Raw genomic sequence first — 144,179 nt, 5'->3', positions numbered from 1 at the left:
AGATGGAGATAGAAAAAGACAAGGAAGACACAGTCATACCAACACCTGTTATGCTTTTGATCTTGCTTTTGTAACCCCTCTTATCAATATAACAAAGAATGTCAGCGGAGAAAACATGAGGTTGAAACAGAAAAGAAAATAGCGATAAAACACGATGTTGGAAGTTAAACCGTGTTTCCACCTGAGGGGAAACAATGAGTTTGTTTTCAATCAGAAGAAAGCGCCACATTGTCCTGGACTTCCTTTCCTTGTGCCTCTCCAATCCTCTTGGTCAAACACACACAGAAGGACTAGTCTGTTTCTGCAGGGCAAGAAATCCTATTACTTTGGAAACCACCTCAGTGGCACCAAATGATAGTCCAGCTGGGTGCCTGATTGCTCTGACAACTGGCACTGATACAGAGGCAGCTAGTCATTCTACTGTATGTGTTGTTGAAACTTTTCCTTTAGGGCTGGAGACCACGTTTCTGTTCTACCTCATGCAGTTTCTATCATACATTTATAGCTTCTCCCAAAGTACTGATAATCAAAAAAATTGTGGTGCCTGAGGCAGGAATTGGAAAATATCAAGTACCAGAATTTGCATATTATAGACAAAGAAAGCCTGATTTTGTTCATAAAGAAAACATAAAATGATTATACATAAAATGTTACATTGTCTGACAAAATATTACTGTGATATAATTAACATGTACAAGAAGTCAAGCAAAAAAAACGCAGGATATAATTAATCCTTTAGAATTTAGCAGTGAAATGAAGCACATTTGTTTTCATTTAATTTCTCTAAAGACTAACATTACCTAAGATAACAAGAGAAGGATAATTATTTTTGAATAAAGGCAAAGGTTATCTATAACTACTTTTTATAATTGATGCAAACACAAGCTGCTCTCTGCAAATCATAGACAAGGCAAATCACAGGGGCACCACACAAGAGTTATAGTTTGGACTGCACACATCTATCAATCCATGTCCTTTGCATTTTTTTTCCCTCATTACCAATGTCGTCTACCACAGACATCTATTTATCTACTTCCACGTCTCCCTCCCTCCCTCCCTCCACCTTATCTCATCCCTTGTTCTATCCTTGCTTTCCTGTCAGAGCAACATCGCGCAGGTCCAACTGAGTCCCCCTGCTTACTTCTCCCAGGCCACGTTCTTCCCTTCAGGTCCGCAGACCTGTCTTCGTCGAGCGGACTTTCCCTCCTTTTCTCATGACCTGACTGCTCCACCCACCCATTCACCTACAGACCCGTTCCCACTTCTCATCAGCCCTGCAATCACCAGAGCTCTCCCCATCTCATTCCCAAATCAGCCTTGCACTACATCAGGGGTGTCCAAACTGTTCCACAAAGGGCCGTGTGGCTGCAGGTTTTTGTTCCAACCAAGCAGCAGCACACCAGACTTGACTCATTTAATCAACTGATCTCAGTCTTCAGACAGTTGATTGGTCAAACTGTGTGCTCTTCATTGGTTGGAACAAAAACCTGCAGCCACACGGCCCTTTGTGGAACAGTTTGGACACGTCTGCACTACATATACCAGTTCGCTTCCTCTGCTCCTTGCCAGATCATCTGCTTTTGTCTCTGTGTGTTTACCTAAGTGCCTGATACCCACATGTAGAACCAGTTGTCTGTACCTGTCTGCTTGCTTGTCCACCCATCCGTCTGTAAGCCTGGTTGTCTTCAGTTTATTCCATTAAAGTTCTTTCACTGAACCCGTCCAAGTGTATGTCTGCACTTGGGTCCTTTTTGCCTTTACTATAACAGTTTCTATCCCAGTAAGTTTGAGTGGTCTGGCTAAGTACTGAAAAACAAAATAGTACAGGCCCTTTGAGGTAAACTATATATTGAATCTGAAGATACTCTCAGCTACTGTAGCTTTTTCTGCCCTTTTCAAGCTCTCTTGTACTGGATGTCTTACCCAGTTTCTGTTTTAGTAACACTCCTGTCCTATCTTTGTCTCTCACTCACACTCACACACACACACTCAACCATAATAACATCAAAGATAGTTAAGTTTGTAACTGAACAGCACTATTCAATAGCATGTGCCATTAGTGTTTTTACCTACAGAGTTTACTACTCAGTGTCGGTCCACACATTGTGCAGATATGTCAAACCTACACCCTCTCATGAACGCAGGCATTTGGGAAGCTTCAGGCTGCATCCCATTCATTCCATCCCACACCATGATATTGATCGAGATTCAAGATTGCCCAAAGGAAGCCTTTCCTGCTCAATAGCATGTGTACTTCCATTTGAGTCTCCCCAACATTTTGTCAATACTTCTCCAGTTCCTGCACTTTGTGAGAAGCTCTCTCTGCAGGCAATCTCCATGAGGATCAATTAGGCATCAGAACACAGAATGGCAACTGTCACATGCAGTGAGTCCTGATAGGTCTGTTTAAGAGGCTGTGTGGTTGGTGGTCTTATCATGATGGAACCCAGTAACAAGTTAGGTCCATTAATTTCCCCTTGGCTGGCTTTAATTATTTAGGAGTCTTGTACTGAATACTGTAAGTGCAAGCACACACACACACACACACACTGCCTCAAATCCACAGCAGCTGGAAAATTATTTTCCCAATTAAACTGTTGTTTGCTGAGTAAACACATCCCAGTGCACCGAAGCCAAAGAGTTCCTCCTCAGCATCGTTTGATATGCAGACTGGCCACCAATCTCCAATTTGCTACCACTGTAATTGTAAACATTAGCTAAGAGGAGTTTACATATGGTAACACTCCTGATCCTCCCAGCTGCCATAAGCTCATCAGGCTCATATTAAATCCATCTCTCTGCTTGAAACCCTTCAGTGACTTTGCACCATTGTCTCTCACTTGGTCCACCTTAATATCATTTTATTGTGACTGAAGGGTTTTCTCTCTCAGCCCTCTTTAGTAACAAGCACACTTTCTCATATGCAACTCCTAGTCTCCACTTCATTCAACAAATAGCACACACTTCAACACACTACTACTACAGTAGGTTGGACACAGGTTGGACTCCTGGCTCTGCAGAAATCTGAAGACACGAGGTACCTCTGATCAAGGTGAAATGTCCTGCTTCTCTCACTCTCTTTGTCTAGTTCCTGTCTTTAAACTTTGATTTCTATTAAAATGCATTCACTTCGCTGCAGCTGATGAGCTGTACCTAACAGACATGGATCAAAGAGTGACACACAGCTGAGGCAGAAAGGCTTCATTCACGAGTGAGGATTAATCAGTGCAGAGTTACAGAGTGGTCCTATTTTTGTGTTTTGCAAAGTAACTGTATTTCTCTGATGAAGGAACACTTCTTCAATTTTCAAGCACATTTTTATGTATTAGTTGGAAAGGCTGACATGTCTGTGAAGCCTAATGTTTTTGTGTTTTGCCGTTCCTGGGTTGCATATACTTCTGCCGTCATCTGACATATTCTGACATCAGCAGACAGTGGGAGAACTACAATAGGAGTTTAGCTGAAATAAGTTTAATTTCCTTCTCACCACCTAAAGGAAACCAGTGACATCTCTGGCTATTTGTGTTGAGAACTGCATTTTAATCAACCAAAATGACTTTCCAGAGTGTCACTGGAGAATTACATTGTCAAGTCAAAGTGTGCTTACGTGAGCTGCTACAGAGGAAAAGCAACAAAATGAGGCAGTGGCTGAGCCTGCTACTGCTTTCACTGGGCCGCAGAGACAGCAGAGGACGCCACGGAAGGTTAACAGTGTTAGACAACAAAAAACGAGTCAAAATGACCAAAAGAGCTTTTGTTTTTTGTTGGATTCTCAACAACGCACACGTCTGCAGAGGGAATGCAGCTTTGAAATGATCTTCAAAGACAAAAAGAATCAAACAATCAGCACCTCCATGAACACAGAGGCAGCTGATTACTGAATACTTCTGTAACCAAAGCATACTATTGATATATGACTAGAAATGTAATAATGATGGATGTAACTAAAAAAAAGTTTAACAATATAAGCTGATATGGTGGGTGGTAAGGATATGTAATATCAATATATTCTTATCTTTGCCAGGCCCTTCCCCAATATAATGAATGCGGCCTCTTATTTTGTTGATGTGTATCTTACTGGTACAGAAATGCTTTTTGTGTGTATAATTATCAAGCTAATAATAAATGCATCTTTCTGTACGCAGCCACTTAACCGCAACCATCCTCCATTTTAACTGGAGCCATTTTAACCTACAGACCACCAGTATAGATTGGACTACTACATAATACGAAGCAAAACTTTCCTGTCAGTTTTTAATCTTTTTAATTAATCTGATAAAATGGAAATAAAAAAAACTTAATCAACTATATTGTCATATTTAGTATTTAGAGCTACATCCATTGATTAAAAATACAAATTTGTGGCAGACTGTATGAGACTAATTTGCTCAAGTACTATTCCGCCAATGTGCATTTAGGATTATTTCATATGAAGACTATGCAGGGCTTCTCTTTTCCCAAACTCAATCCAGATGAAAATTCATCTTTTCTTCCATTAATGTTTCTTGATACACAATCAAATCTGGGAGGTGCCTGTGGTGTTTTCATTAAAACAAGAGTCAAAACTTAAATTGGCACTTGACACTGGCATAAATGCAAGACCACTACCATTCTGAGTTTTTATTTAGTTATTGCTTGTATTAGCCTGTAACTATCAGATTCATCCACATGGGTGCCTGAAACTGTTAAAAGGCTAAAAGAGAAAGTACTCTAAACACTTGAAAATGAAATAACTGCTAACTTCAAGTATACTGATTTGACTGGTACCACAAAGTACCTGTCCACTGCGCCCTGAAACAGTAAAACCCATTGTTGATAGTTGACAGAGATCACGTATCCAGACTTTAGGGACCCCTTTATGCAGGAGAAGGGGTCTCAGTCCTCTTAATGGGGCTCAGGTCTTTGACAAGCATGAATAATGCGACAAAAGATGAGGAACTATAGAGAGGTCAGGGCCAACCATACATCTTTTGTCACCTAATTAACCTCAGCTACCTGATTGTAGTTGTACAAGCAGAATGTACAGTGTGCAGGCTATATCCAGAAAAGAATCTGATCAGGTAGAACAGAATTTAGAAATCTACATCAACTCCCACATACTGTATTATGTGTGGACTTGACAGTGTGCAAACTTCATATGCAAAAAACATGATACATAATACATGAGCTGATCATTTTTCTCTCTCACTACGAGTGTCACACTGTAGAAATAGTACTGAGATAATTCTTTGTTCATTCACAGCAGCTGGATCAGGCTCTTCCACCACACACTGTGGGAGTGAGTTATTGTTCTCCTGGGAAATAAACTGTAATTGATAATTACAAAGAGAGCAGACAGGACTAGGAATTGGCCCACACGTTCTTTCACCACTACGTAAAATGTGCACAGCATTCTATACACTATACCAATATTTATGAATATTGCAAAATAAATGTCTGCTGTATCTGCTCAAATTACACTTCAATCGATAACAGATGGAAAACAATATTGGCAACATTTGCAAAACTATTATTATGAGAGCACTTGAGGAAGATATGAATGCTGCTTGGTAATAAAGAATTATTGTACTGTGTACTAAGAATAATGGGCTTTTCACATGGTGGATGATAGAGTTTCCAGGTTCACTGATTTTTAACTTAATGAAATGGCTAGCAAGCTCCTTGTGGCACTCTGCTGGCCACATCTTTTCATTGATTGTTTGGAAGAGACCAGCTGCTTCACTTAAATGTGGCTGGCAGACCGCAGTGGTGGCACGTCAAGAGGAAATTCAAGCAACAGAATATTACCAGGATTTATGCCAAACATTGTACTACTGCACATTGTACTGAGGTTCAATGTTGCTAAAACCTCCAAAGGCAGTTTTTCCAAAAGGAGTGCTCACTGTTAAACAAGCTGGTTGATAGTTGAGAAATGCCTGTGTATAATAAATGATGGTATTTGATATCGTCACATCAGAACTCTGCAATTCAATATCCAACTATGATTCATTCATTTTAATCACCTGACCAAGAGCTGACACTGGTCAAGTCATACTGTAACTAGAATTACTGCCTCATGGTTGTATGCCTCTGCCATGTCTGTCTACACTCATAATATATGCAGTGAAGAATTTAATAAAACAGTACTAAGTGTATTTTACCATAATTAGCAAATGAGTTCTTGAGTTATGGCCAAAAATGTGCTTCGCGAGGTCACAGTTTGACCCTAGACCTTGCACCATCAAATTCAAATCAGTTCTTCCTTGACTCCTAGTGGATGCTTGTGCCAGAAGTACTGAAATTCCCCCCAGGCGTTCCTGAGATATCGCATGCACAAGAATGAGATGTACAGATGTACGAATGTATGGACAGACAACCCGAAAACATGTAGTGAAGACACTTTGAAGGAAATTAATAATACAGTATTATGTATATTCTGTAATTACTAGCAAAGGAATGGAGTTACAACTTCAGTCATCACCAAAAATGTGTTTTGTCAGGTCACAATAACCTTTGACCCACAAAACCCCAATCAGTTCTTGTTTGAGTTCAAGAGAACGAGTTTGTGCCAAATTTCCTCAAGGCATTCCTGAGATACTGCATCCATGTTCACAAGAATGGGACGGACGAACGGACAGCCTCAAAAACATAATGCCTCTGGCCACAGCTGTCGCTGGCGGGAGGCATAAAAATAACCCACCTGAATAAAGAGTGCCAATTGTAGGATTGTTCCTTATCACACAATGAACGAAAGAACAAAATTTTCTATATGGGCCAAAGTGCGTGATAACAGTAGGGAGTACAACAGAATATAGCCAAGTATTTTCTTCCTGATATTATCAGTTCTGAATATAACAGTTATGGTTACTAGACATTCTTTTGTATATGAAAAATAAGACAGCGTTAGAAATCAAGATACAGCGGAAGACAGGGCAGGGATGGACAGAGAGACAAATTACTATGTGAGTCCGTATGTTGTATTTGTCATGACTGAAATCCTAATTGATGTAAATTCATTTCAGTTCAAATATCATTTGATATACAAAGCAAGCTACTGGGGGAGATAATGCTTATCATAGAGTATTAGTGGGGTACAAAGCTTTCTGACTAGTGAGATCAGGAAACATTGTGCAGGGCTAATGGCTGCATTATCCTTTTAGTAAATAACTGTACAAGAATCACAACTGAAAAGCTCTCCACTGAAGCTGCATTGGCTGCTTCGTAGCCATCAGGGGACAGAAAAAACAAATTTACACTAAAAGAGCACCCATAGTATCTGTTTATCAAATGCATATGGCTGATGTGTTGGTAAACAGCTACCTTCTTTTATACCCAGCAGACACAGAGTGAACAGTCTCTGCTACAAGCAATGCTAACACCTCTCTCCTTTCAATCCCATTTGGTATGAGCTTAACCTTTAATAATTATTACAATATTGCAGGTGGTTTAACTGCTCCACATTCTCCTGGCAACCTTGTGCTTAAAAAGTGCACTGGGACTGCAGAATGCACGATTCACAGACAGATGGTCAATATGGTTAGAAACAGTGAAAGACTGGTCCTACCTAGGTTTTCCTTTAGGGCCTTTGCTTGTGTGCAGGGAGACTGCAGCAATCAGATTAACTGTACTATTTATATTTCTTAGTGTCTTGGTGTCCTCTCAGCTGGATAGCAGTAAGTGAATGAGGAATGATGAGTATGGGTGGTGGGGGGATGACTGGGTAGAGACTGATGTGGAAAAAAAACTGTATTGTATATTTATGTTCTATATATTGTTAAGAAAGGTGTCTTTACTGTGTATTTGAAATTTTTCCCTATGAACATGAAGTTGAGAAAAGGTTTTAACACTGCATCAGATTTCATGAGCTTATTGTGTTGAGCTTAAAGCTGCACTGAAGTACACTACATCAGTAAATGTATGTCGGTTTTTTATAGATCAAGACAGACAGAAAAGTTTAAGAGAGATGGAGACAATAACCGGTAAGACAGAAAGTACTGCACAAAAAGACTGCAGTTTTCTTTTCAACTCAAATATCTAAAAATAACAAGAATACAGCACCTAGAGATTTCTTTGTCCTTTTAATTTCCCAACATGTACGAAGATCAAAATTGGTGATGAAAATGAATGTAACAAAATAAATCCTGTGATTCTGCAGTTGAATAAATTTACATTTTAATGCTGAAACGGAGGAAATCATCTTAACACAGCTCATCTTGGTCCTTCCTTTCAAGTTTGGGTGGTCAGTATCGTTTTAGTTGAACCCTCAAGAACTCTTCAACTTTCTCCTTTGAAGGTGGCAGCTCTGTGTGTTTCAAACCTTCGCTCTCCTTTGCTCTCTGACTAACTGTGACACTGACAGGAGGATTTCTCGTGAAAGAAAATGGCATCATCTCTAAGGGCTTTCTAAGCCCATGAAGAGTCATTTCCACTGAGCTAGACATGTCAGTGCTGCAGACCACCCAGGGAGTTGAAAAGAAGTGTAAAAGCCCATTGGGTGCCATGCGTGGAGGTGAGGACAGGGATAGGGATGTGGTGAGGCTACTGCAACAAACTATCTCACATTCCCATGGAAACAGGTCTCTGACCTATGTTGCCTTAGGCTGCAGTGGGAAATAGGAAACTCAAAAGGCCCCACGAAGGGTCCGGTGTGGCCACGAGGAGAGTGGGAAGCAGCACTGGGGACAAAATTAATTAATCCTTGTTGGGAAAGTCAAACACTGGAACCACTATGTAAAAACATGTTTCATATGTCTGCCTGTGATGATAGGTGGGCAAGTCTGTGTAGGAACTGTGCCCCAGACATCACAGAGAAAGAAAGAGAGAGCTGCAGAGAGTGACATGAAGAAAAAGCGAGAGTCAGGGAGATGAGGACATGACATCGGGTGATTCACATTGCTGTCTAACCCACATATTAGCTCCTGAAAATAAGAGAGAGGAAATGGAAGAGGTAATGAAATACAATTTAATACAGAGACCAATGCAAAAGAAGTGAGATCCCAGCTTGATTTTTGATGCTGCCTCTTTCTAATTTTACAAGGAATTTATTTGAGCCTTGTGTTGTTCAAAAATTCTCCCACAAAATGACATTTATTTTAAAAAGGGACACTAAAAGACAGACAAAGACAGTGTGGCTCTACTGATCCACAAATTTCTTCTCATCTAAAAAGAATTACAGAGATTTGGGAAAATATAATTCAGGTACACCATCTCACAGGTCTGGATATCAGCACTGAACTCCCAATTCGATTTCAACAGTCCACTAAGTTCAGAACCGATTTAATTTTGATTCAGTTCTTGATATATATATATAGATATAGATATAGATATAGATATATATGTGTGTATATATATATTTATATATTTATATATTTATATATTTATATATTTATATATAGATAGATAGATAGATAGATAGATAGATAGATAGATAGATAGATAGATAGATAGATAGATAGATAGATAGATAGATAGATAGATAGATAGATAGATAGATAGATATTTTTTTAAAATATATATCATATATATATCCTGGACCTGTATAAAACCTACTCAAGCCTGATGTGCATGAATTATTTTTAATCAGACAAGGATCTTCAGACATTTAGACCCATTGCAAACAGACACAATCGAAAACATGGTCTACCCTAATAGACCCACAGAGAGAGAGAACATCAACACTGACAGCTGCATGATGCAACACCAATTAACAGGCAGCCGCGGTCAGAATTAGCAGCAATAAATGTCTTTTTTCCCCCCACTTCACAGTTCACACACTCTTGTGTGGGAAAAAAAAAAAAGATTTTTTTCCTCCGACCATGATTATAATGCACTATGTGATCAGCTCTGACAGGGAGCCAGCTCAGATCCACAGGTAATAAGACATATTGACATACAGATCCAAGACCGGACTGGAATGCAAAGGGACCCCACCTGACTCAATTAGACCGAACGTGACCTAGAACCAGCCCTACACAGGTCAGGGGCGGGATTCAATTACTAGCATCCAGTTCCAATAATGACCTCTATACTAGACTCAACCATGATGTCCCACAAACAGGACACATGTATACCATAATGTGGCCTCCCCTCACATTTCTGGTGATTTCTCCTATTTCGTGGAGCAGTAACATGATATAAAGACACCTTCTTGAACCACCTATTCCCATTTACTTTTATTTATGTCAACACAGACTTAGCAACCCTGATCAGCCAGTTCTAACCCCCAACTAACAGTCACAGTATTTCACATATGCTTACTGTTCTCTTTAAATCTGCTGCACTGCCACATTTAATTTCTTTTCACAGGCTCAGAGGACATACAATATAGGGCTACATCTGAAATTATGGAGCTTAAGGCACTGATGCTAAAATTTTGTCCCTTGAGTTTTTTTTTTTCCCAGAAAACCTATTGTTGGCCCCCAACTGATGTTATGTGGGTGGCAACTGCTTCAGTATGTGCCAGCTGATGGCCTGTAGTTCTCTTTCTCACTTCAAGGGCCCATATCAAGACAAGCATCCCTTGGGAAACCATCATGGACAACAGAGACTTAAGTATGTGGCTCTGAGCACAGGCAGCAGGCTGTGCAGGCTTCATTTAAAGTTTAATATTCGGTTTTCTAAATAACCAAATATGTTTTAAAATTCCATCACTTTTTCTTTTATAGTTCACAATTTTTTCTTTTCTTTATTGTTTATTTTTGCTGCCTAGCCTATTGAAACCTTGAATAAAACTAAATAAAAAAATGCTTGTATCATTCTGGTTATGAGCTCTTGGTTTGGTCGGATTTGCTTTTGTAGTTTTCATATTACAAAAGCAAAGTTTTCTCAATGCTTTCAAAACCATTGAAAAAATCTCCTAATAAAACTATCTGATGTGCATTGTTAGTACATGGAACCGAGGCTCCAGCTACAAAAACCTTGAAACATGCAAATTTATGATGCTAGTTGCCAATATGAAATGTGCTGTACAGTATGAGACTAGAATGCTCTGTGTGTCTCATGAGTGTCTGCAAACTTTACACAAATCATAAGCGACGGGTGAAATAGCAGATACCTAATGGAATAATTTGATGAAACACTAACTTAACATATGTGGCTCCATCGCAAGACAGGCACGGGAAAAGTAATTCTTCCATGTCAAGGCTATGAACGACAAGCTCTCAAAGCTGCAGTCATTCTCTGCAGAGGCTTATATCCAGCTTCGGGGCACAATCATTACAAAGATGTATCAGGAAGATGTAGAACCAAGAAGCAAAGCAGAGGCATAAACAGAAAATAATAAAAGTTTGTGATGAAAACGGTCATGTTTCTCAAATACTCCAAAACATTAAGTATGAAAAGATAAGTGCGCTTCAGTGCATGTGAGCGTGCACACAAAGATGCCTGCTTTAAGTCTAAACAGAATACAAAAGCAACTGACGGGTAGAAATAAGAACACATTGCAGGGATAGTTGGTGATACCACTGCACACTACAACAACCCATCAGGGCCCACATTTGTTCATGGCTCATTTCCAACACTACACAGCAACAGGACTAAAAACTACTATTTCAATACATTCAAATTTCACAGGACTGTTAATACATTTTCTAACTAAATATTTTAAAGCATTTTCAATTTCGATTATTTAGACAATATGATTAAAATGAATTTTTAAATCTAACCTATTAGGTTGTTGCTAAGTAGCTGTATTGCACAGCAACATAGTGAAAAATACTGTTGTGACCAATATTGTTCGTAAATCATACTTAATGAGATTGTAAATGTAAAAGAACACGTACCAGCACTTATGTAGGCAGACAGTACATGCACAGAGTAAAAGTCAATACAAAATCTGGCTTCTGTGACAGTGAGTACTACTGGATAAGCAAATAGTAATAGTAACATTCTCAAATAAACATAACAGACTTTTTATTTGCTTCCCTACAGAAAAGAAAATGTGCTTTATGGAAAAGGTTTGTACTGCATTAACCTTTAGTCCTGCTGACTGTGTTGAGACTTAAGGTCCAAAAGTAACCCCTAGATATTTTTGATAACAGCTAAAAAGCCTTTTGCACTGTCGGAAAAAAACAACTGAATAATAAAGTTCACCTCTGAGTGAGTTAAGAAAACTCTCCTGCCTTCATAATATCGCTTGATTTAGAAGCAGAAATATAATTTCCCTGGCGAGCAGCTAAGTGCATCTGATGAGGCTCAGTCTGTGAGTTCACTTATAAATTATTGCAATTAAAGTCCAATCACAAAAGAGTCCTGTACAGAAAATTGTCTGTACTGTAAGGACTTGGTTTGGTTGACATTTTAAGAGTAGCCAGTGATAGTAGCCTGCTGCCTGACTGGTTTTTAAGTCTTGAGAAGGCAGAAATGTGTCAGCTTTTCTCTATGAGCTGTCCTCTATATCAGAGGCACTCGTACAGTTCACACACACTCTCTCTCCTTCCCTCTCCGTCGCTTTGCAGCATGAGATTTTTTCATTATCTCAATCTCCTTGTGGTGCTACACTATATTTCAGAATCTGGGGAGTGTTGAACAGTGAAGCATCTGCTGGGAGCAAGCTATGAATCATAATAAATAGCTGAATAATCATTTGTAATTGCAATCATTTCAAGGACATAGTAGATAGACAGTAGTCTACTTGAATTTTTTTAAAATTTTCTTCAGAGCGTAAACTACTGATGCACAATTAGAGCAGTTCCAAGGCTTTATAAGATCCTTACTCTTACTGATAACAGCAACAACAAACTTACAACTGTGATTGGAAAATTGGACAGAGGGTGTAAAACTGTATATTTTTGTCACTGTAAAGTCATCTTTTGTGTATCTGCCCAGCTTGTAGCCCGGCCTGAAGGAGGACATATTTGGTCAGTCTGCCCATCTGTCCAATACTTTAGTCTAATGACCAGATTGCCATGAAATCTAGTTTGAGTTGTCATGGAACCCAGAGGAGGAGGCATAATTATTTTGTTTTGTTGATTTTGTTGGCACATTCATATTTAACAAATTAATACTTTCCATTTTGGACACTGTAAAACTCGCTCTGTCACTCTTAAGAAGTTTCACATTTTCAGTCCTACTACTCAAGGCAACAAGAAAATCAAAATTACCTGTGGGTGTTGTTTGTTCCTAAAAACACTTTTGCATTGTGGTGAGTAATAGCAGGGCACTTAATTTTAAGTTTTGTAACTGTTATCTTAAATTACCATCACAAGAAATCTTGTAGATTTGAATAATGATGCCACCTGCAAAGACACACATAAACATGCATGTGCACGCTTGTGAACACACGTGGCCTGCAATCAAAAAAATACATAGCAATTACTTTGATGGTAATGACAACTGAGCTGAAACAAAGCAAACAATGTGACTGTGCAAGAATGGCCATATACTGTGTGTAACGCACTAGGGAATTTAGCTGAAATGAAATGTATCCAACAAAATGTCAGGTCTTTGACAGCAAATAATTGCTATGCTCAAGTATCAGCTCCTTGTTTTAGCAGTGTGTTCACACAAGATTTCACAATGTGCATTATTTCCTCTAAATGCTTATTATTAGTAAAATGCTTTGAATTTGAAAGCAAATTTCACCAGCAAAACGCATCTTTTTGTTCTATTCTTCCACAAAAAATGTTTGATCTAGTGTGAGCTACACAAGATAACAAATTGACATTTTAATTTCAGCCTATCACTCCCATCTTGAAGTCTCGTTTCTGTGCAATACCACATCATTATCAGTCATCAAAGTAGAACCACACTGCAAATGAAATGCCTTGCATTTATAATTCCATTAAAGTTGATAAAACCATACCATTTCCATTCATTTCTGTAGTAGAACACCAGTCTATAACCACGGCATGAATCCAAGGTCACGTTACCTAGTTCAAAAGGATTTATACACTGGACTTTTTAGGACATAATAGACTCTGCTGTCAAATTTGGCAAAAAGTTTTGTCTATTAATTAAAGCTGAAGTGGTCACTGGGAGCTGCATCCCCCACTGTGTGGAGATTTGTAGGGATACCATTCAGCCTACAGGTGTGGAGTTGATTGTTGTTACCAGATTGCTGGTATTTAGAAATTCATGAGAGCAACACTGTAGGATAGAATTTCAAATATTGTGGAAAGTAAAGTTCTTCGTCATATAAATACCTAGGATTGACATGAAGGACGCAGATTTTCTTGAAATGTTTTATTTCCTTCAAGTTTTTATCCAGTGAACCTTCCACTGGTAAAAGCCTCTATGTATTTTGGATTCCTACTGTTAAGACCTTCTGTTCACGTCAAAGCCTGTCTGTCTCTTTCAGATGCTGAGTCAGACGAGTTGAACTCCTTCATAGTATTATGAGGAATTGCCACACCATTGTTGCTTCACTAGGTATACTGCAAAGGTCTTCAAATGTTTATTTAAAAATGTGGCCAGCAAGTTGGCTGGTGTGAACAATTCAGGTCACAAGAACATTTTTTCACATAAGCTTGTGGTTTGCTCTATTGTTGGGGGATTTCCTACTGTATCTGCTTGATGCTTATTCAAGACTCAAACAGAGATGAATTTATTGTTCAGAAGATTTTTCTCACTCCTCACAGAATGTTTTTCATGCTTTCTAAATTTATTTGGGCAGCATCCTCAAAAACAGCTTCTTCTGCCAAATTCTACAACTATTTATTGTAGAAGTGATCCAGTGACCCATTTTTTCCCATGTGAAATAAAATAAGCATTAAAGTAAGAATTGTGTTTCCATTCAAAAAACATGACAATGGCCATGATAATTGTCTCAACAAACACTGGATATTCACGGTCTCCAGCCTACTGACTTTGGTTTTCCCCTGACTTTTCCTGTAGCGCCAACATGAGGTTGACATTTTTGTTTTTAGTGAAATATCTTACATTACATTTGGCACAGATATTCGTGGCACTCAGCGGATGAATCCCAACAACTTGTCTTGTTTGATGGTGGAAGAGCAATAATCTCTTGTTATGAAAGCATTTTAGAAAGCATGCAATGTAACACATTTTGACACCTTAACACAAATACCTCATCAAAAGCCTAAAGTGTTCTCTTTTCAAGAATTGAAAAATATCATAGTCATTATGGCCACAGTTTACTGCTTAAAGATAATGATGGTCTCCCAAGAGACTAACTGAGTGCAGGCCAAAATGAAAGCAGCCTCTCCTCTAAGCACTACTAAAGAAGATCTGTTAATCCCTCCCGTTTAAAGAGAGCTGATGAAGAGTATGTTCCCCACAAGGCTAATGCATCTCATTTAGCAGAACGGCATTTTTATGGGAGCCTGACAATACTGTGGTGAAAGGACAGACCCTGTAGCAACAGGATCAACAATCGCTGCGGGTAGACCAGTGGTGTATGTGTGTGTGATCTCAGAAGAGAGAAGACAGATAAACTGCAATCCAGGGTTTCACAATAGTTTGTTCCTTGTTTACCTGTGTTTCCGGTAAAACCCAAATCAAAATTCTCACAAAAACTCACACACAAAAAAAAAAAAAGAAAGATTTTTCTTCATAAGAGTACTGCAAATAGCTCTTCTTTAACAAAAAAAACTAAACAAAACGATAAAGAATGAAAAGGTAAAACCTGTGTGAATTTCTCAGATGATGAAATCAAGTCCAAGGGTTGATGCAGGTGTCAGATGATTGGTTTGCTTATTGGAGGCGATGATGAAAAATAGAGGAGGCCTTTAACGTTACAGGAGGTGAGATTTAGGGCACAGTAATGCTGGCTATTTTTCTCTTCTGCTTTTTTGGTTTTTCTTTTTGCTCTTTTTCTGGGGACCCAAAATGGGAGAGAAGCCCTTCATTTCGCTGTTTATCTAAAGGTTGCTTTTCTACACTGACTAAGATTTTGTTAGCAAACAAAATATAAAGGTGTCTAAAATAAATTTGACATTTTGGTGTTTCATGGACTAATTGATTAATCAATTAATTACAATATGCAGTTAATATATTATTTATGGTCTTCATGACATATCTATTTAATATTTACTACCCTGGCTAACATTTGATCAGGAACAAAGTTTACTGAAACTGTCTTGTGATGGTCAAATGACAGCGTAAAGCACACACTGAAATAAGTCACTCTTCACTGTTAAACATGCACGCTGACGCACTGGGATACTAGAATATTACACAGCCATCATTTGTACCAAATTTGACAAAATTCCCTTCTGATTAACAAATTAATTATTTAATGGTTTGAGTCCCATAACAGACCTCTTTAACTATTCTACTAAGACACATTTGGCCAGACTGTAATGCTACTCTTGTTCTCATCAAAATAAATAAATAAAGATCATTTTTGTGGTTTTGACTACAAAATACTGTTACTATACTGTATATCATGTGTGGGTTTTGTCCAAATGAACAGTATGACAAAATTCTTGGAGGTACTGAATGTCAAGGAGATACAATAATTCTGATTTTGACTATGGGTTTCTTGTACAGAATCAGCAAACAAAGCATAGGTTAGGGCTTAAATACTCTGTTCAGCCTCTAACTTCATATGGTAGTTGGAAAAGCTGACTGTACGCTAATCAAACCATCTTCATTTGAAGAGCAACCTGACTCTTGCAAAGCTTTAATCCATGACGGCTTGTTCTGAACATTATCTAATAATTGGCGCATTTCCCTGGTGAACACGGGCCTTGCAATCTCTCTCCCCACCATGACACTGTAATGCGTTGCTATGCACATTCCACACTGCTCTGAACATATCTTCATTTTTCCCTCCAACTAAATTTTTAGTTGCCTCCCCACCTCTCCTGTATGGAAATGTGGTACATCACATTACTTCACTCCCATTACTTACTGCTTCAGGCTATGTACAGTAATGTTAAAAGATTAATTTAATGGTCTGCTATTTATATGATGTTTACCCTGAAATAATAGGGTAAAAGGAGGGTCATTATAACATAAATTGTTGCACAACTCTAACATAGTATAGGTATAGGTTCCATTTTAATTCAAGAATCCTCTGTTGTATTTCACTTATTCTGCTGCATGTTTGCTCCCACAGATCTCATGGCAAATTATCAGACATTTTCACATTGACCTTGCATACAGGATACACACACACATACACACACGCCTCACAGGCGGGGTGAAGAAAGACATGCGCTCCCTTGATCTCCTAATCTCACATACTGTGCTGCACTACATGCCAGCAGACCAGCAGATGGGTAACTCTGCACACTGGGTTTTTCAGGTCGGCGGGGAAACAGTAGACACAGCAGGTTACACAGAGCAGTGTTTGGGGGCAGCAAGAGGTAAACATCAGCCTTTTTCCCTGCTTAGTAAACTAACTGCTGCAAGCATCAACACTGCCTCAATAGCCTGTGTTTGAGACCTGCTGATTGCAGGCACCACCACAGGCTCTTTTCAATGGACAGATAATTTTTCTTCTTCTTGATTAGTTGTGCTCTCAGCCTTTAGATGTTTTTAGCGTCACACGAATGAAAATCTACAATTGAAAATCGACCCTAAAACTGAATTAAAATTGAGTGTATTATTTTATAAGTTTTTAGTTATAATAAGTGTATTATTGTGACTAAATATGAAATCAAGTAGCCATTTCTTCCACGCATTAGGAAAGAGCATGGCCATGGTTAAACATCCAATGACTCAGTGCTTACCCAGAGCATGTGATGGATGTGAACTTGGTGCTCCAGTGACAAATCAAGCACTTGGTACATCCAGTTACTACCTCCACATCATCACTAATTCCTCCACTTTACAGAAGATATTTTGACACGTCAAAGTAGGAAAGCACAGGTGTAAATCAAATCAATAATGGCTGAATTCCATTTAGCTGCTCAGGGTCCTGGTATTGCGCATGCTGTCTCACTGTCCTGACTTACTGGGACTACAATAGAATAGTACACAGCCATCATTAATGCTATTACTATTACCTGCCCAAAGTCAAAGACCTTGGAGGAATTTAATAAAAAGGTATTAAGCGTATTTTATCATAACTAGAATACAAATGTTTGAGTCATGGCTTTTGGTCTTTGACCACAAAACTCTAATCACTTAAGCCTTGAGTCCAAGTGAATGTTTGTACCAAATTTGACGAAATTCCCTCAAGGCCTTCCTGAGATATCACACTGACGAGAATGTAATGGAGAGAAGAGCATATGGAGGAATAAAAAGTGCTACGTAATCATCCAAGCCACGCACCAATTCAAATGCATTTCACAGATTGTGAGACAGTATGATGACAAGAACAACCAGTTCACCTAATCAGGAAACTTTTACTCTCGCTGTTAATTTAATTTAGTTCCCAACCAGCCAGATCTGGTACATCTTAATAAGTCATTTGAGGATATAATTGATCTGGATGTCACCAGTATAGCGTTGTTTCACCGATTTAGGATTGGCGAGTTAATCCGCCTGGTGTGTACCACTCACGATAAAGAGAAGTCCAAATTAACCTGAGGGAGTCAAAAAGCCCAAAAGACATCAGTTAGCCAGAGATAAGGCTTCTCCTCCCTGTGCCCACTTATAGAATCCCCACCTGGCACATACCCTCGCCTTGCCTCTAAATCAAACACTGAGGTCTTTTATTAATAGCCTGTCAGCAGAGTTAACATTTATTTCATGTGTATTCATCTGAACAGGTTTTACAAATGGCCTGGTGCTTGTGAACCTGCTCTTGAAAAATTAGCCTTGTTTTTTTTATCCCTCTCCTCATGAATTTCAATGACTAAGTGAAGGTACAGCTATGTGTCTACCTGGGTGCTGTTTTCTGCCTCAGGGTAAAAAAAAAACTGAATGAAAACCTGCTATATTTAGAGTGCTCAGAAATATCACAGCATGTGTTAGTTTGTTATAAATGAGAGGAAACACCATGGGACGTTGAGGCAGTTGTGATGGTAGCTATCTGCTAAGCACAAAGTGCTGAGTGAACTCTAGGTAAAAATGTAAAAGAAAAGAACTTCAACTAGCAATGGTTCAATATATGCAAACAAATATGTTTTAAATAGCCAAATTGTCTAAGAATGCACCACAGTGTAATCGCTGCCAGTTGTTTATTGTTGACAGACCACAAGAGACATAAGGGTTAGAAAATGCAGGTACAAGAGGAGGGAAGTCACAGAGGAGCACCGGTGCCAGTAGAGGAGATGCTATCAAGAGTTATCTGGTGGAGATCTCCCTAAACATAAGTGAAACAGACAGCGCCTCTCTATAGAATTTATGGTGGCCCATTATTTCATTTTGTGAATACCAAGTGTTCTTCCAGCTTTGGCACTTCCAGGGAGAAACCTGGTGAGCTGACACAAATTGATTACAGGAGCAAGGAGACAATCTATTTCCTCCTCTAAACTGATAGGAAGGAACGACAGGATAAGAAAGGTGGGATGTACACAGACAGGCAGGGAGAGAGAATCGTGTTTACCTTTTGCCATTTTCGTTCTTTGTACAGAATTAGGCCATTACCCTTTTTTTTTTCATAAAAATAAAAACACTAAAATTTTGGTTATACCTCAAATTGTGCCCCTGAAACACACACCAAGAACTGAACCTCCAAATGAGTCCCTTCTGTCAGCTGGTCTTGAGACTTAATGATGAAATACCTCCCAATTACTGTTCAACCTCAGACCAGCACTGCTTTCTAACCACTAATCAGAGTGAACCAAATTATTACATTAATGAAAGATGCCTATCTGGAACATTGGACGAATCAAACCAAAAGCTAAAAAGAAACTTAATTGCTATCTGGCCCTAAACCATGATTAGAAACTGGCAGAATATCTCTTGACTGTCAGAGATACAAAGAAAAGACTGATCCTGACCAAATACAGACTCAGTGACCACAAACATCTAAACATAGAGAACGGCTGACACAAGAAGGCCTGGCTGCCAAAACAGGGAAGAGTCTGTGGACAGGTGAGGTACAGACAGAGGTGCACTTCCTCTTAAAATGTACATAATTAAAACATCACTCAGAGTGACAAATAAATGATATAGCCTATTATACATATGGGACACACGCACGCAAAACTCAAATGTATTACCGTTTTATAGCCATTTGGATGTTCTATTTATTTATTTATTTGTTTAATATTACCTATTGATTTATATTTTTCCCTCATCTCATTCGTAACATTGTTCACCTGACATTCATGCCAATAAAGTAAACTGAACAGACCTGAAAGCGCAAGCGAGAGAGTGAGAATGAGTGTGTGTGAGTGCGTGAGAGAGAGAGAGAGAGAGAGAGAGAGAGAGAGAGAGAGAGAGAGAGCGAGATAATAGAATGGAAAAAAAAAGTGAGAGAAAGGACGATTTGCAAAGTTTTGCAGCAACTTAACAAACTCAACAACTTCCCATTTTCAAAGACAAACATGCCAATGAAAATGTTTTGCATTGCAGATCCACTCGGTGATAGTGCCTGTACCTGACAGAATTTCAATCATAAATACATTCCCACACTTTCATGGGAGCTGGGGATTTTATGGAACTGCTGGCACCAAAACATAAAGTCAATAAACACTTATTTTTTAACTTTGGAATTAAAGCCTTTTTTTCCCTATATTTTATTATTTTTATTATTTGTGAAGTGACACAGTCAGTCACTTTTCACAAGTGTGAATCTGAATCCATGTTTAATGCCCAATGAATGAATTAAGATTTTATTATTGTGCCATCTTTGCTTGACCTGCACTGGATTACAAGACGCCAGAAATAAATAAAACACTGGAGAAATCTGAATAAATACTAATTAAGTAGTCTGTCTCAAAAGCCTTTTTTCCAAAACAAAAACAAACACAAACAAACAAACAAAAAAAAACACTACTCCAAATTTTGATAAAGAATATTTCAGGGTTCTGCCAAGTGATTTCATAAAAAACTGGCACACTTCAGTCACTCTTAGCATGTATGAAAGGCAATGGGACTCACTTTCCACTTCCCCCTATTCACACGACTTGCATGCACAGTCAGTTTTCCACCTAAATACACAGTATTTGAATCTGCCAACATCAGTAGTTAGCTGTTCAACTTAAGATCTTTGGCCTTTGTATAAGTAAGATGTAACACGATTCAGGGCCATGTTTAGTTTTCACAAGGGGTTTCCAAATCCTGTTTCCAGACTTTGACAAAAGCTTACTTTGTATATTTACAGGAATAGCATTTACATATTATTCCTGTAAATACAAACATATCAGCCTCCACCAGTGTTGAAGATGTTAAAGCCAAAGTTAAAGCGGGAACGTTTACTCTATCCTCTGCTGTTTTAATCAGGCGATTCTGCAGTCTGATAGTTTGACATTTCTGTTGCACTGACCCTGGTACTCAGCCCATGTCTCGCTGAACTGGCAGTACGGAGGCAAATTCATGAACCCCTGAAATGATAATATAGTTGTATTCTGTATTCTGTGGACTCTGCAATTTTAGATTCTTTAAAGCCTCATATCCCTGTTTCATAATCCAATATAAGGTACACACATGCATCATAAAGTTGGGTTTATGTAGAATAATCAAGGTCCTTACACGTGTGTACATGTGTCCTTCTGGCTGACTGGACAGCTCTGAAAACCTTCAATGGGGATGGATGCTGAATGTTTACACAGATCAAAGCAGTGCCCGTTTATAACATCATCCAGCGAGACACATTTGACATCGTAATCGAAAATATTTCAAATATAATTATTATGTCAAAAGATAATTAAAATTCCTGGTTTCAGAGCCAGCTGTCTTTTGGCGCCACACACACAGCACTAATCTCTGCTCTCCGTTCTTTATGTATTTGACAGTACAGGTAAAGCTGCAGAGCCAATACATTTGTCCTTCAGTACATGACACCTTAGCCTTAGTAATGAGCCATTTAACAGCACTGTGAAGGGAACAGCAGTTAAACGAAAGGCCTCTTGTGGATTCGGTAAGAGCGTGTCAAGACTGGATGAGACAGTAATACTTCACATTGACAGGAGGAAGAATGAATAATGAGAGGTTTTGCGGTTGTTTCAGCGTAAGGCTAATCTCTTAACATTTTCTCATGCCCCATCTCTCCCTGGAGGGGGTAGTGGTACCTGCACATCATGCCACAAACTCAAATCACAGTTACATCCATCAGGACTGGATAATAATGCTTCACATTGACTTAACTTACTGTCATATGGCAAGAACATACATGGATTTATTAAACGTCTGAGAAAGCAACAGTTGTCTGACACTAATTTTGCAGCTGAGCACAACCACCACAATATACGGTCTCTAAAGAATATGTTGCAACTGTAACAGACACTAATTGACAATGGATATTTAAATAGACCCTAAAGCACATTTCATCCTCCTACCTAAGCTATTTTAATCATTCCTCCAAGATACACCTGGAGGTTTATGAACCAGAGAACCAGTTCTTGTGGTTTTCCGCATTAAGGCTTATGAGTATTCATGAGAAGGAGTAGGCAGTGCTCTCCAATGGGACTTAGATTCTGTTGATCACAGACTTGTCTGTCAGTCATTGTCAATGTGAGCTGAGAGCTCGGGGGACATTGTTAGGGTTCCATTACGACACGAGTCTTGCATTCAGACTCCAACGACTCATCTCATAAGAGCCAGAGCATATGGAGAACAAACAGAGAAGGCTACCTTTGGAATGCCACAGATGGCTGTCACAGATGCTGAAAGTCAATTCTCATTTCATCTCCGACAAATTCATGCACCAACTTCAGTTTTCAAGTCTGAGAAGGGGAAAAAAAAAGAATCTAATTCCATCATAAATATTTCCCTCAGGCTCCCAAACTCATCACTGACACAGAGTGCTCCATTTACTGCTGACACTGAATGCATGAAAAGTTAGAGAAAAAAAAATATTTAGAACAACAGTCACAACTTAAATACTTTGTATATATTGGCACTTGACCATTTGTGGTCAAATCACATTTAGCAAAAAATATTAAATATAGCCGCAAGTGGTGATTTGCGGGTTGATCCTCTTTCCGCTCAACATAAGGAAACACCTCAGCTGCCCAAAGCTGCAAGCAGCAACCAGCAGGTTTCAGGCTTGACACAGCTGTGCTAAATCACTTCAGCTAGTTTAGTTCTGTTTAAAGGAGTGTCACACACTTCTTTCATCAGCACAATGTATGCAGAAAAAATTCCTTATGGTACACAACAACACAAACACACAATAGGAGCTCAATTACATACTGTATCCCTGCAGTAATTACTAGTTTGGTGAATTCAGGCAGTGACTACGTAAAGCACAATTAAAAAGACAACTACATACCTTCAGTAGGTAATATTTAGCTGAACACCAAGCTGCAGCACGTGTTTCAGTTGAGTCAATAGATTCAAGAGTCACCACGCTAAAAGACATAATACGCCTTGCAAAGGCACAGTTGTGTTGTTTTTTTTTTTCTGAGGCAGAACGAGTGTACATCATATAACTTACACCTTAATTCAGGGCTTTGTCGAAGCCCCTTTGCCACCACTATGCTTCACCATAGGGATAGTATTAAATGGGTGCCTCGTAGTGCCTAGTGTTCGCTAGTACTTGTGGCTCTGCCCAACAATTTTAATTTTTGTGTCATCAGACGAGAGAATCTTTCTCCTCATGCTCTATGAGTCCTTTGCCATTTGGAAAACTCCAAGCCGTCACAGCGTTTTCCATACATCACAGTATTTGTGGCAGCCCACCACAACACCAACACTGACTGTCACATATCTATTTTATAGTTTTTTCATTTACTATTTCAAATGGGTAACATTTCATTGTAGAGCTGCGCACAGTGCACTGATTTGCTCAGCCTCTCCTTGCCCCGCTCTGGCTCTCTGACGCTACCTCTCTCTGTCCCTCCCTCTCAAACACACTGACAATGGACCCATCAGTGAATAGCCTCTCCTCTCCATACACACTGAATCAAAACATCATTATATGAGGAGAAAAAAGACTGTTGCTGGCTTTTCCCCACAGAGAAGACAGATAGCATTGCTGCTACTCAATTGTGGCTGCTTGTGCAAGTGGATAACATTAATGTTAATTCCTTAACACCAAATGTTTGCTCCCTCAATCCAGATGAGCATTGAAAAATATTTTCAAAGGCTCAAAACGGCTCATACTGAGGAGGCACAAAGACAGTCTGGGCCAGAGGTAACAGCAAAACAAGGTACCAAGAAAATGTAAGAAAACACAGGTGGGAGAGCTGAACAGTCTGACCAGTGTGATTTGCTATCCAATTAATTTGTTTACACATTAATGCAAATACAAAAGCTCTGAATGCTTCTATTAAGAGATTTCAGCAAGAATAGCAATTTTATCCATTTAAAACACACAAATACATGCCATATGTGTGAAAATGACAAAAAAAAAAAACCCCTGATCCTGAAGCCTGTTGTGATATACACTATGTGAAAAGAATAAGATCAAAATACAAAACATAAAAGAAAAACGTGCTGTCCTGGTTAAATACATAAGTCTTTTTTTCAGTGATCACCCTATGTCAGGAAAAAAGCAAGAGCCTAATGCATGAATATTTATGACTGCTGGACTAGAACTAGAGATCCATCTGTGTTGAAGTGACATTGCTGCTATTATCCATTTTTTCACAATTGTTCAGTCATGAACTTCACCTGACACTGGTACTGCTGCTTATCTGTCCTCCGTGCTGACGTGCATTTAAAGTTCCTTCATTCATCTAGTACTAAATTTATACAGAGCTATGTATTAACTATTATATTTTTATGTCTCAACAGTCTCAATACATTACAAATATAACTTCTGTTAGTCGAATAATCACAAATCTCATTTCAGAAATTAGGCATGAACATGAAGATGCTAACATTGAAATACTGCATATGTAATTTCTGTCAGAATGAACCTCCAGCTTAACTGCCTGGAAAACCTAATATCATGGCCTATTCATTAACCACAATTCATTTTTTTTATTTGCATGGGCTACTTGAAAAAATTAAGCACCACTGTCAGTCAACTGTGAATAATACATTAGCCATCATGGCCTCCCCTAACTACTAGTAATTTATGTAGTACTCCCTTTTGAGAGCCAGACATTAGAAAATGCAGAGAGAAAGACAGCCTAAAAAGAAATTAAGGAAGAAGGAGGCCTGGCAGCGGTGAAACTGACAGCCCCGCATGCAAATGTGCCCATCTATCTTACTGGGGAACACTGAGTGTGCTTTATCTCATCTAGAAGAAGCAGTTCATCTCAGCTAGACAGCCGTTTGGACGCACTAGACTCAAAAAGCATGGGCTCTAAACTGGATATGAATTGTGCAACTGTACAAATGCTCATTTTTGCTCACCTCAGATAGCCTCCTCCACAATTACAGCACACATGTATGTCAGTGCTGACCCGAACCTGAGATGCATGCTATGGTAGCTTCAGTTAACGTCATGTAACCCCATTTACTACAACAGAATATATTTTAAGGAATATGTAACTATACACGTGTTCACGTGTGCACGTGTGTATGCAAGCGTGCTTTTTGGTGAATGCTTTTTGGTGTAACACTGATTAAAATAATAAGTACAGCTCTTCTCTTCTTGAGTGCTTTCGGAATTGGCATTTAGGACATACTGGCTGAAATGACAAAACAAATCACACTCATCTGTTTATAGAAGCTTTGAAACTACACCAGCCTGCATCAAATATGCTAGAAATGCATATCCTTGGCTTGTGTACCAAAGTTTGTGATTAGCCAAGAAACTCATCTTAAACTTACCTTTAATCTGCTAAATACACACATGGATTACACACCTACACATGCACAGCATGACACATGTATGCGTTTGAATACCCATGCCACAAATATGCACACTCAAATTTACAGAAGAGTACCAGTAAATGCACAAACATACTTGCTAGGCTACAGGATTTTTCCAACTTCACTCGACTTGCAGTTCAGTGTTTTTCTTAGCTGTAGCACAATTAACCAAGGCAGAGAATGACCATACCAATTTTGTCAAAACTTCTTACTCATGGTTCCACACATTTACTGCTACGAAGAGGAATTTTCCAAAATCAAGAGCAAATCAAGTGGCTTTTAAGAAGCTTTTGATTTCTTACAGTGTAGCAGTTGACATTTTCAAAACAGGAAACATTTTCACTGGCTGGATGCACACGTAAACTATATATTAACTTGTTAATAATATATTGCTGACTTTCATAGCAGTCACTCATAAGTGCCCATACATTGTCTTAATTAGCTTGCATACATTTTTATGTCTCTTGGCAAATAACTGTTAAACCAAAGCTGAAATTGCACTCAACTTGTTCACTGACAATTCTCAGTGCTTCATCTTACCGGTTATAACAAGGAGCCCAGATGAAGCCTTAGTCACTTCAGTCAGCATTCCTGTCCATCCTCCGTGGCTGTCTGTACACATAGGGAAGAAAAGAAGACAGACGTGAAGAGACAGCAGCCCCACAGCACAGCCAATAACGGTTCCGGAAAAAAGCTTCTACGCAGCCTCTGTTTTTGTTTACTGGAGCTTCATCAAGAGAGTCTGAGAACGACTGCAGTAGTTGCAGCACAACAGCCTGAACCACCCTCCCTGCCTGACATCTTGAGGAACAACCACCTCCAGAAAAGGTCAGTGTAGAGAGGGGTGAAGGAAGGGAACAAGGCTGGACAGCAAGAGGCAGCAAAGGAGGCAACGTTTAAATGGTCTGAGCTGTGGGCAGTGGTGGCCAGGGCAGGTCCAGCAGGCTGAAAAATGCCTGGGAAGGTCCCAGAGGGCAGTGTGAGGACCTGACAGCCCTGGCAAAGCAACAGTGATGCAGATGTTTTTTGCTTGCGCATATTATTGAGTTTTACTTCCCTGTAAACAAATTTGACATGAGCATGTGCTTTCTCCTCCATTCACTATGCATAGTTTGATGTAGAGTTAACCAGAATGATGCACTTTAAAACAACCAAAGTGCTGTTTACAATGCACTATTTAGTTATTACTTATAATATAATTTTGTAGGGATTAAGTTATATTTGTTCTACCAACCAAAGTGATACTATTTTGTCTTCATTAGCATTTTGTGTATTTTGTGTCAGGTGTGGATGTGGCTTACTGTGGAATCTGAGACTTGAAAAACTTTCTGAAGCCAATGAGCACTAATCTGTCATTAGTTATAATACATGATAATAATCAGTGATAATACAACAATAGAGAACATTTGGTTTTGAATTGCCTTTAACAGGTTTTTTGCAACAGATACTTATTAAAATGATAAACAGTTATGGTCATTAACAATTATAAATAGGGGCAATCTCCACCTGGAGCTACTGAATTCTAAACGTCCTAAACACTGGAATCCTCAACACTGCCTCTGGCAGAAGAACATTTAAAAATCAACTAAAAACAAGTCTGGACCAGGACAATGAACTGCAAAACATAACCAGACTTAATTTGTGAGAAAGAACAGCGTACATAATGATTAATGTACCAAAAGCAGCAACACCAAAGTGTTGTGGCAAACTGTGGCACATCAGAAAACAGCAAACCTTCATGTTAAAATATAAAATATATTTTAAAACACAGGGAAGCTTTAGTAACAGTTCATTTCAAACAAAGGCCCAACTGTATCTTCATGGGTAAATAAAGAACTTACAATTTATGCTGTGACTTTTTACTTTACCCTTTATACTCTAACCTACGAGAAACAAAATATAAAGACATAAAGAGTGAATATATACATATATACATGAAAAGAAAAATAACAGCAATAATAATAATAATAATAATAAGTAAAATAAAATGAAAAATAAAATAAAAACAGGGAGGAGAATAATATGTACAGTAATATATACAATGTTGTAAAAATATAACCTGTCAGGTGTGCAGTGTGTACATTTATAATAGATAAATAGATGGTGATATCTTCTGTGCCACTACAACAGGGCAGTGAAATACAAAAGGAGTCTATCTAGCCATACTACTAAATGCAAACATCACTAGACCAGCTGTTTGTGAAGAACTACATGATTATTCATTAAAAAAAACAGCACGTGTTACATTATTAGTAAAGCGTGTTGAATGTGTCATGTTATCCACTCTGCATTAGTGCGGATGCAGCTGTGCCTCAGGCCCATGTCAACAAAGAAAAGTGAACACCTAAGCATCATTTACCAAATGAAAAGCTTTAGAGGGAAACATAGCCTCTGTCCTGCTTCTCTCTCCGCTGCTCCAATAAATCAGCATCATTGTCACTGGCAACTGGACAGTCTCCAACTTTAAAAGGCATTCCACCATGCCAAGCCAGGGACACATAAACTGTATCCCTAAACATATTCCTGTCTTGATGTTTCACTGCTATTCATACTGGCCAAGTGTTAAACTGCTTTTGTTGAGAGAGCCTATAACTTTAGAATGCACCTTGTACAGAATGATGTGATTTATTTGCACAATATAAACTAATGTAGCCCTTGCTTTTTGCCCCCTCTCTCTTATTCTAATAACATTAAAATGGGTGGATACTGGACAAAGGCTTGGACAAAACACTCATGTAAATGGAGCCGCATTAATGCACGCCTGGATTCACACAATGGACAGAAACGGACACAAATACATCCAAGAGTTCAGCAAGTGTTGTGTAAAACGCAGCATCCTGTGTAATACAATGTGCACCCACATTACACATACACACATATTTCTTATCTGCTTTAGCAAAACGAATTGTACCTTGCACTCCACCAGGGGGCACCCCTAAAATGCACAACCAATCTGGTCTGTTGGTTGCACTGATGCCCTATCAATAAGCCAGGATGCTGCTGTTCTCTCTGTTTATGCACAATGCAGGAATCTACTACTGTCACTGTGGCTCAAACAGAGCCACAGAATAATCATGACATCAACCTATCCGAGAAGTCATGTGTGAAAACATTTAGGATTGGACCATTTACTGCCTTTTCAACACAAAACTTTCTGGCAAAACAAAGGGGCAGAAAAATTCAACAGCATAGTTTAGAAGCATTAGCCTGTGTGGGTTTTTAGTAGTTCATGTGAAAATATTACATGCTGGCTATTAATTTTAAACTGTTTTTTTTTTACATACATACATTTTAATTAATATACTTCCCTTGAAAGAGAAATTGTTGAGAGAAAAAGACCCCAGTTATCAGAAGTAATTACCAGCAGAAATCTTTATTAGCAGAATAACAAATTCTCTGATTTATAGAATAATTTATCAGCCACTGATTTACTGTATACTCCTAATCTGAGATGCATATGCATCTGAATATATTAACTCTTATTTAAACCCTCTTAAAAATTCAGAACTTAACTCCTTAAAATTAATATATTCTACATTTGCTAAATTCATTTCCTGAAATGAATAATGTGTGAAATAAAATAAACAATGCATAGAAATAAAAAACAAAATGTACCTGTGTATAGCATGCCTCTGTGTATGTCTCTACTGCCTCGAATTTTGCATTTACCTCACAGTAAACATTAACCGCCTTTCTGTTTATGCAAGTGGAAATAAACTATTTAAACTTTCTGCTGTCATTCTTGAACCCAGTGTGTATGAGAGCAATTCACTAGTGTATAAAAGTGTCATACAGGTGTTCCAGTGGTGAATGAACCATGGACTTTCAGCATTGTGTATGAAAGCTTATTGACTGTGAGAGGCTTGTTAATATCGTGATAGTTTGTCTAAGCAGCGTTTACAAGCAGATTTCAAAAGGTGTTTGTTTCAAGGATGTATGCAATTTTTTTTTCTGTCAACTTCTGTTTGGCTCTTCATGTAATATTGACATACCCTACATTAGGCAACAGTTCTCCAGGGACAAGAGCAATGTGGCAACTAAAAGGGCCACCTCCTCCTCTTCTCCGAGTCAACTTAATTTAAAGTGTCGTATATTCATTTGTTCTGGATTTTGCACGTTCAGCACAAGAAAGTCAGCCCCCTCTGAGCAGATGTTTTTGCAGCTGCCTCACAAAGTAGCTGGAACGCCACTGGCTGAGACCACCTGCACAAATCACTTTGCTAATTTGCAGTTGAAAGTATTTAAGTCAGTGGTTACTGTATGTGTTTTTTTTTTTTTCTTTTTTAAGCGCCTTGGCCCCACAATTCATCAAACAACACATAAACTGACATCTGGTTCAGTACCATCCACATGTGTCTACACAAACACGCCCTTCCAATGCACTAAACAATGCCTGGTAATTGATGACACTAGGGATGCACCAATCCCACTATTGCGCTGAAAGAGGGCTGCAAATAACATCCTTGTTAATGTTTCCTTTAAGAATTAATCTACAGAATATTTTCTTGATTAACTGATAAATCATTTAGTGGGAAAACAGCAGAATACAGTAAAATGCCATCATAATATTCCACAGCTCAAGGTAAGGTCTTCAAATTGCTTGTTTCTCAAACTAGCACTTTAAAACTCAAATGTATTCAGTTTACCACCAAGAAAGGCAGCAAATCATCACATTACAGAAGCTGGAAACACAGACTATTTATCATTTTGGCTGAAAGACTTGCCAAAATAGTTGCCAATTGACTGAATTAGCCCATTCAAAGTACCAATAGACTTCACAATTGCAGGTGTTACTAATAACACTAACAATGGCTCTGTTTTAAGTAAACAGCTAAATTGAATAAGAATTATTTACACCTGTGTGATGTGTCAAATTTAGATTCAATTAGTCAGATTCTACTCCTCTTTTCAAGAAAGCAACACAACAATTTTGTGAGGCAGCAGATTTCTAGTGTCAGAGTGAGCATAGAGACTTTACTTGGGGTTTAAGGTCACAGCCAGTTTATATGTTCAAAATATGCCAAAATGATCTATACTCAGTTCAAGGACAGGTTATCATCACTCAGACTAACAGTCAGCTACCACATCTAGCAACAATGTGTTGTCTTAATTTCACGCTGTTCTGGCCCGCACTCACCAACTCTGGACACAAAAATTTAACAAAGTGCACAGCAGTAGGTCAAAAGCGTTTGTAAACTGAGGTCTGTTCCAAAAGAAACAGTTAAATATAGCTTAAATACAATGTGCACACACTTGTTCATTTTTATTACTTTTTTTCTAGGCTAGAAAAATCAATAGTACTATATCTTTGTGTGCACTTCACATATATGTCCAAAGACTAGTTTTTTGTTTGTTTGGGTTTTTTTTTTTTTTTTTCATTTTAACCTGGGCTATTCCATTAAATTTGTAACAATAAACACATTGATCATAGAAAAAAAAAAAAAAAAAGTATATAGGTACATTAGTTGTATTTTCATGACAACATTAGCCCCAGTAAAGGCCCCAGTAAAGGCCCCAGTAAAGGTTATGGTTTTATGGGGTATATAAATTAGTATTTATATTACACTTAAAACATCACAAGCTGTCGTACAAGAAAACTCTCACCATACACTGTTGATCAAGTAAGTAACCAATACAATTCAAAGAGCTCAAATATACTTTATGGCAGTATCAGCCATTATCTGGTATGACCAGGTTAAGCTGTTTAAAAGACGCATAACACTTTTATGGCACAGCAAAAATACATAGATTCCAATCATTCTTTTCAATAAACATTATGTTCTTTTAGATGTCACTGGTGTAGCTGAAAGACTATAATCCAACAGAAAGCTGAAATTCTGTGAATATCGTGGCAGCTGAGCTGTGAACAAGATCAATATCTGAACTCAAAAAGGCGGATAATGATCTCAAACTCCCATGGGAGGTAAAATAATGACTGTTAATACATGAAGCTATTCAATGAGGCAGCAGGTTACTCAGACTAGAGTTTGAGCAGAGGAAAGGTAATAATTATGAAGTTATTACGGCATTTATCTCTAATTTGTAAATATCTAACAGGGCACTGAGGAGGATGAATGTGCACCGACGCAACACATCGAAAAGTTTTATAGTCTTGACAATAGGAAACCGAATGAGGAGGACAGTGACTGTCAGGATATCACTTTGCATCAAAGCCTGCTCACTGCCTGAATGGGCTCTTGTGGTTTATCAGAGTCCCTTTCGATGGTAAACGCAGCCCAGTCTCAAAGTGAAATGCTGATTCTCAGTAAACTTTTGACAAGGCCTATTACACAGATGGATAGTGGGTTTCACTGGGAAAACACAGACCAGCTGAAACTGTGTTTCCTTCTCAAGTGTCCCCCACCGGCGAGCCCCTGTTAAAAACACTTCAGGCAACTTACATCTGATGAGGTGCCTGCTTTTTCAACAGGAACTGCCACGTCGCAAGTGGCGATACATAATCACAGCACTAATGATCTATAATGCATAACTATAAGGGGTAGGATGTTGCTGTGCAGTGAAATACAGCTTCCAACTCGTAATACACAGCAATCTTAGAAGAGGGAGAAGAGATTGAAGGAGCCGGGCTTAACATCCTCCCAGCTTAGTCACAGTAATTGATATTTCCAGTAATCTGCATAAATAGCATCTAAATTATCAATATATAATGAATTTTCCTCGAGACAGTGTAATGATGATAGACCACAGTATGTTACAAAGGGAGGCATTAGGTCACACGAGGGTTAAAAATGGAGTATTTTTCCTCCACAACAAGTTTCTTGGGTGCTAAAATAAAGTCAACAAGCCTTACGGACGTGGCTTTTCAAAAACGTAGCATATTCCCTGACTTAGATTTTTCCTGACAATAATGTGACACAAGCCCTACTGACAGTCTGTCAGACTGGCAAGCTCCAAGATGCTGTGTAAGACAACCAGCTCCACAGATGAACAGCTGACACACCACAAAACAAAAAGTGAAGACAGAGGCAGAAACATATTCGGATACATCCAAGACCAGACTCAAGAAGCCAATCTATATTTGAGTCAAGGGACTCCTACAGCGAGCATGCGGGAGGCAGGAAATATCATGCCATCTTCAGGCAGCTGTGTGATCAAAGATTGTTATCTTAATATGCACAACTGAGGTCCCCTTCTCCCCAGCAATTAATTTTGCACTAACATTAACTTCTCATCTATGGGGGAGATCTCCAAGTCATCTCTAAGAAGCAGATCATCTACAATACTGGCGATTAGCAAAATCCTATTAATAAATCACTGAACTGTTGGGAAACATTTAGTCCTATTGTGCATAGAGTGACTGATGTTAGCCCAAGCATAATAGTACATTATCAGGAGGGATAAATTTAGTATTATCTTCAGGCAAATTCCTTAAGCTATTAAAAATTAATAGTACCTCATTATGAAGTGTAAAGTTAGTATCTGGAGCAATAGAATTGCACAGTTATATCCTTGGTAACATAATAATCATCAGTGTAGTTAATGGACCTGTGCCAATGTGCAATAAATGCAGTGAAACTGTGGAGTGGAAAATGACGTAAATCATAAGCTGAATTACGATTCCCCACTGAATCCTGCTTTCTAAATACAATTACCACTCTTTGCAATACAGTAATGGTTTTACGGCTCCCAAATCTAGGCTGATGACATTGCAGTCGCACACAAAAAAACTCAATCCTCAAGCCCTCGCTAAATCAAATTAGCTTTGGTGAGAGACAGAGAGAGAGAGAGAGAGAGAGAGAGAGAGAGAGAGAGAGAGAGAGAGGGGGGGTGGGGGGGTGGGGTTTGAAATCATTCACTTTTTTCTCCTCTGGCCCATTGCCAGGAGGTGAGATCCACAGTATAATGTCAAAGACAGGGCACAAGCAGGCAGGTGAGGCCAGGGTGTTGCTGAGTGATAGGGATTTGACAGGGGAGAAGAGGGTTGCTTTGATCTAGAAATATACAGAAAACATAACCCCCACCAAAAAAGAAACAAAACAAAAAAATAAAACATTCTTCTCAAGAAGTACAGTACAATCCTTATTCGCAGTGACAAGGAAGACGGAAGACTGAATATTTAAGGAGATATACCCAAAATAACCCTTGACTTAACATCTAGATTTTTACATAGAGTCACGCACACAGTGATGAAACAATCTCTATGTTGCTCTCTACTTGATTTTATTAAACCACAGGTATTTTTTTTAGAGTGCCTATCCACCTCTGTCACTGCAACAACAATACGCTGGGAGGAGTGTCAAGAGGACACTGCTGTAAGACTGACTTTAAGGGCTGAACAAGGAGGAGAAATTGATTTTGTCTGGATAGAACAAAAAAAGCAACGTGTATTTGGACTCACTGAGCACTGATGGAGCGTTGTGAGTTGTTTTAGATTCAGTCTAGCATGTTTGACCTTAATGTGATTAGAGGTTTTAGAATGAAGGGGATAGAGGAAAAGGGTGAGAGGCAGCCGTTGGGTGGGGGGCTGGACAGATAGAAGGCACGTGGGTGAGATGAGAGGTTGACTGGGTGGGTTAAGAGAGAGTTAAGAGAATGACAGAACGGCTGCCAGGAGTGCGACAGATGCGGTAAACAGATGACTCAGTACAGGGCTGCCAGGAAGTACTGTAATGAGATGTATTTGATCAGAAGTACATCCAAGATTCAAGATGTTCATTCAGAGTGACAGGTGAGTTGGAGAGGGGGTTCAACCAACAGTCACACGGAAATATTGGCGGAAAAAAAAGTGAGGTAAACAAAATACGTGCGGGCCAAATGTGTAGCATCAGCAAAAAGAAATAAGACCCACACAAAGAACACACCAACAAAAGTTAAAGATTTAAACCTGGAAAATCATATTTCCAGGACAACATTACAATATAGTTACTACAGTAGATTTATGATGAAAATACACATTTGGAGACAACCAGATAAGCCATATATTGCACAACTCACTCCTGAAATTCACTTTTAATGTCTAGAAAACAAACAACACAATTTAAGCAATACTTTGTTTCTAGCGGTTCTTCAGCAGCCACCAGCTATTTATGTATGTGATGTACTGATGCAACTACAGCCCAATCAATAACTTGTCCAAACTGATATTATTGGCTGATGTTGGATTATCACAGAAATATTGGCATTAGTGTATACACTCATACAGTTTCTAGTTTGTTATTAAATACACCCATATAAAATTAATGGAGTGTGAAACAACAGCCCAGCAATAATCCTGCCTTCATGAACGGCATAATGTAGGAACAGTTTTTGCTGTGGTGCTGCTGAATTGTTTTGTTACACAGTGAGGCGTTTCTAATATTACATCTACCTTCATTGATACAAATGGGTTGGACAAAATATTAGAATTACCTCTCAGTATCATGCAGTCCAATTCAACAACGTGAAGTTGAATCAACTTTACTCTAAAATAGTTTCAACAAAAAGTAGACTGCATTAGTTTTAGCTAATTATATAGCAAGTAAGTCTATATAATTAACTGACATCTATGTGTAGCACTGCAGCTACTCCTCTACAAATAGTCTATAAATACTCAATTGACTGTTTAAAGAATTTAATCAGCATCAATTCTGATCATCGATTAATTGAACACATAAAACCAGACATTTCACGACGTCACCTTAGACTCTCAGGAACTGTCATGAGCAGTAATTCATCATTTTTCACATTTTATAGATCAAATATTATTCAAGTAACTAATGGAAGGAGATATGTTTGAGATCATTTAGAGACAGTGTCACTTAGCAATTTCACAGCTTGTCTCAGACAACAACTACTAATTTATTTTTCCTGCCTGAAAATATCTCACTCTATGTGTGATCTGTTACAAGGTATGTATTGCATAATCTGCTGGTTCTGCTTTATCTGCACCAAACTTGCAGATATCAATATTAGTATCGGTTTTGTTTTAGTTAGTTTTAGTTTAGCAAATGTAACCACCAGAGGACACATACAGCTGCCACTACCCCATCAATTAATTACACTGCCAGCCCAATGATGCCTACTAGGGCAAACATGTCTCTAGAGGAATGTTCATTTTCAGCACTTCTTGTGAGCTCCCCCATTAATATGACATGGACCTGCATAATTGTGCATGGACCTGCAAACTGTGGTCTATAGTGCTGACATTTCACTAATACTAATGGTGTTAATTACCAAGGTATGTTGTTAGTAGAATGTTGTTGACAAGAGCACCATTGCAATTTCTCATTTAAAGTCGCACCCCTACTGGCTTCAATTGGCTTGGAAACTTCATACATGGCTCCCTTTGTCATTGTTCCAAACCACACCAAAAACGCAACACAGTTGTCCCTAGACATGTGTACCTCTCTAACAGGCCCCACAAGACAGCACCCCAAGCCACCTTGCAGACTGCTCCCATCAGTCCAGGCAGAGGTCCAAAAAGACAGGCTAGGCCCAATAAAGCTCACAGGCTCCCTGCTGCCCAGGAACAGCCATTCACCTCGCCTCATAATTATTCTGTTGGCCCTGTTAAGAAGCCAGAGACTCTCTCCCTGCCCCATTACTCACACACTGCCAAAGATACTGCATAGAGGCTCCCCAGGCTGCACCATCACACAACTATGACTGTAGGTAGAGGCACACGTGTAAACAAACAGAGCAGGCTCAAGCTGCATTTCAGTGTCAAACACTCCCTCATCATGACACACAGATAGTGATTAAGGTGCTTTTCTCACAACAAAACTGCTTGAAGCCTTGAACTGAATAAAGCATCAAACATCTGATCAGTGCTCGTATGTAACACGTGCATTAGCTAAATAAGATCCACAAAATACAGAATACAAAAGCTCAAATAGCAACAATTTATACTGTATGTAGGATATTGGTTTTTGGAAATACAGCCATTAACAGATTAATCAGATCAGTATGGGCTGAGACATGCGGTTCTTATGATCCATTTTTATCACTTACAATGCTGCTGAAATTGTTGTTTCAGAAGGAGAAGAAAAAAGAGAGCAGAGAAAGTGGTAAATGACAGTTGAAAGATTATAAGACAGCATATTTTTATATACATAATTATGTTACATGTTCGTAGCATTCTGGAAAACATGCTGACAGATGGAGAGATGTTGTTCAGGTCCCAATGAATAAGTATAAGATGAAAATAACTCTGGCATGGGCCTAGATGATGACATTATCAGTAATCTAGTTCTCACACATCAAGCCCATAAAAAAATAGAAATTCAAAGGAAAGCTGAAAAGGGGGCAATTTAAAAAGAAAATGAGTCAAAACCTGTCAAGTGCCATATGTTAACCTGACACCCTATCAGCCGCATCAGAGTGACATGAACATTTTAAAAATTCCATTTGAACCAGGCATGAAGCCACCCGATGGCAAAATTTTACTCTCTGCTGCATGTCATTGGAGCAATTACAATCAACCCAATATGACAATGACATTTACTTTAATTAGGTTATTTGCACAGCAATTAAAGGTTACATACAACCACTGAAATTTAAAGACAGAGTTCCGCAGGATGTAGTGATCTTGTGATAGTGGAGTACTACAGATTTATTGGATTAGAGGTGACTGTGCGGCCAGTCAGCCCATATGTTGCATCTGAGTAAACTGGAAGCCTCTACTGAATGCATAAATCTATAGTAACTAGCTGTTGAGGGGATTATATGCCAGTCCTGTTTTGTATCTTATCAAGCACAAGGAAAAAGTAATCAGCATAGTGCTAAATTGCCGATATCAAACTTAGAATGGGACCAGCCTTGTGCACATAAATATAACCTGAATGTAAATGAGAAGGTAGTATAATTTTTTTAAACTCCAAACCACCCCGTGTAGATAGATGGATGGATGGATTTCATGGCCCTTGTTGGCTCAGTGCCTCATGCAGTAACCCAAAAGAACAGGACTTTCACATGTGAAGTTCATGGTCAAGAAATTGTAAATGTAATTTAGGTTACCACAGCACTGCAGAGCCTCAGACAGGAGCATGTCAGTAGATGCCTCTGCACTGGAGGGGTGTGGGCAAAGGGAAAGCATTTAGGCTGAGCAAAGACAGTTCTTCAAACAACAGCTCCATCTAGTGGTTAGTACAGGTAAAATTAAAAACGGGGGAATAAATTTTGGCTTTGTGCAGTCTTTCTAAATTGGTGTTCTGGCCTTTTTGGCACCTTGAGAGATAACGCCACACCAAGCTGCATAAAGCACTATGATGAGGACTGTAACAAGAACTAAGAATAGTAAGACTGAGGGTGAAAACAAACTGAAAAATCCTTCAAAGCAGAATTAATAAAACCTGCATGATAACAACAGAGCCTTTTATAATTAAATGGAACCTCTTTTGAATTGAAAAAAACAAAACACACTACCTTTTTTCTACCTTTGCATCTCTTAAGACAAAAAGATCTTCCAGATCTTGTTTTTGTTCTGAAAGAATACTTTCAGTTAAAACTGCATGTTAGGAAAATTATGAATACTTAACTGCCTTTTCTTAATGATATTACAGGAAGCAGCTGACCAAATATCATTTCAGATCCTCAGCTAAAACTTTTTCATGCATGCCACAATTATGATTTAACTTTTTGTCTATTTTTTTAAGAAACACTCACTTTCAATATCTACTTGCTGCATTGTTAGTATTTACTTATTTTTACGCAAAACAAAGTCATTTGCCCAAGGATGCACAAACTTTAACAGAGAGCAGGGCTTTGGGGGATATAAGGATCATACAATGAATTGCCCCCCTGAAATTGTAAATTAGCTGGTCATTTAACAAAATTCAAAATAATCTTTGCGTTAAGATTACTTTGTTCGGCTAATTTGGTCGTTGTTTGCCACCCTTCTGCATCACACACACCTGTTCGTAAGTAGCTAGTTAGCTAACGCTACTTGGAAAATGTCACTCTTAAAAAATAAATAAACTAAACCTATGAAATCAGGCTCTTCGCCCATCTTTTACATTTGCGATTTCTTTACTAACTTACGAGTTAACTAATGCCACGCATCACAAATACAAACGTTTTTCCCCAGTAATACTGACTTCAAATTAGCATTAGCAACAGCGATAGCCTTGGCATTCACTTAGCGTAAATGTGGTTCTACAAACCTTACCTCTTCACTGAAGACACTTCCAGATTAATCGACGATTCTTCTATGCAAGTATTACACAAAACAGTATCTCTGCTCCGCCGTGTAACTCAGGTTCGAAGATCTTTTTTAAATCGCTCCCGAAGTTTCGACATACTATCTCATCAAAGATGGCCGGCGGAAGTGATATACGTTTGGTTTCATCCATTTTCCATACCTCCTACCCTCATAAAGGTCACGTGGCTGGAGGCGGGAGCCAATCCCAGCCAACTTTGGGCGAAAGGCGGGTACACCCTGAACCGGTCGCCACTCTATCACAGGGCTGACATGTGGTATATAGACAAACAACCGTTCATCTGCATGTCTTTGGACTGTGGGAGGAAGAACATGATGAGGCAAATTTATTTACCCGATTTACAACTATATTAACCAAATTTTCTGTAACATTATATTTTTATAAGATAATTTAAGATAAAATAAGAGTTACTTTATTGATCCCCGTGGGGAAATTCGGTTACATTATTGTCGTGATATTTTTCAGTGCTTTTTACAAAGAAACTCTGGCCACTGCCATCTTCACTTTAAGTAGTGAATTAACTGTAGAAAGTCCAGCAGTCAGAATACTGTAGTTGGATTTGTTGAAATCTTTAGGCAAACCAGGCCAGGCACAAACAGGGTTGTGTGAAATAAGGCAATTTAAGACACTGACACTGTCATTGCTGGAAGGAGAAGTATTTTTGGGTTGTTTAATCCTGGATTTATTTTGTATATAAATTTTATTGTATGCAGATAAGATCACATTTCCAGACTACAATCACTCAGAATGTGTAGAAAAGGTTCTTGAAAAACTATTAACTACTTAATTGTTCATTAAAACAACTGACTCTGGAACTGACAGAGATAGGAATTAAAAACCTGTGCTAGCCTAGGTGTATGTGGAATGATAGTTTATTCCTTTGTCTCTTCTTTTCCATTGTGATTTCCTAACCAAGAAGCAAATCATATTGAAGAAAGACAACACATGCATAAGAGGTCTGATTTTATTTAGTCCACTTTTAAAATTTACATTTTCTGTTGAGATTCATTAAAAAAGATAAAGCGTCATCAGCTTTGCAGTCCATATCACAGAGACTGCAATAAGGAAAGAGTGAAGAAGAATGAAGATGACTTAGTAGGCACATTTTTCAAATGATACATGTTAATCTAACTGGTGGCAAAATATGTACAGCAATGATTTTATCTTGTGGCAGCACATGCTTGGGACTTCTGACTGAGAGTTCACAGGTTAGTAAAGCACAGATCTATGCAGACAAATTTTTTTTCACTGTCTATAAAAGATGCATCTAGTTGACTACATGAGGCAGTCAATTTCCCAAAACTGTATGCCAGTTCAATTTGAAATAAATTAAACCTAAGAGGAGAGAGAAATAAGGAATATCAATGAACCTGTGAAACTAATTGACCTGTGCTTGTCAAAGTAAGCATTTTAACAGAGTTTAGCAAATGTTCCTCCATATGAATCAAGAATACTGAGCTAAAAGTGGACACGACATCCACCTAATGAAATAACTTGAGAAATAAATTAGAAGTGGATAGTTGTATTAGTTTGCATTTATAAAGAGTACCTGATTTTCTCTCTGTAGCCTAAGTTTGATACCTTTGCATAACTTATAGAAAACCTGTCACGTTCTAAAAACTCACAGTAATTCATTCATTAATCACAAGTCCTGATACCACCTAAGACAGGCACAGGATTCTACCCTGCAGAATCCACATACCTTCAAGCCAAACACGCTGGATATTCCATACAAATAAAGGACACTTTTCCTGTTTATATACATAACACTTTTGTACAGTCTTTGCACTTCCATTATAACAGATTGAAGCATCTCCACTTACAAAGTAAATGGAAATCAAATCATGTTCAGTGGGTTAAACCTTGCGTGAATCCAAAGCTTGAATTGAGCACTTGGTTACATGTAAAATGAACAAGTTCAACTGCCTTTGCATTGAAAGAAAAAAAGTAATAAAACTCAATAAAATTCTATCGTACTGGGTTATCCCAGGGATGTGGTTTGAAGTCGACTGAGACACAGAGTTTCAGTTTCAGTGATCCACTAAGACAAAGTGAAGACTTAGTAAAACTGACCTGTGAACAGTGCCCATGGAAACTTCACCCAGCTCAAACAGGAGAAACTGAAAAATCAACACTATTAACTGTTAGCTATGCTAACTAGTAAAGTGTTGCACTGACAAAGTATTGTGATCATGTTATCAAGTGATTTCACTTACACTCCAAAACAACATCAAACAGCATTATAATTTAAGGAAATGTTAACTCTGGATCAGCCCACCGGCCACTGACAAGGTGAACCACAGAACAAAAAAATATATCCAATATAGGAGGCAGTGAATGTTCAAAGTTCATGAGTCTGCTTAAGTCAAACCCAGAGGACAAGTCCAGTCATTCCACCTGCTTTCATACTGCACACAGCTTATTCCTGGCCCACTCCTCTTTCTACAACTGTACACACAGTGCTGTTCTTGGCCTGACAGCAGTGTAAACTAAAGACAGTCGAGTGGCTATGAAGCTCCACTGGCCCCTACACACTAAGGATCTCGCTGAGGTGGAACGTGACAGCTGGACCGCCCCAAAGCACAAACCAGAGCTAACACTAAAGCAAATGGCCCAACGGTTTGTGGATTTGGAGTGTGGGTTGGCGGCTGGGACAACAGGGTCACTTGGGTCCTTTGGAAGGGGTGTCCGTCTCTGTGGATTGGCGGCCATCACTCCAGGCCTCCCGGGTGCTCTTAAGGGCCTGTGTCCGGTGTTGGTCCACAACCACATAGTCAACACGCTCATCTGATGCTGCCATGCCAGTTCCATTGCTTTTCATCTAGAGAAGGAAAACCATATAGGTGAGTGCCGAAAATCCTCCAGACTTTTTCCTCTAATTGGGAGTGTGCTGTTCAATGTGGTGGGGTATGCAAAACAAGTTCCTTCCTACCTTCCTAGGTGGGGTGGACTTGCCAGGGTCAAGATCCAAATCCAGGTACTCCACCTGTTTGTCTCCCTTTGGCTTCACCATGGGGCTGCTACCGCCATCCGCAGGCATGGGCGGAACAAGCTTCATGTTCTACATAAGCCAGGAAAGGATGCTTTTATTGAGAGAAGGGAAACACTGAGGCAGTGTCAGAATAAAACGGGGCCCATATTCAAATGCAGTCCTGTGTTGTCACAATAACCAAAATATCTATGCTAAGATTGCAAGAAATTTTATAATTGATATTTCATAATTGGCAAAAATTGTATTCAGCACCATCTTTAGAAGGTCTACATGCAGGTACAGATGGTTTGTGGATGGGAACATTAAAGAATGAGAAAGAGACGACTGCAAAAGAAAGTTAACTGTACACTACCAAACAAAATCAATGTCCATTTAAACAGGCAGTCAGGACTGGAGCAAGTAGTGAATGATGGAACTACTTATATGAAGTTCATCATCAATTTGTTGGAAGAACTCATTTGTTTAATCAGTGAACATCTTTTCATCTAGCTGGTGCCTTGTCTGACAGGCACCAGACCCGCAAGGTTTGTTCACTGATGGATGTACCATTTCACATACACAGCCAACAAAAATGGGCACCAAACAACATGCCAAAACTCCAGCTGCTTCAAAGTTGTCCAAAGAAAGACAAATAACTTTGCAAAAATCTCTTGATCATCTACATGATTTTTTACATATCTCCAATTGAATTCTTTGAAGGATTCTACTACTTCACCAGATTGCTTACAGTTGAATAATTTTGTTACTTTGATATTTTATGGTGCTTTCCATATTTTTGTATTGAAAAAAAGCAGTGAGTCAGTGACATTACTCGGTGTATTCCTGTCTTTTTCTTATTATATCTTAACATCAAATTTTAAGAAAAGTCAAAATTCTAGTATTGTGACAACACTAATGTTGGACCTACAGACAGTGTTAATTTCTAACTGCAAGTGGGGTGGAGTTATTAGAACTAGGATGGTGAAAAAACTAGAACATACTAATGCAAGGAAAGTGATGGTATATAACATCTAATAATCACTGCAAACTGTGTAGCTTGTAGCTGTTGTTGGGGGTTGAAATAAGCACCGCAAAGTCTGTTCTGAAGGATAAAACTTTATCTAAGGACAAAACCATGAAATGGTGAGCTCTGCTGTTCTGACAGGGCAGGCCATGCATGTCTAACCTGGCAACCCTGCTCACCTCCTCTATGGTGTCAAGTTCCTCCACCTCCCTCTTTACGGGGGTGATGGGGACTGTGCAGTAGAAGGACTCCTCTCTACACACAGTAAGAAGGAAGTAGTCGCAAAGGGGAAAAAAAACAGAGAACAGCAGATGGTCAAGAACAAAATGCAGGAAAAAGAAAATGGATGAAGCCAGAGCCTGGTGAAGTCAGAGAAATGAGGAACTAGGGAGAAAGAAATTCACATGAGTAAAGAAAGAACAGGAAGTCGGCAGACAATATTAAAGCAAATGTTGGAAAAAATGTAAACAAACTGTTACAGCAAGAAAAATAAGAAAAAGGTACATCTAATACCCAAACTGTAGGCGCAAGTATCCCCATTGGCATACCATCAGTGTATAGCTGATGTACCCAATATTATTCTTCGGAATAGAAAATGCTGTATCAGCCAATTGTGCATGTTTGAGCAGCATTACTGAAAGATTACAAGACACCTCAACTTGATTCCATTTCGCCCACTGCCCAAATCACAAATACGGATCTTCTGAGCTACAGTCTGGGTACTGATTTGACAAAAACAAGCATTCTTTAAAGAACACAATACCTGAAAGCAAAAGAACAAAAATAGAGGATAAAGAAAACAGAGCAGCAGGATGAGAGGAAGCTGCAAAGAAAAGAGTTTAAGTGGCGAGGAGTCCGTCTGCAGCAACCAGTAATTTGTCCAGACTAATGTAAGGCTTAGGGAGAGGAGCAAGGACTGGAAATGGGATTTCTAATACCTTCTGTACAACAATTACAGCTTAACATTGTAGGCTGTATGGTGTCCAATGCTAAAAACTTTTGTCTACCTCATACAAAATCTTCAATTGTATTTATGGTGCATCTGTTGTGAAATCTGTCTGTAGATTATGAAATGGGCCAACATAGATTCCAGGAACCAAAATAAAAAAAAATCACAATAAAATCAAATTAGACATTTATCACATTTTTTTCTATAGCTTTATCTGTGACTCGAGAAGTAAAGAAAGAGGTAATCATGCAACTTCTTATTTCAGAGGATAGTTATGTGTTACATACTGGTTCATCTGTGGATATATTAGACCCCATGGCTACATAATTCTCGTCACACTCCTCGGAGTCAGTGCTGGAGGCCATGCTATGCACTGACGGGGGTCTCGCTGGCATTGGAAACCTAGAGAGACTGAGCAGTATTCACAATATTTACACACCAACTTCCAGGCAAATGCAGTCTCTGGTGAGCACAAAATATAATACAGACATAACAGCCACAGCTATAAACAACTGCAGCCAGAAGAGTCCCTGCAGCACTAAGCACCGAAATAGACCTCATCCCAGATAAGCCAACAAACTGCATTCAGTATAATGCAGCTCTGAGGCAGATCCCAGACCTGTTTGTATGAGCAGTGCTACTTTGGTCACAAAGTGACTACAGTATAGCATGAAGTGTTAGTGCCTACTTCTTTTGTTAATTATATCCACTACGAAAGGCATGTTCACACCAACGAACATTTTCCTAAAAAAGAAAACTTCAACTGCATTTTGTGTTGGTAATATAAAGAGTAGGTAGGACAACGCACACCGTTTCCATAACAACATCACCGGCTTTAGTCACCAGGAGATGAAGTGCAGCAATTTATTTTCATTGTCCCGTGCCCTATGTTTCTCTGAAAAAGTTTAATTTTTCTCAACTTTTAAAAGCACTCCTCTCTTCCTAGTAAGAAGTGCGGCACAGTGCCTCTTTTGAGACAGCATTCCCACTTGACTTGAAACTAAAAATAAAAGCAAGGCTCATGGGAAAGCAGAGTAGTGCGAACATGCCCTTAGTTGTTAGCAAAATGTAGAATTATGAAAAATCCTGCAGGACACTTTAGATACTTACTCCCGAGCGAACGAGCGTGTGACAGGCGAGCGGACAGGCGTACAGGGCTCCTCCCATTCTGGCAGTGGTTTGATCTCCAGTGGAGCGGGTTTTCCTGAAGCAAGGTACACATAACAGTCAGTCACTACTTCAGACCCATACTTAAGGTATATGTATGTAAGAGTGGCAAAGGTCAACAGCAGAAATGTTGTATATAATCTGGATTTAATCAACCTATGTGTGCAAACTTTAGTGTTGTATATCACAAAATAGTTTCTAATGCAGATCAAAACTAGAATGAATTTACATGTAAACACCAAAAATATGGCTCTTTATTTTCCACTTTTATTTGGGGGAGAAAAATGAATTTGTCTGTACTTATTTTGAACGCCTGAAAATTGGATATACAAAGCTTCAGATAATTTAAAAACCTGAGAGAAAATCCAAAATTAAAATGCCACTTGAAGTGCAACTCTCTCTAGTTTCATTATTTATTGCTCTACAAATGATAAATTAATTAATGAAGCAATAAATAATATTCAGGAGCTGATATTCATTTTAGCCTCATTTATCCCTTCTGTGTCTGTTACCCAACGTGTATGTCTCATCACAAGCAGATCTTGTCTGCTGTAAACAGTAATGAAACTTCTGTAGCAGGAAAACAATCTTTGCATGTGCGAGGGCAGAAAATCTGTGTGAAGCATAGTTTGAGCCAATCTGCTGAAAACAATGAGCCTTATGTAGAGTGTAAAATTATGTGCAATATATCAGCTCACATGTTATCAGAGCCTACTACAGAGCAACTCACAACAGAAGTTCACAATACATGCTCATTACCCACGGCTTCTGTCACAGGAGTTGGACTAAATCATTGTAAACTATATTTTTTTTATGCAGAAGGTAGCCACTGGCAGTTCATGCTGTATGTACAGAAGCCGTGGATTGGATATGGTCATTTATGTGAGTCTCTCTTTCATTTGATGATATCACTGTTCAATTTCCTCCTGAGGAGCTATCTACTTCTTTCCAGAACCCATGTGAGTGTTTTTATGACAATGATGCTGTTGTCGCTGCTGCATCTGAATGTGTGTGTTTTGAAAGCACAATATTTAATAATATGTTAAAATGCAAACAACAAACATAAAAAGAAATGTTTGGGAAGAGAAATGTTAGTAACTTATGATAACTGGTTGACTGCATGTAAGAGGTCACATCAGAGGGAGGGGGAAATTAGGTAAGGTGGTAATGACAGTTGAGTTTTGAAGATGTGTTGTGAATGTTCATGTGCTCCAAAACTGTAACAACTGCAATCCACCATGTGTGAAGCACACACCCATCCACCCCCACCTGGGATTTAGAACATTAAAATTTCATGTCTGGGTAGCTTTGGGTGGGTGCGTTCTTCACAGACAGTAAATATTAAAGTACATTTTTACAAAGTCTTGTGTGCGCATAGTTAATCTCATTTAGAACCAACAGGCCTGAGAAACAAGACAAAGCCCTCGGTACACTACTTACAACATGCAAAGAGTCGAGATGAAGTAGAATTTGGACAGGTCAAAGAATGGAAAGTTTTCAGACACACAAAGGTAGTTCAGTGTGGAGTACCTACCCTTGCGTCGTCCCCTTGGGAATTCACCTACGGTTTGAGAGTCGGTTCGCTCTAAACCGACACCTTTTGCTCTTATTATTTTAGGACTCTGACCTGATTGGTGAAAGAAGACTTTGCTTATTATAAAATTTTTGGTGATCACAACAGTTGAGCCCTACTGTAAGAACTGGTCTGCCATGCAAAGCAAAAGATGAGACTTTGCTGAAAAACAAAACTACACCCTCACGTACACCCAATCACCTTTTTGTGCGGCACAGTTATCAAGAGGATGATTGTCATGACAACAGCAGACCCATACTGCCCAACATGCACCTCACTCCATGCACCACGGCTTCCCACACAAAGACTGACATCACAGCTGTGCATGCACGATGAGCAGTGTATAAGCACTGAGAGTACACTGAGAAATCATGTCATGTTGAGAAGAGCACAAACAAATCTGTAGAACACAATAACTCACTGGTGAGGCACATAGCTCTTTTTACATTAACACACTGATCACAACATTTGTCTGCAGTGCTGAAAGAAGCCTAAATGTGGCACAATCTCAAACTCAGAAAATTAATGTAAGTGGATTCGCAAACAGTGTTAACAAAATGAAAGCTGTTAACTGCCCTTGACCACAGATGTCAAAGCATTCAGAGCATACGGCAGAGATGAGCAGAGAAAGAAGTGCACAAAAGATGAATATAGTTAGCGGTGAGCAGAATTAGACCAGATGAATTTTTGCATGGCTCATGGTGAATAAAGAAATGAACAATATCTAAGGAGAAATCAAAACGTGATACTCTGCTTATATCTAAAATGTATTCATCCATACTCTCAGCTTTAAACATAAGGTATAAGAACAAATACCTCATATCAATGCTTCTGAATAGAGATGTTACTCATTAATGTTCACTTATCTTCAGTTTCAGTCCGATTACCATAATATTCAAGGACGTCAAACTGCAGATGCAAGCAGATCCACGTACCCAAGCAAACTACATTTTGTGCCAAGGTAATGGGATAGAGGGCTGAAACTAAGCTAAAGCAATATAATATAGCACCTTTCAAATAATCAATTACAAAGGGCTTTAGATAATATAAAAACACATCGATGTGACGCCATCAAAAGACAGAGAGTGTCTGCAGATGTCTCAACACTGACCAAAAATGGCTATTCTGGATGTGCAACACCTCTGTCTCTTAGTTCTCATGATAAAACCAAAACAAATATTGTCAAGACAGTCACATAAGATGCTGTGGTGAACAGTGTCAGACAAGAATTTAAAGTGAACAAAGAAAATGGTAAATGAAGAACATATGAATGAGACAAGACCCAAACTATAAACAGTATTCTTTCCTCTCATACCTTTTTCAAATTGATGAAACAAACTTCTATTTTGCATCCAGTGGATTAAGAGCTATAGTCCTGAATCTGAAATTCAGACATATCTCTGCCATATACTGTACCAATACTTATATTTTTTTAAAGAATGATTTTTTTTTAAAATGCAGGGAGATTGGGCATACATAATAGTGCTACACTTGAATTTATAAATTTTGTAATAAAGGTCTAACAGGCCTTCTACTAGGAACGATTTAACATACAAAATGTAAGAGTTATAATTGCTCTAATTCAAAGGTCCCCTGTACCGAAATAATCATGACTGTGAAAGTACATGAAAGCACTGAAATTGGTTGGCCTGTAGTAGAGCAGTCAGATGATTTGGAGAATAAAAATCTTTTTATAACGTTTAATCATGATAGTCCAGTGATGATGCCTGCCAAATTTGGAGTTGACTGACTCAGAGGTCACAGAAAAAAAGGCCACATGCATGGGAGGATTCCCTACTGGGAAATGTTAGACTCCATAACATGTCCTATTTTCCTCAGTAACAATAACAGCCCTGGCTTTTGGTTTGCCTATGTGATGACTCCTTGTCTCCTTGTCATTCTTCAACTCTCTTTCTCTCGTTGCCCATTGCTCTGCCTTTCAATCTGCCCAGATTGTAATTCCCTTTGCTATTAGGTCTTTCATCAAAGAGCTCCATTCAGATGAAGGGAACAAAGGGGATGGAGGTGACCACTCCGGGCTTCGGTCACTACATGGCACAGGGACCAGCCCCCTCCAAAATGGTGTACAGAGCCTCTTGAGCTCAGGACAAAAGTTCCTTTGACAAGAAGCTAACTGTGTTGGATGCAAAAAGGCGCTAAACTAATTCACCAAGAGGTAAAATAAGCTGGTTAAGGACAGGCACAGAGGAAGATGGTGGTATTTAATACACCAGACAAACCAAGAGAGACAAAATGAGACAAAACAGTTTTCCACATTAATAACGGCAACTAAAGCGTGATAAAGAATGACACTTCTTTGAGAATGTTTGGAAATGATGGCTTTATGACCATGAGCCAGCACTGAGAGAATAGCAGCTTGGAGACACAGCATGGACAGTTGTTGCATTAGTGAATACTTGGCATAATGAAGCAAGTTAAGTGCAAGAATGGACTTCAGCACGCGTCAAACCTGCAGCACCAATGCAATAAATCTACAGAATATTTACGAACCAAGTCACCGCTGCACATGCATGCACACCTATTATCCACTCACCTTTGCGATCAGGCTTGAGATTTCGGTCCACAGGTGGGGGCTGGCAGTCACTAAGCATTGGCCTGCGAGGAGGGGTCTTGGGACTTGAGCGGAATCCCATGTGGGCGGGCGGGGGGACCTGCTTTCCCAAAGAGGAGAACTCCATGGTGCTTGGAGTCATGGGCACGTAGTTGGGTTCGTGCATTGGCTCTGGCAAACTGCCTGAGTGATGATGTGACGGGGAGTTAGTGCTCATGGGCACGTAGTTCTGGTCTACCTCCTCTGTGGACTGGCTACCCACTGGCATCATTCCTTTGTTTTTCTGATGGCGACAAGGCATACATGCACGTTCACAAACAAAAAAAGAATTTGTCTTTGTCAAGTAGTGTACCTGATATGTCCATCATCCTGTACATTTCTACTATCCACAATAAAGTAAACTGATGTCATTTCATGTTGCCATTGTAGCCTGGAGGCTAATGTGGCCAGTACATGGTTTCGTTGGACTCGTCTCTATCACGCAAGACTGTAGCCACTGATTTGATTGCATGTAATATTGTGCACAAACGTTAGCGTGGTAACATTTATTACAATGCTGTTTTATTCCCTGGAGAGTGAGGAAGATTGACCACACAATAACTTTAATATTTTAGGCTTCCCTTGCCTGCACTGGAATGCTTTTTCCTTCTTTGCTCCATAACACTACTCAGTGTCATGGAGAAAGGACAGGAATGCAACCTTTAGAAGGGAGTACAGGGTATTGCACAAAAGTCTTTGCTGTACACAGAAAAAAGTCATTTTCGCAGTCAATAGTGGGCGCATTTGAAAATGTTTCATCTCTATCATAAAAGACTGATATTCAAGATTGTCAAAGCATCCACAATCTCAACATCAAAGTTTCCCTCTGAGGCGACAGCCACTTTTTAAATCAGGGATCAACAGTATTATGAGCTTATCACTTACAAAGTAGCTATTGAAGCTTTCATTGAAGTCAAAGGAGCAGCTTTTGTCAGAGGGGAATGATCTAGGAATGTCATAGCAGTCCTGGGATCCAAAATCTGCAAAAAATAAATAAATAAATAAATTTTTAAAATGCATCAAATTACCACATATACATATAATTTCAATATACAATGCAAGTTAATGGAATAAATAGCAGTGGTAATCGTTGTTTGGCATGTCATTATTTTTTCTAGAACACAGCATGTGATATTATATTAGACGTACCATACCAGAGCTAAATGCCATAACATAATCCTAATAATATACACAATAGAGGGCCAATTAAAATATGTGATTTCATGACTCTGCAAAGATTAATTTATTTAGTGGGATAGAGCTCTCCAATAATGTACCTCTACTGTGAGGTACACTATTATTGTTTTTTGCATTCTCATTACGCACTGAGTCGCTAATGCATTTCACTTACAGCCACAAGAACCACAGCAGTGCTCAGAAGAGCTTGTACGGCAAATGAGAATGAGAGTGTCAGCGGAGGGAGACTAAGTGGGGTAAGACCATGACGGGGGAATAATTGCAGTGAGACATGTCATTTTGGCGAAATACTGAAACTGCATCCAAACAAATCAATATTAATATGTTTCAAATGGCTCAGATGAAATCCCACGCTTATTACAGTGCAAATAATTCATGTATGCTGGATTATTTTCGTTCAGTGGTTCATTACAGCGTATTTTGATTTAGGCTCCCCTTGCACCTCTGGACAGCCTGCTCTGTTCATCAGTCATCAAGACACAGAGCAGAAATTACAATCCTTCAAGCCAGTGTCATGGTCAGAGAAATATGCACCACAGCCCCTGAAGCTCAATTCAGTGTGAAATTTTACAACACATAATCAGAGGAACCTGGAATAGTCACTTTCTGTGCAATGACTGCTAGTTTGACAGCTTTAATAATAACTACTGAGTTTCACCAAAGACTTAAGACTCATGGTTTTTGTGAACAATTATCTTGCTGTTAATACTTCTGTAATGACATTTGTCACCACAAGAGGGAGGAGTAAGTGGAAGGCTATACTATGTTGTGTCTGTCTTTACACCAGATGTTTCTCTCTTCTTGTGACAAAGGTGTGTTCAACTAATTTTAAGCCTTTTTAACTAAAAGTGTCTTACATTGGTTTAGGATTTGTACCATTAAGGTGAACTTTTATTATTATAACTACTTCATTTTCTAATTATAACATTATAATTAAAAGGCATCTCTTGTCCATTCCGAAGATTCTCTCAAGCTCTGGTTTGTCAGATTTTAGTAGAATCCTCTGATTAGATACACAGTGAAAGTGATGATGGTGCACAGAAACTGTTGTGATGTGATATTTGAACTTGTGAATTCCCACTTCAAAGGATAATACAAAATGTAATACATCACACAAATGTGTCTTGTATTGTCAGAATTTTCAACATGTGTAGAGGACAGGACCAATGTTACCAAGGTTATACTGATGGTATAGTACTGTATATGCACAAGATAGGTACCACTGATAATTATCCAAAGATATCTGTGGTAAGTGAGGACATTTGAAGATGATTATTAATGTACCTTGCTTGCTTTTAAATGTTAGAACTGCATATTGGAGCTATATATGAATTGCTGCACCAACCACTGCTAAATTCCTTTATCGTCAAGACCCTGAAGGCATCTGCAGAAAACTGCTCTGTGTTCAGGTCTGATAAACTTTTGACAGTCTGAATGGATTGTGAACAGAAGAGTAAAGGCGAAAACAGGGATTGCAGCCGGAAGAAAACATGCCAAAAGCTCCAGTGATGTCTCTCATCATCCATCAAAAGAAAGTGAAAAGGGTACTAAATGCCGACATAAAAGCTGTGCAAAAGCCACATAAGGCCCTTTATAATGTGTCGAGTTGATGAAAAATATCACTGCACATAAAGGTCAAAATTTTATGGAGGAAAGTAGCTTTGTGAATGTGTATGTCCCATTAAACACTATATTTAGATTTTTATATTTCAGGGTCACAAAGCATATTTTCTTATTTCATTCATTTTCCAGTGCACAGGAAATCTCTACTCCAAGAGCAAAAGAAAAACAAAAAACCCTCGCGACACAAACCTTTGCGGAGGCGCGAACAGTCCACAGTTCCAATAGTGTTGCTGCGTAATGCCTTATTCCCAGCACTAGTAGGCACACAGTAGTTCCCATCCGTCTCTGAGGCTGAGCGGGGCACACAATAAGTGTCCGTCGGTGAGCGCTCAGCAGGGGGTGGAGGGGGTCCTGAGGTGGAACTGAGCGAAGGCTTGGGTGGTCTGGGAGGGGGGACTACATCTCCCCCGCCCTCTGAGCCTCCTACCCCTGCAGACGACGACACAGTGCGGGGCACCTGGTAGGTACAGTTTGCACCAGGTGTAGGTGGAATATCATAACTGATGGAAAGGTTGCGCATCTGTGTCTCCATTGAGGGCTTCCGCGACGGTGTGTTGAAGACATAAAGCTCAGAGGCATCCCCACTGTCTGGATGGGCGGAAGGGGACGAGGCTGACTTGGGGAGCAGAACGGTGTCCTGTGAGTAGCTGCGAGGGAGGTGGTAAAGGCCGCTATCAGTGGAGAGCGAGGCACCACGTGGTGGAGGCGAGTCGTAGATGGAAGAGGCAGAGGCAGGGGGTGGGTGCTGTGGGAAGAAGCCGTTGTGCGAGGTGTGTTTAGCTGATGAGGTGGAGGATGTGGGCGTCCGGTGAGAGGGGAGGTTGTCATTCAGGTCTGTCTCTGAAGAGGTAGACTTGGAACACTCAGCATGGGCTCTGAGAAGAGAACACATATATACACCAGAGAATTAAACATCCACAGAAAAAAACTGTTTATTTAGAGAAGTTAAGAGATCATGGTAAAACTCCACAGCACTGTTTGCAAGCCATCGTTAGTAGCCTAAAGTTACATTCAGGCACCTCTTATCACTAATCTTTGGCACTTCTTGCCATATAAGCATCTCTTTTTGGGTAAAGTGGACAAGTGCGGTAGTCAATAGCTGTTGTGTAATTTCTAAACATGAAGGCAATGACAAAAATCAATATAATGTTAGTTAAAGTACAACTCAGTCAGTTTTGATCTAGACAGAGACCTAGTTAAGCTACACTTATCTACAGTGGAGTGTGTGAACTGTTTGCGTGTCCCTGTTGGTCTGTCTTGTTTTCTTTTTTTATATACACGTGTAGCACTCCACACAAGCAGGCAGTTCCAGCTGGATGGCTGGCCACTCACAGACTAGCCTGTGGAGGAAGAGTCTTGCTCTCACACTCCTCCAGGAGCAAATACTCCTGGTCTCCCTCCAATGGAGAGTGAAGCTGCACTGAGCTACACACAGCACAGACATGGACAAGAGTGGCAGTAGAGATGAAATGTACAAAAAGAATAAATGGGCTGAAAAGATGTACAGAGAGAAGTTTAGGTCACAGTATAGCACTCCAACACAGTGAATATATAGACTAATACATACACCAATAGTATAAACTGAAACAATCAAACTCACCTGTTGGGTTCAGGCTTTTTACTCTCACAGTTGGACAGCCACAGGTAATCCTGAGGCTCCTCTGAACTAGACTGAGAGTCCAGATGTCGCACACTGACTGGTTGGTATGGAGGAGGCACGCCGGACAGCACTCCTGCTGCTGGACAAACAATATTATATTATATTATATATTACATTATTATATATATATATATATAATAATATTATATATATTACCCAGTGTTGGATGTGGGGGGGTATCCACTACCAGGCCTCCGATGGCTGACTGGTGAGCAGCTTTTGCTGCCTCTGTGGGGAGAGAAACAAGAAGGCTAGGATTAACTCCTCTCAACACCGTTTATGTTTATGTGTTATCTTCTTTTGTATACCAAGCCATGTGTGCCTCAAAACACTAAAGGTCAAATAAAGCACCGGGTTTCCCACAGATGACTATAGAGGAGGTGGGTTACCGCCTCTGAATTGATGACCTCCTCCACTAACAACAGAATAAACTAACTACACTGTGACTTACAGGGGAAAAAACTCAGAAGTGCCATTTCATACAACAAATGCCATATAATGAATGAGTGGGGTTATTGTTTAGACTGTAAGCTAGTGAGTAAAAAATGAGATACCATCATGATCTGTCAGACTCGGCTCAGCAGATGTCATTGAATGACTGATCAGGCTTACACACTGTACAGTGGCTTTGTAGTAATGAATCAGGGCAGCACAAAGCACACATTTGATTATCATCAGCCACATATTCACTCTATGTAAAGTTGAAGTTTGATTTTCACCAGCTGGACGTGTATAATCTGTATGGAAACCATCAGTTCCTTGTTTGTTTCAGCTGGACTTCGACTGCATGTATTTCATTAAATCCAGGGGACTGATTTTACTGGACCAATTTCTTGTTTGGACTTCTTACATTGGATTTACTACCTTTGTACTGAGCCTATTATAATCCTGATGTTGGACTATAACCACATTATTAAATTTTTGCATTTGTGTGCCTCCTTCTGAATCCCCAGTCCTAACAGGTCAGGATCTGCTACTTCAGTGGACCTGTAGAGCCCATAGAGACAGTGCAGGTGATATTGGTGACTGATGATATTAGGCAGAAAGTAAACAGTAAGCTGTGTTTGCTAATGTCAGCTCTGGCAGAGTAAACTTAGACCCAAGCTGTTTCCTAGCAACCCAATTCCAATGTAATGGTCTATAGTCACCAACGGCATTTTGACTGACACTACATCAACTTTACATCTCTATAATGTCCGAACTTGAGGGGCTGGTGTGCGTAGGCTCACTCTTATGAAAGAACTACTCGAGGACACACCTCAGACAGCTCCCTATACTCTTATTAAAGTCAACCCCAAATCAAAGCTGTTAGCCTGCAGCTAAGACACAGGGTCCCCCTTCTCAACTGATCCAAGCCACAACAACTTATAACCTCACTTGGGCTGATTTCCCAAGAGAAATAATACCTTTCAAATATCGTATACAGTCCAGCTTGAGGTGACGACTGTGACATTTGTGATAATATTCCCTAAATGACACTGGCACTCAGAGCTGGTATCAGGCTTAATCTCACTGTGGTCATTGCTGTGAATTTACACCAAAAAAAACCCATCATGAGCAAGTATTTTCATTATTCTTTTCACGTCCAACACACACACACACACACTCATGGAACTCACTTAAAAGCTTCACTTATTCATAAACAGTCTGAATGCTGTGTTTACCTCCAGAATCCCACACACACTTTCTCAGACAGCATTTCCTCAAGGTCTCTGCTTTGTCACAGTTTTCAAATATCAGAGTCCTTTTCAAACCCTTCTGCTCGAAATACATCTATGCTTTCATTCCACACCTTTCTACTTTTTTCTCCTTTTTCACAGTTCTCCTCCCACTCTCTTCAGTAACTGCCATGGTTTTATCAAATGCAAGGTCCCCTCTTTCTCTTCTTTTAAAAGTCAATTTCTCTCTTTGCATGCATCATTTGCTCTTCTCTCCTCTGCTATCTTCTTCCCTTTTTCATATTTGTTGGTTGAAGGTTTAAGTGCTGATTCAAATAGGAAAAAGGGAAAATCCCCTCCGCTCATACTCATCATTCCCTCCTACACTTTCTCTCAGAGCCATCGCCCCCCATGTCTTCTCTTCTAATATCTGCCCAGCCATGAAGCACTCTAGCGTGGCCACGCACAACAGAAGAGTAGGAGTTGGGTCTCATGCAGAGAAGTGTAAGCGGTCGCAAAAGGGAGAGCCAAGGACATTCTTTTGTAAGACGAACTATGAGGAGGCTATCTGCAAAGGTATTTGTCTTTAGATCTAGTTTCTCCTTGAAAAGTCTTATCTTTTTTTCACATCAGGGTTTTAACAGCTAGTTTCAATAACTGTGCAGCAGAAGTGCCATGAATGTTGTTATCAGGGTTGCCCTGCAACACTAGCTATGTACCTGAGGTGGAGGCATAGTCACAATACTGTGAAGAGGACAGCCTTGGAGGAGAATAATTAGTGCCTCAGCTGCCAGGTTTAAAAAGTACATTCTTCACCTAAAAGAATCTTAGTGGTGTGATATGCCAGACAGTGAATTAGCGCAACTTATTTTTGCCAATTCTCATCACCCTAAAATGCTTACACGTTTACATGAGGAGAGGAAGAAACAAGAGAGGACCAAAACTGAGATGCAAATAGCCCGGCTTGCAATTAGGCTCAAAGACAGAGAGACAGAGTGGGAAACAAGAGTATGCAAACGAGAGAGAATGAGAACCAGATAAGAGGGTAAGAACCAAAGAGAGGCAGTGAGACCGACAGGCACACAATGCTTTGATTATCCAGTACTGGGAACAAGAGTAACGTGAGCTTCAACACAACACATGGATCAACACATGGATCATTAGACCTTGGCTGAGAACTAGGCGGAGAAAGAGGCAGATATTTGAGAGGCACAACAGTCAAAAGAGAGAGAGAGAGAGAGACCAATCAGACGTACAGTAGTTAGCCTATCATCTAATATTATATTGTTCAATTCTAGCAATATATTTGCCTACTGGTGGTGATGGGATATAACCCGATTTAATGCTGCAGCACAGGAACTCAGCTTTTCCTGTATTTATGTACATACATTACAGAGGGTGTTTAATGGAGGGGACTAACTATCTAAGGTCTATCCTTACCATCATCGGTGGGGTTAAAACCACAGATATCGCAGATAGAGCGAACCCACTTATTCATCTCTTCCTCTGTGTCAGCAACCAGGTAGAAGACACGATCAATGGTCTTAATGTCGAATATGAAGCTGTGCTCCAAGTCCTTCTTGTTGAAAGTCAGCCCAGCGTCCACCTGAGGGATCAAGCAACAGTGCTTAGCTTGATATGGCATCAGTCAAGAAAAAATGGATGACGGAATATTTACAGGTAGACAATGAAAAACCTCCTGAGTGTAAAAGTTGCACCTCAAAAACCTCCAAGTATTTTAAAATGTAGCTTTAGTTCGTGCTCCTTTGAATTGATGATTACATTCAAGCTACCTTTTTTTCCTGACCAAAATAAATTAAGAATTTTCCAAAATATCCTCAGCCTAGCAGGGTTTTTCAAATGGGAGGAAAATAGTGGCTTAAATCTTTGATTTGAGAGTCATAATCAATGCAAATGCCCCAAATGTAAAACTGTGATTTTAAAGGGTCTCAAACTGAGGCTACCTACAACTGGACGCTCTTAAGAATTAATTATATATGTAGAAATGTGGAACTGGGCTCTTAAATTTTCAGGATGGTAGTAATGAAGAACCATACCTGCTCACACAAGTTGAGATCAATCACGCGGATGGGCTTCTTGGCATGGTCATTCTTGTAGTACTCCAACACGTCTGGGTCGCCTGACAGACGGCCACTGCGAAGAACAAACCACCGCTTCTTCCATGCCTGCAGGGTGAGCACAGAAATGAGGCCAAAGGTTATATGTGTGTTCTCACAATGACTGCTCCATTCCCAACTGACCACAGGCTGGCCAAATGCTTTATTTTTCCAGTTTAGCCAATGTGTCCTAGCATAGCTTGCGTCTCTGTGTGCATTCTCCACCAGCTGCACTGCCTTCACTGAAGAATACTGAGAGCCAGAGGGAAGAGGCCCGCAACCAGAAATATGCGTCTGGGATAACCAGAACAAAAGCCACATAGTTTGGTCTAGCACCCTGATTGGGGTGAATAACCAAATCTATAAGGAGAAACAGGCAATTAGGCCTTTCATTTCAAATGGGATTTGCTGTCTGCCAGAACAAGGCACCGCAAAGCAGACAGAAGAGTATAAAATCAGACACAAAGGACAGAAAAAAAGCGACATGGGCAGATAAAATTTATTACTTTCACTCAGTGTACATAAATAAAGGTCAGTTTAGTAATGAAATCCTTATCCAACAGTACATTAAGTACACTGATGAGAAAGAAAGTCCCCCTTTCCCTTCTTATCTGGGATCATTTAATAAATGGCCACACTAAAGAAACATGATAAAAATGCCCCCGTTCCACTATAATTCAAAACAGTTTCAAAACTCGTTTATATATCATGCACTGTTGTCACATCACAGGCTGTTGTTTAAAACATAAAGGTCAGTAAGAGTGAAAGGCCTCTCCAGGCCTTCAAAATAAATACAAAGCTAGAAGCTGATCAATTTTGACACTACACTGACACTGTACCCCTGCTTGTAAATTGTGTTTTCATCATCATGATGTTTGTGCTTTTATTTACAGAACACATCCAACAGTGATTCATTTAAATACAGACTCAAGGAGGTCACGAACTCCTGATTTTGCTGACTCATGGAAGTTCAGGCACAACATTTTCTTTAGGGCTAAAATTAATCTCTCCACAGAATACAAGAAAGACTTGTCTGAGTGGTCACTGGATTTTATCATAAGATAAGGGCTTTATCCAAAAATGCTTCATTTCCTTCTACTGCCTAAGAGAGGGAATCTATGTACGGACACGTTGTACAAGTTTCACCAACCATATACTGAAGCACTAAAAAACCTGAGCACCAAAATGAGATGATCAACTGAATACCAGAAACGTTTCCAGTTCTGTTTGAAATGTTGAGTTTGAAATGATAGATGAGACCAAGTGGACAAACAAACCACCACAGGGATCAGACAGATCAGGAAGCATACCAACACAGTGTGAGGAATGCAAACTAAAGCTTTGTTGTTGTTGTTTTGGGCTAAGAGTTTGACCGTATTAACAATGCTGCGGGCTTGGGTTTTTTCATCCCTTAGCTGTTTTTCCATCCACAGGGTGTCCTTTGTGAGTGGGCCAAGCCCCGGACTCAGACAGCATGAAGAGCATCAGACCCTTCCCTCCAAAAACAGGATGAAGAAACAAGCAGCCCTGCAAAGCCCCTGGATTTTATTTTAAAGTGCAGGCACACAGACATATAGAAAGCACATGGACAAAACACTAGAACATTCAATAACACAAATAGTTTCAGACAAAAAGAATCAAAGCACCATTAACATCCCACACAGACATATTGCAGACACACATGCAGCACATGTTTCGCACACTGTAGTTCAAAAGGCCTGTATTACATAATCGCAAACACGCCCACATAGTCCAAATGAGGCTTAAACCTATTAAACCTACATCCTTTGAGGCAGGCCGACTTAAATACCAAATTTAACCGTAAAAGCTGAAGTGAATGTGCAAAGACAACACTGATGTGTCTATGTTGTGCTGGCTGGATAAAAACGGTGGGTGTGGAGAGGGAACCTCTCTTTCTGGCACATGACAAAGCAATCGGGGGTCAAGTTACCCTGTGGGGAACAGAAGGACCAAGATCTTAGGTTACAGCATGGCCAGGCCCGCCCAGGGTGAGAGTGTTGACACCTGGGTGAGTTGTATAGGCTCAAGACAGAGGCAAGCGAGACCTGTTTAACAAAACTTCTTAACAATCATGAAGTAGAGTTCCTTAGAAAATTCATGAGAAAACAACAAGTCACTTACAGTTAAAGGAAGAGAGTGGGCACTTCCAAAAAACTTTTTATAGCTGCTGAATCAAAAACTCAAACTGAAGACAGAGAGCCAGTAAAAGAACCACACACTGTGAAGATAGTGGCCAATAAATTTAATATAGCAACGTTTTGATCTCACTGAATCTTTGTGAAGCTTCGTCAAGTAAACATGACATGAAGCAGACCAGGCAATGTATACAGTAATCACAAACACATTCATCACACAAGTAGCTGTGTGCACCTTCTGCACAATTAAAAATCAAACTGAACTTGACAACACTGATGACTTGAGATCACAAAAAATGGGAATCTACAAAGAGGCTACGATTGAAAGAATATTGTATGAAATATGCGCCTGTGCCCAATTTCTATAGATGTAATTTGCTCAGGATGCACCAACGGCTGTTGACTTTTGGGAGGAAAGTCGAAATATTAGCATCTTAAAATATGGAAACGAATAACACATATTAATCAAACTGTGAAAAATGTATTCCAACTTTAAAAACTCACAAATAATGATTAAAATCAACCATATGACTTTAACACCCTAAGGTGATACAGTGTTAAGGGTCAATCTCAGTTTAAAGCAATGCTTTATGATTCAAAGAGCCGCAGCCCTTAAGAGAATCTGTAGCATGGTTACACTACTAGTTCTAGGATGACAAGCTGTGTGGTAGCTGGAGCATCTCTCTACCATCTGTGGGCTTTCACACAGCTTTCCTCATGCACAATTATACACACTTGCTCTGTTTTCTACCACTGATTTGTACCACCCATTCAGCACCAGACACGTGCATAAAAAGAAGAACTTATATAATGATAAACAAATGAAAACAGTGCCTAAAGTAAGAAAAAATACAACACAATTCTCCACATTCCTGATAGCTAGGCCACATCACACCTACATGCACACATAACCTGAGAGTCACAACTACATTTATATGCACATACAGGATGCTAGGTAAGTGGGAGAAATCAGGTTAAGGCAAGGAAGTGGAGAACACATGTACCACATTTACCCTATTACAGTAAAATCCAGTAGTGGTCAGTAATCAGATTTCTCCCCTACCTCCTGCCATATTTTTGAACCAACATTGGCAGATTTAAGTGTATTAGTGGTCTGTACTGCAGCTTGAAGGGTTCTTTCTTCTGTTTGTTTGTAAGAGCATTTGGACTGGCAACACAGTGGGAGAACAGGCACTTGTAGTGAGACAGTTTTTTTTTTCCTAATGTGCAAACGGGTCTGAATTTAAAAATACAGTTCTACTGAGGAAAATACACTGTACAGGCTTTCAATTGAGTTATATAGACACATTTCTGTATTTGTAGTTGGACTTGGATTTACATATACTACTGGATACAAGGATGAATAGCCACAAGTAAAGATCTCACCTTTCATTCCTCTAAATTGCTGCCACAGCAATAATTTTATTGTGAAAAATCAGGCATGCATACACACGCTTGTGAAAGCCCCGGTTAAGCAGCTAAGAAATCATGTTGTTCTAGCAGAAATCTTTTCTCTTGACCAGATTAGGAAAACTAGGTTACTTGTTTACATGGCCTTACAAGACCCAGCATCACTGAGAATGAATGGGCTGAAAGAAACACAAAATACACCAATGACCACCAGACCGGTCTTATTTTACTACTCATAAAAACCTTTCACAACTGAATAATTTCACTTGTGATTTAATTGCCATAGCAATTCCACATATTGTTGTTTTTAAGTGCATGCAAACACAAGTAATCGACATGACAGAACCCAAAGCACACCAGAGTACTTTGAACCCAACACTACAAACACACATTGGAATAGCACGACCAAATGATCTTTGCCAAGCACTGTTGTTGTCCGCCATTACATACCTCCTGCCAAGGCTCATGAAGAACATGATGAGGCCTCTAGTCCTGCTTTCACTCTTGTACATTCCATTGTAGCCAGTGTTGTACTGAATTAAGGGCCAAATCCCAAATAGCTGAAGCCTGATAGAAGTACTTAATAACTGCAGGATACATCTGCATCCATTCCAGTCTTCTCTAAACCTCTCAGTTCACTCAAAAATCACAGCCCACTTCAGCTTGTAGGAGTCTAGTGTTTCCCTGCATCGGGGTTGGGAATGGGACGGCATGGGACGATACTGGACTGGGATGGGGAGGGCTCCCCTGGCATGGCAGCTGTCCCCGCCAGCCCTTTTCTATCCCCCTCCCCCTTTTCTCCAAGCATCCTCATGTCTTCTGATAGGGTGAGACACAAGAAGACACCCGCTTTTCGCCCACCCAGGTCCTACAGCCTATGGGGGCTGGACAGAGACAGCATTGAGGGTCTGACTAAGATGGTGATAGGGGAAGGGGAGGGTGGGAGGGAGGGGAGAAGATGCCAACTGAGTAGAGTCACGCTGCCGTCAGAGTCCTCCTGAAACAACATCACTGGAGCATGACTGTGGCAAAGGTGAGGAAGAGAAGCAGGTAAAGTGTGTAAAGAGGGTTAAAACAGGCAAGAGTGACAGTTTGATGTGTTTCCAGAAAGAGGATAATGGAGAATAAGAAAGACAGAGATGAGTGATTAGCTGCATTCTCAAGCACGAGGTGGAGAAACTATTATGACATGCAGTACAATGTAATGCAACCCACTATAAAAGATGTACAAACACTACCTCTGTGAAGCTTTTTTTTTTTTTTTTAATGAAAGCTTGGTCAGACACTGACTGGCATCAATAAAGACATTCTCCCCAAAGTCAAATCTTATCTATTACAGCTCATTTGCTTTTGCTTGTGTGACATTAATAAGCCGTAGCATTCCCATAGCAGACACTGGAAAAGTTCTTCTTGGTACCATGCCATGCAAAAGAAAAACATACTAGGGGATGCAAAGATATGAATGAGACAACATGGCACCTCTTTGCGTTGATTAAAAAGATGGCAAGACTCCCAAATGCAGTGAGGTTTGAGCAAACATACAGTGGAAATGTGCTTTATATTTTAGCCCGTAGCTGCTAAAAAAAAAAGCCTGTGTGGACACATCAGTCTCCTACTACAGAAATCAGTCTAATTCATTAGTTAAAATATATGAAACTAGTTGCTAGTATACCATCCTGCCCACACCACTCAAGCTCCACCAACTCCAGTTTTATTGTGCTTAAAAGGCTAATTGTGCTTCATGGTTTAGATAGCTTAATGCAGCCTAAAAAGCCTTTAAGTGCTCTAATTGCTAATGCGAATGTACTGTCATCAAAGGCTGTTAAACTGCATACTTAAACTAATCCTCTATATCTCTAATGGTAAATGATACTGAGACAGGCTGGGGTTTCTGAATTTCCGCAGTAGCAGTTGGGACATTACACGAGACTGTCTCTTCAGGACACAGACCAGTGTGCTGTTTCTATGACACTGGTGCCCTCAAGGTTATTTGAGACACCAAAGTTATTTGTGTTTCAACTGCTTCATGTGTGCCAGTCTGTGTTAATGCAGGCACAACATGTGCCCACTTTGCACATTAAGGGCAATGGACCAAAGACGACTGCAGGGCAGTTAGAAGGACACTACATAGATTGCTAACACTTTATCTTGAGGGTTGAACTCTAAGACGTAGTCTTACTATGAAATAGTAAAGGTTAAAATTTCAAATTTACTGCATAAGCAAGTTTACACTCGACCCTTGATAAACTGTAACTTCACCAGTTGTAACTTAACTTGTAGCTGAACAATGTGGAGAGTCTCTTACATTTTTAGTCCTGAAAAACACAGACAACCAGATAAACATGGCTAAATGAAGTGCACAGCAAATATCCTGCATCATAAGTCCAAAAACACAGCTATGTGTGTGTGTGTGTGTTACACCAAAACATTTTTACATCTGACACAATACCAACTATATTTACGTGTAGTGTATCTTTCCCACATGTCTCTAATATGAACACTGATGTATGATGTGCTACAATACCATGGTACAAAGCTAAAACTTTGGCTCTCTCAGGGAGGAGAGGCTGTGTGTGGCTGTCCTATTGTGCTGTCAGAATCACATTAGTGACTTGTCACAGAATAACATTGGTCACAGCCAATTAAAGAAAGAAGACAAAAAAAGAACAAAGAGGAACACAAACAAAGAAAGAAAGACAGACAAAGAACATCTCTGCACACTAACCATACAACACTTCTATTTGGCAAAACCTCAGTATCCACAATATTTATTTTGTCTGCATATTAAACACAATGCAGAGGGAAATGCTTATCTAGGCAAGGAATCAGCATCTCTTGAACACATAGTCATAACTGAAGTGGCACATTAGATGAGGACTCTCTGTGAGCCACTGTTGTGCATCAGTGCTGGTGCCTTTATTTTTGACATCACACTTAGATATGAGTTTTAAAACTCACTATAAGTTCTGAGTGCTTGACTTGCTGTCAGAGAAAGTAACGAGTGGAATAAGCAGCACAAGCTGCTCAAAATCAGTATACAACGGAAACAGCTGTGATCTGTTGGGTGTGAGCAGAAGAGATTACTTTCTGTGCTGAAGTCGGATTTAGAAATGATTTATTTAAATCAGCACAGTGGCAATGGTTTAACACATACAGTTTTGAAATGAAAAAAAAGGAGGGTGCACATTCCAATACCTTAGAGAATGTGAATCTAACTGATCTGATACCATTTGTGCTGGTGCATTATTCACCTCTACATACATTAAAGTGCTTTGAGATTATTAGCTGAGCTCTCTCCAGTTCACCCATTAGGTGTTAGCATTAGCTTAGCTAACAGACTCTGGATACATGGTTAGCACTTAGCAGCATGCGAGTGGCCGGGCCATCTGTCCTGTCTGAGTGGGCTGTGGGTAAATGACCTGCACCCCAGCTGCACTGACTCATCCTGACTAGGACAGCTTCTCTGTTTGTTCGTCAGAAAAACACAGTGAAAGGGACAGAGCGAGGGAGAGACGGGGCGCAAGAAGAGCACAGGGTGAAGTCGAGGCAGAAAAGGTCAAGATTTTTGGTGATAACAGAACAAATTCGTATGTGTTATCGTTTAATCTGCCAGAAATCTCCACCAGACAACATTTTATGGCCACGCAAAAAACAGACCACCTTTTACAGTGAGTAGATAAGACAGAGAAAAACCTGTCTTGTATTAGCTTTACAATCACACAGTGTGTCTCCCCCCAAGCAGGAAATTAAACACACAATAGATTCCACAGTGTCAGTATTGATCTGTGTACTATTCAGAGAGCTCTCATTAGAAGGAATAAGGACACCTCGAGTGAGGTGAGAAAAATGTAAATGAATCAGGTGCTGTAATCTTACTCAGCATTCATGTGGAAAAGCATATTTGGAATTCATTACTTACTGCTATATTAGAGAAAACGTTTATTTGATTTGATTTGCTGGTATAGCTTCAGTCCACAGTGTTAAACTGGTGTCTGGTGTTAGTGTTTAAGAACGTCGTGCACCTGAACAAGTAGTTTTTTTAAAGAGTCAATATCCAGAAAGGAAATGGAATTGTCTTTTAATTACAGATGAGTCAATGAAAGGTTGCACTAAAGCAACACCAAAACAGAAATTAAGGCCTAGAAATAAATTCACCACATCTCTCCCTTTGTGCTGTTAAATGCAGGCAGTCGTGTGTCATGCATAGACACACTGGTGGTTTCGGGGAAATGAAAATCAAGGAGTGAATTTCAGAGAATACATGTGACATTTTCAGTTATTTGGGCAAATACTTGAATATTAAATAAATGCGTCCGCTGACGCAGAAATGCAACAAAACTACAAAATATTTCCATGACACTTCAATCTGACACAAATGCAGTAAACAAATATGCAATCTGGTAGACCACAGTGCTTCCCTAAGCCTCACTATCAGGACCCTAAGACTGTGCTGAACAAAGGCTGTTCTAAGAGAGGAGTGTCAAGAGCGTCAGAGGTTTTGGCGCTCTTGGCCTTGGTGACGAGGTCTGCAGAAGGAGAAGGAGAGGAGGGACAAAAGCTCCTCTATGCTTACTGCCGCAACTTGTATAAATCAGTCTTTGTTAGCAAGACATGACTGGGATTCTTGCTAAACAGCTATTTTTACATCCTTGAGCACCAGAGAGGGCAGTTAACGTACAAGTGAGAGTGCATGGCCTTTGGCTAACTGAGGCTGTTCAGTGAACGTCATCAGCCCTCCGCCTGCTGGAAGGACAGGGGACTTCCATGAAAGATGTGCATGCCTGAGGTCCAGAATCCTGGGCAGTGGTTAATAGTCAGCCAATTCTAACAAGAGTCTCTGACTCCAAGGTAAACACTCTTGATTTGTTCTGCTGAGTTCACAGTCCTGCATGATGGAGTCTTGTTAGATAAATCCAATGCATGCTCGACCTGATGTGAACTGCCGACGATACAATGGGTGGGAATGGACAGAGTAAAGAACTGTCTGCCTAACAGCACCTTCATAAACTACGTGTCTCCATGTTTACCTGTGACTTGACTCTAATGTAGGCACATGCATTGGTCCTAAAGTTTTCACTGCAGCTCAAAACAAGAATAAAAACTTCTACACAGTTACTTGCTGTTATCAATAATTATCCATGCACTGATGTGATGAATAAACAGAAATTGCACTTCTATGACAGAAAAACTAAGAATGAACAAGTCCATTATATCAATAACCCTGCCAGATGATTTAGAAATACAGTATATTCAATAAAAAAAATTAACAAAGGATTCTATTAAAAATCTGTATTCCTTGAATTATTTCAACTAAGTCTTGAAATGCTAAGTTGAATAGGGTTAACATATGGTACGGACATCGGGGAGAATTTCAACATCTATATACTTAATTATCTCCAGTCGGTCCATTTAAGACATAATGCACTGTGTACTGACCTGATACATTTCAATAATCCTGTTCATACCCATTCATGGTTAAAGCAAACAAAACCACTGCAAAATAAATCCAAGTATTCAGTTTCACATCCTCGTAGCAGTGACTATTTAAAGGTACAACATTCTCATTTTTATAAAGTAAAGAAACTGTGTAACTGGACCCAGAGTAGAACAGGATTTGATATTGCAAGCTCCAAATAAGCTTTGGTGAACTAATGAGCATTCAAACAAGCATGCAATTTGCAGGTGAAACTTTTCCACTTGTCTTTCATGGCATAAACACTAACTGTTGTCACCAAGATTGAGAGAGTGCACCACAAAGCCCAACATGATAAAAAAAACAGAAGAGACAAGCTATTCAATATTTCCTCTAATGCAAACAGATTATCCATGATCATTATTTTGAGGTTCAGTGAAAAACAGTGAGTCTACCTTACAAGCTGTATATCCAGAGCTGTTCTGTCTTGAAGTGTTTCTGTTATTGATGGCGAGCAAGCGAGTGTGTTATTGTTGTTGTTATACTTATTTGCGCCTTCTGACGTTATCATGTGTCGCAGTGTGTGTGTGAGGGTCTGCAGTTTGCAGCCTCTCCCTCCTCTGACTTCCTGTTCTATGTAATCAGGTTGTCCCAGACCCTCTTAACTGCCACTGCTAAATCAGAGGGGGGTGGGACAAGGAGAAACTACAGAGTGTGTGTTAAGTTTACAAAAATGTAGTGGGACTGCACCCCAACATATTCAACTGATAACAGTGGAATTTGTTTACCAACAAAGTTATTCCTTTTTTTCAATCTGGCTTTTTTTGGGGGTTTTTTTTGTTTGTTTTTTTACATTTTTGCTTTTATTGCTCTCCGTTTTTATTCAATTAATTATTTTCCAGTTTTACTGCAAATATACACAAACACTGTGACAGTAGCTGACACAGCCTTCAGACTGAAGGGCAGAGAGCAATATGAGGGATAACGCAATTCTAACAAGTCCTGTTTAACAAAATTACACGGTATGAAACACTTACTTGGAAGGAAAAATTAAGGTAAATACTATTCGATTACCTGGACTGTACAGCTGCCTTTCTCTTCATTTGAAATGATTTCGAATGATCTATCGTTATATTATGTCCTGAAAAACATCCTGTTCCAACGGGAAAGACATCACATTAAGCAAGTAAAGACAGCATTTCATGAGGGCTTTAAAACCTGTCTCAGATCACCACTCAAGTTGGTTTTCCTAATGGACTCTGCCCTAGCCATGCAGTCCAGTCCTGTCCCCATTTAACAGCAATGAAATATTCATTTCTTCATTTACACTCTTAATCAAAGTTCTGTGTGAAGCTCATAATTATAGACAAATCACTTTCCTTGCATTTCTCTTTCTGGGGTTGCATCTGAAGGCTCCATCCTCTTCCCTGGATGTGAGCCTTCCTCTGCTTCCTGTGGAGACTTTATGATTCTGTTCCCATCTGCAGTCTCAATAAAAAGAGGTCAGAGATGCCAGAGCATGGACAGCTTCCTCTACACGCCTGCTTCACAAAAGCTCTGCCTGTGCAGAGCGCTGACCCCAAAACTCCTCTGCTCATACTGCAAAGATACCTTGTCATTGAGTGGAGGTCTTTTATTTCAGGAGATAAGACAAGCTTACAGAGTGCATTAAAATATAACAAAGCTCCTACCCAGATTTCAACCCAATATGGGGGCACTGCTTTGCAATGCACAATTTCTATTCTACTTTAGAATCCAGTCTGATGTAAGTAATCAACTTATCAACTGCATGTTGGAGGCAATTATGTGCTTTTCATCATGCTGTGCTGTAATAACCAAGTGCCCAGTCAATAGCACAGAGACAAGTGATGTTGCCGGGCAGCCCTGAGGAAGCAAAGTCATGCATGAGAGCTTTGCAGGCCGCACTTTTATACATACATGGGGTACTTTTAACTACTTTTTACCCTCACCACTGGGAGTTGTTGAGAGTCTTCACATGCTCTCAGCAGATGGGAAATTATTATATAAAACTAACCAGGCAAATCCGAGACTATGATTTTCTTGTCCACCAAATTCTGATGTCAAATGTAATTCTCTGATAATGCTTTACCACACCTAGGACAACAGCTAAGTGTAACAATGAAAAGCCATTGTGAATTACTGTGAAAGCCATTGAAAAAGTGTGTCATACTGTATCCAGGAGAACAACTGACAAAGACTGATTTTCCAAATAAACCCTTTAGTAAGAAAAATGAAAGCCCCTTTTCCTAGCACCCACAACAGGACAGTGGCCAAAGACAGCAGAGGAAATTAACAAAGAGAAACAGAGTGAGAACAGGGCTAAAGATAGGACCACCCAGGCAAACAGACTGAAGTCAGAGCAGCGTTAGCTTATGTGTGTCCTATTGAACTCTTACACGTCCATCTAAGGCACACCCACAACAAAAATTTTAACTCCCAACTGTCTCTGAACTTATCAATTATCATTCATGTCCACAGCATTGCGCTGCTCCCATGTGAGAGTCAACCTCTTCATTTCTCTCCTCTCCAAGAGAAAACAAGAACATATCTTTGTTAAACTGAAACATCACATCCTTGCTTTGTGTGCATGCGCCCCATCTTCCCACACAGGTCAGAGTCACAACAGTGAGAATCTCAAGCCTCAATTCTTCCAGAAGAACCAAAGTTCAAATCCAGAATTCCTCAGAAACCACTCATCCATTTTGAATAGACTGCAAAAGACTAACCTTGCGTTAACACACCAAGGTCTTACATACCGTATGTGCTCTTAATTAGCAATATTCTAGTTAATGTTTTGTTTACATTATCACATGCCAGATTATCACAAGAAGACTAAATGAGCATAGCTTAGAGCATAGCTGAGAAATTTCAATCCTGAGAAATGCAAACTAAAATGTTTTTGTGTCTGACTTTCCATACTTCAATCTTCTGCTCTAATCCTGCAGGTGTGAAGCACAATATGTCAATCTGAGAATATCCTCAAGATAAAAGTATATGAAATTTTCACAAATTATAATATTGAATTATTACATAACCAGGTAGCAAGTTAATGAGGCTCTGTAAAGAAACTGGTGCAGCAACGCGAGCCAGCACTGGCCTCTGTACAGACCACAAGGCCAAATAAGCTGGCTCCACACCAAAAGACAGAGCAGTTGTTTTATGAAGCTGGGGCTATACTATGGAGATGACATTTGTGCATTCCGACTTTGCCAGAAATAAACTGGTAAACTGATATCTGCTGTGTGATGTAAAGACGGTGTGCATGTGTCTGTGTGTGATAAAAATAGCTCAGTTTATGCTATCATGTGGACACTATGTCACTAAATGCTTTAAAAACAGAGGGAGAAACAAATCCATGTAAACACCAAGTTACAGCAGCTGTGTCGACATAAGGAGCTCTTCCTGTGAGTGCACTATACATTGGTTAGAGAGCATCCTATATGTATGCTCATCAGTGTATTGATCCAAAAGGAGAACGTACTGTATGATCAAAACAAGCAAGTTCCCTCCTTTCATCATCTACACAATCCCTCATTCCCTCCCTCAATTTACCATCCCACAGTCGCTCTGCTTTCATGTGCAGCTGTGAAATTCTCACCCAGCCAGGCGCCATCTGACCCCAGCCCTAACAATCTACGGTAACTGTCCAAAGAACACAGACCCTGGTAGTCATACTGCTATCTTTGCAAACAGCGCACACAAAGACCAACATTCTGATGAAAGACCATCTGAAGGGCAAACAGGTGTTCTTCATTTATGGGCTTTCACAGGTGACCTAATAACAAGGCAATGTCATGATTCTTCAAACTATTTTACATCAGAAACTAAATATTCTGGCTGAGAGCAGAAACCACAACGACCCTATCATTAGGTCTAATACACAGAAGCAAGTTCTGGAATAACTGAACAAAGTTTAAACTTTTAAAGGTCTTAAACTTCAGCTTTTTCCAAAAAAAAAATTGAAACGTCTTCAGCGGAAATAGCAGTGCTTACCAAAGTTTTCAACAGCAGGTATTACATTCTCTCAGGGTTTGTTGGAGAGGCATTCTCAAACAATTGTGCGGGTCCTTGTACCTATTCCACACAGCCCAGAACGATGGTCCTGGTGTTACTCCATTGGCTTGGACATAAGCAACTGTGCAATTGCTGCTGTTGCTGCACTGACTCTTTCACGTAGGGCGGGGACAGGAACTCTCCTTCAAGTGATCATTCACTTCATATCATTCATTAGAGTATCCTCAGACAGAGGGAGGGAAAGACCAAGAGAGTGAGAGGGAGAAGGTGGGGAAGATGTAACAGAAGAGAGCAGGAGGAAGTGAAGAACTGATCAGTAGTTCTGTACTCTGCCTGACTGCGGTGGTCTTGTTTATTTTCATACAACAAACCTGCTTCAGTCAAATTTCTATCAATCAGATCTCACATATGCCACAGTAGAAAGCAATGAACACGCCCCCTTTCCCTGGAAAAAAAGCGGCTTTTGGATAGGTTAGCTGCAGACTTAAACCGTGCTCACACAGTAAAGCATTAACTGAAGGTTTAAACATTAACACAGCTTCACATCATGTATGACTGAGAGAGCACAGATGTGTCAGTAGTTACGTATAATATAGGAAACTGTTGAGCACTCACAGTATTAGCCTTTTCATCAAAACTAAACCAACTACCTCTGACTGTGTTTTCCAGGAAACATGGGGCTTTGTGAAACAGAGAAAAGGAGAAAAAAAACACACACAAGGCAAAATAACATCCCTTAGTGGAAGTTTCCACTTTGTTAGCGCTTTTTATCTTCCTGGTCATCTGTTCCCAACACACACTCTGGGCAAAAAGATTTCCTGTTTTGCCTCCTTTTGTCACTGTGGTTGTGTTTGGAGGTTTGTCGGGTGCTAACTTTAGAACCTCTTCTATATTAACATTTACTTTATGCAGCTAATGCCTCATAACTTGTCCAGAAACCTCAGGGCTGAATTAAGAGTCCCCAAACAATGCAAAAAGACGGTGATAGTCAGTGATGTCTTTCCTTTAGAAGTTTAGGACTCACAAAAGGGAATCCTACACATTCTGGGCTAAAATGATGTTATCGTCTATGCTCTGAGTGAAGACAGCAGAACAGGATTCTCATCTGCACTGTGAAAACTCAATAACCAAAGCTGATGATTTGTTCACATTACACAGCACGTCTGTGAAGACTCTCAGTCACCCAGATCAGGGTATTTATCAGTGCTACACAAAGGCACCTGGACTTGCTTGAGTTTCTTGAAGATGTTTCACCTCTCATCTAAAAGGCTGCATCAGTTCTAACTTGCTGGTGGGGAGCCCCAGGTATTTAACCTCTTGCGGAGTCGTTAACAACTTACGAGTCGTTGACTTACCCGGCCATCATGTGGGTTGATCAGGTCACATGAGTCATTGCTTGCATGGGTGTTTGGCCAGAGAGGACCGATGATTTGAAAGAGGAGTGAAAGAATCTACGTCAGTGACCTTCAGTGAAGAGAAGAGGCGGTCTACAACACAACTTCGCAGCCACTTATACTGCAGTCTTCAGATCCCTCCCCAGGCAGCTTAACACCATGTTGAAGAACCTTAAGTAAGTCCAGTTGCCTTCATGATCTGAAATAATAAGCAACCTAAGCAACCTACTGCATATGCAGATACAGTATCCTTATAGCAGCATTGTTCTAGTTCCACTAAAACAACAATCACGCACATCATTGTTACCCTGTATACTGTAAAAGGAATCAATGGAGCATGGAAATCTGTTTACTGGAGTGACTGACCAATGCAGACTGACCTGCAAGGGTCTACAGTGATGACTGTTTTGCCCCCTGCCTTGCCTCTGCCACATGATAATATTTTTTTGACATACGGCTTATCCCAAATTTGAAAGAAACTGCATCCTGTGTGCTTCCTGCTCGTCGTAATCATTTGTGGGAAAATAGCAAGTGAAAGAAACTGTAGGAATCTATGCAAACTTTTGTAATATTTACACTTAGACTTATGGTAATTGTAACAGAGTGGAGCTACTTCTGTAGCACTCAAATGGCTATACGAGAGCTGCAGGCAAGCTGGCAAAGGGCTTTGGATGTTTGGATTTAAAAAAAAATGTAAATATCTCCACACTGTCAGGTGCAGGAACTTTACCAATAACCAATGAAATATATGGGCACAACAACCAATCACCAAGTGTGCCGCTCTCCATCTTAACATCCTCAGCATCGTGTCATGTGGAGCACGACTGCAGAACAAAGGCTTGGAGAGAAGACAAAGCAATTATGCTTAGAGAATGAACTTTGTTCACTTTCACTTTTGCTATGGCCTCAAGACTTCACGTTGAAACACAATATTGGTCACAAAGACAAAGTTTCCCTACGCACAAGAGCTGTCACTGCTCTCGCTGGAAGAGGCCACGCTCATGATGGCCATTTCCTCTGCTCTCTTATTTTTATAGGATTTAATACAGAAAAACTTTCATAGCTTACCATGTTGGGTATTTGCTAATACTACTAATAATAAAAATGCAGACTGCCTGATCATCATTTAATGCATGTACTTTTGTGCTGGATAGTCATCACATACTCATTTATAAGCATGCATATTCGTCTGTTAGTTAACATCGTCTCTGACTTTCTGCTGAGAGCTACAAAGCTAATGATATTTGTAAAATGCTGATAACAACAGTATTGAAATCATCAAAAGTAAAATGATGAGATTAACATGATCCACGGTTATGAAAATCCAATTCATGTCTCTTTACCTGGTTCTGAATAGTCCAAGCTCTGCACGGATAAGAATGTTACAAGAGACGCGAGGCAAGCAAGCTGCTGACCAGCCACTGTTGCTGAGTGAGTATGGCCACTTTCCTGCCTACCCTGCTGACTTCCCTCCCCTCCTCTTACTCCGTAAAGTCTGCAACACCCTGCTCCAATAACCCCTGACCCACAGGATGTAGACACAATGGACTGAAAATAACATACCACCTCCCCTGGCAACAACTGCCCACCCCAACCCCCACTGCTCACCACTTTTGCATTACAGTACACCTACAATACGCCGGCTCAAGATAGGTGGGTAGAACCAAAAATATCAGCCACTGCTCCACATGCTGTGCCCACATGCCAAAAAAGTGCACCATCCCACTTTAAATTCCCGGCGTGGCTTTTGATTCACTCCCGCACATGAACAAGTCAGTACGAAGAGGTCAGTCTACAATAATGTAGACTCAACATTGAGATATTTTTACATTTAATGTTCTGATAAGAGCCTGCAATGGCACAGCCTTGTAGCTCTCAGTGAAGCTGAGGGTTTCACACTACAGCAGGTTGTGGGTTGAGCGGCAGACTCATGACGGTTCCACTGCTTCCTGCAGGGGGACCACTGCACGGCAAGATAGATGACTTCTCCATAGCCAGGCCCAAAAAGCATCTGTGGGTGAGTGTGTGGGTGTATGTGTGTTTATGTGTGAATGTTTATTTGTTAAATGAGGCCAGATCCATATTAATTTCCTTTAAAATACACCAATGAAGCTTCTAGTTTCTATATTTAAGGCTTTTTGACTGATTACGATTCAGTAAGATTTATAAAAATCTGGATAGTAGGCACCATGTTAATACTTTTTTGGTCCACTCTTGTGTGTGTGTCTAACCTAATCCTTATCCATGCAGTGAGCAGCAGCAGTGTAATCCAATCAGTCCAATGAAAATTATTCCAAATCACATTTAGCTGCCAGAGAGAGGTTGCTTTAGACATGATCTAATTAGCCCCTCTCTTGCTAGAGTCCGTCCACTAGGAAATGGCTTGAGATGCCGCATACAGAGATAAGGAAATGGACTCTGATACGCACTTCTGTGCCGTCAGTGGTGTTGTTTCAAAAAAAAAAAAAAAAGGTGGTGGCTGGTTACTCAGCAGAACAGGAGACAAAACAAGATTCAAGCACAACTTAGATTATTTCAGTTATTGAAAATGTGAAATCATTTTATTAATAGTAAACTCAAAGGACTGGGAAAATAAGTGACTGCTGCCCTGTATTCAAATACTACTGCAAATGATATCTGAAATGCTGCCTTTCATAGATAAGAAGCACAACACGCTGATTCTTAGTACTCGCACTAACCATGTTTGGCTGTCCTGTTCTCCAAGCTGAGCCGTTGAGCATGCCTAGGCTTGTTACTCAGCCAACTTAAAGACACACCTCCTTTTTCAGCCAGTCCCCTGAAACTGGTACACACCTCCACTCTCTATTGTCACATTCAGATGATACTGCTTCACTTTCAGTGGAAAGGGAATGTGCGTGGTGTGAAAACATACCTCAGAGGTTGTGTGCAGCATGTATGTTTGTGTGGTTTCCATACAGTGATTCACATTTAGCGTAGAATGTGTGGAATCCCTCCAACACATTCATTTCAAGCCACTAGTATAGGCAGCAAAGGTAACAATGCAATATATTTTTCCAACTCTACTATTATGCAAACGCCAAAACAATGTCAGCGTGTCTCTCTTTAGCTGTGGGTTGGCTTCTGTGGGTGTGTGCTTGCATGCCTGTAGATTTGTTCTAACAGCTTGCACTCATTCGTACTCAACTCACCTGCACTCACCATCTCTCGTGCACATAGCTTCTCTCTAAATGTTACGGCCATCTAATGCATGCACTGTTGCCTGCAGAAAGGCCAAACAGCACGTTTTGGCTCCCTGTTAACACCATATTTATCCATTATATGCTTTTCAGCATTTATATTCATAAAAAAAAAAACTGTCCTGATCCCATCCCTCTCATTTTACATCAGAAAACTCAGAACCAAACACAAAAGAGCCACAATGTTCATAATGATGGGAACAACATATACAGTGCAGTTCAAAGAAATATTTTTTGGCGATGATGACAATCAAAACGCTAATCTTAAAACAAGTCAATGCTATGAACCATTTCAACAATGGCAATTCATCAGTATGAGGAAGTTTTTAAGAATAAATAATATCACTCTGAAGTATAATTCTCGCTGAATTTTGCTAAAAGAAGTGGTCAGAGAAGGTGCCCCGAATTAATTAAACATTCAAAAAAGGTAGTCCTGCAATAAGGTTTTGACTCTATTGCTGTGTCTTCAGTGTTATCAGAATATGCTACATCCACTGAGCAAAACATTACCAACTCACCATAACACTCACAACAGAACTAAAAAACAACTTAGTACACCTAACTCTAACATAACTGGTTCCTGAGGGAGCGACACTCAGAAACGCCCATTGCAGGTGGGAAGCACATGTCGCTGATCAACTACAGCAGACAGAAAGGGCTTTGTGAACCTAGTACTACAGTGTTCAACAAGATTTCAATAATGCAAAGAAAGATTATATAATCTAAGAAAAAGGAATAATCTGAGTGAGCAGTTACAGTACACGATAGACTTCCATCAACTGAACAAAGTATTAAGGATTTATCTCTCTCTCACACACACACACACACACACACACACAAAATGGTATTTGTTTCCAAATGGTAGAGTTTATTCTAAGCAAGGTCTGTACGCGACTGGGCTTTTAATCTTATTATTAGGGGAATAAAAGACTCTGTATATCCTGCTAATAACTAGGTTTGCAAATATAAAGCAATCATACAAATCAGGTTCAAATAATGGCATCTTCATGACAGGAATTTAAATGAAGTGTGTGTGAAAGAGGATAACCAAAGCACAAATCTCAGCCAGCCAACATTTGTCCTATTACTTAAGTATCTTTCTCACTTTCTTATAATTCATAGCTATTGCTCCTCCGACGTGGTGAAAATGCACTCATGCTGGCTTGTGGTGGCAGGAGCAAAATTCAGGTCACCAATCAATACCTTTTACACTGCTGAGTAGGAAACAACATTAAGCGCAGGACACGGAGAAATGGAGGTTGTGCATCCATTATGTGCGTTGCACTTTCACCCTCTGGTCCAGTTTTTTTTGTAAATTTTGTAAACACATAAATGAAAGTAAAACAGAGAATTTCTGTCTCAATTTCAGATCTTTAAAATTGTTTTTCAGCCCTCTCCAGAGAAAGACCAAAAGGAATTCCTGTCACACTGATGCATGAAAACGACAATATAACTTCCAGTGATTTTGTTGATTTATTGGTCAAATGACGTCAGCTGCTTACGGAAGGAACAATTATTTGACTGTCTTTATGTTTAACTGCTCGATGAAAAGACACATACTGACAGAAAGTCACTGTTACTCCCTTACTAATGCACTAACACCACAATCACCACGGTTCCTTTATATAACCAATGGGAATCTTTGCTGAAAATGATTCCCAGACTCAATGTACTTAATTACCCTTGTTCCTACAGTGCTCTATTCAATCTGCATACTCTGAGGATGGTTTGTGAGTGCAGATGGCAGCCCACTCTGAAGCATGAGAACCAAAGCTGTACTAGAGATAAAGACCGGCTCATATGACTTCAGGATACGTTACTTCCCAAAGCACAAGTTTATCACATTCCCACAGTATGTCCCTGTTGTTTGGTCTGACAGTTTTAATACTTTTTTTCAGATAAGCAGGAGGTTGAAATGTTTCACACTTTGCTCTGCACCAACCTTGACATTTTTATCCACTGCATTCTTTTTTTTTGATTACCTGCTGCCCATCCTCTCCTGTTTTCATCCTGTCTGCCTTTGCCTCTCCAGCCCTCGCCAATCTAAGCTCTCACACAGTCACATGCACTTGTCAAAGCTGCATCGTTAGAATTCAACACATTCCTTTGGCATGGCAAACTTGGTTCACATGATCACGCTGTTCCTTGACCGCTGACAAGAGGGGCTTAAACAATTCTCCTTTCAGCTTCTTCTGGCCTATACACAATCAAACAGTGAAGTCCAGCCAAATGTGTACATAACAGTTAAGTCAAAAAAAAAATGTCACAGTGGAACATAGACTGTGGCATATGTTATGTTTAAGACACATGCCAAAAAAGCAGTTATCTTAAAGTTTTAAGATAATTAATTAATTAATTTCAGCACTACTAAGAAACAGCTAGTGCAACTTGTACTAATTAGTTATTATATGCAACACAGAAAAAAAAAAGCCATTATTCATTATTCAAAACCTTTCTTTAAATCCTGCCTAAACTGCAAGTGTCTGTTACACAAAACACCTCTAAAGCTGCTGATCATAAAATGTTTATGTTGGAAATTCCCTTTGCAACTTCCCACAGTGTTAGGTGGAACTGCAACAGGACATCACACCACAGAAGAATACTATTTGCAGACTTTAATGTTTTTTCTTTAACAATTAATGTAACAATTTTTATTTTCTCTCGCATTTATCAACATGCCTGATTGCCTGTATCCCAACACAAAAAGTAAAAGGGAAATTGTTGTCTTGTAATATTACCAAATTGTTATTTAATGTGAAGTAATAAAATTACCAACCTCGAGTTCTGCTTGAATTTCAAACACTAGTTGGTTATCCAAAAGCCATGGGTTTATGGATGAGACAATAAGGGTTAAGGTATTCCACGGGTTTCTGAGACACACCAGAAATAAGCGTAAAAAGAAGAGGAGTGCCAGGGAAAGTTCAGAGAAATGCCAAGAAAGTAGGTGGACAAAGGGAGTAGGTCCTCCAGATTCTCAGCTTCCAGTCAGGCTGGAAACGAATACTCTCTGAGAGCAGGGGTCTCTGCTGCATCTCTGTGTCTCTCTCAGTGTGGGTGTGTGCGTGTGTGTACATGTGTGCAAGTTTAACCACGTCCTCTGGCTTGAGTCCAGGCCAAAGATATCGGGCAGCACCATAGTAACTCTAATGCAATCAGGGACGGTGGCCACAACAGGACCACTGGTGAATAGCAAAGAGCCATCCATCTTTCTCTGCCCACTTCAGTTTGTTCTGAGGATTCTAGCTCCAAAGCACACAAAAGAAACTGATTTGAAAACCAATTAAAAAGACAAATTAATTGAGATTAGATACAGACAGAATCCATTTTACTGAGTGCCAGTCTGTCTCACAGTAGCTTGGGAAATTACACAGGTCAGTACCAATATTTCGCATCTAGTCTCTAGTCTAGCTGACACCCCCAATCCCCCCCCACCCTCCCCCTCCTCCAGGATGGGACAAACATGTACACATATTGGTGCTCACACAGCACACAGCAAGGGAAGAAGGGCAAAAACTACCATGACAGCAGTGGGCTATATTAAGGGGCTGCAGACACAGCGGCTAGGGTCAGATCACACAGCACCACATAACTAGAGTGCCAGCTGCATCTGTGGGTGGGTGTGTGTGGGAAATGACAGGTGAACCTTTGGAGTTAAATGTGAACAGATTCAGTGGCACACATTTCTACCTTCAAAAGCTGCCTTCAGACCTCATCGCTCTACCTCATCCGGCACTTTCAAGAGCCAAACCTCTCCAACGGCTCAAATTAAGCTGGGGCATATGACAAAAAGCTCCCTGGGAAAGTCTTTTTTTCAACAAGCCAGGAGAATCTGCAAACAGACAACACATCATGTCCAATTATCTGTATGACCTTCTGGGAATTATTTGGTACTGTGCCACCTGCACCTGCTAATATCATTCTAAGACGCACAGCTAGTAGTTTTGACACAGTGTAAAAACTGGTTGTTGATATCTCTGACGTTCGTAAAAAAAAAAAAATCCAATCTAAAAAGTACACTACCCAACAAAGTTTTTTTAAAAGGTCTGGGTCACAAGACATTTGGCAGCAACAACTCTTCTCTGTCGGAACTTGATAATACCACATTAAAGACCACATTAGCCAAAATTTTTCCAGTCCATGAGTTTTGGCCCTGAGGCAAGGTTACACTGATAACATCAAGTCAAAATGTAACTTGTGATGTCAAATTCAACTGAATACAACTCAAATTCTTAACAATCCAATAAGGCTTTACAGATGGGGTCTCTGATCCACGTGTACATAGGGGAAGCAAAACCAACAAAATTCAAAACACAGAACTAACTATTGCTTTCAAATTTATTGACAGGTCTCTGAACACACAGGATAACACTACAGAACACAGAAATCTTGTTAGAGCTGTTTAGAGCTGAAACAACTAACTGATCAAATAGTCAATAAGCAGGAAGTTAATCACCAACTACTTTTATAATAGCCTGCAAATGCCAAAACCCCATAGGCTACAGCTTCTGTTTTGGTTCCAAACGTGAATACTTCCTGGTTCTCTTCTCTGTGATTATAAACTAAAAATCATTTGGTTTTTGACTGCTTGTGAGACAAAACAAGACAATTTTGATCAATTAGACAAAACTGCTTATTTTTCACCTCTTTTAACAACATGAAATGAATAAATGTGGCTACTGATTTTCTGGCCACAATATGCAATTTAATATAAGCATGCAATGTGTCAGGTCAATCTCCACACAAGGCTATGAGAGGTAATTTCACCAAGCAAGTGTGTTAAGTCATTTGTGACCAGAGTGTGTGCACCCTGGAGACTCGGCTAAAGAGGTAACAGTGGTCTGTACGAGCTATGAGTTTAGAGGGCCTCCTGTTGGTGAGGAGCAGGTTTTCAAAGTGAATCAAGTGGTCAGCCAGCTCAGTTCTCATAAGTCCTTTCTTAAGCCCACCAGGCACCATGTGTACCCCTTAGCTTCTGCTGAACAGGTGTGTGAGCAGACCTCCATGGTGATTGCAGCTACAGTGACAATAAACATTAATAAAGCATACTGTTGAAATGTTACATATGGACTTTTAAAGAAGATATGCAACATGAATAGGCTTTCTAAGTATACAATTCTTCAGTGAGCCATTGATCACAAGTGAGTCATAGCGACATCTTTTGTGTCTAAGGGTATGTAACACCTACAGGAACACTTGCATGGTACATAGCCTGGATGCCTGCAAGTTCAGATTCACCATCACTCTCCATTCGTCCTCCTTTATTAAGAGAGCAGTTAGCTGAGGAACCAAAAGAGGCTCAGAAAGATAAAGATGAGGTACAGAAAAAGAGATTTTGCAAGAGAATAGAAGAGGATACAAGCAGATATGTAACAATAAAAAGGCAGAAGGGATAAAGAGAGAATAAGAGGGAGAGAGTATGGGACCCCTCCTCCTCTCTCTTCACCCACCATCTGGTAGCCATCAGCGCCTCACACAGGAAGGGGCGGCCATGCCTTGCTGGGGCGCCAGGGAGCGGCTTCGTTCCCAGTGCTGCAGAAACAACAATCAGCCAGTGCATTGCATTACTGTGCAGTGTCGTGCTGTGCCGACCAGCCCATCCTAGGCTAAGCTGAACGGCCAGCAGCAGCCCAGGACCAGGCGCTCACACCCCAGCAGACCAGCAAAGAGGAGCACAGAGCAACCTCACATTCCTGCTGCCTGTGCCTGCCAAGAAGCACTGGGAGTGGAAAGAAAGAGGGAGAGAACAGAGAGCTGCTCTCACTGGAGGCTGCCTAATGGTGTTGCTCTGAGAGGCGCTCCAGTCTTCCTCATCCCGTTTGCTTTCTCTTCTCTCCTTGACAATGATGACAAAGTCATCCATTGCCATTGTGGCATACCCCAGCCTGCACTTCACTGCGTACATATTTACAGTCCTACAACATTTGTCTTGAAGAAGTTCCCTCTGCTTTGCAAGAATTCAGGGAATGCACATTTTCATAAATTTGGCCCAAGTTCTGTTTATCCTTTTTTTTCCCCCTCAAATGACACACACACAAATCTGATGGGAACAAGAGACCCCTACAGCCTTTTTGTCTGGTTAGTGCAGACCATCTTTGGCCATCTGTGTCCTCCTACTAGCCCTGCTCTATGTCCAGAACAGACTACAACTACACTCTGGAAATAGAAAGCAGACTTATGACACATGCTATTTTTACTGCCTGGTGTCATTAGCTTAACAGTTGAAACATGAGAAACAATGTAAAGCAAGTATATGAGACTTTTAATTTAAGAAAATGCTGTCTTCAAAGTGAATCTGTGCACATGAATATATTTGAGAGAATCGTCTGGATCAATCATAAGAAACAAAAAAAAAACAAACACGATGATGTGTACAATTAGCCTTGCCAAATGGTTTCTGTCATCTGTGTTTAATAATAGCTGCACTTGAAACTGTTCGACTTGGCATGGTGCCAAACAGCACACAAGAGTCGTTTTAAAACTCAACAGGATTATATTCCAACAGAAAACACAACTCAGAATCTGTTCCCAAGTCTCAAACAGGAAAACCAAGTCTGCATGAGAACCAGTTCTCTACAGTCGCTTCACGAGCTGCTCTGTGGACTTGGCGCACAGGACCGTAAACAGCTGCACCAGGCTAAAAGAGACACATCTGTTTACAAAATGTTTCATGTCAGCCTTGACCTACCAATTTAGTTCAACAGTCTCATTGTTCCTCTAAGGTAACAAATTAAGTTTAAAGAGGGATGCAATGTAAACACAGGGGTGGGGACTGTGCATAATCAGCACAACTGTGCATAATCAGCGTCATGTGACACCGATGAGGTAAACACTAACCCGCTGTATACTTGCTCCCAATGACAGAAATGACAGCACACGTTTGCGTTGTACTGGATCTCGTTCTTAAATTCTGGGAGCTTTCGCGGCTTTGTTACGACAAACCAGCGTGCAGGCAGAAAACAATTCAACCAATTCTATAATTACAGATTGGTGAACATAATCCACGGTTTCTAAATGATTCTTCCCCCAACATGATCCACTTCATCAACTTTCAACTGAAAAACGATTTAAAAATTCACATTCAACATACTCTGCCATTTTATGCCACTTCTTTGTGACCTCTGGGTTAATTTCACTGTTCTAAACCAAACAGACCAAAGTTTACTCTACGGTAAATCTCTTCAGCTCTTCTTGTCAGAAGAGCTGACAAGATGTTTAAACAATCACATTCAACTTCATTTTGAAATTGTAAAATGGTTGTCTGCTGGTGTAAACAATGATGTATTGGATTTTGAAAAGCAGTCCTACTGCTCTACAATCTTCATGCGTCAAAGTGTCTAGTTTTTCACCAACAGATGATCTACGGTTGAAATGAAAAGGACTGAAAGAACAAAAGCTGGACCTGAATTGAGGTTAGCTCAATATACTTTTGTGGCTTCTAAACTATAATTTATATTGTTCTGATGGAGACAACCAGATCCCACCAGATGCTTCTTAGAATTACACATATACTACAGCTCATATAAAGTATGACAGCCAGTATTACCAGCAGTCTTCATGACTGAAGGGAGTGAGTTGTGAGTTGCGGAGGAGGTGAAATGGTAACCACATAACCACGACTGGTGACCAGAAGAACTGCAACACAGTGAACTGGTAACTGCATGGCGACAGACACAGTGGGGTACCAAGGAGGGGGCAAAAACACCACCGCCAGATTTGCTGGATTCCGAGACTGCTGTTAGAACCACAGAGACACAATGAGATATCCAAAATAGATCAGTTCACTTGATTTATTTTTACTTCACTGGCTCTTTGAGTGATTGGAGCGATAGGAGTGGTTCATGTTTTCAAGAATCTCAAATCTGCTGCCACGAAAAACAGATAGCAAAGATATAATAAAGAAAACTGTGTAAAACACAGATAGGTCTAATGTTTATTACACATTTCGAATATTATCTCGATTATTTTAGGCTGCAAAGACTGAAGTATTTACCATGTGCCAAAAAATGCTGTGCACTGCCAACTTTCAGAGGAGTTTGCCCTTACTGGCTGTTTTGTTTTTGTGGTTGTGTTTTGTTTTGTGACGCAATGACATGATTTCAGGCTTACTACAATCTATAAATACCCAGAAGAAAATTGAGGCCAACCACAATCATGTTCATTTCTCCTGTGTTTTGAAAGTAAGACCAAAACAACAGTTTAGGTCACAAATATGTCAACTACTGAAAAAAACAAAATAAAAATACAGTGTGTTCAGTCTCTCACGACCAACACTGCAGAGGTAAATGTAGTGAAGTCTACTGATTTTTACGATACACTTGTCACATCCTTTTAGTCCAACTTTGGCACCATGGTGAGCACCAGTTTGGCTACAATGAAACTGATACACCTATGTATAACACAGTGACGATATTCTGTGTCTGGAACAAAAGTGGGCCGGCAAGGATAACTATTGTAGTAGCACTGATATTAATATTTAATGGTTATTTGTTTGTAATGGACATTAAATAATTAATGGCACATGCAATCCATTTTCTAGCTGTGGCAGATCACACAACAGTGGTCTGCTCAGTTCAAATGGAGTGCTGTGTAGATGTGGCGGTCAGGACATGGTCCAGTAATTTTCTCTTTGTTAGCCTAAGAGGCTAATGCCGCACAAGTACCCCTCTGTTGCATCCTGTTCGGGTTGCTTGTTTGTTTGTTTCTTCAAGCATGGGGGGGGGGGGGGGTAACAGAAAGTGAGTGTTTGTTCTCTGTTCCACTTGCTAAGCAGATTTAATGAATCCTCTACTTAATCAAAAAGCTATGCCTTTGTTTTCGTCTGACCGCGCTGTCACATTTGTTGCGTACATATTTCTCTTCTGCCGTTTGCAAATGACAATTGTTTCCAGTCAGCCACAGACAGAAGTAATGGCTAGCGGTCAGTGCGGTGTATATTGTACATGCATTTTCTCCCAGCTGAGAGGACGCAAGATCAGAATGGAGAATGTCCTCAGTCTCCCTTTACAGCCATCAGCGGAGGACCTTCAGGGTTCAATATTTTCCTTCATCCGGTCTACCCTGTAGCCTTGTGCTCCAGCACTGAGGCCCTATTAAGGGCTGGACAATGTGTACAACAAAATCCTAATCTGTTTCTAGTGGGTACATGCCAGTGGACTACAGGGATTATAATGGTCCATACAGCGATGTGAGGAGGGAGGAAAATGCCCGGGCAAATTAGGCCTGGGCAACATAATCAAAAACCAGTACTGCTGTAATTTTACATATTTATCACGGCAAGGATAAACATACATTTTTTAAAGCCTTAGTTTGCTGACAACTATGCACTGCCCTGTATGCTCAACCGAAAGATGTTTTACATATACATAACTACTGAAACATAAGAATTAGACATCGTTGGGTTGCATGCTTCTTTGTAATGAATTCAGATGGAGAATAAATGTGTGATGAAATGGAGACACGTGACTATGACACTATGGTACTGCACTATTTAGGGTACAACTCTTGAGAGCAGCAAGGGAACACTTCTTGTCAACAAACCACAAAAACCCGGTTAATGTCATTATCAGTTAGTCTGTGGTTTATATTCCTTCAATACGAACAGCAGTGACAAGATGACTTAAGCAAGGCGTAAAATTTTGTTGTACACAGTAGACATACCAATAATCTGCTTAATTGTTAATCCTGTTTCAGTGTCGTCCTAAACAGCGCCTAATTTATTTCTGATATAAAATGATGTTGCAATATACTGTCACATGAACATTATCTCTTAAGATAATGGTGCTGAAAAATGACCTTGCAATTTCCTCCCTGCATCTCCTCAGGTCCCTGCGATAACACGCTGCAGATGTCCTGAAGATACCAGTCTTCAAGTTGTTCCTTTGAAGAGGCTTTTACAAGTGGACCTCGACAGAAATTCACAGATTGAAAGGTAAGAGAAATGAAAGAGGAAAAGGAGAACCAGATGGAAAATGCAGTGTCAATGAAATGGAAAACCGCAGAGGATACAGTTATGACAAACTCTGGCTGGGAAAAGTCCTACAAAAGCAATTGTGGCTAGATACCTTCACGCTGCCCGTGAATGAGAAATTAATGGCCAGGAAGTGTTGACTTGTTCTCAGAGAACTCTTGACTGCAGCAATGAATTCATCCACTACTAAGGCCATATTTTATCTGCTGTATGTATTCTGTGTATTAAATGCTGACTGAGGTGTTTAAGAAGCAGCTAACCATTCTAATCTGTCACTCAGAGGAGACGGAGAAAAAATAAAGCACAAAACATCAATCCACCTTTAGGATTGTTTATGTTTAAACAGACATTTCAAAAAACAAAATACACAAAGTTTTTCTACACCTCATATCAACTGTAACATATATGCACTATTTCTGATGTGACTGGCCAACATCAGGTGACAATGACCAAAATTTGGGGATTTGTGAGAATTGTCTCTTCACACTTGCTTCATTGGTACTGAATACAGAGGACAACAATACACAGTGTGTCAAGCCCATGATTGTTGGAGCTGCTCAGACACAGGCAGGTCGGCTGAACTGCTTTCACCTTTGAGCTCCACCAATCAGTAGTAGAGCCTTAGAGGCAAACTTTGCCCTGAGTGATTAATCGGGTAAGCAGGGGCCCCGGCTTCTAGTCTACTGCCACTCAGTCTAGATGGGGATTAAAGTAGAGAGCTGGCACTGACGGTATGTTCACACAGTATTGTAAAGTGTTTTATTCTGTTCAGTTTGTTTATTTTCTTTTTATCCAGTCATTCAACCTGCAAGTGTGCACTATAACAACAAAGAGCGCTACAAAGAGCGCTGTTTCAGAACAAATGCAGTTATCTCAAGAGGGTTTTAAGAGGGTCTATATGAATTTTTCTGGATTATCATGAGAAACAGATCTGGCTGCTTAAAGAAAATATATCGTAAACACTTTTTATTTTAAAATGATAAAAAGAACATCTTTACGTCACTCAGTTTAGTAGTGTAAACTAATCGGTATGGCAAAATGCTTTACCTTCGTAAATGATGTTGGAAAATTTTCAAATGCAGGCAGAAGAACAGCAAAATTGTCTGCATACATTTGGCACGGTGCTTGGCCTAAGTCCATTCCATTAATGAAATGACATCCATTTGACTCCTTTTCCCAAAATGAACACAATACATTTCAAGATACTACAAAACCAAGAATATTTTGATATTTAAAAAGGAGCTCACATGAAACTGTTCACCTTTGGGGAGAAAAAACCATTAGTGTGTTGGTAAATGGGGCAGTTGCTTGGCACCAAGGTCAGCAAAGAGTATCTGGTGATATTTAACAACAAGCAATATGTACAAAATATCATGATAGTTATGACTAAACACTGGCATGTGACAGTAAAATGATTTTAGTTTTAATTTGGGTGCAATATATCTGAAATCCACTCAGATGGTGGCAAAGGATCAAAAACATAGTCATGACTGGCCTTGCTAACAAAACCTCTACATCTTTGCCTTCTCCTCTCTTACCTACAGTGGCCACGATCCTGGGGGACATTACTGAGAGCAACTGATTTATTCTGTCACGGTGACATGAAGACAGCATCACTTGATAGAGCCACAGGAGGAATGTAATTTGGCTGATATTCAGAGCCATATTCACAAGCCATCTTAACTTTGCCAACAGACCCCATCGTATGACTGCCACCAAACACACACACATTTACACCTGATCTCATATGCATACAACCTCTGATATTTAAGTAAGTTTAAAGTACCTAATTGTAAAACTGTTTGGCTAGTTGATTAGGCAAGGAAGTATTAAAAAACCCTTGATTTATGTTGGTAAATCAAGTCCATATCTGGGTTTCGACTCCAGCAGTGATATAAAATTTTTCAACCATATCTTTCTCTAATGTTAACATTTTTGCATGTACTACTAAACTAAGGGCTTTGACTAATTAGGAGTGCAGCTAAAAAGTAAGCTAACCATTGTACCAATTACACTAAATGTTTTGACATCCAAGAAAGTTGAAAGCAGTTAACTTCCAGCAAGTGCTTCCCCTTGACAACATTTTTTCAGAGAAAAAAGATGAATTCAATGAAAAAAAAGTCCCAAGATTACTTAACTGTCAGATCCCAGATTCAGATTTAAAACTACCCCACTGATCCTTTCCAGCCTAAAACCACAATGCATCATTACAAGCTGCATGATTTCTATTTTAGAAAAGAATCAACTTCTCTATTTATTTTGGGCATCAACTCAAACAGTTGGTGGTGAGTTGCCAGATAGGTAACATTTGAACAATTTGTCATCTGCCAAAAAAAGGATAGTCAGCACTTCTACAGATTACACAGCCTCATGTGACCAAGCACTACGACCTTTCACAGGGAAGGGAACCATGTACCAACCACCCGCTTTTCTGTTAATCAGTATTATGTCAAATGAGAAAAAGCCATTTGCAAAACACTTGTGTGGCTGTACCTCATTACAGACTACAAGGGCTCAATTTGCCAATTCAATTGTTGAACTGCGGTTAAAAACTACTTTGATGCTTAGAGACTAAGTTACGTAAATATTTTATGAATGACAGTTCCGTTTGGTACCAATTTTGTCATGTCTAAACCTGATGGCTCGTGTATCCACCGTGAATTAAGAGTGGAAATGGGATCTGAAATGTGATGATTGTTGGGTCTAAAATACAATTTATTTAAAAAATGGAGGGGGGTAGTGGTGGTGGTGCATGTCCCTAAACCCCCCAAAAAGTGGAGAAGTGGTTCCCCGTGCTGGCTTTGTTTAACTTACTGACTTATGAGGGGTAACCACTGATTCAAAATGCAAATTTTCCCCACAATAAAAAGCCACTAGAACAACTGACCGTGGCTATTTGCATAAATTATAAGAACAAACAACAGTGTTGTTGGCCAATCAACTGTAAACCAGTAAAAATCCTCTTAACATACTGTGAGATGCCCTCCTGGATATTCTCTGCTACTGTGTCCAGAATTTTTTTTTTAAACTGGAGCAGCAAGTTGCCATATTCCCTTGAGAACAATTAAGTGTTCCACCAACCTCCCATTTACTCTGTAGAGAAAGAACAATTTTGGCTTCCTATAACAAACACTTGGTTTCAGAGATTACATCAAGTGACGCAGAAATAAGAACATGCTGAAGTGGGAACTTAAAGTACTCAACCACCTCTTACTATAAATCACGGTGACTATGACAATAAAACTGGTTTGTTCTTATAAATGGTAAATAAGATGTAGCCTCTGATTAGTGTTATGAAGCGATTAGTGATTACCACCCATAAAGAAGAAAAATGCTCATTAGGTAGTGAAGCAGGATTTTGACTTCCTCCTCATCAAATCAGACACTATTCTGTCATCACTGTGAGACAGCTCTTTAAAAAGCCTTAGTCTTTGTGGCTAGATTTTAGTTTTATTGCTTTCAGAAAAAACATTTCATTGGACCTCTGGTTTCTGTGAAAACACACCTCCTCTCAAGTTGCGGGCCTTGTAATTCATATATCAATAGCGGTGATATCCACTGATCCACAAGGAAAGCACGTAGACTTGACAGCTAACATGTGATACTGAAGCTATCTGATTTTGCATCAGAGCCGTTGCAGGCTAGGAAAAGGTTTTCAAAGTGCAAACCAAATATGCAGAAAGAATCGCACACGAAACAGGGACAATTCACTGCTAAAATGAAAAGCAATGGCTGAGTAAGAGAAATGTATTGTCCTCACTAATTATATCTAACTGGGAAGCATGTAACACCATATGATGTGTGCCTGTAGCAAAAGCGTGAAAGTGTATATGTGATCAATGAGTGTAGGGCAGTAAAAACTAATCGTTACAGCAGCTGTAACAAACAACACTTCATTATGTACATCTGACAACTCTTTACAACTACTGTTTGAAATTTGCAGGAAAGCGGTCCTCCTTTTAAGTGCCCCTCAGTTGTTTTGTAAATGATTTAACCCTTGGCGTGACCATCTACCACCTTTGTCACAGGGACTACTGACTGTGCCTCCACTATCATTACTTCCCTGTGTAATCAGTTTACTGTGTCACTGGACCAAGAAAATCAAATCCTCAGAGGAAAGGCTGTGAGAATGGATCACAAACTGAAAATTAAGGAGACTGTCTCCTGTTGAAAAAGTCTCTAAACAACTGCAATGTGCTCCACCGAAGTGCCCCTGAGCAACACAGCAGCACTCCTGCTTTCTATCTCAGGGCAAAGTCACTCGTTCTGTAAGGGACTACACGGCAAACTGGGCTCAGAGAAGACAAACACAAACACACACACAAAAAGGCAAGAGCTATTTGTTGAAATGCACAGAAGATGAGGCCTACACGCGTCTGTCACTGCACGCAACCGTGCAAATGAAGGCGCCCAGGGAAAAGCGGGCATATTTTCTGTAACAGGTTACTTTATTACAGCGTAACAAATAGGATATAAAGTGCACTTACGTAACGTCTCAACTTTTTTTCAGGAGGAGACTTTCTCAGCCACCCTGAGCACACCACATCTCCCCCACTCATATCTGCTCCTTTCTTGCTCTCCCTTGGAGTTTGAGCGTAGATTGCTGTTTGGCTTCGTTTGCTTTTGGGAGTGTCTTCTTGTACCTGGAAAAGAAAACTCCGTTGACACAAAGCTCCAAAAATAAAAACTTAAAATGTAGTACTTTTGCGTTTTGTTTTGCTTTTTTGAGCGCGATAAATATCGTCACTCCTTCTCCGAAAGTCGACTCACCGACAAGGCAGTTGTCTGAAATGCACAGACCAGATTTTTCGCGAGTTGTAGTCAAATAAACGGGTATATCCTGAGCTCGGAGTGAATATAAACCTCCGCGGCACCGCCTTTTGTACAAATATCAACGGCGACTTGTGTATTTTGTTCAAACTGGAACGCTGTGTGGGCAAAAAACAGACGCAGGCAACTGAGAGTCGCTAAGTTTTTGTTGTTATATGTAACGCCTCATGCTAATTCCCGTCAAAGTGGAGCGATTCCCAGTTGGCGAGATTGGATGTAAATGTCCCACAGTGTACCGGTGCATAGCTGTCGTTTCTGCGCAAATTAAAACAAGCTTCGCCGTAAACACAGTGGTTCCGCCGAGCTTCCCTACCAGTTTACTCCCATGGTTCCTTAATTGTGATTGACAGGGTGGCTCCGTCTTTCCCTAAACTCACCGTCTTCTGGAACATGGCGGTGTCAAGTTAACGTACCTAACGACAAAAAGACCGGATGTTTTGGGATTCTGCTTTCAAAATAAAATGTTTCGTTCGTTTAGAATGCTCGTTTCAACCGCCATCTATCATACCTACAGCTAAAACACCTTTCAATGCAATATTCGTATTTACGAGGCAAAACACAGTCCTTCAACGTGTTCTCTCACGGTGATGTTCGTCGCAGAAAAATATATTTTGAAGGTTACAACCGGAAATCACGTTCGTGTAACTTTGATTGTTGAACTACTAGTTTGGAGGACGAACTGGGGAGGCGGCGGCGTGCAGGGAAAACTGTAGAGCTTCAACCATGGGACATGTAGTTCAAAATCGTTTGTGTTCCGTCCCCAAAAAACAACTAAAGAGTGAAGGGCGGGTTGATAGATGAGCCATGATGTAATAGAGCTAAATGTACCACTGGGTGAATACAAAAAGTGGCCTCAGACAGTTGAGGAAAAGACAAAGAAAGGACCCACCTCAGTGTGAACCGTAAGGTCCCAGCAAATCATCGCACGTCTAAACTACACTATCCATAATGCGTGAAGTATTCCCTAAGGAAAACTGGGCCCAAATATCATGTTATGTTAGCATAATAACAGTGTACCAACTGACCTCTTCATAGGTGTAGTTTTTTTGGAGGGGAATTTATCTGCTCTTGTATCATTATGATCATGATCTTTTATTAATAGAGCTATACGTAGAGTATGTTTATTTTATTAACATGACTTTGAAACTAAGTACAGATTTTACCATATGATTTTTATTTATTTATTTCAGTTGAAATGTATTCTAAGATGTAACCTATTTACATTTAGAGATTTACCAATACTGGCTTAACACCACACCGGTTAGAAAAAGGTTATACTTATAAGCCTGATATTGATTAGGTGCTCCTATAACTTGATCAATTTCCTGGGCTCAGTGGAGCATCTATAACTGGTCTAATCCGCTGGCAAAGACGTGTTTCCCATGGACTTAGATTGGTATCCCAGGAATCTTATTGGAATGCTATTGTAATGGTATTGTAATGGTAAATACTTCCCCCAAAGGATGTTCCCTGTTAGTCTATGATTAATGACTTTACCATTGTACAGGCATATTACCTCGTTCAACAACCTCAGCACTGATGAAGAAATAGGGAGCAATTAAAGGCTGTGGACACAATACACCAATTCCAGTAAATGAATTCTTCACAACACTGTACATTTAGCTCTACAGTCTTAAGTGTTACAACATCAATTTAGCTTGTGTCATGTTCTTGATGAATCAGATTTCATGAAATGTGTATGTCTGCGAAGCCTTGTCTTTGTCTAATGTTGTTTCTTGTTGTTGTCCTTCACAGATTTATAAATCTTTTGTTTATGTGGGCATTACAGCATCCACATGGTCCACTGAGTTATCTGAGTTGCAGGGTAGAACTCTACTTCTACAAAATGCTAATATGACATTAAATTTAAAGAGACCCTATAATGTACCATTCCCATGAGTTAACATTTCTACAAAAATGTAATGGTTCTGTTGATTAATAATTGAGAGTCATTGATTTTTCCAAATGCCCTTTGAAAGCTTTGGTGCGACTGCAGTGTTTTTTTGTTTTTTTTTTCTATATCAGTTGCAAATTAGTAAAAATGGCAGTTCTACAAACAATTTGCTATTGCTTAATTACAACTGTCATTTGTCCTATGCCTGTGGGAATAGTAAGTGCATGCATGTGATTTCCCACTTCCCTTTTCAGCCACTGCTTTGTCTATTCACACTTCCATTTATGCAAAAAAAAAAAAAAATTTTGCAATCTAAGCAAACTATTTTGCAATCAAGGCAGTAAATATACTTCAAAACAAATATATTTGATGAATTATGCAGCAATATACAGTTCTCGTTTTTAATCAATAAAGTAATTTACATAACTAATGCTGTTGAGTGGAATTCATGAGGTCTGCAATCTCAGTAATATGCTGAATCTAACATTTAACTATTTCCATTTTGAAGAATTAAAAAAGAAAGCATTATTTGTAGTTTCAAATCTATCTGTACTTAGATCTAGCTCCAAGAGGAAAACTGGCACTGGTGATAACAAGGTCTCTATATACTGCAAGGAAGATTAGAAATCATGTACAGTAGTTAAGATGCAGTATTAAAGCTGACTCCAAGTGGTCAATATATTGCCTGCAGTGGAAATTCATAAGTATGGAAATGTGAAAAGTAAGGTGACACAGACGTTTAGGTACATTTGAGCATAACAACACGAGCATAACTTTGGTGTTTGGCTCATTTCAACAGACATTAACTCAGGATTTCCAGAAACTATAGGCTGCTCTGTCTTTCCATGACTCAGCTAAGTCTTTACCTTTTTTCTTTCATCTTTCTTTTACAGTTTGTACTGTCATACAGAGAGAGAGTGAATGAGAAAGTGGTCTCAGACTTATGGACCCTACTGTGTATTTAATATTACATTTATAGTTCAGTCTCCAACATCTGCCCACCTCTTTAACCTCATACCACTTTAAATAACGCTCCCTTTAACAACCTCCCTGGTTAAGTAACACAATACAACAAATACTGATTTGTTTTTACTGGAGGGAAAGATGAAGCCATTATGAACATTAACACAGTACAACTGAGGTGTAAATTCAGACAAATTCCTCTTCAAAAGTCTGCATTAAATATCAAAAGGCACATAAAATCAGCATGAACACAAAAGTCTCCCTGAATAATCAAATCAGAGGAATACGTTAAAATATACTGTCAAAGTTACCTGTTGTCAAATACATTTAACAAGAAGTTTGCAGTTTAATCCTCTGTAAATCACACTAGCTAACCGTGTGAGAGCAGTTTGAGATATTCTTACTAATCTTGGAAATTTCCCGTATATAGTTTTCAGTTTCCATATATATTTTGTATTCCACGATTATTCAGAAATGATATTTAAGTCATATGTACATTTATTGCATGGGATATGAAACCTATAAAATACCAAAGCACACATCAAAAAGATTTGAATATCTTGAAAATGAAACTCCACAGCTCATGAAGAAAAGCTGCATGCAAATCAGAAAAGTAAACAAAGTTTGTGTTCAGAGCTATGACAAATCAAATAAAGTCTATCTTACAGTTGAATGCTTGCTTCTGTACTGTGCACTGCAAATGCATGTGTTTGCATATGTTTGTGTGTGAGGTAATAATATAAACACTCAAGACAAGCCAAATAACATAAGACTGAACCAATTTTGCATTTTTATCAATGTAAATTGGAAAAGCGTAGAAGGAGCTAGTTCAGCAATTACTGATCTTACTTCTATCATATCAAATTATATTTCACCATATTTCTTTCATTTAAGGGAGAGAATTCACTTGGACCAATGAGTGTTTTCCACCTCAAGTTGTAACATTTGGAGAATAAATGGAAGATTACAATACTGAGATCACAACATTAAACTTAATAAATTAAAAAAACAAAACAAAATGATGACTGAAACAGTGGTATAAAAACTATTTTAGTCAAAATCAAATCCAGGATCAGAACCAGCACAGGAACTCTATGTGTGTGTGTGTTCTCAGATCATTTCAGTGCTCTTTTTATGTTATATGCACATCTATGGTATGACAGTTCAGACTCTCGTATGAAGCAGTCCAGAACTCCCTTAGTGCCAGTTCATATGGGTCCTTGGCAGCATTTTTGTCCTTTCAGAATACCAGTCTGCTAATGGTATTGAAGCCCCCTCCCCCTCCTCCTCCACCAGATGGGCCGCAGCTCCCTGGTGGGTTATTGTCATCTGAACCGTTGGGCCTGAATGAGCAGGAAGATGAAGGGGCCTGGAGAGCCTGGGTCCGAGCATTGAGCTCCTGTTCCTGTTGACATTATGAAGAAAAGAGAAATGTTTACACATCAGTTTTAAACTGTCAAACAGGTGTAAACATATACAATAACTACACAATACCATGCCAAAGATTTCAAAGCAATGTTGTAGCTCTATGTGGCTGAGAGGGAATCAGTGTTGTCACTTCACAATGTTACAGCACCCTCTAGAGGTCATTTACTTTACTCACTAATACAAGCATGGTGAAATGTCAGCCTAACACAGCACAGTTCAATGACTCATGAAATTACACCTCATGTCTTATACCAAGACAGTTCAGATTTGGCTTCAAGTGCAGTCAAAAAAAAAATCCTATACCCTTTTAGCTCTTAGTTATCTGTAAAGTACAGTCTGTTTTCTCTCAGCTATTTTCCACCTGAGAGAACCTTGTACAGCCCTCTACTTTCATAATAACCTCACACTTACGAGGCTAAGTGGTAATGACGTTACACATCAAATGCATGTAAAACATGAAAAATAAGAACCATGTTGCAGACAGAATATCTAATGAAATTCTTAGCAGTATATTAAATACTTGCTGATAGATTAAATGTGTACCACAATGATATATGTGGGAGAAGTATGTTTTCTTCTGTTCACCGTCACTTACCTGTAAATACAGCTTGTTGTCCTTGATAATAGCATCCAGCAGTTCTTTCTGAAGGGGAGGTTCAGCACTCAGTCTCATTCCATTTGCCATCAGTCCCCCATTTATGTTCTGCCCTAGTGGCTCCTGTTTTCTGTACATAAGCACATAAGCTGTGTCCTTGGGGAAGCGATTAGTAATGTTTTGCACTGATTGGAAGGACGTGAATGTCACTCTGCTGTCATTGAACAGCAGCCAATCCCTTGCCTCCTGGACACTGTTAGGGAGTGTGTCTCCTTGTTCGGGTGGAACTGACAGAGCTGAGCAAGTGGAGAGGCTACACTCGGCCTGGCCATTCCCCAAATCCTCCTTGAGGGCAAAGTGATTGGCTGGATGCTGTGTTCCATCTGCTCCGTTGACGTTATGGCCGTAAGAGTAGTAGTGGCCACTCTCGGATGATATGCCAGAATGCATCACCACGGAGCTGAGGACATAGGGCACTGACAGGACTGGCATCTCTCCTCCTCTATTTATCTGCTCTTTACCATCTCTCCTCTCCTTCTCCTCTTCCTCCTCATCTTTTTGAGATGGTTTGAGTTTCTTGGCCAGATTCTCACTGCTCTCAGGAGAATCCACTTGCAGAGGAGAAGAGGTAGAAGAGGAACACTGTATAGGTGTTGAAGGGGCATGTACTGGAAGTCTCATGAGTGGTGGGATGGTGACATTGTCCAGAATCTTCCTCCGGACGTGGCATTTGGCATCGTATGAGAATCGCAGCAGGGTGAGGATCAAGTACTCAGGTGCTGACACCACTTTCATGGTCTTCTCTGCCCGCTGAAGGGAGCTACACTTCTCACAAAAATACGCATTGTCTTCGTCCAGGATCTCTGGAGCCAGAAAATAGTTCACCAGGTCAGGCACAGAAAGAGGAGGCTCATTTGTCACTGGCACAAAATTGACATTGCTAGCCTGGGCTTTGGCTGCGCCTGTTTCAGGAATTTCACTGCCACCATTGACAGATCCCTGACAGAGAACCTTCGGTTCCTCTAAGGGCCCCTCAGGCTGAGGACCATCCTGGGAGGTGGCAGAAGGACAGAAGGCCAAAGAGAGGTCTGTAAAAGGCTCCTCTTTCTCAGAGATGCAGTTGCACTGCATACAGCGAATACCTGTGATCAGCTTCCCACCAAACATCCTCTCTATCAAAGTCTTCCCATCATTCCCTGGTTTGGTTTCTGTAAGAGCCAGTGACTCGTCATCTTCCTCTGGAGAATTCTGACCTGTTGGGCCTTTGCTGCTTGGGTCAACAGGGGAGGAAACCTTTGGCTTAGCTGATTCAAGGACCTGAAGTGTTCTCTCCTCTTCATGTAACCTTAAGATCAGAAGACAGAGACAATCAACATCATGTGAAAATACCACACTGTTTAAATTATAATTTGTTAGTGTAACACATTTATTCCTTCTTAACAACAAGCATCAGTAAGTACATACATCAGTAATCTCTAGTCATGCACACTCAACACTCACAATGCTTTATATGCCTTGTGTTTTCAATAGCAATGGCTTTTATACTAGTGCTTTTTTATATTCTGCATTCAGTGACATACAAATTATACACCGACGATTCATCCAGTCTGCTTGGAGTGCTACAGTACCTGTCTAGAAGAAACCTGAGGTACTCAGAACAGTCCTGCTGAGAGCCCACATTGAACCAGGGAGGCCGAGATGCTTCCAAGAAGTTCCTGGGAGCATATGCTGCCCTCTGTAGGACACAGGCAAACACGTGAACAGCACACATAAAAACATAACCTCATCGTAATCTAACAAGTGACAACATTTTGTTTTAGCCATTACACGGGACAACACTAACCTGAGTGTGCGCAAGGAAAGCAAAGAGCAGCTGAAGCTTTTTCATTAGTGTGTTGGAACCATTTAGATGTAATGATAAAACATGCCTCCTGAAACTGTGAAGAAAAGTTATATTTAATCCTCATGTTTCTCAAAAACACAAAAATGCAACAACAATGTTTGTGTGTAAATGACTCACTCTGTGGCCATGAAGAGGGTCTGGATGATGCTGTTCATGTAACAGGTGTTCCCCAGGTTGACCAGGCCTGTCTTGCCTGTCTCAGACTTCCCAGCTTGTCTCAGTAGACCAGACACAAATGAGTTGGACTGAGATGTCCAGGCACTTTGATTCAACACCAATTTTATCTTTTCTTCTCCAGGTTTTGGGAGATCCTGACGGCACATATTCAAATAATTTATCAGATACAGAACAAATTTGGCAACCTGGCAAATAGTTCACAGGCAAAATTAATGAAATGTGTTGATAGGTTATTTATTCACTGTTAAAATGTCCTTTCTGATGGACCTGATGTATTAAACAAATCTTTTTTTTCTTTTTTTACTATCTACATCCTATATATAAGAACATTTAGAGGATGAGGTGTCCTGCACTCCTTTACCTTGATGGCCTCTAGTATGTGGTCATAGAGGTCAGGGAAGCCAGAGTACTGGTACATCATGCAGTGTATTAGCTCAGTGAACTGCAGCAGGAAAGCTTTGCTGGTGGGGAGACCATCTGTCCTTAAGGACTGGACTAGATGCACCACGTGTGGAACAACCTGGGACAGTGAGGGATGAAAAGAAGAGAAAAATGATAAGGACACTGTCGAGCTGAAAACACTGGAAGGTAGTGCTAATATTAATCAAATCAATACAAATCTGCAACGCAGTCAGCCAGAGGGTGGTTGCACATACAGAACCCCACCGAGGGTTCAGTCTCATTTGCTCAGTATTTTTGAGACCATTCATGTTTTTAGATACTAATGAAATTGGCCCACTCAAGGGCCATTGCTCGGCATTTAAGTGCTTCACACATCATTAGTGGGGGAGCGGTGCCGTGCCCGGGGTTCTGGGAGAAGAAGTTTATGCAGCTTTGAAGTAATTTAAGCCAGAGGAGAAGAAAACGAGAAAACCAATAAAGTGGCGATATGAGAGGGAAATGGGCTGTGAGGAGACAGGAGATCCCTTACCAAATGGAAGGCCTCAGGAGAGTGCTGGAAACTCAGCAACATATGAGAGAGCACAGCGAGCGCCCCCTGTCGCACTATGGGGTACCACAGACGACTGAAAACCTGTGGGTTAAGATAAAAACATAAATATTTTAATAAATCATTTACTCTGGGGAAATTCTTTGATAATTCAAGTAGGTCTTTTTACTAGTCTATGGTAAATTATCTTTGTGAAGAATTGCTGCAATGTAGCTTTGTTATTACTATAGTAAGCAGATTTAAAACATGCATACAGTTTCTACAATTTCTCATTCCTGAGGTATATAAGAAATTAAAACACTACAAACCAGTTCAATCTTGAGCAGTGTAACATCTATAAGGATAGTGAACTTCTGAACTGCAGCAAGTCCTTTCAGCAAAGCGATGACCCAGGTATCAACATGTTGGGCCAGAGGCCAAGAAAGCCAGTCAATCATCCTAGACAGACAGAACAAGGGCATGTGGGGTCAATGTGAAAAGAATTTAGACATGCATCCTGAAAAAAACTGCAGCTTCTGTATGTTGTAGATGTAAGACACATGAGTACATACAGATTTGGGCATGTGCATTGTAATTTGCCTACATTACAAAGAATTAAAAAAAAAAAAAAAGACTTGGGCTCAACCATTCATCTCAAAAGACACAATCTGCGAGGTTACCTGCAGAGTGCTTTAGTCATGCTTGCGTCTTTAACATTCTGGTCTGTGGTGAGACTCTTGATAAGCACTGTGATCATCTGGACAGGGATGTGCTGGACCAGGCTGGCAAGGGCGATGGATGGGTCAAAGGAGGGGTCTGCAAGATGTAAATCACAATCACAGTCAAAAATAATTACACAACTGTACCTTTTCTTTTTGTTCCCCAATCCAGATTCAAGTTCTTTAATACTGAGTGCTGAGTATCTGCTAATATTGAGTGACAGTGCAATATTTATTTCTTCATTCATAATACAGGTGCACAGAGTACACTTAAACTAAAATAGGCCTATTTTGAAATGAATAAACAGCTCTGCATTAACAAAATAAATACTGCATCACAGTTTTCCTGATGGCTTCTTGTAATATTTTGATTAGTGTACTATATTTGTTTGTACAGGACTGTGATGACATCTTCCCTTCCATAAACAAAATACTGATGTTCAACTGTAGCACTTCAGAAGTGCAGTTCACCTGAAAAATGTCAGACAGGGTGACCTTTTAACCCACCAAGGTTCTGCTCACATCGCTCAGTGACACATGTACTACAGCCAGCTGTTTGTTTGTTTTGTGCTGTTCCACCATTTAGTCAAACGCAGCACTACACAGTTGGCTCAGGACATCATAAAATTTACCATCCACACAAGAACTGCAGCTTTAAACTCAGCTGAAATACTCTGAACTCAACTGCCTCTTCACAGCACATGCTTTTCAATATTTGCATTTGAAGAAAATGCACTCCTTGAATCACAGGATTTGAAGGCAAGTGTGCCGAGCAATTACAAGTGTGTAAAATGAGGCCACTACTTCCAAAAGGAAAATAATCAGTGTGCCAATAATACTGAACATTGTTGGATTTACATCTAAACTACAAATGAGAGAACTAAGCCAATGGATCAAAGTCAGCCATTGGCAGGGCCCTGAAAAAACAAAATGAAATAAGGTAACTGTTCCCGGGTGCTCAATCATGAGCTAACAACCCTGCTACAAATGCCAAGATTTATAGAGGGAGGGTTATAAGTCCTAGGTCCATGCTGCCAAATGCAAACACCCCTTTCCATTACTGGTAAGCAGATCTATGGATCTATGAACAAAATCCAAATGTGTTCATGTTCAGTTTTTAGCACTATTAAACTTCTTCAGGACGCCCCAGGTCTCCCAGAATTTACCCTAAACATCACAAGTCACCTTTTTCCTCTACAATGAAATAACATACTTTCTATTCCACTAAACTGCATTCCCTCCATTTTGGAGGGAAGGAAGGAAGGAGTCTCACCTGTGGAAGAGATAATGGCAAAGACTTCCTGCAGCGAGGGAAGCAGTGTGGCGGGGTCAGCCTTCCAGATGTTCTGCAGCAGTGTGCTAACTTTAGTCACCTGACCTACATACTCTCTCAGCTCCCGCTCTTGGTTGGAAAAGCAGTGGAAGTAACTGATGGTCCTGACCAGCTGCTGGCAGAACAAAACGCCCGACTTATCCCTCGGGATGCACTGCACAAAGTCGGACAGCAAAGTGCTCAGGCGGGCACAAACAGTAGGCTCCGGACGTTCACAGACCATCCTTAAAACTTCCACCTGGATCACGCTGAAGATCTCCAGCACTGAGGGGCAGCTGATGAGCAGCCGCAGGCAGCAGTGAATGTAGTCTATAATGGCTGGGTCTTTGCGGTCCAACTGGCCATAGCCCTGCTGGAGAAGACTGAGGACAAAGTCTTTACTGAAGAAACGCTCAAATTCTGGGCGGTGGTAGCGTGCATAGGCTTCCAAAACCTGGAAGCCAATCTGCTTCTGGAAGGCATCTTCACCAAGCAAGATGAGGCGGGTGGTGAGCATGAACAGCGCCTGACACTGCTCCTCTGTCACCTCCTTCTCTGCAGCTTCCACTACCTTCTTCACAATAGCCCTCTTCACTGCAACAGAGTGATTGGAGCTCACGAGGCCCTCCAAAATCTTGTCCATGATGACAGTCTGAAGAGTGAAATTCAGAAAATATTTAGTTTACACCTGTAAACAGGTAACACAATGTCTGTAGTCATACTTAATATAAATGTACATGTCACATTTAGGCTATCACAGACTGTCTATATTGTTAACATCATACTGAACACATGACAGAGTTTGGTCCCAGTGGCTTGTAGAGCTCTTTTCACCCCAACTGTCAGAGACCTCCGATTGTCTGCAGTTGTTGAGTGAACACTGTCAGCACACAAAAACATAGAACATGTTTACTCAGCTGAATGGGCAGCGACTGGGCCTGTTGAGTCAAAAATAGGCATTCCACGCCATTTAACAACTGGGCCTTCAAGTATTACACAAACACACACAGACAAACGTAAAACATGATGGAACACAACATGTTTTTGACCAACTCATTTAAATTAAGGATTAACTAACAATTATATGTAAACTTTATTAATATGTTGATTTTTATTATTTATTTTTGATAAGTGTTTTTTTTTTTTGCTTGAGAAATTACTTAAACTGTTAAATGGTTTTAGACATTGAAGTAGGTTAATTTTCTGCTGAGTAGTCATCTTATTTTCAGAATTTATGAAGCGATCATCTGTAAAGCAAAACATGTTTATTACACAGCAATCATATTTCTATAAACTTAGCATATAGCTATGGGTCTATCTTTACTCAGTGATATTTCTATTTTATATATTGTTTAGTTACTGTATATAAGCTAGCTGGCTTGTATATAGCCCTTAATTGCATTGTTTGTTACCTACTTTGTTTTTATGATTTGTGTAAATACTTACTAAATTATTATTCCGTTACATGTATTTAACACTATTTTAAAACAGGTTATTATTTCTTTTTATCTCGACACTTGCGGCCAGCGGCTCTCTGTGCGTGCTATGTGGAAACAGGCGGATAGCATGCTAATGCTAGCTTAAACGGTAACGTTAACGAATATCGTACTTCCGACAGATAAAACATGGCTCGGATGCTAAATACGACTATAAACCTCTGTAGCCGATACTCCCGCTCCAGAGAGACAGCCATTCTCAACACCCTATAAGATAAAAGAAAACGAACAAAGCAGTCAAACAGGCCTGACATTAGCTGAGTAACGTTAGGAGCCACTGACTTAGCATAAATGCCGCTATGTATTAGCGCGACACAGACGATTTACAATATGTGCTTACCCAAATAAAGCATGTCAACAGTGTCCGACTTGAATATCCTCAACTGTCAGCCCTAGTTAAACGACTTTTAATAGATAAAACCGTGTTTTTTTTTGGCCCATTTCTTCGCTCACAATCAGCTGATTAACCATCCACTAGCGTCATTCCTATGGACGGAGGTGATGGTAGGACCCTTGTGCGAAGCGATCTTCGTCTTAACATTGCCTGTTTACACAGTCGCTGAATATTGAGTAAGAAAATCAGAAGTCTTCTGTCCAGAACGTTTTGAACGATTATGAATGAAAAAAATAAATGTAGTCAAACTGTCGCTGACATATTTACACACGTCTGAGAAGTTTATGGACAGTTGATGTGCTGCATTCAAGTACTCCTCGTGCTTCCCCGCGTTAGAGGTTAGAGGTATTCAGATCCTGAGCAGAACTACAAATACCACACCTAAAAAAAATACTTCATTACAAGTATAAATCGCAAAATTCAAAATCTTATCAAAGTAAGTGGACGTGAAATTCTGTTTGACCAGGTTTATCTCAGCTTTTATGAAAATCAAATCAAGTTCACTTATGATAAAGTACATTTTAAAACACCAATGCTGACAAAAGTGCTTTACAGAGAGATAAAAATATGGGATCATCCGACTGATGATTACAATCAAACAAAAACCCAGGACTGATTTAACAAAAACACACATAAATAAGATGGCATGTGAAATTTAATCAAAACATCTGGATAAAATCACAACACAAACTGCACGTTCAGGTGACTCGCCAGTATATTATTACGGTAGATTTTAAGTTAATTATAATGTTATGTATAACAGTTAAATGCTAATTATATAACTTTTAAAACCAAGATATAACAAATTCAGTCTTTTAACTCAGCATAGCAAAACATTCTGTTCATATTCTACAATTTGGAGAACAAATTTTATATAATATTTTTCATATTATATTTTAAAAGCAAAATATTCAAAATCAGTATGAATGCAAGACCAAAACAGATGCACGGGTGTTTCAGTACTGGTTTCTCAATATCCTTTTAGTCTTTAAGAACTGATTTAGCCGGGTAGAGGTTTTCTACATCATTCCAGCGTGAGACTACTGCAGGTACTGACAACATTTCCAACAGTATCTGAAGGCAGCATCATCAAGTCTCGCGATAGAGCGCACACCGGGTAACGTTAGCGCCGTGTGAACGCGGGTGCCCGAGAAACCTTGCTAGCGCGGATGTGCTGCCTGTGACCAACCGGTGTGTCTTTCATTAAAAACAAGAAGATAGTTCTCATTTACCGTGACAAAGTTTGACAGATCTTGACCGACTCGTACACGGGATCACATAAGGCACCTGATAACGGACGATATATCTGGATCGAAGTGGAAATTCGACTAAAAATGTCCGAGAGCGCAAACTGCGTGGAACAGCGGGAAGAGCAGACTGAACTTGAAGAAGCCGGGGGAGCGGAGGTAAGATGGTTTAAAACTGGCATCGTCTCCTCTCAACGCCGCGTACATTTCTTCACAAAACCCGCCGCACAAGTCAATAACTTTGACCCCGACCCGTCCCTTAACTACGGGGTTCTCAAATTCGGCTGTGTGAAACTTTCACTTTGTCAGCGTAAATGCGGGTTGTTTGAGCTAGTTAGCTAGCCGAGGCGGCGCTATCATTAGCTCTCAACAGCAACAGCTCGGTCCCGGACACTCGGGACTGAAGCTAACGTTACAGCACGGAGCAGCAACGAGGCCACCCCGTTTCATAAGCACTCGCACTACTAGCTTAGCCCCGCTAGCCACCCATTGATCGTCGCGTTAAAAGTCGCGGCGTGCTTTTTGTTTACTCCCGGACCAGATTCACCCAGCGAGTTGCTCGTAACTGCGATCCGGCTTTTGGAAAACCCTTGGAGGATAAGCGAAGAGCGGCACCCCGCTCAGCTGTCCCATCAGCGTCTTTGTTTTCAGAGTGTAGCAATGGCTGTTGTTGTCGAAGAGGGATGCTGCGCTGCCTGACTACAGCTTGGCTTCCACCGCTGTTTGTGTTGAGTTTTGACTAATAGCCACAGAAATAACAGGATTTCCCTTATCCGTGCAGGTGAAATTTTTAGACAAGGTAAACATCACTGGTTCAGCGGAGAAGAACAAGACAAGAAGCTTTGTGACTTTAATAAAACTGAGTGTATTATCTACTATCCAAATGCAATACAGGGAAAGCAGAAATAAAGACAGTAAAGATAGTAAATACTGTTAATACTAATATGAGTAGTAACTGTAAAGCGTATTTATAGCGTATAAGGTATAAAGAGTACATTAAGTTTAAACATGCACTTTTTGCACTGCAGTTGGGTGGTGGGTAATGTGTTGTATGTCCGTAGCTAACAGTGCTAGAAGCACAAGACTGTTATTACATTAATGGCATCAAAACCGTTGTGTGTGTTATTATGCAAAGACACGGAGCAGAGTTCCCCTTCTTTATCAGTTTGTCTAGTCTCTTCCTGTCTGTTGTTATTAGGAAAAAACTTATCAGAGGATCGCCACTAAACAAAACCGTTTTCATTTTTTTCCTGCTCAGGAGAAGTCTGACTCTTCAGATGCAGGTAAAGAGTCCTCTTCAGATGCCGGTCCTGATGGACAAGATGCGTCCTCCTCCTCAACCAAAACTAAAGATTCTACTCCAGGTTACGAGGAGAAAGTGGTAAGGGCACTGTAGCGTGCATAGCTAGAGTCCTTAGAGGTCTCTGTTCTTGGATAATAAGTTAAAAAAGACTTTCTTCCTGTGTCTGTAGCAAACAGATCGGACCAACAGATTTGAGTACCTGTTGAAGCAAACAGAGTTGTTTGCTCATTTCATCCAACCAGCCGCACAGAAGACCCCCACCTCCCCTCTGAAGATGAAACCAGGACGTCCTCGTATCAAAAAAGATGAGAAACAAAACCTGCTGTCTGCCGGAGAGTGAGTACACATCCACACAATACAGATTTATTAGATTTTATCAAGTCTGCCCCCATTATGAGGATGACTCATTGTGTCTTTTCTGTATTTGACAGCAACCGCCATCGTCGCACAGAGCAAGAGGAGGATGAAGAGCTTCTGAACGAGAGCACCAAGACTACAAATGTCTGCGCTCGCTTTGATGAATCTCCTTCCTGTAAGAAATGACCTGTTTTTATCTGAGCTTTAGAGGAAAGAACATTGATCACAGAATCACATCATACAAATGATGTTTTTATTTATTTTATTTTATTTTTGTCTCTCATCTAGATGTCAAAACAGGAAAAATGAGGGATTATCAGATCCGAGGTCTGAACTGGCTCATCTCTTTGTATGAAAATGGAATCAATGGCATCCTCGCTGATGAAATGGTCAGTACTCCCCTGCAGTCAAAACTGTTACCTCTCCATTCAGATAGGTATACCAGACACATTTGTTTTGTATTTTCATGTACTGCTCTGCCTCTCACACGCTCTCTGTTTGCCTTGTCTTAGGGTTTGGGTAAGACCCTCCAGACTATTGCCTTGTTGGGTTATATGAAACACTACAGAAACATCCCCGGTCCCCACATGGTGCTGGTGCCCAAGTCCACCCTGTACAACTGGATGAACGAGTTCAAGCGATGGGTGCCTTCTCTTCGTGCAGTCTGCCTGATCGGAGACAGAGATCAGAGGGTAGGCTGCGTCAGAATGTTTTGATTCTCTGGAGAGGGAGAATTTTCTCATTTGCTTGTTTGCATTGTTCTTGCTTTACAGTGGGAACAAAGTTTGGTCAACATCTTAAAAGAGTAGCCCCAGTTTTGTGCAGAACCAGCATTTTCTGACTGTATGCGTATGGAGGAGTTACTATAGTTGTCACCAGTAAGTTTTGTGTAACCACATGCTAAACATTTTTGCTTCGTTCTCAGACTGCCCTGATCAGAGACGTGCTGCTGCCAGGAGAGTGGGACGTGTGCGTCACATCCTACGAGATGCTCATCATTGAAAAGGCAGTGTTCAAGAAATTCAACTGGAGATACCTGGTTATTGATGAGGCCCACAGGATCAAGAATGAGAAATCCAAGGTCAGACAGCTGCTGAAATATAATAGATATTTACATGCGCCATAGCCATTTTGTTTATTGTTGCAAGAGAGCACAGTAAAGCTAAGGTGGCCTTTGTTTTCCCTTAGCTATCAGAAATTGTGCGAGAGTTCAAGACCACCAACCGTTTACTGCTGACTGGAACACCCCTGCAAAACAACCTCCATGAGCTGTGGGCTCTGCTGAACTTCTTGCTGCCGGACGTCTTTAACTCATCAGAGGTGAGCATTGATCAGAAATTTATAAGACTGAGAGGGAGCATAACTTGGAGGTATTAACTGAAAACATAATCTTATTTGTTCCAGTTATTTAGTGGAGAAGTGTTTTACCTTCTGTTACTTATTTCATTTCTCTTTTTTTTTCCCCTAAGGACTTTGACTCCTGGTTTGACACAAACAACTGCTTAGGTGATCAGAAGTTGGTCGAACGTCTTCACACTGTATGTATTAAATGTTCTTCAACTTCAAACCAATCTCTGTTCATTTTATGATATAATATTCTTACTTAGATGGATTTATTTAGACTCTTTTGACCTATCTTTTTTTTCTTTTTGGTGTAGGTCCTGCGTCCTTTCTTGCTTCGTCGTATAAAAGCTGATGTGGAGAAAACTCTGCTTCCAAAAAAAGAGATTAAGATGTATGTGGGCCTGAGCAAGATGCAGCGAGAGTGGTAAGCATCCTCAGATGTGCTTTACTCGTTTAATATAAGCCCCAGTCATCTTGTTTTCTGCACCGCCTGAAATATCCAAAATACTGACATTATTGTTGTAAGCAATCATTTAATACGGACTCATGTTACAACCCATCAGGTACACAAAGATTCTTATGAAGGACATTGACATTCTGAACTCAGCGGGTAAGATGGACAAGATGCGCCTGCTGAACGTTCTCATGCAGCTGAGGAAATGCTGCAACCACCCGTACCTGTTCGACGGAGCTGAGCCAGGTCCTCCCTACACAACTGACCTCCACCTGGTGGTGAACAGTGGCAAGATGGCGGTGTTGGACAAGCTGCTACCCAAGATGAAAGAGCAGGGTATGTGGATCATCACTGGAGACTATGGGGTTATTTTTTTCTTATTTGTTCTTTTTCATTCAGTATTTTATTGAAAAATCTTTAGATTAGAATATTGAGATAATGTAGTTTGAAATAGTTGAATATATCGCATTAGAGTGTGCATTCTATGCAGAAGATCAGACTTCAAACATATCCAATGGTAATTAAGCTTTCCTGTGCGTTTCATTGACAACCACTATCCATTCTTCCCAGGTTCCCGTGTGCTCATCTTCAGTCAGATGACCAGGATGCTGGACATCTTGGAGGACTACTGCATGTGGAGGAACTACGGATACTGCCGCCTGGATGGTCAGACACCACACGAGGAAAGACAGGTGAGATGCTTACTACTCAAGGACATTATTCATGAGAGAGCACTCTGTAGACTGAGATGAACTGATTACAAACTGGTTGTCCTCAGAAAACTACATGTTGAGCTTAATAAGAGACACTTTATTGTTTCTTTGTGTGTTTTCAGATCTCTATCAATGCATACAATGAGCCCAACAGCTCCAAGTTCATCTTCATGTTGAGCACCAGAGCTGGTGGCCTGGGAATCAACCTGGCTACAGCTGATGTTGTCATCCTCTACGACTCAGACTGGAACCCTCAAGTCGACCTGCAGGCCATGGTCAGTACTCTGAAGCCGCAGTCTCCCCGTTCCTTGTTCAGTAGTTAGGGGATGGAAACTGGAGCATTGTTCGTGTTCAGAGGCGGGGACTAGTTGACTAGTTTAATCTTTTCATTTCAGGACCGAGCTCACAGGATTGGTCAACAGAAGCAAGTACGCGTCTTTCGTTTTATCACCGAAAACACAGTGGAGGAGAGGATCGTAGAGAGGGCCGAGATGAAACTGCGCCTGGACTCCATTGTCATCCAGCAAGGTAATTAAATAAATCATGTTTTAGCATCCTCATATGCACTTAACTAAAAAAAAAAACAGATTTGATTAAAATTCAAAGACTTGGCAGCCAGAGTTCACGTGGTGGTGCAGAATGGAAGTCAGTAAAAGTCGCAATTTATATGGTAAATGAAATAAGATGTTTTTGAGTGAGTCATATATCTATTTTTTTTTTGTTGTTGTCTTTGTTTAACAGGAAGACTTGTGGATCCAAGTGCAAACAAGCTGGGCAAGGATGAGATGCTGTCCATCATCCGCCACGGTGCCACACATGTGTTTGCTTCCAAGGAGAGCGAGATCACAGATGATGACATTGACGCAATCCTGGAGAGAGGCGAAAGGAAGGTGAGTCTGGATGCATAAGAGAAAATCTGCGGATGGTCGATATTTCAGGTCAGCTAATCCTAATAAATTCCCTTTTCTTTTGTATGAACTTTAAATTAAAAATTTAAATGTCTGATCTTGTCGTATCCAAGACTTTGGAGATGAAGGAGAGGCTGTCTACCCTGGGTGAGAGCTCTCTGAGAAACTTCACCATGGACACAGAGAACAGCAGTGTGTACACATTTGAAGGAGAGGACTACAGAGAGAAGAAAAAGGTAAGGAGACTGATAACATCAGCATTCAGTCCGTTATTCCAGCAACGTGAACCTTTGAGGCTTTACCTTGTCCTCCGCCCTTGTCTTCATTCAGGTCATTACCAACTGGATCGAGCCACCCAAGAGGGAAAGGAAAGCCAATTATGCTGTGGATGCCTACTTCAGAGAAGCTTTGCGAGTCAGTGAGCCCAAAGCACCCAAGGTATGGCCTCATCACTCTAAAAACACCCTCAGAATATAAAGAATTAATGCAATATACTGTGTAATTACCGTGTTCTTATGATGGATGGCGTATTATCCTGTTTGTGGCGTAACATGTCTGGTTGACTCCATTTTTCAGGCTCCACGTCCTCCCAAGCAGCCCAATGTTCAGGACTTCCAGTTCTTCCCTCCACGTCTCTTTGAGCTTCTAGAAAAGGAAATTCTGTTCTATAGGAAGACCATAGGCTACAAGGTACAAGAATATTTTTCAGGCGAGAGAGATAGCTCACTATTAATGTCTTTAGAAATGTCTCTAAGTCGGTCTGTGGTTCTGTCTCTTTAGGTTCCCCGTAACCCGGACATGCCAAACTCGGCTCAGGTGCAGAAAGAGGAGCAGGCTAAGATTGATGAGGCCGAGGCTCTCACAGAGGAAGAACTGGAGGAGAAGGAAACGCTTCTGCAGCAGGTATTGATTCTTTTCCCTCAGCACTATCAGTTCATGGCTGATATTTTCAAATCCATATTAAATTTACATGGATTTTGATCTTGATCAATTGCACCTTTGTTTTAGGGATTTACTATTTGGAACAAACGTGACTTCAACCAGTTCATCAAAGCCAACGAGAAGTGGGGAAGAGATGACATTGAGAACATTGCCAGAGAAGTGGAGGGGAAAACTCCTGAAGAAGTCATGGAATATTCTGGTAATGACTCACTTTTCTCTTCTACCCAGACAGCAAACCCAAACTTTTGCCTCTGTTACATATTTTGTGATTTAATGTTCACGTTTGTCCTTACAGCTGTATTCTGGGAGCGCTGCAACGAGCTGCAGGACATCGAGAAGATCATGGCCCAGATAGAAAGAGGAGAGGCCAGGATTCAGAGAAGGATTAGCATCAAGAAAGCACTTGACTCAAAGGTAGCTGACTGTCAGCCATTTGGCTGTTCATTTCTGTTTTAAACTTCCTAATTAGCTTTATCTCATTAAGCACTAAATCTAAATCTTGGTCTGATTCCTTAATTTTCTCTTCATCACATTATCTTCTGTTCGTGGTTAATTAACGGTCCCTCAAGGTGTTTCTCGTCTCCTTGCACAGATTGGCCGCTACAAGGCTCCCTTCCATCAGCTTCGTATCTCCTACGGCACCAACAAAGGCAAGAACTACACAGAGGAAGAGGACCGCTTCCTTATCTGTATGCTCCATAAGCTGGGCTTCGACAAGGAGAGCGTGTACGACGAGCTGCGTCAGTGCATTCGTAACTCACCTCAGTTCCGCTTCGACTGGTTCCTCAAATCCAGGACTGCCATGGTAAATTTTGGCCTCTTTGCACCATTTCTCCAGTTTTAAATGTTTTAAAATGTGTCTTTATGATCGAAATGATGTTTTGTGATTTGTTGTATAGGAGCTCCAGAGGCGATGTAACACCCTGATTACGCTGATAGAGAGGGAGAACATGGAGCTGGAGGAGAGGGAGAAGGCAGAGAAAAAGAAACGAGGCCCAAAGACTGGCTCGGTGAGTTTGGAATCTATTGTTGTATTACAGGTATTACAGAATAATCTTTGTCTAGATTGCGTGATTGAAGAAGTACAGATCTGACTGGGCATTCAGTGACAACTTTTGGTCAATACTCAGGTCCTGTTTGCTAATGATTTATTTATTTATTGATAATGATTTTTTTCCCCTTTTTCCCAGGCTCAGAAACGAAAGTCAGAGGGAACCCCAGATGGTCGTGGACGCAGGAAAAAGCTCAAGTTGTGAAGCTGTTGACAACACAGCATCAGAGCGGCAGCCAGCTCCGGTACCATTAGTTCTAGTGTCTGTATGTTTGTTTTGCAGGCGGTGATGATGTACTGTGTAAAACTCCCTGAGGGACTGATCTGGTTGTATTAGGTTTTAGGAAGTGCTCCTTTACAAGCCTGCCATGTTGTCACTGACCTGAACACTGCAGCTGTGCTGGTTTAGTTTTTTGTTTGCTAGTCCTGTTTTTGTTTTTTGTTTTTTTACTAGTACTTAATTGAAATAAATGTATTTATGCCTGTTGGTTGTACTACATTCCATTGCTTGAAACAATATGTACCCACTTTTTTTTTTTTAAATAAAACATTTGTTCTTTTATCTTCCTGTGTGAAGTAGAAAATGTCTTTTTGAACATCACAAATAAACTTCCCCTTTTTTAAAAAAGAAAGTGTGCACTCTGGTAAATAAGACACCGATTCAAAAAAGGACAAATATATTTGGCAGTTGAAGTGTACAAACATCCAAACTTGAAAATGACACAAAATTAATAAGCAATAAAAGTCTGATAACAATTGGCACATTAAAATATACTGTCACCTGTAGAAGAATATTTATAATTTTGATACTGCATTTGTTTCTCAGAATTTGATTGACAAACTAGAAAGACGTTCAGGTCATAATTTTTCAAGTTTCACCAGGGTGTAATAATACCTTTTTTTTTTCATAGTCCAGCACTGATATGTACACAGATTGTTTTGCATCTGATTTCAGCCACATTATCCTGAAAACGTACAAAAAAAAAAAAAAAAAGACATTTACAATCCCTTTCAATGACACCATAGTGGTATTGTTAACTCAGCAGTGGGCAAGTATACTGCAGGCTTTTTAAAGCACAACAGAAAAATACCAATACTAAAAATCATTTATCACATTATCATTCATTAAGGTCAGCTTCAACTAACATTCAGTCCATTTTGCTCTACTCTCAACAAAAAGTAATGAACACAGTGAATTACAGTAATAAAAAAAAAAAGCTTGGTAAACTAATTATCTTTAAAGGAGGAACATAGGAAATTCTTTCATGAAGTTTTAGAATGGTTACCTTTTACTTTGTAAGTAATTGCATTCACTAGATTAGGGTTTTCATGCATTTGCAAACATTAGATAAAGAGGGATATTTTACAACTCGGCAACCGCTGAAGCAGGTGAATATTTTGGGGGGCCTCTCAGTACATCCACGATTCAGAGTAGGCTGCAAAAAATGCAAGAACCTATAGTACATTACAGCAAGAACTAACCATCATCAGAGATCAGTAAGCCTCAGAAAACTGGTGCAGCCTCTGCATGTGGGCCCCAAGCACTGACATACTGCGCTGTCCACAGGTTCTTCTGGGCCCTTCAGTGCTACAAGAGTTGGGCATTGAAGGCACAATGGTGAAGGTGACTCTCATAGTCTTTTTAATAGGGGGCAGGTGTTTGAGGTGGATGCGGTCCAGATCTAGACCTCAGAGCTGTCTGAACTGCTCCACATGCCCGCTGGACGTTGGCTGTAGCCACTGTAGGCGGAAGAGGTGGAGGTGGTGTAAGGAGGAAACTGGGTGTTCTTTTCCCTTTTCTTGCGCCGCATCAACAGAATGACAATGGTGGCGATGAGGCAGATAAGGAGGATCAGACCTGCAAGGCCCACGAACATGGGTAGGGTGGAGGTGTCAGCTGGCTCTCTACCAGAACTCTCCAGCAAGGGGCGCTCCAGGAGAGGGTCACGGTTAGGGGACCAGGGCTGGCGTTGGCTGACCACCATGCGGTCTGCTCGGTCCAGAGCGATGTGCTGGATGTTGGTACCCCGGCTGTTTTCGATACCGATGTCCTGGGCCAGAGCAGGGCCAGAGAAAGCGGGGGCAGCACGGCGGTGGCGAGCGGATGTCTGGGGCTGCTCGACAGAGGATACACTGTGATGGAGGTACTCCACACTGCGCTTGCCAATGTTGCGGTTGGCGTTTTCTCTGGAGCGAACAGTGTAGATGGTGTGGATGAACCATTCTCGACCAGCAGCCACCTGGAGAAGAAATATATGTGAGCATTTCCCTTCTATGTTTATGTGTTTATGCACGGATATAGTTTAATATTTATCAAGACCTGGAAAAGTGGAGATGAAGACAGGGTGAAGCCATCTGTTCCTGGCTGTCTGACCAAAGGCAGAGCTCCAGGTGTGTCTTGGGCCAGTGTGGCCTTGAAAGCAACATCACCAAATGCTAAAGCTTGAGTCTCTGGCTGGGCCTTGTCCTGCAGAACAACACACACAGAAATCAGAAATGAGATTGTCTCATTTTGGCTTTGACACCACCCTAAAGTATTGTCCTTTAGATCTTACCAGGATCTTGAATCTGTAAAGCAGAGATGGCGCGTCTGCCAGGCATCCATATTCCTTGTTAGTGGGGTTGTATTTGGGAACATAACCATCTGCTCCTGTGCAGAGGAAGACTTTCTCGATGCTGCAGGAGAAGGAGTCACCCAGGTTCTGTACTGGATCCACCATCACACGACCATAGATCATGGAGCCTGAAACAAAGGACGCATGAAATAGTAAGAGGGACTACAACATGGGATTCTTATGGGGTCATGGCCCTCAGCTGTAATGTTACTTAAAACCACTAGATGGCAGTGTTGTAGTACCTTCTGAAAAAGCAGCATCACTCCCTTCTCCAAAGCCCATGGAGCCATCAGACAACCACAACTCCCTCTTGGACAGCAGGAACATCTGAGTGTTGAGGCTAAACTCAGCTGCAACTGGGTCACTCACCTGGAACACATAAAAAGGGTTACTATACACAGAAATTAGAAGATGTGGTAAAAAAGTACAGATCTTAGCAAGTAATTCTGTGTTAACTGTTGTTTACTCTGAAAATCACCATTAGGTGCAAGATAGTGTAACTTGCTTACTGTGCAAATCAACATGTGTCATGAAGAAGAATCTTCCTTAAGTGGTTGATTCTGATTTGTTTTGAGATATTTAGATGGTTAAAACTTTTCCTGACAAATGTAACTAATCTTATTTTAAAGTCAAAATTTTAGTTAAAATGTGGTGACTTCTTTAAAAAAATCCTTTTGTTGGGGGATTTTTGTCAGGATATCCAGTCTAACCTGCTGGAAGCGTATGTCCATGTCAAAAGTGAGAGGCTCTCTTGGATGGCAAACAGGAGGGATGCTGAACTCCCCATTGGGGGAGGCAATGCAAGGGCTCAGCTTCACCGTGTAGGTCCCAGAGTAGTCTCGCACCTGCATGTCACATAGAAACACAGGGACAATGTTAGTACTTTGCATTAAGTTTGTGAATCCTTTACTATAGAAGAAAAGTTCTCCTGGCATAATGACTCACAGCAAAGTCCGAGACAAAACTCCACTGCTGCATGGGCTGGTTGTATGTAGGCTCAGTCCTGACCAGGGAGAGAGTGAACGTCAGGCCAGGGTGGTCAGCACACATCACCATCGACGACACACTGGTTCCTGAAAACAAACACATATGCAGTTATAAATTCGTAAAAGCTGCATTTTGTCTGAACTAAAACTAACCCCAGTGTTTTATTTATAGAGCGACCTTTTGTATTGTTTGTGCCACTTGATTCCTAACTGTAAACGCTGCAGGGTGATTTTGACATTTGCTGAAATGACCTCTGGCACTTTCACACAGGAAGGACCCCTAATGTGGAACTCCAGAAATAGATGAAGAGAGGATGTGGGCCACAGGGAAATCCAATAGGAGGCCGCTTGTATAGAATGGCCACACAGGATAGGTTTAGGGTGTGTGTATGCATGTGGGCACCACTCTCTCACCTGGATGAGACATAACAAACTGTCCCCTGAAGCGAGCCTCGGTCTTGAAGTTGACTACCAGACGGCCCTCCTCATTTATACGCATGCTGGTGGGATACATGGCTCCTATGGGAACAGAGAATAACATTTTTACAGAGCAAATGAACGCACATTTTTTTCCTCCATGTGTCAGCACCGACAGGGAACATCGTTGGTCCTAGAACGTACCTTGTAGCTCAGCTTCAGGAGGACTGCCAATCCCGTCCTGCCACAGAATAGCCGTATCATACACAAAGGTGAGTTTCAGCTCTGACTGCAGGTCAAAGTGCTGCCAGCCTCCCACAGCCACAGGAGAGTGGAAGACGTAGGACACAAACAGTGGAACACGCAAGGTGACATAGGACTGGACGAGGTTCAGCACCTAAATAAGCGAGAAAACAGACATGGTGGAGGAAATTGTAAGAAGCCTGTACTCCAACAGCCAAGCCAAAATAAAAGTGGATGGTGCAGCATTACTATTAAGCAACAATATTTTACTTTAATTTTTAATCTCATGGTAAACTGGTCAACGGTAGACATTTAGCCATCAAAGTTAATTACACGCCACATAAAAAAAATTCAGATTAAAACCTTAAGCATCTTGTGTGTAATTTGCCTTTATGCATTTCCTACCTGTCCATCTGTGCCTATGGAGCCTCCACAGTCATTCAGCAGCTCTGACATGTCATAGTAGCTGGTGAACTCCCAGAGGCAGGCCTCTAAGTTGAGGTTCCTATAGAAGCGCAGAGAGTTGGCTGAACGCATGATAGTGTTATACTGGTAGGGTGACGTCTCGCCAATGATTTCCGGGTTCTTTGTTGCATCAGTGATGAAGCCATGGCCGGTTTGGATCTCATTGAAATCCAGTAAGTTGGAGCAGCGGTGGTTGCCCACACGTGTGCCGTCTGGGCTCAGGGTAAGCTCAAAGTTGGACAGAGGTCTTGTGGAGATCACTGGCAACATGCCTGTCAAGAGGAGAAAACTTGTTCTTAACACTTGAGATAACGATTTGGCTGAGATGGAGAAATAATAACCATCATATATTAAAAGTTGCCAAAAGATTGACTGCTCACCGTCCATGTGAGGCATGTTGACAGTCAGTTTGATCAGGTTGGGGAAATCTGGGTCATCTGGGCCTGTGTAACGGATCTTAGCAGAGAAAGGTTCAGCTCCAACAGTACCTGGGATACGAGGCTGACACATACCTGCACAGAGGTAAAGTCAGTTAAATCAACCAAGCTCCATACCCAGCATAAATCTGCACTAGCCCAAGTCTCTTCAACCCTCCACTCACCCTCCTCCTTGCTGATCACAGCTATGGGACTGGACAACTCCAGCCCAGCATCTCCATTGGCATTAAAGGCTCTTGCTGCACATTGAACCCTGGAGCCGGCTTGGAAGTAGATTGAATCTAAGGCGATGGACTTGGTGTTGGTGAAGAAAGTGTTGGTGTCCACCTCCCTCATGGGGCTGGTCACTCCATCTGACCCAGTGGGAGCGCTGACCAGCCAACGGTACTGAGTGAGGGTGTCGTTAATGTTCTCCGCAGAGCAGATGGAACCAGTTTTATCAAAGTCATGGTACTTAGGGTTACAGGCCTGACAAAGAGGAAAAACCAGATGCTGAATGAATACATTTTTTTCACTTTAAATTGTTTAACAACAATGCTAATATTTAATGTTTTTGTGAAATGATAATCAGCAGCGAAACAGATAAATTATTGCTTTAGAGCAGCTAAAACTTGCATCACACTCACCGTCACACACACAACTGGGTATCCATTGGGCGGGTGGGGCTTGTCTTTGGTTTTAGCAGTGTCATCATACATGAGCAGGGAAACCACCTGGGGCACTGCAGGGAAGGTAACGTCTGCTACACTGTCCATCTCCTCAATATACACAATGGCCTTGTTCATCTAGCAAGAAGAAGAAAGGCACTGTGAGCAGGTTGTCAACTTTAACACTGTGAGCTGGTTGACACTTTAAATGAACCTGTCTTATAATGTAAGTTAATCCATTACCACTGCCAGTGAGCTGTCAGTCCGTGAACAAAGGAAGAGCTTATTAGATTGTGATGCACATACTGTTACTGTAGCTATTTATAAAGCACTTGTACCCATATAGCTACCAAACCAGTGTTGGTGGGGCTTGTATGCAATATTCTTTTTTTATTAAATACTTTTGTTAAACATAAATCTATAACTATAACACCCTCTTCCGTATTCCCCCAACAGATTGCATCCAGTCACCACTGAATTTGGGCAAATAGCATATTTGAAAGGTTATTTACTTGTTTTTGATTTATCACACCATTTTCCTAAGATTGGCAGCCAGTATGTAAATGCCGTAACTTTTCAGCGCACTGCACATTGTACAGCCAAAATCAGATGCAACATAAACTCTGAGCCATCCTGCATAATTTGATGGCATTTCACACATACTGCACATCTGGTGTTGCAGAAACATGATCTATTTACTAGTGCTGTGCAATGATTAATCGCAATTAATCGCATTGTTATGGGAAAAATTCAATAATGAATTCAAAAGTAGTGTATTGCGCACTTTTATTTTAAAAGTACTGCTATATGAACAAAAGTGCAATAACATTTGGCTTGCGTACACAACAAATAAGGTGCTTTTTAACAGGGTATTCCCTTTACACAGTAGCAGTTAAACTATTTCTTGTAAATATCAACTTAAAGATGAATGTAATCAAATATAAAAACCAAAGCTATTTGCCACTGACAGGGCATTAACGCTGATTTTCTTTTTTTTTTTTTTCTGAACAGGTACCAGAAGAAACATTTTTCTCTCATCAAGGAGCAGCATAAATAGTCTGCGTTCAGTAGCAAGTTTCGCTGTTAGAGTGAAGTGGTCGAACACAAAAAAAAAAACGTACACTGCTAGGATTTACTGTCACTGTTTGTTTGGGCGGGTGATTTGCTGGCATCAACCTGTGTGTGTTGCATTTAAGTGATACTTCAGACTCGAAATACTCCGGTGATAAGAAAATTCAACTTTGAAGTGGTTACAAAAAAACTTCGGTTCTATCAACTCCACCGTCTGGAAGAGATTTAAAATGAAAATACGAGTTGGGTACCTTTCTCCATTTTATGGTCACTTCTTTTCTGTTCCGGTGCACGTGAGCGCTGCAGCAGTCTCATTAGTTGAGACGCGTGATGACGCCCATCCCGAGCCAATACTGATCAACATCCCACCTCACCTGTGGCCCATTGTTTGTCTGTACGTGTGTTCAGAGCTAGTGAGCAACGGACGTTCATAAACATAATAATAATAAAAAAAAAACTGCGTTAATGCGCGATAAAATAATTGTCGACGTTAATGAATTAATGCGTTAAGGCGATAATAACGCGTTAACTTGCCCAGCCCTACTATGTACACATCCATAACTTAGTGGTCACAAACATTTTAGCCCTTGTCTCTCTTAGCCCTTTCTCGTTCAATTAGCCATTCTTTCATCTACAGCACAGGCACAAAACACTTTAGTCAGAGGTAACCTATTCCTGTCACCTGAACTGTACATGCCTGATGTGGAGTATATGGGTAGAATGTCACAGTTCTGTTTATAGGTTTGTCTACTGTTTGGCTCTACTGGGACATTCCCCACAGCATCTCATTCCAGAGGGAAAAGCTTTTTATAAGACTCTGTGGTTCAGGCGCGCTGACAGCAATGCCAGCTGCTGCCTGGCTATTTTAACACAGGCTGACATGACAGGGCGCATGCTCACGTGTGTAGATATGCAGTACTGTACATGTGCACACACTGGACTTGCTGCTGGTTTATATGTGATTGTTTGTGTCAGCTTGTGTGTACCGTGTGGTCTTTGTCTCACCTGTATTTCAGCCACCATGTTGTCATCAGGCTTCATGTGTACAGTGAAGGCCTCTCTCATCTCTCTCTGACCGTCATATAGGATCTCAATCTCCACAAAGTGTTCCCTCTCGCCCTCCTTGAACTCGACGTCTTAGAAACCCAGACAATGAAGTGAGGAACAATCAAAAACACAAAAATCTCCAACATAAATCTGTATCAGGAGGCGCTGTGCAGGCTACTGTGTTGCCACTAAACCAGGTTCTTACCCTCTGACAGCGGGTTGTAGTCATCCCCAGAGGTTGCAGAGCCATCTTTGGTGTGGACTCTCACCACTGAGACTTTTGATGTGTCTCCAATACGCAGGATGGGAATCTTCACAATTGCCACATCTCCTTTGACCTGGGGTTCACGCACGCTGTACTTGATCTCAGAGAAACGGATGATGGGCTCTGGAACAGGAAACAAAGTGAACTCATGAGAAAAAAAAAAACACCAACAATATCATCTAAAGGGCTTTTGAACCTCACTGATGTGAGCTCCAAATTTCAACAGAGGAACAGAATAACAACACAAGTGGTTTGCTTGCACCTGGGAATATGACAATATGGCAAAGTAACACAGAGTTTACTGTTGGCATTTGTTGCAGATTTTCTTGTTGTCAGATGCTTCGCTCAAGAGCACTTTATGTTACTGCTTTCTTGAGGTCATTGGAATATTTTGGCTCTGAGTGTTTCTAATGAATTTTGGTTCATTTAAATACTTAACAGTTCTTTTTTTTATGTTGATAAAGCACTTACTGTCTTTCTCGTCTGTGACTGTGACCAGTGCCTCCTTCTGCTCCCCGATAGAAGCTCCGTATGGAGACTTGCTCTTTGGAGTTCCCAGGACCAAGCGGAACTCCTCGTCGTCTTCATGGACAGAGTCGTCCACCAGGCTTACTACACACGGCTTCTCAGTCTCACCTAGAGAAGGATCGTTAACATACTTAGCTGAGTGCTGCGTGATATTGTGGAACAGAGAGATTAAAATGGAGAAAGGCATGTCTCACCTGGCAGGAAAGTGATGACTGAGGTATCAGTATTGGGCCTCTCATTGTAGTCCATCATGACCTGAGCAGAGCCCTGGCGAGTGTAACAGCGCACTGTGGACCTGAGGTTGATGTCTCCACTACGGTACACTATGGCTTTTATCTCCCCGTCAGACTCATCCACCTTGTAGCTGCCGTCCTTAAACTGAACCTTGGGCACTATAAGGACAAAAACTAACCCCTTACAAAAGAGTCTCACTGAATTTGAGTAAAGCAAGTGAAAGCAATATGCACAAAATGTTATTTTTTCCTGTAGCACTTTACATCAATCATTTACTTTTGGTATTTGACACTCACGGTCAGTGACGGTATCATTGATGGTGATGGTGGTCTTGCTTGGTTCTCCTAACACAGCATTCATAGGCATCCGTAACACAAGGTCAAACGTCTCAGGCCCCTCTAGCTCTGGCTGACCCAGGTCGTCCAGGATGGTCACTCTAAATGTCTGCATTGTCACTCCAGGGGCAAAGTCTAGGTTGCGACTAATGCCAACATAGTCTAGTCCAGCTGCCAGATGGAGAGGAAACCATGAATTAACACAGAAAATGGAAAAAATCATGACTGAGTCCTTTTGATTCTGTTAAACTGCTAATTTTACCCTCTGCAGAGACGGGATCACTCTTCCTGGAGCGGACGGTGACAGTAGCCGTCTTGGACAGATCAGTCCCTGTCCTCCAAACCTTCACCTCAACGTAGCCTGAACTCTCATCCACAACATACTCAGGTTCTCCAAAGTACAACGACGGCTCTGTGGGATTTGGGGGGAAAAAAAGGACAATGGGTAAAAAAAAAAAATTACACATGGTACTGATCAAACCGTGCCGTTGGCCAGCACTGCCTTAACAGAACAATCACGACAAAGTAGCTGCCAAAACATCATTTGAAATAGCCTTTCCATCATGTCATGTTGTTATTGTCAGAGCAAGAGAATCTTTTAGAGGGACAGAGCAACATAAACTGTCAGTCAACCAAGGACATTGGCATGTTTGTGGTTAATTTCTGAGTATATTTAGATGAAATATTTTGTGGCTTTGTGATCAGGTTCAGAGACAGACTGACACGAATAGCTGAGCAAACGCCCTCATTTTTGACTCAGCACAGGAAGAGAGCTGTCATCCCTCTTATCCTGTCCTCCGTCCACCTTCCTCCCCCACTTATCTAAATCCAGACAGCTCCGTCTGAACTCAACGCCAAAGGGTTGAGGACACACCTGAAGAATAAGGCGTGTGTGTGCACAGAATGATGCATGAGTGAAGGGATGTTGTGATGATAGAGCAGCTGATAAGCAGGACGGAGACAGGGTGGCAGAGACAGAGAGGCAACCTTCCACTTTGCGAAGGGAGAGGGCAAGAATTCAGACCCTTGGAACACATTGTCAATTCATCTCTCTTCACTATGGTATAAAGCTTGTTTTCACCACACTCTGCCCAGCCAGTGCTCTTAAAGATCAACTGATAGAGGTGCAGATTTGGGTCTTCAGATTTTTTTGGGCCATAAAAAAAAAGAAAAGGTAGAGGCAGTGAATTTTACAGAGTAAAAGACGGTCCCAACAGTTTCAAATGAGGGGTCTGTGAACAGTAACTTCAGGTGTTATTAATGCTTACTGCTTACATTTAAAAAAAAATAGCAATCACATACACAATATCAGTAACACACAGTAGCAGTGGGTATTTGCACTGTAGCTCACATGAAGCAATGAATGAATTTGTGAGGGTGGTCATGTAATGTAATCGAATGTAGATAAAGTCTAAGACTGAGACCTTTGGACCTCGCAGTATATTTACTTTTGTCCATTTAAACGTTTTGTGGAAATGTTGTTTGATGAACATGATGAAGCCCACAGGCCAAAAATCATCAGTTTTCACAACAAAGTTGCTCTAAATTATTGGTGCTTGAGCAGTGTTGGCAGATCGTGGGTTTATTTAGAAGTTGACTGATACTTCACCAGACAACTGATGCTGAAGGAAGGAAGGATTTCTGGCACATTTTCAATGCCTTTCACCCTCCAAGCCAGCTATTTAGTACCAGAGGGCTTGTATGGGGAAATGAGTGCCAACATGGCAACCTTAAAGATCAGTGGTAGGAAGAGCCAGACAAATACTGTAACAATAGAGGCTTGATTCTGGCGAGAGTCCAAACCACAAGTTTACTCAGGCAGACAGATGGTTTTACACACACACACACACACACACACACACACACACACACACACACACACACACACACACACACACACACACACACACACAACCAGATTTATGGGGGGGTGTTACTTCAGGACCCACCAAGAAGTGGAACCACAATAGAGGTTTGCACTGAGGAGTCTTCTCTTGTCTCTTCACATGTCTGGGAATGTACACTGATTATTTATACATAAACTTCAATTGTACTTCTGTTACAAATTGCATAGGAGGGATGCTTGTTCTGTCAGCAGGTCTGCCACAACAAGAGGCAAGTGCAGGAAATTAGCCTCGGTGAAAGGTGGCAGAGAAAGACGAGAAATGTGAGGAAGACAAAATGAGCCTAGTATTGCTGGTTGCAAAAGAAAGATGAGCAGGACCTCCAGGAATTTAAGAATTCTAGGCCTACAAATTTGTGATTTATAGCTTTAAAAAAACTGCATTCCTTCACAGGTTGAAAATGTAAATGCAGTCAGTCTAATGCCTCTAGCACAAAAAGGCACAACTGCACTGAATAACATTAAACAGAGTAAGAGGAGTAAAAACATGCCAGTCATTTGGATTCCCTGCACAATAGTCCCTCTCTCCACCACCTGCCTTTTGGTCCCTGCAGACAAAGGGATGCCCTGTGTTTCCCCCTGAGCTCCTCTGAATGCCAATGAGTACGGGGGTCGCTCGAGGAACACAGCGAGGTTTAAAGTCCTTTTATCTGTCAGACAGACAGATGTAGCATAATATCCACTGAGGCCACCGTTCTCCATCTCAACACCTGTCTATTGTTATCTTGTTTCTAGCACTCACGGACAGACAGACAGAAAGACAGAGTGTGGTGAATCAATGAAGCAGAGTGTGTAAACAGAGAAGTTAGTCTCAGGCATGGGAAAAGGTAATGGACCTGAAAATACTATAAAGCCACTGAGGCAAGTGCAGTATCCAGGGCTTTGGTTTTGGTAACTGTGTTTATGGTGCTGTCTGTGCCGCTTGGTGGATTAATGGTCTGCTGTCCTTGACCTCATATTTGCATGATTAGAATCTAGGTAATTATTTTTGCAAATATAAATTCTCATAATCTCAAAAGAAATAATCTAAGCGCTCACTTGCCAGGCCAAGTTGGCATCTTTATTCCTTACTGCACCTGTAAATGGTCAGAGAAGAATCTGTCTATCTGTTTATAGCTCTTCTACTCACCATCGTCGCTGTCTACCAAGATGGTGACTTTGGCGGTTGGGAAGTTGGGGCCCACTTGGCCGCCCATGGGCATGCTGAGGCTGACATTGAAACTCTCCTCCTCCTCATACAGGGAGTCATCGATGATGATGATGCGACAGAGTTTCTCGCGCTCATCCTTGTCAAAACGCAGCACGCTGGTGTGGTCCTCAGGCCGGGTGATGTAATCGGAGTAGGACAAGACAGTGCTGGGTATGGTGCCAGTGGCCGTGGCTGAGGAATCATGGGAATAGAGGGATAGGATATCAGGTGAACTGTAATTGTTCCTTGAAGGGATACTGGAGTGGACTTTCTGATCTTGCAATTTCTGATGTGTGACACGTATTTTGTCCCATTACTGCCATTTGGCTATTTTTGTTTGTTTTCTACTCTCTCCATGTAGATTCATCTCACCTTGCTGAGTGTAACAAACAACCATGAGTTCCTGGCTGGCATCTCCTGAGCGCCGTACCGGCACTAACAGCTCTCCAATATCCTCCTCAATCTTGAACTCTGCTTGAGGAATGAACACCGTTGATTCTGTTTTGGAAAAGAAACAATGAAGATAAGGATTTGTGTGTAAATTCACTCACTAATAAAACTTATTCTGTAAGTCCAATCAACTCAAATATCAGACTCTTACCATCTCCAGGATTCACAATCTCCACTGTTGCAAAATCTGGAAACTCCAGCACCGCCATGACCGGGTCTGACAGTTGTATCTCAAAGGTCTCTGATGTCTCAAACTCCTGGTCTGTGAAGATCTTCACCTTCCAGGTAGCTGTGGTCTGGCCGGGGTTGAACTGGACCTGTTTCTGGGCTTTGCCACGGAAATCCTTATCCTTCTCAGCTGTGCCATCCTTAGTGGCAATGCCTGAGGGAGAGGGATGCACATGGCTGAACCACAAAATACATCATACATGCATTTGTCCATCAGATTAGGTTCATACTAGGTTAAAATCTGTGTCTATAATGTTGGTATGTATTGCCTTGTTTGTGGCTTTGAATGCCCCTTGCATCTTCAAATACAGATGCACATATGGCAACATATGTCATTATAAATCTAAAGCATGGAAGTGTCAGTGAGCAACATGTTGACATTTCCTTGTGACCTTTTCAAGGAAGGATCACATGTGCTCTCAATCACACCTCTTTCACTGACAAGAGAGGAAATGGAGAAGCAGTAAAACAATTTAGGACAAGAGCAAGTTGTTCATTCTGTGAAGTTTTCTTCAGTTTAACCATGAGGGTAAAGTGAGGACACCCTGCAGTGTTGAAGGAATCTGCACAAATTTTTAATAAGTGGGTTATATTGACATTTTATAGAAGGACTGACCTTTGAAATGACACATAAATTTCATAACGCGGACTAAGGGAAGAGTTAAAGGGGTAATAATTCTTTGTAAAATTGTCAGTTTAATAAGGGCACGTTGTCTACTACCATCATCCTTCATATCAATTTATTGGTGGCACAAGTGCTACAGAAATTCCAGCTCTGTAGCTCTGTTTCAAAGTTCACATCTCAAGACTGATGTAAAACAAATGACTATCAACACTTACTGACAAAGGAGGTTTCTCCCAGGTAGCCTCTGCGTTTCAGTGTCACCTCCAGGAATTTGGCATCCTCGTCCACCAAGTAGTATTCCCTCTCCAGAGAGATCCAGGCCCAGTTGAGCCGGAAAGACTGAGGCTTTAGTTTGTTTCCACCTAAAGAGAGAAACAAAAGAGCTTAATGCCTCAGTACTTCGTTTGAAAGACCTCCTCAACTGCACACACTGAAAAAATGTTTTGTTGAATTTACTCAATTTTAATATTGAAAGTGGTTGCACGCAATACATTCATCTAAATCTAGACATATTTTTTTAAGTTGACTGTACTAGTAATTTCAAATAAATTATATAAGCAGTTTCAGCACAAAAATTCAGAGTATTTGTTACTTTTTTGTATTTCCTTAGTAATTCTAACTAAGCCCATGTTTACTTAGGTTCATTATGTAATTCATATATTGTAGTTAACACGCAATACACTCATCTAAATCTAGACACATTTTTTTTATATTGACTGTACTTAATATTTCTGAGTAATTTCAATAAATTATCTAAGCAGCTTCAGCACAAAAATTCAGAGTATTTGTCACTCTGATTTCCTTAGTAATTCTAACCAAACCCATGTTTAATTTACTTAAATTCATTATGTAATTCATATATTGTGGTTACCTAATTTGTTATTGTGCTTTAAATTGTTTTATTCTACTTATGTAAAATATGTTTCTAATATGATTCTCTTATCTTATCTTATCTTATCTTATGTTAATTCAATTCACAATTTTATTTAAAACAATCAAAATGCATATGTAGATGTGGGGGTGGCCGAGAAACCCGGTATACAACAACGAGGTTGTGGCAGTCTGGAGCAATTCCCAATTCCATTTTATTCGACAAAATAAAACTCACAGGGAGACCCCGTGCACTAAAGTAAGGCACGTGCTACACATGTGCCTTACACGTGCTCTTTCTCAGGTAGATTTTATCAGAATGTTGATCCTGGTGTGAAGTGCTGGTGGTGATGTTTATGGTATGAACATTTGGAGGAGGGGGTGAAGGAGAGAAGTCACACTGTGACCGTATATTTGATTTATTGAATTTAAATTTTGTTGACCTGTCTCCTTTGTTGCACTTCTTCCTCTGTCAGACCAGGAACAGCCAAACCTGGGCAGGAGCGGTCCATTTGGTTAAATAGGGGGGTTCACAGGGGAAGAAACCAAGTGTGATAAAGTGGGAGGGGTGTTTTGTCTTTTGTGGTGAAATGACCTGTATAAGTATCTTGTTTAAAATGAAATGTGTTTTCAAAGTAAGTTTAACTGAACTTTAACTTTGATAATATGTTATTTAATAATGGGATCATTGTAAGTGTGCTGGAAGAGATAATTGATATTTCTTGAGAAGGTGCAGTCCACCAGTATAAAAGTGAGGAGGCTGTGGTGGCCGGAGCCTAAAGGAGAGAAGCACAGCTCCTGAACACAGCTCCAGATTGTAGCTCCTGCTATCGGCCCAAACTTTAAGGGTATAACCAGAAAGGCAGTTTAGAGCGAATTCTTTTGTTGTGCATTATTTTGATTCTTCTTGAGAAGTGCTCTTGAGAATTTTTAGAATTTTTTCCCCCTTTCCCCAGAAAGACAAAAGTAAGCAATACTTTTGTCTTTCTAGTTGCCCCAATGTGCATTTTTACTGTGAAGTTTTTGAGGTTTTATTTTGTCAGATAAAATGGAATTGGGAATTGCTCCAGACTGCCACAACTCATTGTTGTATACCGGGTTTCTCGGCCACCCCCACATCTACATATGCATTTTGATTGTTTTAAATAAAATTGTGAATAGAATTAACATATTTTACATATGTAGAATAAAACAATTTAATTTAAAGCACAATAACAAATTAGGTAACCACAATATATGAGTTACATAATGAGTTTAAGTAAATTAAACATGGGTTTAGTTATAATTACTAAGGAAATCAGAGTAACAAATACTCCGAAATTTTGTGCTGAAACTGCTTACATAATTTATTTGAAATTACTCAAAAATATTAAATACAGTCAACTTAAAAAATGTGTCTAGATTTAGATGAGTGTTTTGTGTGCAACCACTTTCAACATTAAAATTGAGTAAATTCAACGAAACATTTTTTCAGTGCAGTACAATAAGGGTGTTCATATTAGGAGCCAGTGAGGCATATAAACGGCAATCTGCTTCAAGCTAAAGGATAAAAGGAATCAAAGGGGTATTTTAATTTTGGAAGGGAAACATGATAACTTAATACCAGGGCTTCGCTAAATCTTACTTCACAGGGCTTCAAGAAGAGCTGCTTTACTTCTTACTTCCCTTGATTCTCATCCACTTCTACCTAATGCGCTCTCATATTCTCAACCCTCAACAGGCCACATACAAACATAAATACACTGTACATCATCTGCTTTTGGAAAAACTTCTGTCATAGTTTGTTTTATGTCATTAATAAGCCGGCCTTCTGTGAATCATCCTCACCCCACTGTGTCCACGCTCTGTCGCTCTCTGTCTTGAGCCAGGTAAATTTTAAGCTTGAGCAACGGTGAGGCTTCTTTTTGCCTTGACCTCAAAAGCTGACTGCAAAGACATTGCTTCTGGTTTAGCCAAATAAACTTTGCCTTAGCACAGCTATTCTTCAACAAAATCTGAAGCATATTCACTGTATCTGTCCTGAATCATTTAATTTGGATGTAAAACACTTGATGACCTTTCGTTTTAGTTCCTCTTTATTATCTGTGAGAGAGGCCATGCTCAGAAAATACACATCTGAACAAAACACTCAAAGTCACCTGCCACTGATCCACAACTACAGGCCCAATCCTGTCCTTAATCCACACTATCTCATGACTCACGTAATCCCTCAAACTGTCAGCTCAGTTCTGGTCATTGACTTGATACTGACTGCTTCAGAGATATTTAAGACTATGGATGCTGCATGATGTGAATGTTTTTTTTTGTTTTTTTTTTAGCAACAGTGGTGAAACGCCCCTAATGTCTAACCCTTCAGTGAGACGAGCCTGGTGACCTGTGAACTGGGAGATGTGAAATGGGTCAGGCTGAGTGGATTCTTTGAATCAGAGAGGTTAGAGAGGGTAGTCTCTCTTTAGTCTTGCGCGACTGGTCACACTGACAGTGGCCCTGTTGACCTAACTCTAACACTTGAGCGGTGCAGAGGAAACATTCAGCAGTTTGGTCAAAACTACTGATTTGTTATTTGGTGTGATAAATATCTTAGAAATGTACTGGACATTACTCTTGCATGTAAAGGAGCATGAAAAAAGCAAACGATGTACAGAGAATGGCAAGGAGCTTCTCCCTGTCCACACAATAAACCAGCACTGAGCTCAGTTTTGCCTCAGTGAGGAAGAAAGAGGCTGCAGTCTTTATGCTATGTGAGTGGGGAGAATGAAAACACTGGGGGGTTGAGTGTGGGTATTCAGAGAGAGAGAGAGGGGCCACTTCCTCAAACCCACATGTCAATACTGAAGCCAAACCAGCCCTTGCCACAACAGGGACAAACCACACTCACCGAAGCTCGCACAGATGGAACCCATAATGATAAGTTTTTTTGTTTGTAATAATGATGACACTGGATCATGTCTCTTCTGGAATTAATTACCTGGAAATTGTGATGATGTTAAACAAAAAGGCCCTTTTCCATTTCTTTTCACAAATGGACCAAAGACAATTATAAGTTCAAATAATCGGAGTGCATCTTATTCTGTCTGTGCTATTTTGTCCATCTACGACATGCAGATGGACACATGAATGCAGGTACGGACACATGAATGCAAGTGCAACTCTGATAAAGCCTGCACTGGTTAAGAAGAGGCGACACGGAGGAGTAGAGCCCAGTGGGCACAGCCACCCTCGACCATGCTCCATGCTCATGTTTCCAACAGTCATGGCTAAAAATACAGAAAACATGCATCATGTCTTTTTTTGCTTGCCCCAAATTCTTCAAGTGTTGATACAGTACGTGCAAAAAATAAGTTTAGAAAACATATGCCTTCGTTGCTTTCAGTACAGAAATCATAGAATATCTGTTTTTTGCTCAATGAACAAACCTCAAACTTTTGCTACAATCTACACTCCAGAAGGAGTCAAGTTCTCGTCCCCATGAGAAACACCCTAATTTCAACCTGATGAACGGTTACAAAATACAAAAAAAAAAAAAAAAGTCCTCAACAAGCTTCAATTATCAGATTGTTTCTGTGCTGGAGAAAGTGTGTCCTGGCAGCTGGCCCTATTTGGAGCTGAAATGAGGAGAAGCTTAGTCAGTGGCTATCACAGAGGATTATCAAATGAACACGGCCAAGACAAAAAGCTGCCTCTGTTTTGGCATCAAGCAATCAGGCAGTTTTAGGTTTCTGCATTAATACAAGGAGCAAAACAATGGAGTTTTTATGAATGAGACCAGAACACAGGTTTAGCACTTGTATTTCTCAGGCTACTAGAGACACTGCTACAGTTCGTGCAGTATAAATTCAGTGCTGTACCTATTTCATCATTTTTTTTCTTTTAATAGATAAAGCGTCTTAAAATAATAAGAGACACTGGCCAAACTGACTCATGAACATTCTTCTGCTAAACAGTAGTCAGGTGTTCAGTTCCTGACATGAGAAATGGTTAAAACAGACAAGCTCAGCAATGATTGATTGGAAGAAAGAGCTGATGAAATGCGTTACCTTTCCATGTCTGCTACCTGATACATGCATGTTTTAACCTGTAGACACAGATGTAAACATGACTTATGTGAAATGATGTAAGGGATTTGCCACCATGGGCATTATATGGAAGCTTGTTCAAGGGCTTTTTATCAGCCTGTTATTTATTTGTAATCAAATCAGAATTTGCAGAATTCTTGGTGCTGCAATGTTACCTTAGGACAAGGACAAGTTTTCAGCCACATCAGCGTATAGTTTGCTCCTCTTGTGCTGAGATATTTCCAAAGTGAACAATGAACCTTCATGAACCTTACATTTAGTTTTTTTTCCATTAACCTTCAGAAATGAACAAATGGTCAGGCCACACTGTGGTCAAAAGGACTGAGGAGATGTGAATAAGGAACACCTGCCATTTTCCTTGGTCCGTTCAGTGGGTTGAAAACCCTATTTGGTCAACAGGTGGTTTTCTTTTTCTGTAAAAGCAGAACAGGACAGTTTGACCTGTATTGCTTCCATCAGTACTGCTCAAAATGCCAGTTTCATCTCTATGTGATACAAGCACATGATAACGTAACCTCAGAGAGAGGAAAAACAAGGAACAATTTTCTGGCTGGACTTAAGATCTTCTTCCGTCCGTCTGTCTGTCTCTGTTCTGCAAAACCCTCCTTCCCGCCAGATTCCCATATTATGTGGAGCAGAGTGACAGCTGTACTCCACCTGCCCCACCCCCTTCAAGTTCCCCGTCCCCCCGTGTCGGCTTTGTTCGCTCAGGGGATGAACAACTGAGAGGGACAGCAGGCCACAGTCTGGGTGGGCCAGATCTACCACCATGGCGCGCCTCCCTGCCTGCCCCCACATTGTTCACTCCAGTGTAAGAGAGGAGAATCTCCCTTTCCCTGACTTCTATTGTACATGCTGTCGGACTCTGAGGGCTGGAGTTGGCATGAGTCTCAATAAATCAAGAAATATTCAAGATGCCAGACTTCCCAGGGTATCACAGATATAGCACTTCAGAGAGAGATAAAAATGGTTTAACTTTGCCCAGAACAGGAAATGACAAATTAAAGACCCGTGAGAAAAATAGCTGCAAACATGGAAGTCCAAATAGCTGCTCTAACATGAATTTAAACATGACTGATGGTCTAATTTATTACAATTTTTATGGCACACATACTATATTAGACTGGCCATCAAATCCAATACACACTGTAGCTGCCTGGCTCAGCTCACATTTCCATTAGCTTTTCAAACTGACAATCATCGTAATTTCTGCTGGGATGAAACATTTTATAGGCTGCACGTATTTCTAAATGTCCCTGTTAGCAGCTATCTAATAAATTAGCTTCAGAGTGATTGATGCTAATCGCTGACATGGGCAGGGAAGGTATATTATGGAAGTGTGATACTGTTCTGTTTTAGGACCTTAGTGAGACTAACTGGATCCTCTCCAAAGCCTCACTGAAAGCTGCTTGACTTATTTTAGTGCAGAAAGTCACATAGTGGCTTCCTACAAAGTGGCACATATAAGTTCTTTGGGTACAGAATTTAACAATCAGAAAAGCTGTAAAACTGTGAAATATTTTGGATGAGGGCGCAGCATGGCAAAATGACCCAGAGGTAGAATGCTCTTCATAAAATTTAAAGTATCTAGTATCCTGTGTCAGCAAAACACCTACATGACATTACAGCCTCAGATTTTCCCTGCACCAGCGTCCTTGGACAGCACATTCTTCATCAGCTCATATTTACACAGCCGTGCCGCCTGCACCATACATAGATGCAGTGGGATAGTGGGTCAGGCCGGAGATATCATGGGAAACGAAGGTCAATATGACGCTTTGACGTTCACCAACATGATGCAAGGAAGAGCAACCTTCTAAGAATATCTTCATCAAGTGACAAGCATTGCCATCACTGCATTTCCTCATTAATCATCTTGTTGATATAAATACTGGGGAGGTTCCAGTCAGCTATGTTTGGTATTTAAATATCACAGTACATTTCAAATATCAAATATCTATTAAATCATGGGGATGTCCAAAGCTGATCTTTATTTTGATTCCTGTACATTTTGAGAAGTAAATAAAGAGAAAATAAAGATGTTTCTTTGAATGAAGAGAGCTTAACTTTGTTTCCTCTCTGTGTTCCAAGGAATTCATATTAGGAATGCTCCCTGATTAAATGTATTAATAACTGTGATCATTCCTTCCTGACAGCGGCAGCATGTGCTGTAAAGCGACACAGCACAGTGGCCAGATTGCTGCTTCGGTTCAGGACAGTGAAGTGATCTCTGGAGGATGTTGCAAATCATAATTTGACAGTGCCTGGGAGCCACATCCTGTTTGACCCTAGCTTGCCACACTTAGCATGGTGACACAGGCGTTTGAAACACTAATGTGGTCCTAAGAATCACTATGTTTCATCAAACTATTATGTGTAGAATAAAGATGAGACGAAAACAGACATAAACAAAGAGGCTTGAGATTGGACAACGTCCAGTCTTGTGCCATGGTAACCACACAAAAATCTCTTATGTAGCTACACCAACAAAAATTATAGTTATGTACAAACAAAAAGGGGCTAAGAGTCTATAACAACATTCTCTCTTTGAGGCTTAACATGTCAGAAACATGCACACAATGACAATGCTAACATGCTGATATTTACCTGGTATGATATTTATAATGGTCACTATCTTAGTTAACCCTGTTAGCATACCAACTTTTGCTGATTAAAGTACAGCTGAGGCTGACATGAATGTCTTTAGTTTTGTAAATACATGGTCAGAAAGAGCTGGACATTAAAACTTGATGATGACGGGATGATATAGGAAGTTAAGGGATGATCAAAGTTATTACAGTTCATCCCATGGGGAACACTAATGTTTGCAGCAACTTTCATGACAATCCATTCAACAAAGTTTGATGCATTTCACTCAAAAACACAAATTGCATCCTTATGGTGGTGCTAGAGGAAAAGCAGAGGTCACTAAAATCGGGAGGATACATCCCCTGGGCACCATGGGTGTAGTTACCGCCTCCAGTGGCAATTCATTCAAAAGTTGTCAAGATATTTCAGTTTGGACCAAAGTGGTGGACCAACCAACAGAACAACACTGCCATCGGCAGCTAGAAAGAAAAGCAGAAGGAAAGGAGGACGAGTAACTCAATGACAGCTTGGCCAGGGGCAGCAACAGCTTTGCCATATGAGAGAGGATAAGAATAACCTCTGTAGCCATACATCATAACTCCCCACCCCAGCAGCCCTGAAACAACCATAAATCAAAGCTGAGGAAAAAAGGACAAAAAGAGAAAGACAGACAGAGAACCAAGTAATGCCATGGTTCACTGAAAGGGACAGGGGAAAAAAACCTGAGGGGAAGGAGAGGGGAAAGAAATAGAGACGATGTAAAGAGATGAACACACCAAAGAAAAAGAATAGCGATACCCGAAGGGGTCTTGGAGGAGGGGAAGGAGAGTGGGAACAGAGAGTGGGGTGTGGTGAAGGGGGAATGAGAGGCCTAAGTTTCTTCGCGTCACAGGGGACCCTTACTGTGGCACCATTAGCCAGTAAATCTCCTTGCGACTGTTGACACGGGTGACATGTAAGATCCCTAAACACTGTTAGGAAGTAAGGGTGTAACATGGCTCTGTCAATCAGCACACAGCCTTACTGTATAGCAGAATACAGCCACTGTATTAAAGAAGACTGACCACAGTGTAACTATCACACACACCATCATATTCACCTTTAGTAGCTCTTTTTCATTCACTTTCTCTTTTTTGGTATCATTGAACCCACTGGGGAAGTGCCCCTGCAGAGCAGTCACCTCCGCAGTGGAAGTCTGCGGGTTATCGGGCTATCTGAGAATGGGTTGGATTTCTGCAGAGCTGGGAGTGGGGTGACGGAGGGCTTTGAAAGGGGATCCCCCTGGAGCCTTCCCTCTCACGTACACACCTGTCTGTTCGGGATACCACTGCACTTCCAGGCCCTGCTCTGTCTGTGGCCCTGGAGTCTGGAGTCTCCAAGGAAGTGCATTCCTGTCCCGGCTCTGAATGATCACATAACACTCAACCCACTGGGGTCTATGATCCCTCTCCAGAGCTGGACGACTACATTGTTGCTGCTGGAAAATGCACTGAGACTGATTCAGCTTATCTGAAGGCTCTGTTTCCTTTTTTCTTCTCATATCTGAAGACTTTGCACAGAGTTGCAAGATTATCTTGCACCTAATGTCTGAAAATCAGACATATACTGTACATACTGCACCAGTCCTGAGACTTAGAAATGAACGTAAACCTACAGATGTCCCAACACGTCTGAAAGCAAGTAAGGGTTTCTTCTCTTAGCCTGTGGCTCATTGCGTCTGTGATGCCTGATGGACAAGGATAGATACAAGCTGTGTATCCACTTGTAAAAACAAGTATTTATTGCCTCAGTTGCATCCCACACTTTGAATGGCTGTAGGGAGTTTCTGACCTGGTCACTCGCACACAGGTTATTGCTTTTCCCATAGAAATTCCTCCACAGACAGTGAGAATGACTCAAGTTGAACTACAGTTTGTGTTGGGGTCACTGTCACATCATTACTGGAGGGTTAAGTTTGTTATTTTTACTATTTTGCAAGAATTCAAAAGATTTTGTAAAGGATGAAGTAGATGACTTCACTTAAGACATATCAGATACATTTATTTTTATACAATTTCACTACTTTCTTGGCCTTTTTGCAATCGTGGCTGTCAGATAAACAAAATAAATAACACTTCAGGATAAAAGAAAACAAATTCTCTAAATTCTCTAAAACTGTAAATTTTGGCTTTTAGCAGGCTTAAAACATTTTTTTAGGCGAACACAACCCAAATAATCTGAGAGAATATTCTGCGTTGCAACTTCCTCTGGTTCACTCACTCTTTTTTTTTTTTTTTAAATCTTCTTCTGTCATACAATATCTTTTTTGCATATTTCAGCTTTGAATGATTTATGCATCTCTGACACATTTCTGCAAAAAGGTGAGGAGTTTAAAAGACTGACTGATGTGTCCTGACTCGACAGAGCTAAGTTCCTCCTCCGAGTTTGGAATTTAACCACTGACCAGCAGCTCCACTCTGAGATTCCCGGCATCAAACTAATTGTCCACTCTTGACCTCTTACTAAGACACACTTGTTACACAATTACGACAGCCACACTTCAGCTGTGCCCAGCCACACACAGGCTATTCCTACTTCACACATGGCACCTCTCTGATTAAGATCTTAATGTCCTGTATCTGCAGATATACACACACTCTCACAGTTACAAACATGCATGCTGGCAACATTTGAGCCTATAAGACTTAAAAGGTATGCCACACTGCTACACTACTCCATGAGGATATGTTAATGATTTGTGTATTAGTGTGTGTGTGTGTGTGTGTGTGTAAGTGTATTATTGACCCACTTGTAAAGAAGCATCAGTGCAGTACATGTAGTGACAGGTACCTTTTAAAGGCTGCTAAGACCCTTGAACAGCTGCCCATATCAGTGCATCTGAGGAGTACGTCCTGACACGAGGTCACACCCAGGCTGTGTTTAGCATAACAACTTACTCAGCTGAATTGTTTTAGAATGCTATGTCTGCAGGAAACACAATGGTTAAACTTAATTCAGGGTTAAGAAAACACTGATGTTTACAAAGGAGGTTTATAGCCCATTAAGTTACTGGGGTCAGTTCTCAATAATGAGATCCAAAAAGATCTGAAGCAACAGAGAAATCACCAAAGAAATCAATCAATTGTGATTACTTTTTATTGTGTTGAAACCTTTCTATTTATTTAACTTTTTTTTTCACTATTATCTATTCAGTGAATTCACATTTCAAAATGAAATAGTGCTAAGTGCTAACAGAGACCAGTTTAAGTGGAACATCTTGGGTGCAACTCTCTACTGGCCCAGGGTTTTGCTTCTCACACAAACAGCTACTTACTTATACCTACTTAGATTTATACGCAGATAGGATGACCATCAGTATGCTCTCCACCTGCATGTCCATACAAGTCCAGGATAAAGCTCCCACCCCCAGTCACCTCGCCAACACTTCACATTGGCTCATCTCACTATTATCTGTTATTTGATCTTTTCTTTCCGGATGTTTGTGTGTGTGTGAGTGTGTGTGTGTTTATGTACAGGCTGAGTGTGTAACCACAACTATCAGATAAGTGGATTAATATATGCATATGCCATCAGTCACACATACACTTTGGTGTGAGCTGAGGGCCCCGTCTGTGCCCTTTACATGTGAACCGTGGTCATGCAGAAACATGGTTTTTGTTTTATGTCCCAGCCTGCACCACTGCACCTGGTTCAGCTGAGTTGGCTGGAAGCTTAAACAAAGTAGGAAAGCAAACAGAAAAAGGACTATTGAGCTAATTGAAGCCCTTGTTCCCTTCCTGTGGTTAAACCTCCACTTAGAGACAGAAATGCCAACCAGCTTTGCCTAAGGCAGATTAATAGGCCACAAATGCAAGGTAAAGAAATATTAATAGCAATGCTGGTGGACAGTATTGGTTAAAGAATAATAATGGCTGTGTTATCTTTTTCAAGCTATGTTAGAGCTGCTGGCCCTCGTTAAAAATAAATTATCACCTTTCATGTACAGTTTGGGGAAACAGTTAATTTGTAGGTGTTCAGTTGAGGCTAATAGGAGGCTTCACTTTGCTGACAAGAAGACAGTAATTTGGCAAAAGCTCACATCATCCTGGTCCTGCCTTCTCAATGGCCCTGATAGTAACATCCAGCATAATTATAGACTAAACATTCCCTCCACCATTGATTGCATTTCCAAATCTTGTATTTTATAGCTGATGTTAAAATAGCAAAGGACACCTGCTACCTTTTACTGCTCTGCATTTGCTATATTTGTGATACTGTTGGAGTAAATCTATGAAAAAGTCAGAGGTGACAAGCTTATACATTATACTGTAACTCATCGTTGTGACTGTGCCATGAACAGGTTTTTGGTGAAATACCTAGTATTCTTTAGATCATAACATTCACAAAGTATTGTTCCTTTTCACTTTTCACACACTTGCAGGTCAAACTGAGCTGTGATTTTATTTTGTGGGCTGTTTCCCAGATTAAAGTATAAACTGGATATCTTTTCATGTACACCTTCACACATTTTACAGTGTCACTTAAAATAGATGATGAAAGAAGAGATTTGAAAGCTCTGAGAAGCACCCTGAGGGAATGGTACTTATTGTTCCTTTGCAATAAAGTTTAGAGCATGCGGCAGTCCCTCCTCTTTCACTTTTCCCAACAAACAGTCAGTGTTAGGCTTAAGTCTCCTTTGACCCCTGTCCTTTAAACCTGCCACCCTTTCCAGTGGGGCGAAAAGAGATGGCGGCTCTATACTGGGTGTCAGTCATGGCCAACTGCCTTAAGTCTTTGTGATGCAAACACTTTGGAGATTGACAGAGAGCAGGAAGTTTCAGTTTTGAGGAGCCATTAAGACAGATAAAGCCTGAAGAGAGCCTTTGGGCAAATGATTCCTTGGTAATAGGCCCCAGTTTGGTGTCAGTGCACACGACTATGAAATTTTAAAGGGTTCCTACCGTTGTCTTCAACTGTGAAGTAGAAGATATCGCTTGTGGCGTTGCTCCCATCCAACAGCACGTAACAGATCTTCATGTCATTGATATCAGCTGTTGGTATAGACAAATTTAGAGAGATGGAGTGGTAGCTGAAAACGTTGGTAAGATAACTGTGACGACTAAGCCTATTTAACAAGGTTTAAGTTACAGCCCTTAGGCTGCAAAGTAATATGGGCCACAGAGGACATGTGATACAAAGCATTCAGGATTGTTTTAGGCTAAGTCTAAATGTCTTCTCAGTTAGAAATATCTACTACAGAAATATTGTCTACATTTAATATTATGATGATGACTAATTAGTTACAGTCAAATTTGTATCACTATTAGTGCTATTAGTATAATAAAGTATACAATAAACTGCAGACTGCAGAATCAGTAAGTAAACTCCTTCATAGTACACGTAATAATTTAATCCTGTATTAATATCAATTAATGTAGCTTAAATTTCCAAAATTCTGTTTAAAGATTTAATGGTATGACTTTTGCTTACCTTGTGTGAAGGTTTTGATGCTGTCATTGCCTAGAGCAGTGTTCATGATGAAGCCATGTAGAGGAGCCTCAGACACACTGTATTTCAGGACCTTGTGGGCACTGTCACGATCCTCTGATCGAAGGGACTTGCTGGTGATCACAAAGCCCAGGTGGCCTGTTTGGAGGACCTTCAGTGAGGCTGCAGCCTTATTGACCACAATCTGGGGCACACCATTGTCCACTGTGTTGATGTGAATGGTCATCATCTGGGGTTTGCGTGTCTCATACACAGTGTCAGGAAAAATGTAAAAATCTGTATGTGTGCCATCTGTGACAGTGAAGGAGAAGCTGTCTTCATTGGTCTCTGTGCCATCGTGCTTATAGCTGATAAGATTCTCATTCAGGTCCTGCTTGGTAAAGGTTGTGATTGGTTGGGTATTGTTGAAAAGCAGCTGCCCGTGCACTGGCACCTGGGTGACTATGAAGCGCAACAAGTTGTCTGGGGTGTCCCGATCCTCAGCTGTCAGCTCAAATGGTGTGATGAGCTTGGTTTCTCCCTCTTCCACAACCAGCCTGTTTATAGTCAGGACAGGTTTCTTATTATCAACGTCAGTGATGGACACTCTGAAGGTTCGGAAGACTGGATTGTAACCATCAGTTACTTCAAACTCAAAGCTGTCCATTTTCATCTCATCATCAGAGGTGTGGATGTAGTAGATCTTGTTGCCAGCAAGCTGCAGCTGGGTGAAGGTGGAGATGGGAACACCTGGATGGTCAGTGCTCTCTAAGTGGCCTCTGCTAGGTGCTCTTGTGATGCTGAAGCTGAGGTATTCATCAGGACTGTTGATATCAGTGGTGCTGAGGAGATCAGTGGTTAGAGTGACTTTCCCTCCTTCCTTGAGAGTCACACCTTTGTTGATAACATCTGGGAATACCATGTCAATGCTTCCAATGTTGATATAAAAATAACGGTCAATAAGGGGATTGATACCATCTGTGACATCAAACTTAAGCAAGTCACGGATTCCCTCCTGGCCTGTGTGTACATACTGAATGAGCTGTTTGTCAATTTCGTCCTGTGTGAAGTTCATCCCTAGGGTGATGTTACCTAAAACGTCACCAAACTTGCTGATTCTCTGCAGGTAGCCTTGGCCAGGGCCATACCTCACAACATATGTTAGGTCTTTGTCTTCAGAGTCAAGATCTGTGGCCTTTAAAACCCTGTTGCTGATGACTTTTGTCTCTCCAATCTCAACATCAAGGCCATCATTTATAGCCATCCTTGGGGTCTCATCGTCAACAGGAATAACCATGATAAGAACAGTTTTTTCCACTGTATGTTTCCCATCTGAGAGTCTGATTTCAAAGCTGTCTTCTTTGGTCTCTGAGTCATCATGTTCGTAGACAACATTGGATGCCTCTTTGATTTGTTCCAAGTTGAAGTTATCTACAGGGACGGTGCCAGTGGTGAGCTGCTGGACTATTGTACCATGCTTGGGTTTTTTAATGATCTCAAAGTATAGTTCGTCCCCAGGGATGTCAGCATCAGCTGCATTCAGAATTGGTGTATCAATTACCAGACTCATGCCCTCCATCACCACAAACTCACGAATAAAAATTTCAGGCTTCTCATCATTGGCTGGGATGATGACTATGGGGAAAAAGTGGCGTTCGGAGAAGTTAATACCATCTGAACAACGGAAGGTGTAACGATCTTCCACAGGTTCAACACCTTTGTGGATGCTTTGGACATAGTAGATATGACCAAGGGCAACATCTTTAATGCTAAAGGCAGTGATGGCTGTTCCTGCCCGGGATTTCTCAGAACCTGCGGCTGGGGAGATGTTTTCGACATAACCAGATGTTGGTTGGACAATGATGGTGCACAGGATATCGTCATTGTCTGTGTCAATATCTTCCGTTTGGATGTGGTCCAGAGTAATGACATTTTTCTCCCCTTCCACAACAACAAACTGCTCTCCAACACTGACAATCGGTGGAATGCTGTCAACAGGAAGGATGGTGACGTGAACTGTCACACCTTGGACCTTGTTGCCGCCAACAACCCACTGATCCGACATATCAGACAGAGTAAGGTTGAAGGAGTCGTGTTCTTTGACCGGTCCAATTTCACCAGATGTGTGAGCATACACCACCACCCCATTAATGATATCCTCCTGAGTGAATCTCTCAGCAGGAGCACCATTGACCAGAATTTCACCCAGTCTGGGAGGTTCTTCCACAATGAAAGTGAGCATGAGGTCATCTGTGTCTTCATCACGGCCTTGAATGACGTTGCTTGTAATCTCTGTTGCTCCATTCTCCAGTACATCGATGGAGGCTCCGAGCAGGCCAGCTGGGAGCATGATTGTGGGCGTCTCATCATCAACAGGCTCAATGGTGATCTTAATGGTGATGGGTACCTCATGGAAACCATCACTGACATCAAGCTTGATAACATCACTGAGGGATTCTTCTCCACCGTGAATGTAAGTTAGGCGGCTATTTGCAATATCTTCAAGCACAAACGTTTCACCGTTTGACATGTCAATCCCCAAATACTGCAGCTGCCCGTACTGAGGAATTTGGGTCACAGTAAAGATGATATTTTCATCATCTGTATCTGTGTCAGTAGCATGCAGTTCCTTCCTAGTAATGACATATGTACTTCTTTCCATAACAGTGAACCCTGTGTTGGTGATAACTGGGGGCTTGTTGTCAACTGGCTGTAGGAAAATGGTGAATAGTCCATCTGCTGAGTTACCAGCTGTGTCTTCCACAATGAATGTGAACTGAGCCACTTTTGGAGTGATGCCCAGCTCCTGGTCTGGAGGCTTGTAAGCTACTTTGTGGTGATTAACCTGGGCCTGTGTGAACTCTGTAATTACAGTGTCGGGCCTATCAGTCAGTACAATTTCACCTAAGGGGGCTGGATTGTTCTCATCTGTGTCAGTTGGGGGCTTAGTGATGGTATACTTGAGGTCCCTGTCATCTGAATCTAAATCAGTATAACATAAGAATTTCTTCTTGAAGTGTGTCAGCTCATACTCCTGGACTGTCATGTGAAGGGTGGTGCCTGGTAAGAGCTCTGGGGCAAGGTCATCAACAGGGTGGATTTTGATGGTGAACATGTGCTCGCCTGATTGATTAGGAGGATCATTATCATCTTGGACCCGGAACACAAACTGATCAATCACAGTGGTGGTGCTATGGGGTCCAATGTGACGATAGAACAGCTTTCCATCAAGAATATCCTGCTGAAACCACTCAGTCACCACCTGCTCAAACATCTCATCTGTCTCGCTGAATTTCCACAGAGACGGGTCAGATGGAGGCTCAACTTGCCTTAGCAGCAGCTCCCCGACAGTGGAATATGGTGCCTCTAGGATAAACTTTATGGTGGAGTCTTCTGAATCAACGTCTGTTGCACTCAGGATGAAAGGAGAGATTTGCATAACTTCATTCTTGAAGAGCACCAGGCCGGTGTTAGCATTGATAATAGGGGGCTCATCATCAGTAGGGGCAATAGTGATAGGGAACAAAAATTCCACTTCATTACTGCCATCAGTCATTCTAAAAATAATGTTGTCGCTATACGTATCGCTGCCGTCATGCTGGTACACCACAATGCCGGCGTCTAGATCAGCAGGTGTAAAGAATTTCCTGCGAGTGCCAAGCAGGGTCAGGTCTCCATGCTTTAAGCCATCAACGACCGTAATTCTCACATCTTCTAGGTTGTCCTCATCACTAATCTCTAAATTCTGGGAGCTGGAGAGCGCTCGGGACTGCCCTTCAAACAAAAGCTGCCCTGTATTTTTGGTTGCTACAGGAGCCAAGGTATTCATGGGCTTCACCACAATCATAAAAGCAAATGTATCAGACACAGCACCATCAGTGTCTACAATTTCAAACTCTAGCTGGAAAATCCTCTCTACTTCTGAGTCTTCTGAGGGTGGTTTGTATGCTATTTTAAGATCTTTGATGTCTCTCTGATAGAAGGAGGTGATCGGCAGGTTCTGATCATCTGTGCTGATGATATAACCCTGCTGAGGGCTCAGTGGTGAAGTAATGTTGAAGATTAAATCATCTGGGTCAGATTCAACATCTTCTGCGGCCAGCATATCACTTGTAATTGCTGTCATCACAAACTGATCAACCTCCATCATCATCATGGCTACAAAGCTGGGTTTAGGGGCAGCATTCTCTGCACCCTCTCTGATTCTAACCATCATTTGAAAATGCTCTTGCATTATGGTGTTGCCTTCATTATCCTGCAGCTCCACCATCATTGGAATATAGTCTCTGTTTGGTGACTTTGTTTTAGCAGTGTGCTTGTAGCGAATGCCCTGTTTCACAAACTCATCACAGTCAACCATTTGGCCATTGGTGGGGTTATTCAAAAGAGTGCCATACCTGGGAAGACCTCCTGCGCCGACCAGAGTGGTGATCTTACACTGTGTGACACCATCCTCAAAAGAAAACTCCAGACCCTTTTTGTCAATAGGGTTGCTGTCACCACTGAGCTTTTCTACATTAAGAGGCATATTCCGGGTGAGGATCTCAAGCTGCTGGAAAACCACCTCCACTTCCAGCATAAAAGGGATGATAACTGTGTCCGTCTGGGAGTCATAACGAAGCTGCAGCTTCACACGATCCTTGCTGGGGCTCCGAGATCCAAAATGAGTGTATTTCACTTCATCCGATCCAAATGAGCAGGGGAACTTCTTAGGGGTGAGCATCCCAGGTTTCTGGGCCAGCGGGTCATTGTCCAAAACTGTGATGTGGCAGCGGTCACCGGGCTGCACTTCTGTTACCAGATCATTCACAGGGTCCAGATACACAGACCTCCCAAAAGACACCCTGATCCCATTGTTAGCAATGATGATGTTGTCTTCATTAGGTCCAGATCTGTGGTGATAGAGGTGAGCTGGGTCAAATGGCTCTGCATCTACTGAGGAAAAACAGAAGCTGAGAGAAAATGTCACAAGCAGGCATCTCAAAAATGCCCACTTTTTACAAAGTTTGTAACTTTGCAGACAACCAGCCATGTCCACTGCTAGTTGCCTTGCAATTTATTTTACAAGTCAGCAGTAGTAGGCAGATTAGTCTCCCAAGAGGGGAAAAAGCAGTAAAAGAATAAACTTCTTTCTGATGTTTTGGGCCTTGGAGTTTGTCCCCTCTGGCTCTCTCTCTTTCTGTGTGGCCACACAGAGACACAAGTGTGGTGAAGGCTGCAGGGCTGTGCAGGTAATAATGAAACAGTAGACAGTGACAGGCGCAGGCTCCTCCTTCTGTCAGCACAGGGAGGGAGCCTCCTGCCCCCATAGCTAATTTAAGAAAGACCATTGGACAAGACTGTGAAAGTGCTCCCTCAGCCAACACCCACCCTTCTCCCCTTGTCTCACAGAAAAGTAGATCTTTTCAAGATTTACTTCTGGAAATTACTGTGCATAGAAGACTTTAACTGAGCATGAGCTCAATGACTTTTTGAGTGCAGTGGAGACCTCTAATGAGTAAATGGATTAATAAAGATATCTTTGACCCACCTGTGCATTTACATTGAATAAATTAAGTATAGTAATCTCTTTGCTCAGTATTAAGTTGATTTGGTCAAGTAGTTTAACAAGTGGTTTAAAAGTTGTTGTTTTTTTCAGTTGCATGCTCTGATGCACCATCACTGACCTGTGTGATTTCACACGCAGCTTTGGAGGGGCAGGGGCGGATCCTCAAGTGTGGGAACTGTGTGAAAGAAGGAAGAAATCCCTTATTACAGTTCAATCAGTGTCTCCCTGTCAAGGTCAAATCTGGCATCCCAGCACTCCTTGACAACCCCATTGTACCAGAAGCTGCAGTGCACAATTCAGCTAACAACTATCAGTTAAAATGCACAAGTGCAATTTGATTATGATAGATTTCTTTGATCTCTTGAATTAGAAAAAAAAATCAACATTAGATACATTTTGCTACACTCAACATGGATTTGAGTGCTTATCTAGACTCACTGACTTCCAATATCAGCAGTAACTAAGAATTGACAAAAAATGTAAACTTAAAAATTGTCATCAACAAAATGAAACAATGCACATGAGCTGTGACAAATGATCCTCCACAGGCTTTTGTGTTCTGTTCACGTGTCAGAGTGCCTCTGAGGTCATGTCACAGGGACACCTCGGCACCGGAGTGGCCATCAGCCCCACACTGAAGGACAATAACCTGGCATCAGCTGGCAGGACAGGTGTATGGACACTGTTTGATGTGTCACACACATAGAAAACACAACACAGCCTAAATACTGCTCACTGTTTTGTGAAATGAGTGCTCTTCATGTTGTACTTGCTAAGCCCTCATTTGTCGCTGGCTAGGATCTAAATCATGCTATATCCAATCATGGTAATGCCATTTCTTATTGTGTCAGTGTTTAATTTGAGACATTTGATGCAGGATGTTAAATTTTTTTCTTAAGCTGATAGCTGACAATATAAAAAGTTTAGCAGAGAGAGGTAAAATGTATGAATAAAGTACACAGGATAGGCTTTTTCTGCAGGGATACTGACAAAGCACAGCATGGAGAAATCAAGCAGTCATACTGGATGCAGTGAGAATGTGAGAATGTGTACTCAGTATGGTGCACAAGGTCATGTTAAGATAAAAATACCTAGTAGCCTTTTATGGATCATCTTATGAGTTGAGCCTGACACTCGATGGAGTGATCTGTGCGCGTTGCTCAAACATTTTCACACAGTCCTTTCTCTTGCAGTGCTTGAAATATCTGACATTATTTACATTTTACTGCCAGTGATGTAATGATGGTATATTGCTGTATAGAAGGACAAACCTTCTATTGAGTCACATTTTTTTAATAAACAAATACATCTGTAATTTTATCAGGTTAAGCACAGATTTAAAAAGAAGTGCTCATGATCAGTGAGTTGCTCTAATGCACACAAATACAAGACTGAAAATCTGCTGAAAGAGAATATCTGGAATGAAACCTTTTTACAAATAGTAAATTAGCTTCAATTTGATTCTGTAACTATGACAATTTAAGTTATTACTCTGAAAAAGTTAATCTCTTTTTTGGACATGATAATGCTTTTAGGACAACACTGTGAACCACTCAGCAACTTCCCCTAAGTGAGAGCCAAATAGCAGACATGCCATTTGCATCCAGGCATTCTGTATCACACTTTTCACTGCATCCTCTAAATAAATCTTGTCCTCCTGACTTAACCAGCCAAGAATAAAAAGGGGGCACACACCACAGGGTGTAACTATAGAAACAAACACAGCAATCTTTTTATACTTTGCTATTCTTGGATTTCACTCACATTCCTCTCATGGTGAAGAAGTGTACTGCAAAACATCAAAACCCATAGATTTACAACTGAAACAGAAGCATTTGTGTTTGAATCCAAATTTCTTTTAAGACTGAGAAAATTCTGAAATTGTTTCCTGGGTCATGAAATGTGAGAAATGAAACTGGCACCCCGGCTACAGTACTGTACAAGTGAGCGGAAAACAGTTACTAAATGTGTCTGTTCATT

At 40.6% G+C, this 144,179-nt stretch overlaps 4 protein-coding genes across 10 annotated transcripts; 1 reads left to right on the top strand and 3 right to left on the bottom strand.

Annotated features, from left to right (window-relative positions):
* Nucleotides 1-39,814: 39,814 nt before the first annotated feature.
* gab1 (GRB2-associated binding protein 1) lies at nucleotides 39,815-90,203 on the bottom strand. 6 transcript variants are annotated; one of them, XM_041035765.1, is made up of 15 exons: nucleotides 89,778-90,203; nucleotides 89,495-89,650; nucleotides 57,355-57,483; nucleotides 56,738-56,903; nucleotides 53,796-53,867; nucleotides 53,580-53,718; nucleotides 53,312-53,404; nucleotides 52,169-52,854; nucleotides 50,045-50,139; nucleotides 49,103-49,403; nucleotides 46,510-46,602; nucleotides 44,919-45,012; nucleotides 44,096-44,219; nucleotides 41,797-41,925; nucleotides 39,815-41,685 (listed from the first exon to the last, which is right to left on the bottom strand). In XM_041035765.1, the coding sequence occupies exons 2-15, from the start codon at nucleotides 89,564-89,566 to the stop codon at nucleotides 41,527-41,529; spliced, it is 2,352 nt and encodes a 783-aa protein (XP_040891699.1). In that variant the 5' UTR covers nucleotides 89,567-89,650; nucleotides 89,778-90,203; the 3' UTR covers nucleotides 39,815-41,526. The 6 variants fall into 6 exon arrangements, with proteins under 6 accessions (XP_040891699.1, XP_040891702.1, XP_040891700.1 ...); XM_041035768.1 differs by lacking the exon at nucleotides 44,096-44,219 and adding an exon at nucleotides 43,039-43,114; XM_041035766.1 differs by having other exon boundaries at nucleotides 53,580-53,715.
* Nucleotides 90,204-92,807: 2,604 nt separating this feature from the next.
* On the bottom strand, nucleotides 92,808-101,871 carry usp38 (ubiquitin specific peptidase 38). Its single transcript, XM_041036516.1, has 11 exons — nucleotides 101,593-101,871; nucleotides 99,718-100,408; nucleotides 98,406-98,541; nucleotides 98,055-98,184; nucleotides 97,729-97,830; nucleotides 97,159-97,317; nucleotides 96,738-96,931; nucleotides 96,561-96,654; nucleotides 96,346-96,452; nucleotides 94,718-96,062; nucleotides 92,808-94,099 (listed from the first exon to the last, which is right to left on the bottom strand). Exons 2-11 carry the CDS (start codon nucleotides 100,397-100,399, stop codon nucleotides 93,935-93,937), a joined length of 3,114 nt encoding a protein of 1,037 aa, XP_040892450.1. The 5' UTR covers nucleotides 100,400-100,408; nucleotides 101,593-101,871; the 3' UTR covers nucleotides 92,808-93,934.
* A 919-nt stretch (nucleotides 101,872-102,790) lies between these two features.
* On the top strand, nucleotides 102,791-110,584 carry smarca5 (SWI/SNF related, matrix associated, actin dependent regulator of chromatin, subfamily a, member 5). Its single transcript, XM_041037075.1, has 24 exons — nucleotides 102,791-103,052; nucleotides 104,152-104,274; nucleotides 104,366-104,532; nucleotides 104,628-104,728; nucleotides 104,842-104,942; nucleotides 105,066-105,245; nucleotides 105,479-105,634; nucleotides 105,742-105,873; nucleotides 106,023-106,091; nucleotides 106,212-106,321; nucleotides 106,461-106,687; nucleotides 106,922-107,043; nucleotides 107,187-107,339; nucleotides 107,460-107,592; nucleotides 107,806-107,954; nucleotides 108,086-108,208; nucleotides 108,303-108,410; nucleotides 108,549-108,662; nucleotides 108,753-108,875; nucleotides 108,981-109,113; nucleotides 109,210-109,328; nucleotides 109,507-109,719; nucleotides 109,814-109,924; nucleotides 110,105-110,584. The coding sequence occupies exons 1-24, from the start codon at nucleotides 102,981-102,983 to the stop codon at nucleotides 110,168-110,170; spliced, it is 3,105 nt and encodes a 1,034-aa protein (XP_040893009.1). The 5' UTR covers nucleotides 102,791-102,980; the 3' UTR covers nucleotides 110,171-110,584.
* Nucleotides 110,585-110,658: 74 nt separating this feature from the next.
* On the bottom strand, nucleotides 110,659-141,683 carry frem3 (Fras1 related extracellular matrix 3). 2 transcript variants are annotated; one of them, XM_041036014.1, is made up of 24 exons: nucleotides 136,655-141,683; nucleotides 136,126-136,215; nucleotides 123,866-124,012; nucleotides 122,949-123,179; nucleotides 122,720-122,845; nucleotides 122,288-122,539; nucleotides 119,518-119,667; nucleotides 119,217-119,426; nucleotides 118,881-119,078; nucleotides 118,630-118,794; nucleotides 118,099-118,281; nucleotides 117,852-117,982; nucleotides 115,755-115,913; nucleotides 115,293-115,596; nucleotides 115,072-115,203; nucleotides 114,632-114,963; nucleotides 114,182-114,380; nucleotides 113,981-114,088; nucleotides 113,526-113,653; nucleotides 113,291-113,425; nucleotides 112,823-112,949; nucleotides 112,521-112,708; nucleotides 112,286-112,432; nucleotides 110,659-112,205 (listed from the first exon to the last, which is right to left on the bottom strand). In XM_041036014.1, the coding sequence occupies exons 1-24, from the start codon at nucleotides 141,681-141,683 to the stop codon at nucleotides 111,648-111,650; spliced, it is 9,429 nt and encodes a 3,142-aa protein (XP_040891948.1). In that variant the 3' UTR covers nucleotides 110,659-111,647. The 2 variants fall into 2 exon arrangements, with proteins under 2 accessions (XP_040891948.1, XP_040891947.1); XM_041036013.1 differs by having other exon boundaries at nucleotides 113,981-114,085; nucleotides 114,188-114,380.
* Between the last annotated feature and the right edge of the window lie 2,496 nt (nucleotides 141,684-144,179).

The sequence above is a fragment of the Toxotes jaculatrix genome, chromosome 4 (assembly GCF_017976425.1).
Source record: "Toxotes jaculatrix isolate fToxJac2 chromosome 4, fToxJac2.pri, whole genome shotgun sequence".
Classification (NCBI taxonomy): domain Eukaryota; kingdom Metazoa; phylum Chordata; class Actinopteri; family Toxotidae; genus Toxotes; species Toxotes jaculatrix.
The sequence above is the reverse complement of the archived record's forward strand: the minus strand, read 5'-3'. Positions and strand labels throughout refer to the sequence as shown.

Excerpts from the sequence above, each read along its gene's own strand:
- gab1 (XM_041035765.1), bottom strand. The coding sequence starts at position 89,566 with ATGAGTGGGGGAGATGTGGTGTGCTCAGGGTGGCTGAGAAAGTCTCCT. Across the intron at positions 53,405-53,579 it reads AAAAAGCCTGAACCCAACAG|CTCAGTGCAGCTTCACTCTC; the intron begins GTGAGTTTGATT and ends TGCTGTGTGTAG. Across the intron at positions 50,140-52,168 it reads CTGTTCGCGCCTCCGCAAAG|ATTTTGGATCCCAGGACTGC; the intron begins GTTTGTGTCGCG and ends TATTTTTTGCAG.
- usp38 (XM_041036516.1), bottom strand. The coding sequence starts at position 100,399 with ATGGACAAGATTTTGGAGGGCCTCGTGAGCTCCAATCACTCTGTTGCA. Across the intron at positions 98,185-98,405 it reads ATGACTAAAGCACTCTGCAG|GATGATTGACTGGCTTTCTT; the intron begins GTAACCTCGCAG and ends CTGTCTGTCTAG. Across the intron at positions 96,655-96,737 it reads ACCCTCTTCATGGCCACAGA|TTTCAGGAGGCATGTTTTAT; the intron begins GTGAGTCATTTA and ends TTTTCTTCACAG.
- smarca5 (XM_041037075.1), top strand. The coding sequence starts at position 102,981 with ATGTCCGAGAGCGCAAACTGCGTGGAACAGCGGGAAGAGCAGACTGAA. Across the intron at positions 104,729-104,841 it reads CTTTGATGAATCTCCTTCCT|ATGTCAAAACAGGAAAAATG; the intron begins GTAAGAAATGAC and ends TCTCTCATCTAG. Across the intron at positions 107,340-107,459 it reads AAGTCGACCTGCAGGCCATG|GACCGAGCTCACAGGATTGG; the intron begins GTCAGTACTCTG and ends TTTTCATTTCAG.
- frem3 (XM_041036014.1), bottom strand. The coding sequence starts at position 141,683 with ATGGCTGGTTGTCTGCAAAGTTACAAACTTTGTAAAAAGTGGGCATTT. Across the intron at positions 136,216-136,654 it reads CATCAAAACCTTCACACAAG|CTGATATCAATGACATGAAG; the intron begins GTAAGCAAAAGT and ends CTATACCAACAG. Across the intron at positions 115,204-115,292 it reads TGTGATCAGCAAGGAGGAGG|GTATGTGTCAGCCTCGTATC; the intron begins GTGAGTGGAGGG and ends ACCTCTGTGCAG.